Genomic DNA, 121,896 nt, shown 5'->3' with positions numbered 1-121,896 from the left:
ATAAAGATTAGATTATATTACTTACAGTGTGGAAACAGGCCCTTTGGCCCAATAAGTCCACACCGACCTCCGGAGAGCAACCCACCCAGACCCATTCCCCTACATTTACTCCTTTACCTAACACTATGGGCAATTTTAGCATAGCCAATTCACCTAACCTGCACATTTTTGGACTGTGGGAGGAAACCAGAGCACACAGAGGAAACCTGTACAGACACAGGGAGAATGTGCAAACTCCACACATACAGTTGCCTGAGGTGGGAATTGAACCCAGGACTCTGGTGTTGTGAGGCAGCAGTGCTAACCACTGTGCCATCATGCTAAATTCTCTTGCATTGTCTTGACATTTTTCTTAAGTTTTAGTTTCTGAAAGATCCACCATGACAATCCTTCAGCTGAGGCTTAACTACTGATCATAACAGTTTAACAAAATTCCCTTGATTATGAACTATATTCTTCTTTTCATAATGACATTTGTCTGTATTAGCTTTGTCAACTTGGATTGTCACATTTTGGCTGCTGCATGCAGCTAACAACCACAGAGTGTTCTGCTCCTGCAATCCTTTTATATTGTACCATTAAGTTAATGTTGACCCTCTTTATTCTTCCCATCAAGATTAACCTTTTTGTTAGGTTCTATCCATTTCCACTTCCCTGTTTACAATGTTTGAGTTTAGTGTTATTTAGAAAGGTTGAAATTGTATTTTATAAACTCAAGTCTTTCTGGTAGTCACCTCACTCCCATTAGAAATAACTGCTGTTCATCACTTTATGGCCTACAGCCAGTTTCATATCTAGACTGCCTATGCTTCTGTGATACCATTGACTTTAGTTTTAATATTATCTCGGTACTTCATTCAAATCCCTTTTGCAACATCAATCACACTATCTGCATTACTTAAAGAAAAACTTAATCAAGTTAGTCAAACATGATTTAATTTTAACAAATTTGTGCTGTCTTTCATTTATAAACCCATATTTTACTAGGTGGGAATTCACTATCTTTTCAAATTTTATTTGAACACTCAAAGCCCCTATTTAATGGAATCATAGAACCTTACAGAACAGAGCCAATTAACCCTATTTTTTTGTAAAGATGACTACACTTGCCTTTTTAACTGTGTCTCCAATGGCTTTTTGAAATTTACTACTGAATCTGTGTTCATCATCCTTTCAACTGATACATTCAGATGATAGTAACATGTTGCATATAAAATGTCTCTTCATCTTGGCACTGTTTGCCCAAAGTCTTCTTGTCATCAGCAAGGCACAAGTCAGAAGTACAATGGAATGCTCTCCACTTGACTGGATGAGTGCAGCTTCAAGTAACTCAAGAGTTTGACACCATCCAAGACAAAACAGCCCTCTTAACAGATACATCATCCACCATTTTCACCATTCACTCCTTCATCCACTGATATACAGTGGGAGCAAAATCATCTACAAGATGCACTGCAGTAATACAGCTAACCTCCGTCAATAGCAAATTTTAAACCAACGATTGACTTCAACCATTCAGAAGGACAAGGGCAGCAGATATATGGGAACACCCTCGCCTTCAATTTCCCCTACAAGGCACTCACTATCTTGAGCTGTATATATAACACCATTTCTTCAGTGTCACAGAGGCAAAATCCAGGAATTCCCTCCCTGCACACATGGACTGCAGCAGTTCCAAATAGGCAACTCACCACCACCTTCTCAAGGGTAACTAGGATGGGCAAAAAATGTTGTTCAGCCAGCAACACCCATCTCCGAGAAGTGAATAAAGTAATATATAGTTTTGCATGTGTGTTTGTGGCATGGAGTTAAGGAGAATGATGGTAGTGGCTCCAATTTCTTATTATCACACTGCTGACCAGGAATCTCTCCCCTCTTACTGCCTGCCATTCAGTGTGTGTTGGAAGAACTTACAGGTTGATAATCAATGTGTTGCTTGCATTATCAACACATCTACCATGGCCATTAGGTCCTGAATTGAAATGCAAAGCTGGAGAATCGGGTTCAGAGACAGGGAGATTACCCATTGCATCACAAGTTCACCTATTGCAAGTAGACAATGCATTGCATCTTACATTACATACATGTTGAAATGACATATTTGTATTTTAAAATAAAGCACTGTACTCCATTCAGTGGCGATTGTCATTTTGTATCATCAAAATCTAAAATTATCGGCCATAAACATTCCTACCTCATCGAAGTATTTTAGTTATAATTAGGTTTAGTCGGGTCATGTATTACAAGATGTTAGTTAAAAGCACACTGAAATTACTTGTTCATGTGACTGGCTAAACTTAACAGCTCAGCTCCTGAGTGACATTATGCAGAGATGAAAATAACTGCATGGATGATGAGACCAATAAATTTCCTGCAATCAGATATGGTCACCCCAAAATTACATATATTGTTTCCCAACATAGTAACCATATGGTCTCCTGGGAGAGACAAGATAAAGTAACCACCATCAATATCTACACTGCCCTCCAAAACAATGTCACAAAGGAGCTCCAGGAAAACTGAAGTCAATTGGTGATGATGCTAATGAGCAGTTCTACTCTCAGCACCTGCACTAATACAGTGGAATGCAGGTAACATCCAAGAGTCTGACAAATGGTAAGTAGCAATACATAAACTCCAAGAAATGACTGATTTCTGTAGGATCATCTCCACTTCTACTCAATTGCACTCCTGAGGTACCCAGAAAAGAGGATGAAGAGTGCCAGAATTTGCCAATCTTGCTGTAATTTCCTCCAGATGACTGAAGCACAGGGATGACACAGATTGAGGAAATCCTGGGACACTATAACGGAATTGTTTCCTCTGTTGAACTCTGAAGGAATAGATAGTCATCCCATCCTGGTGGCTGTAAAGGAAACAGCAGTGGTTGATTATTATGAGACAATAGACAATAGACAATAGGTGCAGGAGTGGGACATTCTGCCCTTTGAGCCTGTACCATCATTCAATATGATCATGGCTGATCATCCTTAATCAGTATCCTGTTCCTGCCTTATCTCCATAACCATTGATTCCATTATCCTTGAGAGCTCTATCCAACTCTTTCTTAAATGAATCTGGGGCAGAGCATTCCACACAGCCACCACTCTCTGGGTGAAGAAGTTTCTCCTCATCTCTGTCCTAAATGGTCTACCCCGTATTTTTAAGCTGTGTCCTCTGGTTTGGCACTCACCCATCAGCGTAAACATGTTTCCTGACTCCAGAGTGTCCAATCCTTTAATAATCTTATATGTCTCAATCAGATCCCCTCTCAGTCTTCTAAACTTAAAGGTATACAAGCCTAGAAGCTCCAGTCTTTCAGTGTAAGGTAATCCCGCCATTCCAGGAATTGACCTCGTGAACCTACGCTCACTCCTTCAATAGCCAGAATGTCTTTCCTCAAATTTGGAGACCAGAACTGCACACAGTACTCCAGGTGTGGTCTCACCAGGGCCTGTACAGCTGCAGAAGAACCTCTTTGCTTCTATACTCAATCCCTCTTGTTATGAAGGCCAGCATGCTATCAGCCTTCTTCACTACCTGCTGTACCTGCATGCTTACCTTAATTGACTGGTGTAAAAGAACACCCAGATCTCTCTGTACTGCCCCTTTACCTAAATTGATTCCATTTAGGTAGTAATCTGCCTTCCTGTTCTTGCCACCAAATGGATAACCATACATTTATCCACATTAAACTGCACCTGCCATGCATCTGACCACTCACTTAACCTGTCCAGGTCACCCTGTAATCTCCTAACATCCTCCTCACATTTCACCCTGCGACCCAGCTTAGTATCATCAACAAATTTGCTAATGTTATTGCTAATGCCATCTTCTATATCATCAACATATATTGTACAAAGCTGCAGTCCCAGCACTGATCCCTGTGGTACCCCACTGGTCACTGCCTGCCATTCCGAAATAGAGCTATTTATCACTACTCTTTGTTTCCTATCAGCCAACAAACTTTCAATCCAATTTAGTACTTTGCCCCCAATATCATGTGCCCTAATTTTGCTCACTAACCACCTATGTGGGACTTTATCAAAAGCTTTCTGAAAGTCCAGGTACACTACATCTTCTGGATCTCCCTCGTCTATTTTCAGAGTTACATCCCCAAAAACTCCAGAAGATTAGTCAAGCATGATTTCCCCTTCATAAATCCATGCTGACTCTGACCTATCCTGTTGCTACTATCCAGATGTGTTGTAATTTCATCCTTTATAATAAACTCCAGCATCTTTCCCACCACTGAGGTCAGACTAACTGGTCTATAATTTCCTGTTTTCTCTCTCCCACTTTTCTTAAATGTGGTACAACATTAGCCACCCTCCAATCCGCAGGAACTGACCCCGAATCTATCGAACTCTGGAAAATAATCACCAACGCATCCACGATTTCTTGAGCCACCTCCTTCAGTACCCTGGGATGTAGACCATCAGGCCCCGGGGACTTATCAACCTTCAGACCTAACAGTCTCTCCAACACCAATTTCTGGCAAATATAAATTCCCTTAAGTTCAGGTCTTTCAGCCACTGTTACCTCAGGGAGATTGCTTGTGTCTTCCCCAGTGAACACAGATCTGAAGTACCAATTCAATTCTTCTGCCATTTCTTTGTTCCCCGTAATATATTGAGTAAAAAATGAGGTCTGCAGATGCTGGAGATCACAGCTGCAAATGTGTTGCTGGTCAAAGCACAGCAGGTTAGGCAGCATCTCAGGAATAGAGAATTCGACGTTTCGAGCATAAGCCCTTCATCGATGAAGGGCTTATGCTCGAAACGTCGAATTCTCTATTCCTGAGATGCTGCCTAACCTGCTGTGCTTTGACCAGCAACACATTTGCAGCCCCGTAATATATTCCCCTGTTTCTGTCTTCAAGGGCCCAATTTTAGTCTTAACCATTTTTTTGCCTTTCACATACCTAAAAAAACTTTTACTATCCTCCTTTATATTATTGGCCAGTTTACCTTCGTACCTCATCTTTTATCTGCATATTTCCTTCTTAGTAATCCTCTGTTGTTCTTTAAAAGCTTCCCAGTCCTCCGTTTTCCCACTTATCTTTGCTATGTTATACTTTTTCTCTTTTAACTTTATATGTTTCTTAACTTCCCTTGTCAGCCACGGCTACCCATGCCTCCTCCTAGGATCTTTCTTCCTTTTTGGAATGAACTGATCCTGCAACTTCTGCATTATACACAGAAATATCCATCATTGTTCCTCCACTGTCATCCCTGCTAAAGTATTACACCATTGAACTTTGGCCAGCTCCTCCCTCATAGATCCATAGTTCCCTTTATTCAACAGAAATATTGTCACTTCCGATTGTACCCTTTCCCTCTCAAATTGCAGATTGAAGCTTATTGTATTATGGTCACTAGTTCCCAATGGCTCCTTCACTTCGAGGTCCCTGACCAATTCTGGTTCGTTGCACGATACCAGATCCAGAATTGCCTTCTCCCTGGTCGGCTCCAGCACCAGCTGTTCTAAGAATCCATCTCTGAGGCACTCCACAAAGTCTCTTTCTTGAGGTCCAATACCATCCTGATTCTCCCAGTCTACCTGCATGTTGAAATCCCCCATAACAACTGTAGTAACATCTTTGCGACAGGTCAATTTCAGCTCCTGATTTAACTTACATCCGACATCCAGAGTACTGTTTGGGGGTCTGTAGATAACTCCCAAGAGGGTCTTTTTACCCTTAGAATTTCTCAGCTCTATCCATACTGACTCTACATCCCCTGATTCTAGGTCCCCCCGCGCAAGGGACTGAATATCATCCCTTATCAACATTGCCACCCCACCCCCTCTGTCCATCAGTCTGTCCTTTCGATAGCACGTGTAGCCTTGAATATTCATTTCCCAGGCCCTGTCCACTTGAAGCCACGTCTCTGTTATCCCCACAATATCGTATCTGCCAATTTCCAAAAGAGCCTCAAGCTCATCCATCTTTTTTCTAATGCTTCATGCATTCATCTATAGTATTTTTAATTTGTTACTGCCCTCACCCTTTCCATCAACTTCTTTTTCATTCAACCTTACAGCATGATCCCTTTCTGAGTTTTCTGTCTCATTGATACAGTTGTTTTAGATTTAGATTACTTACAGTGTGGAGACAGGCCCTTCGGCCCAACAAGTCCACACCAACCCGCTGAAGCGCAACCCACTCATTCCCCTACACCTAACACTACGGACAATTTAGCATGGCCAATCCACCTGACCTGTACATCTTTGGACTGTGGGAGGAAACAGGAGAACCCGGAGGAAACCCACGCAGACACGGGGAGAATGTGCAAACTCCACACAGTCGCCTGAGTCGGGAATTGAACCTGGGTCTCTAGCGCTGTGAGGCAGCAGTGCTAACCACTGTGGCACCGTGCCGCCCAGAAGTTGTCTTTCTTGACTTCCCTTGTTCTAACTTTCCCTCCAATTTCCTTCTTAAACATCCAGTTTATCACCTCCCCCCCGCTACTTAGTTTAAACGTAGCTCTGTTGCAGTAGCAAACCTGCCTGCCAGAATGCTGGTCCCTAACCTATTAAGGTGCAAACTGTCTCTCTTATAGAATTTATGCTTACCACAAAACATACCCCAGTGATCCAAGAATTTAAATCCTTGCTTCCTGCACCAGTTCCCCAGCCATACGTTCAAGTCCATTATCTCCCTGTTTCTGGCCTCACCAGCCCGTGGACTGGAAGCAAACCGGAGATAACCACCTTGGACATCCTGCTTTTCAGCCTTCCTCCTAGTTCTTCGAAGTCCCACTGTAGTATGTTCCTCCTCTTATTCCTGACATCATTTGTGCCGACATGTACCACCACCTCTGGCTCTTCACCTTCGTGAGGATTTCCTGCACTCTGTCTGTGATGTCTTTAACCCTGGCATCACAAAGGCAACACACCATCCTTAAGTCCTTGAGACTTTATCATTCCAAAAATCCCTTCAGGATATGTATGAAATCACTAATCCTTAACTCACAAATGTATCAAGGATGCTACATATGTAATTTGTGCAGGATCACACCTCTTCACCTTTTTCCCTCATGACCAGGGTGGTGCTACAATCTGGACAGTGAGATTTTGCAACATCAGTAGCTACTTCAAGGTGCAGACTGTAAATACATTTTTTTGAGAAAACCAAATTTTAACAATGCTGAATTTATTTACAGGAAGGGATTTCAATGTGCTGTGATCATCATTTCCACATTTTGGAGATCTGTGCCAGATATCTTGGGAGCTGCCATGATGTCGATATTCGTGATTAATCACAAGTCTCTACCTAATTCCAAGGGTCAAATATTATGGACATAACCCATCCCTGAATAAATGTGCAATCCCTTGGAAGACACTAGGTTGCATGAACCTTTGGACCAGAGAAGAGTGCACTCATGAATGATCATGAATGACACATATATTGTGAGCAATTTTGAGCCCCCTAAGGAAGGATGAGGTCCAAAGGAGATTTACAAGCTTTACCTCCAAGATAAAGAGCTTGTCATATGATGAGCTGTTGAGGGCTCTGGGTCTGTACTTGATGGAAGTTAGAAGAGTACGGGGGATCTCACTGAGACTAAGTAAGGCTGAAAGGATGTTGATAAGATATTGCCATGCGTAGCAGAGACTACAACTTGAGGGCAAAGTCTCAGAGTGAAGGGACGGCCCTTTAGAACTGAGATAAGGAGGAATTCTTCAGACAAAGCTTATTGAATCTATGGAACTCATTGCCGCAAAAGGCTGTGGAGGCCAAGTCATTGAATGTGTTCAAAACAGGGATAGATAGGTTCTTGATGAGTAAGGAGATCAAGGGTTATAGGGAGAAGGCAGGAGAATGGGTTCAAAAAACATATCAGCCATGGATCAAATGGTGGAGCAGACTCAACGGGCTGAATAGCCTAATTCTGTTCCTATATCTTATGGTGGACAGAAGAGTGGAATGAGTAGAGACAAAGTTCTATTACAAGGCTCTCTCATTATGTTTGATTTCCTCATCGAAGGGTTACAATTTGCAATCATGAAGGTTAATGGATGACTAAAATTTACTACTTTCCAGAATGCTTCTCAGAGATGAACAATGCCTCACCAAATTAAAAATCCTATTGAGTTCAATAACTTTAGAGTCTGATTCTGTCCTTGCATGTTTTCTTACCAACCCCTACACACGGTCTTGTCATCACATGGCTATTTTTAAGTCAGCCAACCTAATCTCACCCACTCTCAGGCCTATTACCAGGTTGCAAGGGTTGCTTTTAGCACAGCCTTCTCATTTTCTCCTATTCTCAGCTCTCAATACCACTTATTCAGTTTCCTTCAGTCCTGCCTACTAGTGATACCCCTTGTTTGCCTATTGCCTTCTCTCTCTCTCTCTCTGGGCTCCATCTGTAGCCATCCACTCATCGCTCCCCCATCTAGCCCCTCCCCTTTCAACATAAGTACCACTTTTTCCTAGCTGCTAACTTCTGATGAAGAGTCACCAAACTCTAAATGTTAACTCTTCTTTCTCCCTACAAATGCTGCCAGACCTGGTGAGTTTCACCAGCAATTTCTGTTTCAGATCACCTAAATTTGTAGTTCTTTACATTTTATTTAACTTCTATACTCATTGGGGTGAATGAAGAGGCTGCTTAACTCTGACACAGTTGTTGCATAACCTGGTCCTACAGCTAAAATCACAGTCGATCAGATGTATGATGATTGAAGGTTCATGCATTTTTACAGATGTGAAAGTGTATTTGCAATGACGTGTCACTCATGCTTCCTATGTGCTCTCATTTTTATTTGTCCTTATAGTATCCTTGATACTACATCTAGGTTTAGTCCTGGGGTCTAGAGCTGGGGTTGATTGATCCTGCTCTGTAGTGGACTGGGTTGGCCTGGCAGATTTAGGCTAAAAGCTCTGGGGTGTTTGTGGCCAGATAGCCCACATCTGCTGAGAGTGTCCTGCCAATAGAAAGACTTACCCTCCATGGCTGCAATCTCTGTAGTGTTGGGAGTGCTGGCGGAGTGAAGATGAAGGGGGCAGGCATCTTTGGAATTCCTGACAGAAAATTTGTTTGGGTCTGTGTGTGGTTCCTACTGCCTTTGATTGCTCCCTTTCATTACCTTGAAAGGAAGGGACTCCTAGGGTCCCTCATCACTCATTTGTTTTGCCACTGATGCTGAGCATTAATGGCTAAAGTAATGGAGTGCAGGTCTGCGGGATCTCTGGTAGACACTGATTATTCTGTTGGATCTGGTTTTCCTTGCAAGTTGCCAATCTGTCCATGGAGGCGTTAAGGCATATACTGTCAGATCCTGTACAGTATGAGTAACATTTACCAAGTGTATCTGACAAACGTGCCAGCTGCTCCTGTGTCTGTCTGTGCATTTGCACAATGATAATAGTGGCTGACAGCATGGGCTATTCTCTGCCTTGACCTGATCAGGAGCCTGATATATGGCAATCCTCCAAGTGCCAGTGACCTGGGGTGTTCCTTCCTCTGTCAACTGTGGACACATAGTAATGACGATGTCACCAAATTGTTAGAACATAGAACAGTACAGCACAGTATAGGCCCTTTGGTCTTCAATGTTGTACCAACCTTTTATCCTGCTCTAAGATCAAACTAACCTACGTATCCTTCATTTTACTAATGTCTATGTGCCTAACCAAGAGTTGCTTAAATGTTCCTAATGTATCTGACTTTACTACCACTGCTGGCAATGCATTTCATATACCCACCACTCTCTGTGAACCTGCCTCTGACATCTCCTGTAATTCTTCCTCCAATCACCTTAAAATTAAGTCCCCTCATGATAGCCATTTCCACCCTGGAAAAAAGTCTCTGACTATTCATTCTACCGATGCCTCTCATCATCTTGTACACCTCTATCAAGTCACCTCTCATCCTTCTTCGCTCCAATGAGAAAAACCCCAGCTACCTCAACCTTTCTTCATAAGACATGCCCTCCAGCCCATGCAGCATCCTGGTAAATGTCCTCTGCAACCTCTCTAAAGCTTCCACATCCTCCCTATAATGAGGTGACCAGAACTGAACACAATATCCCAAGTATGGTCTAACCAGGGCTCCATAGAGCTGCAGCATAACCTTGTGGCTCTTAAACTCAATCCCCTGCTAATGAAAGCCAACACACTGTATGCCTCCTTAACAACTCTATCAACTTGGGTGGCAACTTTTGAGGACATGGACCTCAAGATCCCTCTGTTCCTCCACACTGTCAAGAATCCTGCCTTTAACCCTGTATTCTGTCTTCAAATGCATCTTTCCAAAATGAACCACTTCACACTTTTCCAGGTTGAACTTCATCTGCCACTTATCAGCCCAGTTCTGCATCCTATCAATGTCCATTGCAACCTACAACAACCCCCCCCATCCCACCCCACACATACACACACACTATTCACCACTCCACCAACCTTCGTGTAATTGGCTAACTGATTAACCAACCCTCCCACTTTCTTATCCAAGTCATTTATAAAAACCACAAAGAGCAGAGGTCCCAGAACTGATCCCTGCAGAAAACCACTAGTCACCAAACTCCAGGCTGAATACTTTCCATCAATCGCCACCCTCTGTCTTCTATGGGCCAGTCAATTCTATATTCAGACAGCCAGATTTCCCTGCTTGTCATGCCTCTTTACTTTCTGAATGAGCCTAAAATGGGGAACCTTATCAAATGCCATGTTAAAATCCATGTACACCACTTCCACTGTTCAGTCTTCATCAATGTGTTTTGTCACGTCCTCAAATAATTTAATAACGTTTGTGAGGCATGGCCTGCTCCTCGTAAAACCATGCTGACTATCTCTAATTAAGCTATGGCTTTCCAAGGAATCATAATTTCTGTCTCGCAGAATCCTTTCAAATAGTTTGTTCACCACAGATGTAAGACTGACTGGTCTGTAGTTCCCAAGATTATCGCTATTCCCTTTCTTGAACATGGGAATAACATTTGTCACACTTGGATCATTGGACACTACTCCAATGGACAGTGAGGATGCAAAGATCATCACCAAGATGCAGCAATCTCTTCCCTCGCTTCCTGTAGCAATGTAGGGTGTATCCCATCTGGCCCAGGGGACTTATCTACCGTTATGTTTTTCAACGTTTTCAGCACATCCTCCTTCTTAACGTATCAGTCTGTTTCATGCTGTCCTCACAAATATCATGGTCCCTTGCAGAAGTGAAAAATGTGTTGCTGGAAAAGCCATTCCCCTGAAGAACGGCTTATGCCCGAAACGTCGATTCTCTTGCTCCTGGGATGCTGCCTGACCTGCTGCGCTTTTCCAACAACAGATTTTTCAGCTCTGATCTCCAGCATCTGCAGTCCTCACTTCCTCTCAGAAGTGACTACTAAAGCGAAGTATTCATTAAGGACTCAACTACCTCCTTCAAATCCAGGCACAAGTTCCCTTCACCATCCATGATTGGCCTTACCCTCACTCTGACCATCCTCTTGCTCCTCACATAAGTGTAGAATGCCTTAGGGTTTTCCTTAATCCTACCTGCTAAAGCTTTTTCATGCCCCCTTCCATCTCTTCCAAGTCGATTCTTCGGTTCCTTCCTGGCTACTATGTAACTCTTTAGAGCCTTGTCTGATCCTTGCCTCCTCAACCTTAAGTTCACCCAAATTGAATCTCAAAAGAGTGGAAGCACGATCTGTTGGTGGGCTGGCTATGTCTGATGGCATAGCCTCCTTTGCTAGTGGACAGGAAAAAGGGCAGTCCTTCTGTCCATCGCTCCATTCACCGGGACCTTCACTTCCCTCTGTCCAAAGTATGGTGCTAGTTTTCCTTTCTCAGCCATGATCTTAGTAGTAGCAGTACTGAACTATGGCACCAGCCCGATTGAGGGGGTGCTGTGAAGCTACAGTCCATAATTAATGAGGTGAGCAATAGAAGATTGTGTAAGTTGCCAAGTAAATTCTTCATGAAATCCCCTGAAAATAATACCTAGCTGGAAGGGTCTGTTTCCATGCTGTACATCTCTATGGCTCTCTGACTCCAAGGTAGCCCCGAACCTAACCTTTCTAGCTGTTTAAATAGAAGTAAGGTGAATATTCCAGGAGAGACACAACTGGTCAAATCACTTGGTTTTAAACAAAACAGTATTTATTTACACACAAACAAAACAAAATTGAATTTATAATAACAACTGTTTTAAAACCCAACTGACATGAAATTGCAACTTAACAAAGAGCTGTTCCAATTTCCTGCAACATCCCATAAATGCACCCCTTGGTTAAAAAGTCAAATACAAAGACAGGTTCTTACAGCAGACAGATGTCAGAGAGCGAGAGAGGGTCAGCATGTGGCTCTTTCTTTGGGTCCCCAGCTAAACTAGCCAAAACTAGAAAAAACCCTCAACTGGGAGAACTGGCCACTCCTCTTTCATTGTACAAGTGTTTTTTTAAAAAAACCAGAAGGCCTTTTCTGATTTCTTAGGCAGCATCTGTTAGCCATTATAAAGTAGCTGGTTCAGACATTTCGGCATCTCTACTTTTATGACTCCTCTCAAAAGAAAACCAATGACAGAAAAATCTTGTTAAAGGAGCAGCGTTGCAAAACATTAGGGAAAGAAACATGTAACTCCAGGCCCACAGCAACGTGGCTGACTCTTAACTGCTTACTGGGCAATTGGAGACGAGCAATAAATGCTGGCCCAGCCAACAGTGCTCACATTTATGAATGAATAAAAAAAGACAGTATGAAATAGGCCTTTGAGCCCATTAAGGAGAAAGTGAGGACTGCAGATGCTGGAGATCAGAGCTGAAAATGTGTTGGCGGAAAAGCGCAGCAGGTCAGGCAGCATCCAAGGAGCAGGAGAATCGACGTTTCAGGCATGAGCCCTTCTTCAGGAACGTTGATTCTCCTGCTCCTTGGATGCTGCCTGACCTGCTGCGCTTTTCCAGCAACACACTTTGAGCCTATTAAACATACTGCACCACTCGGTGAGATCATGGCTGATCTGATATTCCTGAATGCCATTTTCCTGACTTTTCCCCATAATTCTTGATGCCTTTAATGTTTAAAAATCTGTCTATCTCAGCCTTGTATATGCTAAATCACCCAGTCTTTACAAAAAAAATTCTTCAAATTCACTACCCTCTGAGAGAGGACTCCTCCTCATTTGCCCTTATATGGGCGATTCCTTATCACTGTCTGACATAAATAAATCCTCCTCATCTCTGTTTTAAATGGGCAGCTCCTTAATCTGAGATTATGTCCTCTGGACCTATACTTTTCCACAAAGGTAAACAACTTTCCTGCCTCCTCCCTACCAAGGCCCATAAGAAGCTTATATGTTTCAAGAAATTCATCTTACATTCTTCAAAACATGAGTTCAGGTCCAAACCTCCTCAACCTCTCCTTGTAAGCCAGGATACAAACCAAGGATCAAACTATTAAATTTCCTCTGGACTTTCTCCAATGCTAGTATATTTTCCATTAGATAGTGGATCTAAAACTGTTCATAGTATTCAAGCTATGATATGACTATTGCTCATATCTGGCAACTGACTCAACACGGACATCCATTTCAAACCCACCAACTCCCATAGCTACCTTAACTACACATCCTCCCAGACCCCTCCTGTACAAACGTTATCCCTTACTCCTAATTCTTCTGTCTCAGCTGCTTCTGCTCCCAGGAGGAGCAATTCCACTCCAGACCATCCCTGATGGCCTCCTATTTCAAGAATTGCAATTTCGCCTCCCATGTGATCAACATTGCCCTCCAGTGCATCTTGAACCCCACCCCTCCAATCTCAACAAGGATAGAACACTGGTCCTCACCTTCCACCTCTCTAATCTCCAGATACAGAACATTATACTCTGCCATTTCTGCTACCTATAGTCAGACCCCACCATTAGAGATATATTTCCCTCCTGACCCCTTTCAGCAGTCTGCAGAGACCATTCCTTCTGCAACTCCCTCGTTAGGTCTGCACCACCCACCCAACTTCCACTCCTGGCACGTTCCCTCGCTGCCACACGAGGTATAAAGCCTGCACCCACATCTTCTCCCTCACCTCTGTCCAAGGTCCCAAAGAATCTTTTCACACCCAGCAGAGATCATCCTGCACATTCACCCATCTCATCTACTATGTCCATTGCTCTCAATGTGGTCTCCTCTACATCGGGGAGACAGGATGCCAACTCACGAAGCGTTTCAAGGAACATCTCTGGGGCACATGCACCAAATAACCCCACTGTCCTGTGGCCAACAACTTCAGCTCCCCCAAGGAAATGCAAGTCCTGGGCCTCTCCACTACCAATCCAAAGGCACCTGCCAACTGGAGGAAGAATGCTTCATCTTCTGCCTTGGGAGTCTTTAACCAAATTTTCACTAATTTCCAAATCTCCCCTCCCCCACCTCATCTCAGATCCAACCTCAACAATGACCTATACAATTATCCCCCACATGCACCCTCCTATCACCTCCCAGCTACCACCCCCTCCTTCCTATTTCTCTCTCAGCCTCCTCCCTCTTCAGCACCACACTTCTGACTCTTCAGCTTTAGCAAATCCTCCTTATTTTTATTCTCCATTCCCTTTGAAATAAGGGTGACTTATTGGACTTCCCTATAACCTGCTGAACCTGTGTTAGTTTTTTTGTTCTATATCTTTCAGCAACTATTCTCCACTTAATAATTGTTCCTCAGTTCTTCCTGCCATATTGTATAACTTCACATTTTCCTCCATTATATTCCATCTGTCAAGTTGTTTTGTCCACTTAATTATCTATATCACTCTGTATCTTTCTCCCCATTGCCTTCCCACATATTTTTGTGTCATCTACAAACTAGTTTACAACACATTCAGTCTCCTTATCCAAGTATGAATTACTCTTGTAAATGATTATGGCTCCACCACTGGTTCCTGTGGCACACAAGATGCCATCCTGAAGATATCCTCTTATCCCAACTCATTGTCTTCTACTAGTTAGTCAATCACTTTCCTGCAACATTCATTAAAGGTTTTATGGTACCTACTCCTACCATACCTATCTTCCTCAAGTAGTCTACTGAATCCATGAATAATAACTTAACCTTGTACCCTCCAAGCTTGCATTTCTATGAAATAGTTATAGCTTGTGGAAACTATCCTCATCATAAAGACCATTAAACCTATATGCCCGATTCTCTAAATCATCTCTGCAATTTCACTAAAATTTCAGATTCTTATTCTTCCTGTGGCAACTTAGACTCAAAATTACAACTGTATATGCATTGAAGTTTTGTATGTTCAAAGCAATGTTTTTTTAATCAATGAATCAAATATGAACATTGCCTGTAAGACAAACATTTGTTACACATCCCAAATGTCCAAGATAATGCTGAACTGCTTTTCTAAACCACTACAGTTTGTCTGGTGAATCAGATTTTCCAATGAACAACAGTGTAGGAAATGATATATTTCCAAACTAGGGTAGTGCATGACTTGGCAGAAGAAGCAAAGGTAATGTTCTCTTTTGAAGACATAAGCTACCCCACTTTCCAATTCTTTTTTCTCTGTCACTATTTCCCAATGTTTGCAAATTCTTTCTCTGGATGGGCCGTTTGAAGTTTGGAAAGGCTTACTCGAGAAGTTGAGAGGCAACATGGCAAACCCATGATAGTTTTATGCAGTAATATCACTCAAGGCTGAAATGACTTAATTGTTTATGGCACTATCATTACCCTGTAACATAGTCTAGACTATCGGTACTGTTTTCTCAAAATCCGGATTGATGCCGTTTATTTGTCTCCTCTTTGTTGAAGCTCTTCAGCCAATCTGGAGGGTGCAGTGAGAGAGTGACTCACTGAGATCCTTGAGAAAGAGGAGGAAAACTTCTTCAAGGTAGGCATCCTTGGACAGGCTTCACAGTAACATTCATTCATTCATTCATTCAATGTATCTGTTCGTTGAAAGAGCCTAAGTCGTTTAATCTTTCCAATCATTTCCTACTTTTGTTTCACAGATGATCCAAAATAATCTTTCACTTCTAATATTTATTCTACTTATAAATATTTGCTTAATTAATTCAGGTCTAACGAAAGGTTACACTTGAAATGTTAATATCCTTGATCTCTATATTGACCAAGCTACAGGTTTAACACTAATTTAAAGGCTGGTAATAGCCACTATGGTTTGAAGATTTCTCACTCATTTCACAATAGAGTCGCTAGTACAGGTTAGCTCCACACAAAAATAACTCAAAGCAGTAATAAATGTTTTAATTATTAGACAGGTGCACAAACCTGCTTTTTTTTTGAATTAGCAGTAACTTTAATAAAATCATTTTACACAGCAAGTACTTTATTTTCAAAAGCACATAATTAGTAATTAGATTACAAAATGGTGAACAAAAAATGCAAACTTGTGCAAAAACATATGAATCACCAGCCACCACCATCAAGAAAACACTTTAAATATATAAAATAGCAGCAAACATCAACTGCATTTGGAAAAGAAAAACTATAAATAAGAAATTAAAAACATTCCATTGTCTAGTGACAGTTTGTACTATTCAGCTGTACTTGTCTGAGCCACATTTGCAAGAAAGTATCTTGGTGTTTATTGTTTTCCAGTGTATCCATTTAACATCTAGTAACTAAAATATGCATTCCAGTGACTTTCCATTAATCAAGCAGACTTATTTATACTTAGAGTAAATAAGTATGATTGCACGGTGAAATTGTCTCCAGTGATTTTGGCTATGTCACACCAATAAATACCAAAGTAAAACTAATTTTCAGGGCATACATTCTTAAAGTTTCAACTTTCATACAATTTACTAAATGTGTACTTTACTTTTTAAAAAAAAACAGGTGTTTTTAAAAATAGCTTAACTTGAAGAATTGGTTGTTTGGCTCATTCAGTATACACACAATTGCCAGCAGTTCTTGTGCCCTTTTAACACTGTAATCAATACTTCTGGCTTATAAACATCCCTTTAAAACCAGATCCAGTGTCCAGTATCCAGTCATGTTTCTAGTTCTCACTGTACAAGAATTACACTGATTGCAGTTGTACAGTGCATTTTGCTTATCTTGTACTCTTGATACCTTATTGCTTTGGAGGCATAAAGATAATAGGAAATTATATTTTCCTTCAGTAAATGTTTAATTTGGTTCAAAGCAGATCAAAACTTCTTAGAAACCTACATTTTTGGCAATTTTAAAATGCTTCAAATATGCAAATAGTAAGAAAAATACAAATTTCCTGCATGGCCACATAGTGGCAGCAATGAAGACTTGCTGCACAGGGAATTCATCAGATCACCCACAAAAGCAAAAATACTGCAGATGCTGGATATCTGACATAAAACAACTGAAAATAGTGTCAAAATAAGAGAGCGAGAGAGAGACAGACAGGCAGGCATGGAAAGAGAGGGGGAGAAAAGGGATTGGGGGAGAAAAGGGAGGAAAAGGATTAGATTAATACCTGGAATGAGCAGATTGGCACATGAGGCGAGGCTGTATCCTCTGGAATTTAGAAGAGTCAGAAGTGACTTAATTGAAACTTTTAAGATCCTGAGGGGACTTGACTAGGTGTTTCTTCTTGTGGAAGAATCTAGAATTAGGTGTCATGGTTTAAAAATAAAGGGTCGCTCATTTAAGACAGAGATGAGGATACTTTCTTTTCCCCTCAGACAGTTCAGAGTCTTTGGACTTCCCTTCCTCAAAAAGCAATGGATGCAGAATCTTCAACATTTTAAGGCAGAGGTAGATAGATTCTTGATTGACAAGGGGATTAAAGTTATTAGGGATATGCAGGAATGTAGAGTTGAGGTTAAAAGCAGATCAGCTATGATCTTAATGAATAGTGGAGCAGGCTCAAAAGGGGGGGGGGGGAAAGTAGACCACTCAGTTTCCCCATATGTTCATACATATGTTAATTCTCACCTGCCCATAATCGTGCCAAGATTTAAAACTTGACAGAACTGGAGACTGAGTGGAGCTGAACTGGTAAACCAGAGTTAAACCGTAGAGAGTTAGAGATGTTGTGTAATCTCTGACTAGGGGATTTCCTTTCAAACATGTGGACCAGAACATTCAAATAACTACTGAATTTACTTCAATTCCCTGCTCTTACCTAACAGTTCCAGTGGGGTTTCTGCATAAAGTACTCATCCAATTCCATTGCGGAAATGATTATTGAACCTATTTCCACCACCCTTTCAGACACTGCATTCCAGATTCATTTTCCCCTCATATCATCTCAGGTTCATCTGTCAATTCCTTTATTCTGTGCACTGATTACCAATCGTTATCGCACCAGAAACAGTTGTTCCTTATTTATTCTACTAAAGGATTCTGTATGCTTTTATCCAATCTTCCCATAACCATCTCAGAGTGAAGGAGAATGATCCCAAATTCTAGTATTGACACGAGTGAAATCCTTTATACACTGTAATTGATATTATGCAAATGAATTCCTTCTGCATCAACTCCTAAGCCTCATCAATCTTCCTAACGTACAGTATTGCAGTGCCTACAATATTCCAGATGAGGCCTAAGTAACGTGGTTAGGATAATCTCCTTGCTTTTGTCCTCTGTCTCTATTGATAAAGCTAAGTATCCACCTGCCCTTATAACAGACTTCTAAACTCGCCATATTACACATTCAAAAGATGTAAATACACTCCCAGGTCTCTCTGCTTCTTCCTTCAATCTGCATAAAGTATCCACAATCCTGCTGAGTCAACTACCTCAATTGTGCAAATTATTGGAACAAATAAACAACAGTGGTAATAGTAGCTACTAAGGGAGTGTTACAGGAGAAAGTGAGGACTGCAGATGCTGGAGATCAGAGCTGAAAATGTGTTGCTGGAAAAGCGCAGCAGGTTAGGCAGCATCCACGGAACAGGAGATTCGACGTTTCGGGCATAAGCCCTTCCTGAAGAAGGGCTTATGCCCGATATGTCGAATCTCCTGTTCCATGGATGCTGCCTGACCTGCTGCGCTTTTCCAGCAACACATTTCCAGCAAGGGAGTGTTACACCCTACTTATCATTATTTCAAGGTGAACAAGCGATTTCATACATACACACTACTATGTAAGGTAAAATAACATTATAAATGAGCATACAATTGAACAGAAAGAAGATACCACAAAGAAACACTGCTGTCACTGCCTACTTTACAAGGTATAAAGACACAATATTGACCAAACTCAATTTCTACCCCTCCCACCCCCATAAACACTAATATAAAACTATCTACAAATGGAGAGTTATCACATGATATTTTACAGAATCAGAAAAAAAGAAATTGCCTGGGAAGTATAAAAAAGGTTCCTCTGATACTTGTAGTAAGTTGGACTTTCAGATTAGTTCTCAAGTTCAAACTATTTAAGACTTATCTGTAGTGCATTTAAATTTTCTCCCTAAAACTAAAGAAAAAAAAGTAACTAGCTCACAAAATGACATGCTACAGATGCCGTTTTCACAAAGCATAGGCTATAGTCCAAATGCCAAGACATGGAAAGCCACCAAATATAATCAATCTAACACGGTCAGGCATTTAGTCACCATTCTCAGAGTCTTCAAACTTGGTGATATCTGGCAATGCATGCACGAGAAGAGAAGCAGGGCTCTTGCTGCTACTGGCCCGTGGATTGTGGGGCACGAGGACAAAATTAGATTGTACTGTCTGTTCTTCAGCATAGTCGTCTCTTGGTGTTAATCTGTTTTCAAAAACAAACAAACAAACAAACAAACAGTCATTAATTATATAGTAAACGATCTCCCATGGAGTTACATGAAGAATCAAAATGCAGTCTTAAGGTGAAGCAAATTAAGGAGAGCAGAGTGTAATTGGAAAGCCGTTATAAAATTACATATGCTGTTACATTAAAACAAAGATACTGAGTTCCGGAACAGAGAAAGACAGTTCTCTGGAACCAACATTACCTTTAAACAGTGTGAATTTGAGGCATTCCAGATTGTAATGCAGAACACAGGACAATAGTGTGAATAAGAACAGAAAATATTGGAATAGCTCAGGTCAAGCAACATGTGCGAACTGAGAAACTGAGCTGTTTTCAGGATAATGACTTGCCATTCAGAAGTCAGAAATGTAACAAGTCACCTGTGTACCCGCTTGTGTGTGTAGGCTGGAGCAGGATGGGAGAAAAACAGAAGTGACAGGATGGAAAATAGGAGAGTTGGTGATTCTTGACTAAGGGACAATTAAGTCCAAAACAGAACAAATAAAGAAACCAAAGATATATCTTCATGAGGTGTGGACAGCAGAAAGATGAACCAATTATTTTTGAAACTAAAAACAAGTTTCTGACAGTAGTAAAACCAAATGCAGTGAAAGAGGAAAACAAAATGAGGACAGAGATTATGGGCTGAAATTGAGCCCACAAGGCTGGACAGTGACTAACCGAAAGGTGACATGATGTATTTTGATCTCTTTGATGTTTAATAACATTACTATTGCTGAATCCCTAACTATCAACATTCTATGGATTACAATTGACCAGAAACTGAACTGAAAACCATACAAACACTGTGCTTACAGCAGCTATTCAGAGGCTAGGAGTTCTGAAGCAAGTAACTCACAGCCTGACTCTCCTAACCGGTTTGTCATCAACAAGGCAAAGTCAGCAGTTTGATAGAGGAATGCAGTGTCAACACGCATTACCATCTAGAACAAGGAAACTCTTTGATCAGAAACCTTCAAGCACCTTCAGTGCTCACTCTCTTCAACACGATAGCGTGTACCATCTACAAGCTGCACTGCAGCAAATCTCTAAGGCTCTTTAGACAGCATCTTGCAAACCTCTACACTGAGGAGGATAAGGACAGCATTTGCTTGGCACTACTAGGTGCAAATTCCCCTTGAAGAAACTCACCGTCCAGACTTGGAAACAGATTACTGCTCCTTCACTGTCAAGGAGTCAAAATCCTGGAACTCCCTTACCAGTATCTGCAACTGATGGACTGCAGATATTCAAGTTTGCAGCTCACCACTACTATCTCAAGGAGAAGTAAAGATGGACAATAAATGCTGGCCTAGCCAATGAAGCCCACGTTCTCCCTGAACTAAAAATACTATCAAAATTGTGGGTGCAGAAGAATTTAGAAACATTTTGTGCCTCAACCTGAAGTCTGTGGGCAACACTGCCAGAAACCCAAGGATTTCTTCATATAAAATAGTAACATATTATTTAGCAAAATCTAGTTTCAGGCTTAAGAGTTTTGATCCATCTTACAAAATCAAATCGCATTATCTCCAAGGCGCATTTCGAACATTCCATTTGTTGACCAGAATATGTCTGAACCTGTTAATGTAGCTTATTTCATCACTTGTGCTGGTGCAAACTTTATGTACTGACATGAAAGCAGAGAACAACTCCTTCCAACAGCATCTTCCAAACCCCGACTTCTACCATTTAACAAAGGGCAGGAGACACATCCCCTCAAAGCTACACACTATCCTGACTTAAACTAATGATGCCATTTCTTCACTGTCATTGTGTCAAAAGCCTGGAAGCTCCTTCCAAATAGAACTGTGTATTACACGTGGACTGCAACAGTTCAAGAAGATGGTTTAACAACACCTATTCATGGGCAATAAATAAGGGCCTCGCAACTGACACTCAAATCCAGGAACAAAATCAAAAAGGATACTAATGTCTTTAGGCCAATTTCATGTTATACATGAGAGTAAATAATGCAATTACAATGTTTAAAATACATTTGGATAGATACATACATAGGAAAGATTTGGAGAGATATAGGCCAGGTGTAGGCCAGTTTACTTTGGAATTACGTTTTGTATGGACTGGTTGTACCGAAGTGTCTGTTTCCGTGCTATATGGCTACGCATGTGTGCGCGCGCACACACACACACACACACACACACACACACACACACACACTTGAATTGTGCTACAAAGTACTTGTACTCCAAGATACCATGATTAAATGAATTCTTCATTCACTTATTTTTAAGCAGTACAGTATACTTTGTACTGTGGCTTAATTCAAATTACTGACTAAATTTATTTAAAGAAAAAAGATTGCTTCAAACTAACACAGACAAGATGATTGATGTGGGCTATGCCTCCTAACTACACAAATAAATCCTCGCATTTCCTTACACAATACAGCTGGGGGATAAAACTGACCTTATGATTTTTATTTGCCAAGCAGCAGGCAACATAAGAAGCAGAGACAGATAAGTCTATTTTGAAGTGTCTTTAATAGATAGCTCAAAAGCTGCAGGAGTGTTTTCTGTCTGAGAAAAGCAAATAATTTCAAAACATCAACTTTACCAACACCTTCCATCCCGACCTCAAATTCACCTGGACTGTCTCAGACTCCTCCCTCCCCTTCCTAGACCTTTCCATTTCTATCTCGGGCGACCGACTCAACACAGACATCTACTATAAACCGACTGACTCCCACAGCTATCTGGACTACACCTCCTCCCACCCTGCCCCCTGTAAAACCTCCATCCCATATTCCCAATTCCTTCGTCTCCGCCGCATCTGCTCCCAGGAGGAACAGTTCCAATACTGTACAGCCCAGATGCCTCCTTCTTCAAGGACCGCAGATTCCCCCCAGACGTGATCGACGATGCCCTCCACCGCATCTCCTCCACTTCCCGCTCCTCCGCCCTTGAGCCCCGCCCCTCCAACCGCCACCAAGACAGAACCCCACTGGTTCTCACCCACCACCCCACCAACCTCCGTATACAGCGTATCATCCGCTGTCATTTCCGCCAACTCCAAACGGACCCCACCACCAGGGATATATTTCCCTCCCCTCCCCTATCAGCGTTCCGCAAAGACCACTCCCTTCGTGACTCCCTCGTCAGGTCCATACCCCCCACCAACCCAACCTCCACTCCCGGCACCTTCCCCTGCAACCGCAGGAAATGCAAAACTTGCACCCACACCTCCTCCCTTACTTCTCTCCAAGGCCCCAAGGGATCCTTCCATATCCGCCACAAATTCACCTGCACCTCCACACACATCATCTATTGCATCCGCTGCACCTGATGTGGCCTCCTCTATATTGGGGAGACGGGCCACCTACTTGCAGAACGCTTCAGGGAACACCTCTGGGACGCCCGGACCAACCAACCCAACCACCCCGTGGCTCAACACTTTAACTCTCCCTCCCACTCCACCGAAGACATGCAGGTCCTTGGACTCCTCCATCGCCAGAACATAACACGATGGTTGGAGGAAGAGCGCCTCATCTTGCGCCTGGGAACCCTCCAACCACAAGGGATGAACTCAGATTTCTCCAGTTTCCTCATTTCCCCTCCCCCCACCTTGTCTCAGTCGATTCCCTTGAACTCAGCACCGCCCTCCTAACCTGCAATCCTCTTCCTGACCTCTCCGTCCCCACCCCACTCCGGCCTATCACCCTCACCTTGACCTCCTTCCACCTATCACATCTCCATCGCCCCTCCCCCAAGTCCCTCCTCTCGACCTTTTATCTTAGCCTGCCTGGCACCCTCTCCTCATTCCTGATGAAGAGCTCTGGCCCGAAACGTCGAATTTCCTGTTCCTTGGATGCTGCCTGACCTGCTGTGCTTTAACCAGCAACACATTTTCAGCTCTTAGAGAGGATTGCCTACTGATCAACGCAAGTGAGTGCAAACCCTTACAAAATGAGAAGTCATTTTGGAATAAGATTTTTCCCCATAAGGTTGAATGCCCACCTTGCTAATAACTTAAAGCAAGTTCCACTGCATTTTACAACCCTCATCAAAATCATTAAACTACACAGTAAACCACGAGTTTCTTACCGTCCATCTGGAACACGCTGCAAGCCTTCAGACTGGTTGCTTACTCTGCCAGATACACTTCCTCCTTTACTCCTTTTCTCTGAAAGGTCAGTAGTCACCCCGTGTCCAGATAAACTGAGAGAAACTTGTTCCCCGGTGGATGCGTTCAATGCAGTCGCGATAGCAGGGAGGAAAGCATCATGCTCACTGATTTCAAGGAAAGGTTTAGCCTCAGAAAATGTTGCTTCACCAAATGATTCGTGATTGGTTGCAGGCAAAGTTGATGTCCCATGATTTGCCATGCCGGTAGTAGATGTCCCCATGGATTTAGAGATTACCCTGAGTTTATGGGAACTTGATTTGTGCTTCTTCTTGTGCTGAACTTTAGAATTGTGCTTCAGGAAAAATTCACAGGACTCCTGCAGCACTCTCCGACTTTCGGTAATAGGGCTAAGAAGATGGGAGAAAAAGAATATTCAGAAAAAAATCCGACTAATCGCTGAAATTTTCACTTTTAATATTTGCTGTGGACAGGATAGTATGGTTCTGGACTAGGAATCCTGAGGTCAAGATTCAAATGCCAACATATACCCTGTATCGATAAAGGGAATTCAATAAATTTGTGGTCTAACCACAGAAATAACGACTATGAAAAATCTGGATTGATTTAACAAAGACAATTTAGTAGCATTCTTCAACTCCTTTAACAGTAATAAAACTATCCCTAAGAATAAATGTGGTACATAATGTAACATATGGCATTTAGCATGCTTGTTTTCATTGCTCAGCCCATCGCAATTAGGAGTTGGAAAGTCATGTTGAAGTTGGACAGAACATTGGTGAGGCATCTTCTGGAGTACTGTGCCCAGTTATAGGCAGGATATTAAGCTGGAGAGAGTTCAGAAGAGATTTACCATGATGGTGCCAGGTATGGAAGGTTTGAGTTATAAAGAAAGGCTGGATAGTCTTGGAGTTCTTTCACTGGAGCATAGAAGGTTGAGAGGTGGCCTTATATAAATTTATGAGGGGTGTCGATAGGGTTAGTAATGGGTGTCTTTTCCCTAGGATGTGGGATTTCAAGACACATTTTAAGGAGAGATATGAGAGAGAGAGAGAGAGAGAGAGAGAGAGAGAGAGAGAGAGAGAGAGAGAGAGAGAGATATTTAAAAAGACAATGGTTTTTTTTTTACACAGAGGGTGGTTTGCATGTGGAATAATCTTCTGATGAAGTGGTGGACGTGGGCATAATTGCAACTTTTAAAAGACATTTGGATAAGTATATGAATAGGAAAGGTTTGCAGGGATATGGACTAGGAGTAGTAATATGGAACTAGTTTAGCTTGGGATTAAGTTTGATATGGACTAGTTGGACCGAAAGGCCTGTCTCCGTGCTGTATTACTCTATGTTAATGCCATTTTGAAACTGATTTATGCTCAAAAACAACCTTCTCCCTCACACAGGGGAAATGTCTAGTTTCTCCCAGATACTTCCCATGGCTGAACACCAATCTCTGCATTTTGCTCTTTAAGTCCCCAGCATCTGCAAAATATCTCCTTCCCTTCTGGTACTACCCACACAGAATCTGCCTCATTTAATGGGAGTATTCTTAAAGAAGAAATTGAAAGTTGGTCTTACTCTCGCTTGTGGGCACTGTGAAAAAAATTGGCCCATTCAGAACATGTTTTTCTACTGCCAACCCAGAAAACTGCTGGTATACCAACAATTAGAGTCATCAAGTATTTCATCATAAAAAGTGACAGGTCCGGCCTGATCAAGGTTTCCACCTATATAAAAATAAACAAGCGGAACAAATTAATGCATTAAATTACTGCCCAGTAGGCAATGTAAGCAAAACTATGTACCATGATGCGAATGGAACAGGTCTTAATTAAGTTTACAAAGTGTAATTTATTATTTATCTGTAGAAAATATCCTCTCATTGTTCATTGTACAAGTAAGCTACACACAATGTATTGTGAATATCAGACACTGGAGTTTCTGTGCAGATTCTTCCTATTTTCTTCAGAAAGCTTTAAAGTAATTTTGAGAAATGGCAAAACTAGCTGTTTGTACATTCCTCCAGGACTTCCTTGAGATGGAAAATTATTACTTTATTAGTGCTTCATAAACTAAAGTTGTTGTTGCTGTCAAAGAGATAAATGGCAGACAGATGGAAATCACCTCAATCCTTTTGGGAAATTCTAGCCCCAGGTCTCTGTGGCAGCTCCAAAGAAAATGGTTGACAATTCTCACAAACCTGGACACATAATCAGTAGACAGACTAGAATATGTTAGTTACAGTAATGAAATTAGCAGTCTAAAATAGCAAGCTTAATCTCTTAGGTTTTGTTTTTCTCTTCTAATCCTTTGACCTTCATGTACTGTACATAAAAGTTGATCTGATGTAAAAGTTGACCCCCTATTTTTGGCCAAAAATCTGGAATTTTTCATATATCTAATGCAAAACGTTGATCCTAGTTCTTCACAGATAACAGACCAACATTTATGAGTCAAGGTATTATCCTGCACATAAACGTTACGATAAGGAAATTAATTTTTTTTGTACTGTTGTCTTTCAATGTACAATTCACATCAATTTAGCGCAAAAGTTTAAGACACATCAGGTCAGAGACAGGTAACAACCTCCCTTTTCGTGTGCAGCTCAGCTGAGTTCAGTTTCCCTGTAGCACTCATGGAATACGGTCATATACCTAGCAGAACTGTGTGATTTTGCAGGATTTTAACAAACTTTTATATTTGACATGTTTAGTTTAAGATTAGATTCCCTACTGTGTGGAAACAGGTCCTTTGGCCCAATCAGTCCACACTGACTCTCCAAGGAGTAACCCACCCAGCCCGCCCCATTTCCCTCTAACTAATGTACCTAATTTTTTTTTTAGATTAGATTAGACTTAGTGTGGAAACAGGCCCTTCGGCCCAACAAGCCCACACCGACCCGCCGAAGCGCAACCCACCCATACATTTACCCCTTACCTAACACTACGGGCAATTTAGCTTGACCAATTCACCTGACCCGCACATCTTTGTGACTGTGGGAGGAAACCGGAGCACCCAGAGGAAACCCACGCAGACACGGGGAGAACGTGCAAACTCCACACAGTCAGTCGCCTGAGTCAGGAATTGAACCCGGGTCTACAGGCGCTGTGAGGCAGCAGTGCTAATTGTAATTTAAAGCCACATTATATTTCTACTTCAATTTTTATATGTATAAATAAAAGACTACTAATTCATTTTTGTTTCTATTGTCTTTATCTGGTGATTAGCTCACTTTCCTGTGTTTTACTTTTATTTGCTTAGAGACCAGTTGGGCTTCTGCTGCTCATACGGTATTTTGGACTGTAGCATGAATTTCAGCCCCTCAAAAGTAGTATTCCTGTAATGCTGACCCAATAAATTTAGCCTTAAAAAATGATCTAATAAATCTTTACTCAGCGAGTCGTGAGTTCATGGAATGCCCTGCCAGTAACAGTGGTGGACTCTCCCTCTTTATAGGCATTTAAACGGGCATTGGATAGGCATATGGAGGAAAGTGGGCTAGTGTAGGTTAGGTGGGCTTGGATCGGCGCAAAATCGAGGGCCGAAGGGCCTGTACTGCGCTGTATTTTTCTATGTTCTAAAATTTGACTTTTACATGAGTACACACGATAGTTATCGCAAAGTAATTTGACACCTTTTTAAAAAGTGGTAAATTTGTTGCACAAAAAGCACAATGTTAAATGGCAAGAACTGAAAAGTGCCCAAGGTGACCACCAACCCCTTTCCCACCCCATGGAGTCAGCAGCGTTCTCGCCTCTAGAATTAAAATGGCCTTTTCTTTTGTGGAAAATTACTGTATAGCAAGTTGCTGGCAGGCCATATAGTTGCGGATCATAAAAATGACACTGGAGCACTATCAGCACAAAACTAACTAGGTGGTGATCATTTTTACTTTTGGCTCCAGGTATGCTAAGGCCCAATAGTAAAGTCACAATCTAAGCCTAAGCCTTAGCGTAAGCCTATCTCAGAAAGTAATGCAGGTAGACCCTGGATAAAAACAAGGACCTTTTACACCTCTAGAATACGGTCATATCTTGCATACCTCTGCCAAACAGTTATTTGAATATTTATGTCATTTTTAAATATGAAAAGCTTAACTGAATCCAAACATTCCAAAATAATCCCCAAGTATAAAATAAAATTATGTTGGCACTAACACTTGTTTAAAGAGCTGTAACTGAAAATTAGCTTTTAATTGCCTCAGCAACCTCGGAAATATAGTGAAAGAAAGCAGAATTCTGTGTAATTAAAATGTTAGAAATATAGTTTCTAACAAAATAATCTAAGCACTATATAATATAAAAATAAATATTTTCTTATATAGAAGTTCAGTTTGTGAAATATGACTTGCAGTTAAACATGGCACAATACTTACCACTGAAAATTCACATGGACAAGTCCATATTAATTTAAATAAATATTTAGCAAACTACATTCCAAACATAACTGACACTTGTCAGTTTAAAAATCTGATTGCAAATACAAATTGCATAGTTTAAAATTTGATTTGCATCCATCTCCATAACATACAAGCATATAAAACCGTAAATGTGCGCGGCCATCACAACTATTCCTACATTCCTGAAGAAACATGACAGATTATTTCCATATCCAAGATGGCTTGCACAAAAAGGTGGTAAAATCCTGATGAGGCTCCATTTGATAATCAGGATTTAATTAAGAATTCCAAATTGCTGTTCAGGTACCACATTATGCCGTAGTACACTGGGACTAAAACAATTCAAAGTTCTCTGTAATAACAAAACTAACTACTGAAGATGAATGTTAAGTGTGCCATAGTACCTACCCCTCTACTCAATGTATGCTAATGTCTTGACTCTTGCTGTTTTGTACAAAACCAAAAGAACAAGAGAAGTTGGTAAAAGAATAAATATATCTGAATCAAATGATGAAGGCATGTCAAGTAATCCAAAACTGTCACTTACTTCAACTACAAACTATAATTAGAATGCTGCAACACAGTGGTGCCTACCCTGCATTTCCCCAATGCTTGCCTCTGTATGTACATTTTGAAAGAAGACTTGCATTTACATAGTGCCTTATCACTGCATGATGTTCCAAAGTATTTCACAGTCAGTAATGTGCTTTTGAAGGTTACTCACTTTTGTAATGTAGGAAACACAGTGTCACAAACAGCAAAGTGCTACATACCAGATGATCCATGTTTTTAAAATGTTGATTGAGGGAGAAGATGTAGCCGAGACACTAGGAATACATTTCCTGATCAAATGCTAAACAATGCAACGGGATCCAACTGAAAGGGCAGCATAGAGGTCAAGTTAATGTCCCATCTGAAAGATGGCAATTCTGACAGCGTAACACTCCCTTTGTACTGCACTGGAGCACAGCCTAGATTTTTGGATTAGGACAATGTTATGATTCCGAGTTGAAGATACTACCAACTGAGCAATGGCAGACAAGTCCTGAAGAAAATGTACCATGAACATGCTTTATAGATTGAATTTAGCCTGTAGAACTTGTGAATATGCCATTGGTAACTGGCCACCTAGCTGCCATCTTAATACGCATCAATGTCAGAACTAAAAATCTCAATTACTAACTGTTCACTGAATACAGAAATATAAATTTACTGAAAATAATAATGTGCAATGAATTACAACAAGAACTTAAAAGTATAAACAACATGCCAAAATATGTACTTTCTGAATGTACCTGATTGGGGCATGGGATAGGATAATCTTGACAGTAATCATGAACCCATGTTGTTTCCCAAGTTGTCCGAAGGGTTTGCTCATAAATATAGCATCCCAGAAGCCCAACTAGAGGCACCAAGTACAGGCCGCTAAAAACTCCAATTCGAATCATGAATTTCTTCAGCTTCTCTTGATTTCGTCCATCATGTTGGATCACCTGTCGCACGTGATTCAAGGAAATAATCCCTGCCAACAGAAGGGACAATCCCACCACCACACAGAGGCACAATGGCGTCAAGATAAAATAACGCAAAGCATTCAAGTCATACAACCCAACAAAGCACACACCACTGATATTGTCGCCTTCCACTTTGTTCAAGGCAAGCAGCATTATTGTGAATATCCCAGGTATTCCCCAGGCAACAGAATGGTACCACAATGCTTTCTGTTCAATAGCTTCACAACTCCACTTCAGTCCTGCTGCTAGAAACCATGTTATGGTTAGGATTACCCACCAAACAGTACCTGCCATAGTAAAGAAATATAATAACATGAAAAGGATGGTACACCCTTTGCTCTGTGCTCCTATGACAACTGTTTCCATGGATCCCAGCTTTTCATCTGCCTTGTTGCATACTATATTATTACCAGCAACAAAACCTACAAAATACATTAGAGATACTATGCTGTAACATACTGCATAGAAAATGATTGGCCGCTCAGGATACCGAAATCTTCGAACATCGATAAGGAAAGTCAGGAATGTAAAGAGAGTTGCACATAGACAAAAGATGGAAACAACTCCAATGAAACATTTAGCAAAGCTTAGTTCATCCTCTTTGAAGTACATGTTGGGGCATGGTGGCAAACAGTCATCTACACCAAGAAATGAACTGCCATGTCCAGTAGGGGTCTTCAGGGGCCGTGGACACCAAAACCCATAATCTTTCACAATTGTTTGCGAAGTCTCCTCTGTTATCGATCTTGAGGTTGGAGTTACTGCTGAAGACTGCTGGCCATCAACACAATCTTCTAACCTTAAAATAAAAATTCATATCAAACTCCTCTGAAAGATCAGGTTAAAACTCAAATAATGCTCATTTTCTAATGTATCAGCAGAAGTATTATACACTTTTCTATTTTGTACCTATTTTAGTTACTCCTCAAACTGACTATTCCTGTTGAGATGATGAGAAACCACCTTGTTATCGAATTGATATTTTTAATTCTATACAGTCATTACCCCAAACAGACAAATTTTACATTTGTAGTGCAATTTAACTTTCCTTTACCCAAGGTCTCACTAGTCAGAAAAGCTGACAATAAAAACTGACCAGACTGAAATCAGATAATATGATTCCTTCATGGAGCAAGCTGCAACTCTGATTATCAACAATCCAGCAGTTTATATACTGTACTTCTGTTTCAAGTCTATAGTAAATGCAAAGCCAACTCAATCCTATTGCAATATAATCCAAATTGAATATATTTAATGTAGTATATCATTATTTGTCTCCTTTTATTTTTACAAAGTGACATTCAGAACAGTATTTGACCTTAACAAAGCTTGGAGGCTTAACAACACTTTCCAAATTCAAGACTGCTATACGCTAGAAAGAGAAGGGCAACAGATATACAGGAACACTATCACCTGCAGGTTCTCCCACAGATGACTCATCTCCCTGACTTGGAAATGCCTTAAGAGTAGGTATACAGTGAGATGGAGGGCATGTAACTAAGGCAGTACATTAATCAAGAGTGACTTTAATCTTCACGTAGATGGGATAGTCAGATTAGGAGGCCGTAAGGAAGAATTTGTAGAATGTAATCTGAAGTTTCCTAGAATAATATGTTATAGATCCAACCAGGGATCAGGCTACTTTGGATCTGGTGAGGTGTAATCAGGCACGTTCAATAAACGATAGCAGAATAAAAGATCCCTTTGGAAACACTGATCACAACATGTTAGAATCTAGCATTCTGTTTGAAAAGGAGGAACTTGGACCAGAAACAGAAACATTGTGCTAAACCTAAATAGTCATAATTACAAAGGATAAGGGCAGAATTGGCTCAAGTGACTGGGGAAGGAGCTTTTCAGCAAAAAGGTTGAGGGCCAATGTCAGATGCTTAAGGAAACAGTTCATGGCTCACAGCAAAAGACACATTCCAGTGAAGAAGAATTCTACAAATGGGATAAGCCAACCATAGTTAACCAGGGAAGTTAACAATTGAAAGAAAAAAAACATACAATGTGGTAAAGTTTAGTAATAAACCAGAGGATTGGGCAAGTTTAAAAAAACCAATAAAAGACAACCAAAACATTAATAAAAAGGGAGAAAATAAGCTTTTTGAGGGTAGACATGCAAGTAATATCAAGATGGACTGTAAGAGTTTCTAGAAATATAAGGAAGAGAGAAGCCAAAGTGAACATTAGCTCCTTAGAGAAGGATAAATAATAATGGGGAAGCAAAAATGGCACAGCAGTTACAAAAATACTTTTTATCAACCTTCACATAGAAGACGCTTACAGGATTCCAAAATTATGAAATATTGAAGAAGGAAATGGACAGGAAATAAACACAATAATCATCACCAAAAGAAAATTGACTAGGGAAACTATTGAGGCTAAAGACTGAAAAGTTGCTGCAATTTGAATGGGATGCATCCCAGGATTTAAAATTAAGTAGCTGCAGAGATAGTGAATGCATTGGTAATAATCTTCTAGGAATCCTGAGATTCTGTAACTGTCCCAGAGGACTGGACAACTACCAGTGCAACACATTTATTTAAAAAGGGAAAAGGAGCCAAAAGTTCACTTGATGTCTGTTATTATGAAAACGCTAGAGTATATTATGAAGAAAGTAACAGCAGAACATTCAAAAATGCATAATATGTGACCGTGCCTTCATGAAGGGGAATATTATGACTGAATACTAGAATTCTATCAGGTGGTAACAAGCAGGATATATAAATGAAAAACAATGTATGTAACATATTTGGATTTTCAGTAAGCTTTTGATAAGGTACAACATGTCAGGCTCTTGATAAGAGCCTGTGATGTTGGAAGTAGTTGAAAGATTATGGGTTTTGGTGTCCATGAATAGAGGATTGGCTGATAGAAGACAGAGTTGGGATAAGGGGTGCATTTTCAGACTGGCAACTTGTACCTAGGAATGCCACAAGGATAAGTGCTGGGGCCATAACTGTTTACATATACATTAACGACTTGGATATGAAAAGTGACTTTCCTAAAGCTGAGTTTGTGGATGATACAAAATAGACGGGAAGGGAAACAGTGAAGATGATACAAAGCCTGCAGAGGTATATTGATAGGTAAAGGGAATGGGCAAAAACTTGACGGATGGAATATAATGTAATGTTAGGCATTTTTGCAGAAAAATAGTCAAATGTTATTTAAATAGAAAACAATTGTAGAAAGCTACAGAACAGAGAGATTTGAAAGTCCTCCTCCATGAATCAGAAAAAGCCAACATCCAAATTCAGTGAGTAATAGGGATGACAAATAGAATGTCAGCTTTTATTTCAAAGGGAATGCAATATAAAATTATTGAGTTTTGCTAAAACCCTTACAAGGCAAAGTTCAGACCACAACTTGAATACTGCAAATACTTTTGGGCCCCTTATCGAAGGTAAGATACACTGACATTGGAGGTAGTCCAGCAAAAAAGAAGGTTCTTGAAGCTGATACCAGGTATGGGTGAAACGGTCTTACAAGGAGAGTTTGAGTAGATTTGGCCTGTACTCTTTGAAGCTTCGTATGATGAGACGCAACTTTATTGAAGCATACAATATTCTTAGGGACTTGTCAGGGTAGATGTGGAAAGGTTGTTTCCCCTTGTGGGACAGTCTAGGAAAGAGGGCATAACCTCACAATAAGGGTCACACGTTAGAGAGAGAGAGAGAGAGAGAGAGAGAATTTCTTCTTTCAGGGCTGTGAATCTATAGAACCTTTAATAACAGAAGGCTGTTCATAGAATTCTAGAATCCCCAGTGTGGAAACAGGCCATTTGGTCCAACAAGTCCACATCAACTCTCCCAAAAGCGCTCCACCCAGACCCATCCTCCGAACCTATCCGTGCAACCCTGCATTTCCTGTGGCTAATGCACCTAACCTACACATTTCTGCACACAATCAGCAATTTATCCTGGCCAATTAACCTAACTTGCACATGTTTGGACTGTTGAAGTTGGGTCATTAAGTATATTCAAGACAGAGATATTCAGATTTTTAGTCAGCAAGCAATGAAAGGTTATGGGAAAAAGGCAAAAAAGTGGAGTTGAGGATTATTAGATCTGCCATGATCTCATGGAATTCTAGAGCAGATTCGATGGGCTGAAATGTCTACTTCTGCTGCTATGTCTTGTGATCTGATACTTCTGGTCTTATATCCACTGTTCCTTCAGTGTTGCTGGGTCAAAGTCCTGGAATTCCTTCTTCAACAGCATTGTGAGTTTACCTAAACCAAAAGGATTCCTGAAGGGCTCATGCCCGAAACGTCAATTCTCCTGCTCCTTGGATGTTGCCTGACCTGCTGTGCTTTTCCAGCAACACATTTTCAGCTCTAAACCAAAATGATTGCAAAGGATCAAAGTGACAGTTCATTACCACTTTTTCCAAGGGTGATAGTCACAGGTGAGGTGCCAGAAGACTGGAGGTTGGCAAATGTGGTACCACAGAAGGGCAGTAAAGACAAGCCAGGGAACTATAGACCGGTGAGCCTGACCTCGGTGGTGGGCAAGTTGTTGGAGGGAATCCTGAGGGACAGGATGTGCATGTATTTGGAAAGGCAAGGACTGATTCGGGATAGTCAACATGGCTTTGTGCGTGGGAAATCATGTCTCACAAACTTGATTGAGTTTTTTGAAGTTACAAAGAGGACTGATGAGGGCAGGGCAGTAGATGTGATCTATATGGACTTCAGTAAGGTGTTCGACAAGGGAGACTGTTTCGCAAGGGTAGATCTCATGGAATACAGGAAGAACTAGCCATTTGGATATAGAACTGGCTCAAAGGTAGAAGACAGAGGGTGGTGGTGGAGGGTTGTTTTTCAGACTGGAGGCCTGTGACCAATGGAGTGCCACAAGGATCGGTGCTGGGTCCTCTACTTTTTGTCATTTACACAAATGATTTGGATGCGAGCATAAGAGGTACAGTTAGTAAGTTTGCAGATGACACCAAGATTGGAGGTGTAGTGGATAGCAAAGAGGGTTACCTCAGATTACAATAGGATCTGAACCAGATGAGCCAGTGGGCTGAGAAGTGGCAGATGGAGTTTAATTCAGATAAATGCGAGGTGCTGCATTTTGGGAAAGCAAATCTTAGCAGGACTTATACACTTAATGGTAAGGTCTTCAGGAGTGTTGCTGAACAAAGAGACCTTGGAGTGCAGGTTCATAGCTCCTTGAAAGTGGAGTCACAGGTAGATAGGATAGTGAAGGCGGCGTTTGGTATGCTTTCCTTTATTGGTCAGAACATTGAGTACAGGAGTTGGGAGGTCATGTTGTGGTTGTACAGGACATTGGTTAGGTACGTGTATGGAATGAGCTGCCAGAGGATGTGGTGGAGGCTGGTACAATTGCAACACTTAAAAGGCACCTGGATGGGTCTATGAATAGGAAGGGTTTGGAGGGATATGGGCTCGCTGCTGGCAGGTGGGACTAGATTGGGTTGGGATATCTGGTCGGCATGGATGGGTTGGACCGAAGGGTCTGTTTCCATGCTGTACATCTCTATGACTCTATGACTAGGAATGGGCAACAAGTACTGGCCTAGCCCAGTTACTTAGACCTCCAAATAAAGAATAAACGCATTTCAAGGTGACAAAAAAAACTCACAAAATTGGAGGTGTGATGGATTGCGAATGGATATATCAGAGTGCAGTACTGTGACAGATTCTTATTATTTTTTTTTGGAATCCGTGTGTGGTGGTAAGGACAGCATTGGCTGCCCAATTTTGATTGCCATTTCGAAGGCGATAGTTGACCTATCTTATACTGCTGCAAACCATTTGGTACAGAGAGAACCAAGTGCCATTACAGAGAGAATTAGGAACGTAGCAACACTGCAGGAATTGAGATAAAATTCTAAGTCAGAATAGTTTGAGGTGAACTTGCAATCAATGGTGTTCCTATACATAGCATTTACAAGGACAAGGGCAGCCTAAGAGTCACAGGTTTAGGAAGGAGTTTTGTTGTTGGCTTGGAATATTGCTGCTGCATCTTATATACAGGACTACTGCTAATGTGACCAAATGGTTAATGGAGTGAATTTTGAAGCTTAGTACATTGGGTGATAGATGAATCAAGCAGATTGCTTTATTTGGATGCGGAACTTCTGTAGCAATGTGCTGGAACTGAGATGATTTTTTTCTAAGAAACACAATCATCTTCCTTTGTGCTAGTTATAAATCCAAACAAGGGAGAGTTTCCACCCTAATACCCTTTGAAATCAGTTTGCCTATCTATTTTTGATACCATACTCAGCCAAATGATGCGTCATTTGCCATTAGCTGGTAAGTAAACAATGACAGACCCTGGTAAGGAAACAGTGAGAGTCAAGGAGAAATGAGCATTAAATGAGGTTCAGTAGGCAAGGCTTGAGGGAACTGAATGCAGGAAGCAAGTTCAAGGAGAATATAAAGATGCACTGGAGGTGACAAAGTTTGGATGACTGTATCTGCTGCAATGGTGCTGCAGATACAGGCAGGTGATATTCCAGAGGTAGATACAGATGGCTTGGTGATGAACTACAACTTTGAAGACCAAGCAGGGAATCAGGTTTAAACTGAAATTAAAAAAACATGCAAATCCAAATGCAGAAACCATAAAGAAGAGGATCAAACATGATTGAAAAAAAAAGATCAACATGCCTGTTGCGGTCTTCCAATTCGTTTTCATCTTTCATTATTTTGTATTTCCAGCATTCATTTTCATTTAAACTACTAAATTTTACATTTTTGGTGTCATTCAATACAGTTCACAATGAAACAGCTTCCATTGTAAAGATTTGCATCTTATTCCCTCTCCATCAGAAAGATCCACCACACAATCTAGATTGATACTAAAGTTAATTCTCTTACTGATCACACTGCAACCCATCTGGCCATGCAATCCCAAATGTCTCAATGAGTTTTTCACAATCCTGAAGAACTTCCTCACAAAGCTTTCTACAAGGAGGGACGATCTGCAGATCTTCCATACAAGCTGGCACAAATGCACTGCACAGGAACGTTTTCACATTTGGGGAGCATCGCAGATTCATAAGTGGAAGAAAAGGCTGCAGAGGAGAAAAGAAAAATTACTCTATTATGGTCAATGATATGTGACCCAATTTCAACTCATTTCCTCCTGGATCGCATCACAACAATGTCAATTGAAACAATAAAAATGATCAGACAAAACACAAAATAATAATTTCTGCCCTTCAGTACTGGTTTAGTGGGGACTCAAAACAACTCTATCTTTAGATTCTACTTCAGACCCTTGCATACCAGACATGGAACGGAATGCTTTCCCCCAGCCATTTGCTTGATATGAAGTGTGTGCAAGTGGAAGCCTCATTCTCTCTTGAAAAGTGTTTCAGTGTTTAATTTATTAAGGGCCCTAATACACAGGTACAAGACTACAGGCTTAGAAAGAAAAATAAATCTCTTTGTATGGGTAATAGGAAACATACCTACACTTGGCACCTTGGCCTCCATCAAATGCTGGAAGCAAAAAGGAACAGGACTGGCAGCTCAATGTTCTGGGGTACAGATGCTATAGAAAGGATAGGAGGGGTGGCAAGAAAACAGGTGGAAGTGCCAACTTTAATAAGGGAAAATATCATGTCAGTACTTAGAAAGGATATTTTTGAGGGTCTTCCAGTGAGACTATATGGGTGGAACTGAGAAATAAGAAGGGGGTAATTAGTAGTAGTAGTCAGAGACAATTTGAGGAGGAAATATATCAGGTTATCACAGATAGCTCTAAGAATAGTAGTGTTGCAATAATAGGAGTTTTTTAAACTTTTCAAACATAGACTAGGACTGCCATAGTATTATGGGTTTGGATGGGAATGAATTTGTGAAGTGTCTTCAGAAAATCTCTCCAAAATGGTCCTACTAGAAAAGGATCAAAACTCAACCTCCTCTTGGGAAATAAGACAGTTCAAGTGACTGAAGTGTTAATGGGGGATCATTTTGGGTATAATAACCATAATTTTATCAGTTTTAAAATAGTTATGGAAAAGGATAGGTCTGGTCCACAAGTCAAAGTTTTAAATTGCAGCAAGGATAACTTTGATGCTATTGGACAGGAACTTCCAAAAGTTAATTGGAGAGACTGTTTACAGTTAAAGAGAGGCTTTCAAAAAAGTGAGATAACAGGCCAACATGTTTCTGTTAGTGAGAAGGGCAAGGCTGGCAAGAGTAGGGAACCAATGACTAGAGACATTGAGGATCTGGTCAAGAAAAAGAAGGAAGCATATATCAGATAAAGGCAGCTGGGGTCAAGTGAATCCTTTGAAGAGTATAGAGAGTATAGGAGTACACTTAAAAGGGAAATCAGCAGGGCAAAAAAGGGTAATGAGATAGTGTTAGAAGATAAGGTAGATGAGAATCCAAAGAGATTCTACAAGTATATTAAGGGCAACAAAACAACGAGGAAGAGAATGGGGTCTTTCATTGAGGTCTGAAGGGCCTGTACTGAGCTGTCATGTCCTGAAGATCAATGAGGTCATCTATGTGTGGAGCCACGGGAGGTGGGTGAGATTCTAAATGAATACTTCTCATCAGTACTTACAGTGGAGAAAGATATGGAAGTAGGGAGTTTCGGGAAATGAACAGCAATATCTTGAAAACAGTTTACATTACAGAAAGGGAAGTGTTGGAGGTCTTAACATGCTAAAAAGATAGATAAATCCCCACAACCTGATCAAGTGTTTCCTAGGACATTGTGGGAAGGTAGGAAAGAAATTGTGGGGGCCCTAGTAGATATATCTGTATCAACGACAGTCACAGAAAGGTGCCAGAAGACTGGAGTCTAATGATATGCCATTATTTATGAAAGGCTGCAAGGAAAAGTCAAGGAATTACAGACCGGTGAGCCTAATGTCAGTGACAGGTTGGAAGGGATTCTGAGTGATAGGATCTATATGCATTTGGTAAAGTAAGAACTGCTTAGGGATAGTCAGCATGGTTTTGTACATGGCAAATTGAGTCTCTCAAAATTTGGGGGTAAAAAATGAGGTCTGCAGATGCTGGAGATCACAGTTGAAAATGTGTTGCTGGTTAAAGCACAGCAGGTTAGGCAGCATCCAAGGAATAGGAAATTCATGCCAAAATTTGGTTGAGTTTTTTGAAGAGGTGACCAAGAAGACAGCTGAAGGTAGAGTGAAAGACATTGTATACATGGACTTTAGCTAAGTTTAACATGATAGCCTGGTTAAGGAGGTTAGATCACATGGGATCCAGGGACAATGAGCCAATTGGATACAAAATCGGCTTGACAGTGGGTGACGTAGAATTGTGATAGAGGCTTATTGTTCAGACAGGAGGCCTGTGACCAGCGGTGCGCTGCAAAGATTGTTTCTGGATCCACTGTTGTTCATCATTTATATAAACAATCTGCACGAGAACTTAGGTATGCAGGTGACACCAAAATTGGTGATATAGTAGACAGTGAAGAAGGTTATCTAAGAGTACAATGGGATCTTGATCGAATATGCTTATGGGCCAAGGAGCGGCAAAAGAAGCTTAAGTCAAATGAATGCAAGGTGTTTCATTTTGGCATGACAAACTAGGACAGGGCTTACATAGTAAGACCCTGGAAAGTATTGTTGCACAGCAAGACCTAGAGGTGCAGATACATTCTTCCTTGAAAGTGGTATCAAGGTAGAGAGGCTGGTGAAGGCGGAGTTTGGCGTGCTTGCCGTCCTCAGAGTCAATAAAGTACGGCACTGGAGAAAGCACAGCAGGTCAGGCAGCATCTGAGGAGCTTAACCTTCGTTAGTCAGAGCATTCAGTACAAGAGTTGGGACATCATATTACAGCTGTACAAGACATAGGTAAGACCACATTTGGAAGACTGCATATAATTCTGGTCACCCTGCAATAGGAAGGAGTGCAAAAATGAATAACAAGCATGTTACAGAGACTGGAAAGCTTGAGTTTTAAGGGGAGGCTAGGAGATTTTTCCATGGAGGCAGCAGAGTGTGCCTTTATAGAGGTTTACAAAATCATGACAGGCGTAGATAAGGTGACTTGCCAACGTCTTTTCCCCAGGGTAGGGATGTCCAAAACTAGAGTGCATAGATTTAAAGTGAGAGGGGAAAGATTTAAAAGTGATCCGAGGGACAGCTTTTTCACTCAGAGGGTGGTGTACATATGGAACAAGCTGCTGGGAAAGTTGTAGAGGCAGGTACAATTACAACAATTAGAACATTTAAAAGACATTTGGATAGGTACATGGATAGGAAAGGTTTAGAGGGAAATGGACTAAATGCAGGCAAATGGGACCAGTTCAGTTTGAGGAAATCTGGTCGACATGGACAAGTTGAGCTGAAGGGCAGGTTTTCATGTTAATGGCTGTGAAATAAAAAGTAAACTCTGAAAAACTACATAAAACTCCTGCTCTGCTAGTTGGCGGTAACTAAGCAATTTGAATTATGTCACACACTTCTCAATCCAACGAGTTCACTTTTCCTGAATTTGTATCTTGCCAAATTCATGGCTATGCATGTTAATACTTAATATCAAAAAAAGTTTCCAGATCCAACTTCTAATCCAGGAATCATAGGAAACAGTCTACTCTTCTCTGAATGAATTTAAAATGGCAGTAGAAGTGCAAAATGATCAATTATGCAGGGTGTACAATATTGATGTAAGAAGGAACTTAGAGATGGAGATTGATGGCAGTCACTAAATACGATTTGTTGAACATTTTTACTCAAATGTCTGTTGTCACTTTATCAATAACATCATTCCACTAGCTTTTACTGAAGAGACATTGGACAAATCAGGGTTGTTTGCCTTACCGGAGAGGTGATTGGGGCGGGGGGACGCAGGCAGAGACACAATTAAGATGTTTAAAATTACGAGGGGCATAGATAGAACAGACAGGAAGAAGCTTTTTCTCTTGGAGGGAACAATAATCAGGGGTCATGGATTTGGGAGACTGGTTACCAAGGTTAGATTTCATGAAATACAGGGAGAACTAGCCATTTGGATACAGAACTGGTTCAAAGGTAGAAGACAGAGGGTGATGGTAGAGGGTTGTTTTTCAGATTGGAGGCCTGTGACCAGTGGAGTGCCACAAGGATCAGTGCTAGGTCCACTACTTTTCGTTATTTACATAAATAACTTGGATGTGAGCTTGAGAAGTATAGTTAGTAGGTTTACAATTGACACCAAAATTGGAGGTGCAGCGGACAGCGAAGGTGGTTACCTTAGATTACAATGTGATCTTGATCAGATGGGCCAATGGGCTGAGAAGTGGCAGATGGAGTTTAATTTAGATAAATGTTAAGGTTCTACATTTTGGGAAAGCAAACCTTAGCAGGACTTATACACTTAATGGTAAGGTCCTCAGGAGTGTTGCTGAACAATGAGACCTTGGAGTGCAGGTTCATAGCTACTTGAAAGCAGAGTCACAGTTACGTAGGATAGTGAAGGTGGTGTTTGGTATGCTTTCCTTTATTGGTCAGAGTATTGAATACAGGAGTTGGGAGGTCATGTTGCAGCTGTGCAGGACATTGTTAGGCCACTTTTGGAATATTGCTTGCAATTCTGGTCTCCGTCTAATCAGAAGGATGTTGCGAAACTTGAAAGGGTTCAGAAAAGATTTACAAGGATGTTGCCAGAGTTGGAGGATTTAAACTATAGGGAGAGGCTGAATAGGCTAGGGCTGTTTCCCTGGAGTGTGGAGGCAGAGGGGTGACCATATAGAGGTTTATAAAATCATGAGGGGCATGGATAGGATGAATAGGCAAGGTCTTTTCCCTGGGCTGGGGGAGTCCAGAACTAAAGGGCATAGGTTTGGGGTGAGAGGAGAAAGATACAAGAGAGATCTAAGGGGCAACTTTTTCACACAGAGGGTGGTACGTGTATGGAATGAGCTGCCAGAGGAACTGTTAGAGGCTAGTACAATTGCAACATTTAAAAGACATTTGGATGGGTATATGAATAGGAAGGCTTTCGAGGGATATGGGCTGGGTGCTGGCAGGTGGGACTAGATTGTGCCGGGATTTCTGGTCGGCATGGATCAGTTGGACCGAAGGGTCTGTTTCCATGCTGTACTTTTCTCTAACTCTGAGATGTGAGCAAAACCTTTTTCATCCAAAGATTGGCGAACAGCCCTAGCCTATTTAACCTCTCACTATAGTTCAAATCCTCCAACCCTGGCAACATCCTGGTAAATCTTTTCTGAACCCTTTCAAGGAATCTGGAAATCATTGCCCGTAAATTGTGCACTTGTAATGCCAAGGCATACAAGGCTATAGGCCAAGTGCCATAAAATTGAATTCAAATAATAAGGTTTTTTTTAAAAATCAGTGCAGATGTGATAAGCCGAAGAGCCTTTTTCTGCACTCATTTTTCCTTTGCTTTTATGCATTTTGGTATTATTTATAATAGGCAATCTTAAAGCAATTTGGGAAGCAATGACATAATAGGCTCAATTTTAACTTGACCAAAACCCATTCACTTATAGAGTTAAAAATCAGGTCAGAGTTAAAGTTGGCTCAGGCACAGGAATTCCTCTGTAAGATAAGCAGAAGGGTGAGAAGACACAGCCACAAACAGGAAGGTACAATTACACAATGACAAGTTTGTTACTACATGCTCCATCATAAGACAAATGTAGGAATTTCTAATAGAAAAGTTACCATAAAATTGTAACAAAAGCATAACAGGCTAAAAGTTTAGTTTTGCAGACACAGCTTGAATTCTTGTAGCAAGATGTCCCAGGGTGCTTGAGAAGTACACACAAATGCACAAGTTGATATTACTGCATTGAGAGCCATTGGTCTTAAAGAGCATTTCAAGGCAAATTCTGGTTTTAGTCGATAAAAAGTGGGGCAACAAGTCAATCAGCAGAATTTTACCAGTGTTCGGACATTATATTTTAGCTATTTCTGTCTGAAAACTGTAAACATGCAGCTCAGCTCATGATCTATTCCCCTCGTAGAATCAAATGAAAACCAATACACACCACTATCATGTCCTGAAACTGTATAGGCCCTGTTAAAAATTAAATTCCAGTTTCAAATTTATTCAATTAATCTCAGCAGTCCACATGAGATGCATAATTACGTGAGATTGTTAATAGAAATGTTACTTTAAAGAATGCTAATAGATATCAATTACAGCTGAAATTGTCATGCAAGATACAAAGTAGAAGCTCCAAAAGTTCAAATTATTACTGCTATTATTAAACATTTAAACCACTATTCTGTGAAATGTAGGCCCATGTTCTTCTACTCTTGTCAGAAGTGAAACATTAACTAATGCATGAAACATTGAGAGATTTGATAACCATCACTTTGCCACCAGGGGCAGAACAGGCATTCCGTACATCCTTCCTGCATGGCTAAGAGGAAAACATGTATTGTTCACAAGCAGCAGCTTGACACTCCCAGATTACGAATCAAAGAATAGCACTGTTTTAAAAATAAACACATTTGATTTTTAATTTCAAAGGTTTTACAGTTAACTTCAGTGAAACCTCTGCATGTCCTATTTAAATACAGTAAGTGTACTAAAGAACATGTTTCTTAATCATATACATTTCAACTAACACATTAAAAGTTGTGACAAGGTGTCTTATTACAGATACATGCCCTTGCAAAACTCAGTGTGCCTGCTGTGACTTGTGTGAATATGTCTGAAGTCATACTTTCACCCTAGTCAGGGAGAATACTGAATATGTAAACACTGGTAACAGTCTCAAAAGTCAACTTATCTTTGGAAAAAACAAGACAAGGAAAATTTCTGGAAATTAAGTGGATTCATACTTCTGCATTAATAAAACCGATGGAATTTTGTTTGTGCTTTAGGATTATAGTTTCCAATGATAATTTCCAGAAGGCCACAACTATAGCTTAAAAAAGGGATATTCATTATTCAAAAGCCTACGATTAAACTTAATTGTTACTAGCATTATTCAAAATTGTAAACAATGTGAATACAAAAACTTTACTTCTTAGAATGAATCTATAATTCACTCATCTATAAATGCTGATTGAAAATAAATGAGCATTTGAGACATGTGATGTGATAAAAGCTTTAACAAGAGAATGTTAAAAACCAGGATAGAACTAAAAATTGTACATCAGCAGCAAAACAATTGATTGTCCTATATGTTGAACATTGGTGCAGAATGCAGCTCAGGTACTTTTGAAGAGGATTAGGGTTGTAAGAAACATTTGTATGTCTACATGTTATAACAAACTGCTTCTCCCAAGAAAGGTTGTTATTGCTACACTGACACATCCCTCAGAGCATTTTTTTTTCTTAATTTCATAGATGATATAAAGGATAAGCCTCAACTCGAAAAGCAGATTCATGCCTGAATTAGTCCAATTTAGCCAGGAATACTCAAATTTATTCAAACCTGGAAAAAGGAAGCTGGAGCAAAGTAACAACTATTTTAAAAAAGGGCTTTCTGGAATTCTATTTCTTGTGAAATCTAATAAGCTGAGAACCAACCTGGGAACAGCTGACTTTATATCTAATATTGTGCAATTTAGTAGTCAGAATTTATATTACAACTAAGTATTCTTGTGAAGAATGATCATAATATGATTTCCATAATAAGTTTGAAAGTAATGTGGCTAAAAATGGAATTAGGATCTTAAGATAAACAAAGTCAATCAATGAGACAAAAGGGAGAAGTGATACATTTTAAAAAAATCTTGCTCATGCGATGTGAATGCACGGAAAGGCCAATATTTATTGTGCATCCTTCTTGAGCCACAGCACCATATGTATTGTTACTATTAGCTATGATCACTGATCCTTGATCAAGTCGGGGTGGCTGTCTTAGATTGGGAATTTGATCCAAAAAAATGACTGTAGTCAACAAATAGTACATACTTGAAGAAATAATTCATAATTCTTTACCAGTTCCTTTAAAGAATAAGAACTCCACTGAAAAAAAATACATCTAGGCTACTTAGATAAGTGAAGGATAATTTAAAATGAAATAAGGGTCTTATAACAATGTCAAAGAGGGTACTAAACCTGAAGATTGGAGATGTTTTTAAAAAACTTAGCAATAAAGAAACAATTAATAGAGAGAATAAAAATAAGTGAGCTAGCAAGAAACATAAAAGGCTGCATATAGTGGAAATACAAGAAAGTGCACACATCACCTTGAACTACTGCAAAAAGGCACGCTATATGATTCTTAAGCGATCGGTAAGCAACAACCAGTCTCAAAGATGGTGCTGCCACAGGTTCTGAGGAAATAGTTTGCTGCAGAGGTTATGTTCTATATAAGACCCAAGATAACCACTCTTGTTGACATTTCTTACAGATGTTAAAATTCCCATTGATTCACAGACTGAAATCTTGAATATATTATACACCAATTATAAAATTGCAGTAAAGTGATCATTTTTCAATTACATTTTAAGTTGCAGCATTGCTTGTATGTTCATTATAATAAAAAGTATACCTACTAGAAATTCAGGAGAATTGAGTGTGATTAACTTGAATTATTATTAGTAAGGAAACAGTACTGCACAAGTGTTTGGGACAGCATGGTGGCTCAATGATTAGCACTGCTGTATCACACTACCAGGGACCTCAGTTCGCTTCACCCTTGCGTGACTGTCCGTAAGGAGTTTGCATGTTCTCCCTGTGTCTGCATGGGTTTCCTCTGAGTGCTCCAGGTTTTTCTCTCGGTCTAACGATATGCAGGTTAAGTGGACTGGTCATGCTAAATTGCCCACAGTATGCAGGATAGATGGATTAGCCATTGGAAATACAAGATTATAGGAATAGGGTGGGTCCAGGTAAGTGTCAGTGTGGATTCAATAGTCCAAATGGCCTGCTTCCACACTGTGGGAATCCTATAGTTCCACAAAGAGCTGACAAATCATCTTGATCTGAAAGTGTACACCTTTAGCTTTTCAAAGAAATGGCTACAGCTATTGCGAATGCATATTGTGCGTGATCATTCACAATTCCCTAAATTCTGCTGATGAGAAGTTAGAAAGTGCGACCTTCGTGATCAAGGAAGGAAGAGAGAAAACAGAACTATAGATCAGTTGACATCAGTAGTAGGGAAAATGGTAAAATCTATTATTATAGAGTAATCTGGACTGGAAATCACTGGTTCTAGTCAGAACTAAGAACAGACAAAATTAGTGTTTGCTGCAATCCAACAGGGCGGTTTTTATTCTGAGGCTGTGCACTCTGTAAAAGCTCAAACAAGTAAGTGAACACTGACTGAACATTCACCAGTATTACACGACTCAGCTTGAAACGATACTGTCCCCACATAACACATACCAATGATGATTGAAGAGTTAGGAAGGGTTGGGATGTGAAGAAAGCTGAGAGGCTCTTAATTAAAACATCTCATATGTCAGACAAATAGTGTAGGGTGATTGGGTGGGAAAAAGTGCTCGCGGGAAAGGGAAGAGGAGACAGAGCAGGTGATGGGGACGGAAGGAGAGACAATGTGCATGGTCGGGGGGGGTGGGGGTGGGGGTGAGGAGGAGAGAGAGAGCAGGGGGAGTTGGCAAAGAGGAGAGAGAGCAAGGGAACGAGAGCAGAGGATAGAGTGTGGGAGGGAGAGAGACAGAACGATGCGGGGGGAAGAGAGAGGAGAGAGAGGAGAGAGAGGAGAGAGAAGTAGAGCACGGGGGGGAAGAGAGGGTGAGTGGAAGAGGGGGGCAAAAAGAGCATGTGAGGAAAGGGAATTTGGGGGTGTAAAAGGGAGATAATCCTCATCCACTTAAATACATTCAATGCGCAGGGTATTTAGGACATTAACTGATGTTCAGACCTCATGGCAAAATGGAAATGACAACAGGGGCCAGTAAATGATGCTGCCAGCAGTCTTCTTCACAATTGTACACACGCGCAGTCTTATGATTAATTTTGGTCTCCGCAGAAAGAAGTAGATATGGAATTCATAGCCTCTTAAAAGGTGAAAGACACTTTAGGTATACTGCTGGTCTCTATAATCCAGTGATGGAGAAAAAAAAAGGACACTTAACACAGCTTTCTCTTCCAGCATCTGTCAGACTATCAGTGCTAGCTGGTTATAAATCTCTGCAAATGGAACATTAAGTCATCTCAAACTCAAAGGACAACTAATTTTCAAAAATCTTTAACACCAACTTCCTACAAGGTGTAGCATACCAGGTATTGAAAGCTCATAAGAGCTCAGATTTACTGAGTTGGCTAGCTAATGGGGGTTCATGATGATCCTTGCACTGCAAAAGTCGTATTCTGCAGCCAGTTGCACATGGTAGCCTACAATATAAGATGCTCCAAACTCAGATACAAAGATATTTGGCATGCTAATTTCACAGCCTGCAAGTCCAACTCCACTACACAGCAAGAATTGCGCAGGACATCTCTCAATATTTAAGTCTCAGTCATCAAGCCATCTCAACATTTGAAGGAGAAAGCCCGAGTCATGACAAGACAAGCAAACATGCTGCAAAGCTGTGCCTTCACCCATCTTCCAAACGTGATGTTATATGCAACTAGATCTGCAAATTAAGATTTGGTTTAACATTACACAAGGGACAACACTAATGCAGATGTTGCAACAATTATCTGCTTGCTGAACATTCATCAGTTGAAGCAATAGGAAAAATCAATGATTATTATGGGCATGGGCACTTGGAAATTCAAGTTAGTGGGGAATACCCTCCACTGCTTAGAGCCATACCTAGCACAAAAGAGAAATGGTTGTGGTTATTGGAGGCCCATGATCTCAGTCCCAGACATCAATGCAGGAGCTTCTCAGAACAGTGTTCTAGGCTCAACAATCTTCAGCTACTTTAACCCATTCTTCCAATCAAACCTTCCACCACAAAAAGATCAAAAGTGAAGATATTTGCTGATGATTTCATGATGAACAGAACCATTTGCCATTACTCAGATATGAAGTAATCATGTCCATATGAAGCAAGATTTTAAATTAGGCTTGGGTGCTAAATTGCAAGTAATAGCTATGCTACCCAAGTACCAGAGAATAACATTCTTTAGCAAGAGACAATCTACACATCTTCTGTGGCATTCAAAGGCACTGCCACCACTAAATCCCCCACGATCAACATCTTGGAGGTTTTGGGGTGGCAATTTAACCATTTAACTGAAACTGAACTGAACCAACCATAACAATACAGTGGCCACAAGGCCAGTCACAGCCTAGGAAACTTGAAATGAGGAACTCATATTCTGAGAGCATGAGGAAAAACTCCACTGCCTTCAATAAGAGCAACCCTACAGTCAAAACGTCTGATCCCACCTATGGTAGAGCAGCCAATTTTGTTGGTGCCACATCCACTCCTTCCACCACCAAAACAAAGGGCCCATAACATCCAAGGTTTAGGAGAATGTGATGTGATCTGTTTGTAAAGTATAATATTCTGAAGAGGGCTTGGCAGGATGGGCGCAGTGAGGCCTTCTTGCCTGGTTAAAAGTCTTAACTAAAGTCATAGTCTGGGGATAAAGGGTATTCCAATCCACCTCAAACTGACATGAGCAGAAATATCTTCACAGAGATGGTTGAGATTTGAAGAGGTATACTAAAACAGACACATTTCTTTAAGACAAAAATTTACAAAGCCATGTTCTTCTATGGAAGACATTATAATAATGCTAATAACAAATACTATTGCAGAATATTCTTTTAAAGTAAAACTTTATTCAAAATTCAAGGTAACATACGTAACTAAAAAGGCTGACTGTAACTCTGTACCAATTTTTTTTCTGAAAAGAGTGCAGTGATTGGTATTCTTTGCTTTTGCCGTCATCACCCGGGAGGAGAAACTGTTTGAACGCCCACGCATCATTCTCTGCAATGATTTTGTGACAGAATAATATACTTCAAAATGAACAGCATCATTGCATTGATCAGCTTTACCCTTTTTTAAAAGCTGAAACTCTCTTCTTTAAACATTAAATACAATTGTTGGGATGACTCAAGGAAGATCACAACCACCATGAATACTCAAAAGAGCAGGGAGTGCAGATAACATCTTGTATAATTTCTAGATTGCTCTTCTCTCTTTCTCCTGCCTTTCCTCAGATGTGTTATTCCTCAGCCATGAGGATGGTGAGGTAACCTGATCCTGCTAATTACACAACTTTCTGCAGCAGAGAAATAACAGACAGAAAAGGCTGGAAAAACTTAGCAGGTCTTACAGCATTTATGGGGAAAGAAACAGAGTTAATGTTTTGAGCCTAATATGATTCTCCAGAATATTGCCACAGCTGTGTTTGTTAGCATTTTCTGTTTTTACTTCAGACTGCCAGCATCTGCAATCTGCTAATGCAAAAGCAGCTGAATGCCTTTGACTCCACCATTCTTTACCAACACAACTTAGCATGATTACTTTCTAAGTTTTAAGATTATAAAGCAAATGCTGCTGAACAGTCAGAAATACCAAAAACTAGCTAATTTTAACTGCCTGGCTTCATTTTAATAAGATTGACATATAGGCCAGCCAATTTCATTGGTGGCAGCTGCCTTCCACCTACTTAGACCATTTAAAGAGCAAACTCATCTCTTATAAAGAGAGCACATTTACTCTGTAGGACAACTGCACTCAGCTTATCCCTATTCAATAGTTGGGAGACAGGAGAGAGGCATTATGTTGACACCAGACTTTGAGATACTTTCTCAGAGGCACTGCTGACAGTATTTATGACCAGAAGGCAATTATGTTCTCACACACATTAGCAAGATCTCTGACAACCTGACCAAAGCATGGTTGGCTGTGCAGAGGAAGTTTGTTGGACAATCAATGCATTTATATCTGGAGCATACTGGACTGGCCCTTCTTGCCTCACCTCAGCACTTTTGCTTATTACAGGAGTCTAATTCCAGGCCTCTCAGAATAACAACATTTTGTACAGTAATAAATCTGTCAGGAAATCCCTACATTACTAATTAATGAAGACTAATTTAAATGTTATGATTAACTGTATACTTGTTTAATTTTATTTTTACACTGTATCTTACATTGGCCTTGATTTTATTTCTACTTGTAACATGACCAAAGAAAACTTTACTGAGAAGGGCATTTCATGGGGAATTGTGGTTTGGCCATAAGACATAGGAATGCAAGGAGGTCATTCAGCCACAGAGTATACTTCGCTTTTCATTGATTTGATAACCCTCCACTTTCTTACCTTTTCCCAAAAAACCTCGATCCCTTTATTGATTACAGCTTTGAGCATATTTAACAATTTAGCCTCAACAGCCCTCTGTGGTATAGAATTCCAGATTTCAAACTGTCCAAGTGAAGAAATTCCTCTCATCTGCACACCCTTTATTCTGAGATTAAGCCCCACTGCATGCTAGCCATTAGTGATTCCCCATGTTCTGTAGCTTTGTGCAATCTTTCTCCATTTCAACAATATTCAGTTTCTGGATTATTCTTGCCAAAATACATAACCTCACATTTCACCACATTATACCCCATCTGCCAAGATATTGCCCACTCATTTAACCTAACTATATCCCTCTGCAGACTGTTATTCTCATCACTTGCCTTCCCACCTATTTTTGTGTCATCTATAAACATGGCTTTAGTATTCACTTTCTTCAGCTAAATTATTAATATATATTGTAAATAATTGTGGCCATCACTAATCTGAGGCACAGCTTGGATGCAGTTACAGGATGCAATCCTGAAAATGGCTGCCTTCATCGGATTTTGTTTCTTCTCTTAGTTATCCAATCTTCTAACTATGCTAATGTACCACCTTCAACACCATGGACTCATTATTAAATAACCTAAATGTGCATTAACTTACCAAATGTCTTCTGAAAATTTAAATATATGTAACTGAATGGGCCTTCTTTGACCAAATGCTTTGAATTCCCCAAGATTTTGAAAGGAACAAAAAGGTTTAAAGGAAAAGTAAACTACTGCATTAATTCAGCCATGTATGAACACATGAAGGCTCCCGAATGAGAAATAAGAGATCCTTCCCACTGCACCCCAACCTGTTCTACCTCAGTTGCAATAGCAAAAACCAACAAGGAAATCGGGTGACACAGTGCTTCAGTCTTACAGCACCAGTGACTTGGGTCCGGTTCCTGCCTCAGGTGACTGTGTGAGTTTGCAAGCTCTCCATGTGTCTGTGTGGGTTTCCTCCCACAATCAAAGATGTGCAGGTCAGGTGAACTGGCCATGATAAATTGCCCATAGTGTTAGGTGCATTAGTCAGGGGGTAAATATGGGGAAGGGGTCTGTGGATGAGTTGCTCTTCAGAGGGTTGGGGTGGACTTGTTGGGCTGAAGGGCCTGTTTCCATACTGAGGGGAATATAATCTAAAAAATTCTGGCAAAATTAAATAGCCACAGACAGAAGAAAGAAAACAATAGTGCACCAAATCCTAGGCAACATATCAATATGTTCTTCTTATTTGGTACTGGGAATATTTACCAGCTGATAAAATTTTGAACATGGGAAGTCAGAGATCCTGACTCTGACCTTTGATTTTGTGCTGGCAGATGGGTACAGAATATCCTTCAGAGTTGGACTGTTCAAATAGTGAGGTGATAATTGCGTTTGATTGATTTCCATACATTTGTTTACTACCAAAACTTAAGGATTCCTTGGAACTACAGAAGAGTCACAGCAAAGAGAGAGCTCATTTAGCCTTTCGTGTTTGTGCAGTCGAAATAAACGGGCCGTCAGCTTTAATCACACATATCGGCACCTCGATGATAGCCTTGCAGATTACAGCATTTCAGGTTCCTCTGAAATAAGAAAGGGTTTCTATCTTCACTATGAAACTAGGCAGTGAATTTTAGACATTGAGGCGCAAGAAAGCCTGCTCATATTCGCTGTAATCTAATTGGCAATCACTTTATATCTATGGCCCTGGTAAATGACCTCTCTGCTAGGGGAAAAACAGGTCTTTACTTATTATTTTGTATATCTCAATTAAGTCACACCTCAGTCTCTTCTGCTCTAAAGAAACCCTAGATTATCCAACTTTTCCTCAAAATAAAATTTTCAGTCTTTGACCACATCATATAAATCTCCTCTGCACTCTCTCCGGAGCAACTGTGTCCTTCAGTAACATGGTGACCAGAACAATTTGCAAAATGCCAGCTGAGCCTTGCCAGCGTTTTATACAATTCTAGAATTACATCTCCGCTTTTGTATTTTATACTTATTAAGGACAAAAGGGTAACTAGGGAGAGAATAGGGCCCCTCAAAAATCAGCAAGGCGGCCTTTGTGTTGAGCCACAGAAAATAGGGGAGATACTAAATGAATATTTTGCATCGGTATTTACTGTGGAAAAGGATATGGAAAATATAAACTGTAGGGAAATAGATGGTGACATCTTGCAAAATGTCCAGATTACAGAGGAGGAAGTGCTGGATGTCTTGAAAGGTAAAGGTGGATAAATCCCCAGGACCGGATCAGGTGTACCCCGAGAGCTTTGTGGGAAGCTAGAAAAGTGATTGCTGGGCCTCTTGCTGAGATATGTGCATCAATCGATAGTCACAGGTGAGGTGCCGGAAGACTGGAGGTTGGCAAATGTGGTTTAAGAAGGGTGGTAATGACATGCCAGGGAACTATTGACCGGTGAGCCTGACGTCAGTGGTGGGCAGGTTGTTGGAGGGAATCCTGAGGGTCAGGATGTACATGTATTTGGAAAGGCAAGGACTGATTAGGGATAGTCAACATGGCTTTGTGCGTGGGAAATCATGTCTCACAAACTTGATTGATTTTTTTGAAGACGTAACAAAGAAGATTGATGAGGGCAGAGCAGTAGATGTGATCTATATGGACTTCAGTAAGGCGTTCGACAAGATTCCCCAGGGGAGACTGATTAGCAAGGTTAGATCTCATGGAATAAAGGGAGAACTAGCCATTTGGATACAGAACTGGCTCAAAGGTAGAAGACAGAGGGTGGTGGTGGACGGTTGTTTTTCAGACTGGAGGCCTGTGACCAGTGGAGTGCCACAAGGATAGGTGCTGGGTCATTTACATAAATGATTTGGATGCGAGCATAAGAGGTACAGTTAGTAAGTTTGCAAATGACACCAAAATTGGAGGTGTCGTGGACAGCGAAGAGGGTTACCTCAGATTACAACAGGATCTGGACCAGATGGGCCAATGGGCTGAGAAATGGCAGATGGAGTTTAATTTAGATAAATGCGAGGTGCTGCATTTTGGGAAAGCAAATCTTAGCAGGACTTATACACTTAATGGTAAGGTCCTAGGGAGTGTTGCTGAACAAAGAGACCTTGGAGTGCAGGTTCATAGCTCCTTGAAAGTGAAGTCGCAGGTAGATAGGATAGTGAAGAAGGCATTTGGTATGCTTTCCTTTATTGGTCAGAGTATTGAGTACAGGTATTGGGAGGTCATGTTGTGGCTGTACAGGACATTGGTTAGGCCATTGTTGGAATATTGCATGCAATTCTGGTCTCCTTCCTATCAGAAAGATGTTGTGAAACTTGAAAGGGTTCAGAAAAGATTTACAAGGATGTTGCTAGGGTGGAAGATTTGAGCTATAGGGAGAGGCTGAACAGGCTGGGGCTGTTTTCCTTGGAGCGGCGGAGGCTGAGGGGTGATCTTATAGAGGTTTACAAAATTATGAGGGGCATGGATAGGATAAATAGACAAAGTCTTTTCCCTGGGATCTGGGAGTCCAGAACTAGAGGGCATAGGTTTAGGATGAAAGGGGAAAGATATAAGAGAGACCCAAGGGGCAACTTTTTCACGCAGAGGGTGACACATGTATGGATTGAGTTGCCAGATGAAGTGATGGAGGCTGGTACAATTGCAACATTTAAGAGGTATTTGGATGGGTATATGAATAGGAAGGGCTTGGAGGGATATGGGCCGGGTGCTGGCACGTGGGACTAGATTGAGTTGGGATATCTGGTCAGCATGGACAGGTTGGACCGAAGGGTCTGTTTCCATGCTGTACATCTCTATGACTCGATGACTTCATTCAAGAAAGGAAAGCATTCCAAATCTTTCTTAAGCACCTTATCTTCAAGAACTACTCCAAGGTCTCTCATTCTCTCTAAATTTCTCAAATATCCCCTGTGTTTTCCCAGGGTACAGAATCGGAGGAGTTATATGCATGACATTAACCGAAGCAACAGAAGTAGGGGGATGTCCAGGGAGTAATTATGTGTAGATTACATTTCTGCCAACAATATAGTGACAATGTTGGTACATTTTGATACTACTGCTCAGATTTTAACCCGCATCAAGTTAGGGCAGGAATTAACTGAAGAAAACCTGGGCAGCATAGTTTCTGAAACCTAATCATATGCTGGAAGATGCTCTGTGCTACAGCATGGCTGTCTATTTCTCCTGATTTTCTCAGCCAGGAATAAATCATGATTGAAAGGGGTCAATCTTGATCTGGAGTATCAATTCTCCTGCCAAATTGGAATAAAGGGAATATTTTTAATGATACAAGCTTACTCAGATCTAAATGATGTCTGATTTCATTCCTTAATCCCCTTCAAATGACAGATAAGGGGACCCAAAACTCTTCACAGTATTCCATTTGTGATATAGTGCCTCAGCAAGACATTCCTGCTTTATACTCCACAGCATTTGCAATAATTGCCAACATTCAATTTCCATTCCCCATTACTTGCAGCGGTCCTCATCGTTGTTGTCACCATGATGCATTTTGAGAAGGAGCATTGAATATGTCCAGACTTGCATGAGTAGGGAAAGGGCAGCACCAGCAGCAAAAATGACATCACAGAAGCTGTAGCTGATACAGCAGTTACAGTAGAGACTCACTTTAAACAGTAGGTAGAGAGAAAAAAAAAACAAAACAACTGCATTTACTAGAAATCAGAAACAAAAACAGAATTTGTTGGAAAAACTCAAGTCTGGCAGCATCTGTAGAGAGCAAACCAGTGACCCTTCTTTAGACCTCTTCATAGTAGTGAATATTAGTAGATTCAGAAAGGAATACATTAATTTAAGGACTGAGAATTTTTTAAACAAATAGAATAAACCTTACTTAACTACATTAGAAATGACAGTACTGGCGAAATGCTTCTCTTGCAATACATGGGAGCTGGTGGATTCCATTGCAAGCCATCATGACATCAACAGTGTCTGCAGCTTGAGGAACTTCAGCTCTGAGCTGATGAGCTGGAATCTGAGCTTCGGATACTGGCCCATCTGGGAGGGAGAGAATTATCTTGATACTGTGTTACTGACAGTCATACCTCATAGCTTAAATATTTCAAATTTGGACACTGGTCAGGAACAGGATGATGTAACAGCAAATGAGCTAGAGAGATTCTGAACATAGCATTGGAGGAGCCTTAGATCCTGAGCTTGTTCCCTGCGTGGATGAGGAAAGAATCTGCCTGGAGGATGGTCAAACTGATCACGGCGCTATGGTCCAGAAAGCCATTCAAGCTGGGAAAGAGCACAAAAAAAAGTGAAAGTAGTAGGGGATTTTGTAATTACAGGGACAGGTAGCATCCTTTGAAGCGCAGGATTGTGAGTCCCACATGGTGTGTTGCCTACCTCGTACCAAGGTAAAGGATATTTCAAGTTGGCTTGAAAAGATACTGGAGAGTGAGGAGTAGGATCCAGTTTTTGTAGTCCATATTGGCACCAACAATATAGGCAAAAGGTCACCTTTGGAGAATTTTTTTTTATATATTCATTCATGGGATGTGGGTGTTGCTGGCTAGGCCAGCATTTATTACCCATCCTTAGGTCCCAGCTGGCAGATAAGCGTTGGTCTGAAGTCATATTTAGGCTAGACCACATAAGGACGGCAATTTCCTTTCTTAAAGGATATTAGTGAACTAAATGGGTTTTTCCAAATATCAATAATGGATTCTTGGTCATCATTCTACTCTTTATTCCAATTTTTTTAATATTGAATTCAAATTCCACAATCTGTCATCGAAGGATTTGAACCAGGATTCCCAGAACATTACCTGGGCATAAGGATTAACTGTCCAGTGATAATACCACTCGACCATGCTGGAATTAGGAACAAAGTTTGTTAAAATGGACGTTAAAGACTGCAATCTCTGGATTATTACTTGAACCATGTGCAAAGACAGGAAGGAGCTGGACCATTACGACACATTCTACCCAAATCAATCTGGGACCAGGATTCTAGCGAAAATTCTAAATAGGATGAACATAAGGACTTTAACCAATTTAAAGTGGGGAGAAGTCAGGAGAGGTTATTAAAGTTTCTACAGCAAGTAAGAAAACAGATTCCTGATCCTGTCAGTACACCTAAGTACAGCACATAAGAGGAAAACCATGAGAAGGGGGTGGTCAACACAGGACTTGAGGGTGCTATACTTAAACACATGCAATATACACAAGGTAAATGAGCTTCAAATGCAGATTTAAATTTGTGGGTATCTCAGGAGGCAGCTGCTGCAAGGAGATTAGGGCTCGGATCTAAGTATCCAAGCACACACATCCTATCTAAAGGATAGGCAGCGGGGCAGATGGGATGGGGTTTCCTTGTTAGTAAAAAAAAATTAAATTGATAGCAAAAAATAGAGTCAGGAGGTATAAAATCTATGTAGTAGAGTTGAGGAACTGCAAAGGGAAAAAAGACCCTGATGGGAATTATGGACAGGCTTCCTAGCAGTAGTGGCACAGAAAATAAATCAGGAAATAGAAAAGGCATGCAAGAAAAGCTATTATTACAATAATCACGTGGGATTCAGGTGTCTGGGAAAATCAGATTGATACTGGATCCCAGAAAAAGGAATTTGTGGAACATCTACGAGATGATTATTTTGGAGCAGCTTGTGGTACAGCATACTTGGGAACATGCAATTCTGGATTTGGTGATGTGCAGACTTGGTTACAGACCTTAAGGTGAAGGAGCCCATAGAGGGAAGTGATATGATAAACTTCACATTGCAGTTTAAGAGGGAGAAGCTGGAATCAGATGTAACGGTATTATAATTGACTAACTGGTGACTAAAGTCATGAGGCAGGAGCTGGCAAGAGTTGGTTGGAAATCGAGCTTAGCAAGGAAGAAAGCAGAGCAGCAATGGCAGGGGTTTCTATGGGCAATTTGGGAGGCATAGAAGAAATTCATCCTGAGGAAGAAGAATCATACTAAAGGGAGGAAGACAAAGTGATAGAATAAAAGCAAAACAAAAAAGCAGATAATGTGATGAAGATTTGTGGGAAGCCAGAGGATTGGAAAGCCTTTTAAAAACCAGCAGAGGACAACTAAAAAAAGCAATAAGTAGGGAGAAGATGAAATAACGAGTGTGAACTAGCTGGTAATATAAAAGAAGATTGCAAGAGGTTTTTTTAGATACAGAAAAAGGTAAAAGAGAGGCAAGAGGAGACATTGGATTGCTGGAAAATGAGGCTGGCCATGAACAAATGGGGAACAAAGAAATAGCAGCAAAATTAAACAGGTAGTTCGCATTAGTCTTCACAGTGGATGACATCAGCAGCTTACCAGAACTTCAAGAGAGTCAAGGAGCAGAGGTGAGTGTAGGGCAGCACAGTGGCTCAGTGATTAGCACTGTTGCCTCACAGAAATAGACACCTGGGTTCAATTCACCCTGGGGCAATCACCTGCGTAGGTTTCTTTTGGGTGCTCAGATTTCCTCCCACAGTCCAAAGATGTGCAAATTAGGTTGATGGGCAATGCTAAATTGCCAATAGTTTCCAGGGATGTGCAGGCTAATTGGATTATTTATGGGAAATGTAGGGTTATAGGGATATGGTTAGGAGGTGGGTCTGTGTGGGATGCTCTTCAGAGAGTCGGTATGGACACAATGGGCCTGATGATTTGCTTCCACACTGCAGGGATTCTAAATTTTTTTGTTTGCAATTTATGCACGAGGACTCCCAAGTCCCTCTGACATGTAGCTTTCTGTAGTTTTTTTTCCTCTTTTAAATAAAATTCAGTTACTTTGTTCTTCCCCAAAGTGTATAACTTCACATTTTCCAACATTATATTTCATTTACCACCTATTTGCCCACTCTCCTAACCTGCCTATATCTTTGCAGACTCTGTTGCCCTCACCACTTGCCTTCCTTCCTCTATTTGTGTCATCTGAAAATATGGCTGTAGTGCATTCAGTTTCCTCAACCAATTCATACTGCTCAAGTTAAATCTGAAAAGATCCCTTTATCCCAACTTTATCCTCTATTAATTAGCCAATCTCTATTCATGCTAATATCCTACCTCCAACATCATGGGCTCTTAATTTATAACACATGGTAACTTATCAAATGGCTTCAGGAAACCCAAATTTATTTCATCCACTGCTTCCCCTTTATCTATCCTTTGTTATTTCAAGGAATTTTAATAAATTTCCCTTTTATGAAGCCATATTGACTCTCTTTGATTTATATCAGATTTCTAAATGTTGTGCTATTATAACACCTATAATAGAGTCTGACATTTTCACAATAACAGATAAGTTAACTGACTTAAAGTTAACTATTTTCATCTCCTTCCCTTTTCAAATAAAGGATGCATTCCATCAGGTCTTGGGGACGTTTAGTTCCCCTAGTACTTTTTGTTAGGAAATAGCTTTTGTATTTATGTCCCTCCTCATTTTTTGTATTTTAGGTATTTTTGAACACTAGTGGTGTCTTCTGTGAAGCATTTATTGATCTTCTCTGCCATTTCCTCATTCCCCATTATTATTTCCCCAGCCTCATTCTTCAAGGGACCTATGCTCACTTTGACCTCTCTCTTCCAATAGGAATAGGAATTGGAGCAGGCTGTTCGGCTCCTCAAGCTTACTCCACTATTCAAAAAGATTGCGGCTGATCTAATTCCTCATTTCTACTTTCCTGTGTTTCTCCCATAACTCTTCATTCCCCGACTGATCAAGAATCATACATTCAATATGTTTTATACATTTAAGGAAGCTCTTGGTATTACTTGCAAGTTTACCTTCAAGAGTATATTTTTAATAACTATGCAACTTTTAAATCTTAATCCAAGAGCACCTCCTCACCATCATTGAGGCATCAGCCTTAATTAACACCCAGATGTTGATGGTGTGGGGTCCTGTTGTCCTGGAGCTGAGATTAGTGACCTCTTAATAGCCACATCATTTCTTATGTGCCAGGTATGTCTCAAACCAAACCAAATTAGTGTTTTCTCTGCTCCCATTAACTTCAATTTTATTAGGAATCCTTGATGATAAACTCAGTCAAATGCAACCTTGATGTTAATGGCTATCACTCTCACTTTATTTCTTGAATTCAGCTCATTTGCCCGTGTTTCACCTAAGACTATAAAGAGGTCAAGAGATGAGTGGTCCTGGGTACCAGTGAGCAGGCTATTGCTAAGCAAGTGCTGTTTGATACACTGTTGAAGACACCTTCCATCATTTTACTGAGTAAACTGACAGAGCAAACATTGGCCAGGTTGGATATGTCCTGCTTTTTGTGTACAGGACACATTTGGGCAATTTTTCATTCTATTAGACAAATGCCAGCAGGAACAGCTTGAATATTTCTGCAATTTCTGGAGCACTAATCTTCATTATTATTGTTGTAATGTTGTCAGGACCCATAACTGTTGTACCATCCAGTGCCTCCAACCATTTCTTGATATCATGTAGATTCAATCAAATTTGACTGATGACTGGCATTTATGACGTTACGGAACTTTGAAGGAGTCAGAGTTATATCATCCACTTGTCACTTCTGGCTAAAAAATGTGCAATTGTTTCAGCCTTATATTTTGCACTGAAGGGCTGGACTCCCCCTTCATTGCGTTGATAAAGTGTGGTGCTGGAAAAAGCACAGCTTGTCAGCAGCGAGGAGGAGGAGAGTCGATGTTGCGAGCATAAGCCCTTCATCAGGAATGTAGGGGTGTGGGGGGACTAAGAGGGCTGAGAGATAAATGGGAGGGAGGTGGGGCTGGGGAGGGGCAGGGCAAGGTTTCTGGGCATGCGATATGTGGATGAAGGTGGGGGGATGATGGTATTAGGTTGGAGTGGAGGGTGGAGCGGATAGGTGGGAAGAAGTTGGACAGGTAGGACAGTTCAAGAGTGCGGTGCTGAGTTGGAGTGTTGGATCTAGGATAAGGTGGTGGGAGGGGAGCTGAAGACACTGATGAAATCGACAATGATCCCGTGTGGTTGGAGGGTCCCAAGGCAGAAGATGAGCGTGTTCTTCCTCCAGTTATCGGGTGGCTAGGATTTGGCGGTGGAGGTGGCCTAGTACTTGCATGTCCTTGGCGGAGTGGGAGGGGGAGTTGATGTGTTCAGCCATGGGGCGGTGAGCTTGGTTGGTGCAAATGTCTCAAATATGTCCTATGAAACATTCCACTAGTTGGCATCCTGTCTTCCCAATGTAGAGGGCACCACATCAAGAAAAACAACACAGTAGATGAGACATTTGGAGGTGCAGACAAATCTCTGCCAGATGTGGAAGGATCATTTGGGGCCTTGGACGAAGGTGAGGTGGTGGTGGCGGTGGAGGTGGGAAAGAAGCGCAGGAGAGTTCACTTTTCTGGCAGGCCTTTCGGGGGGGGGAGTGGGCTCATGACTCGACACCACCCTTTTGACCTGACCAACCTGTCCATCTTCCTTCCCACTGACCTCTCACAATCGCCTTCTACTTGCATCTTGATTATCCAAATGACACAAGCGTGGAGTATTTTGTCAGATAATCGAATGTTTGGATAATCGAATGCCAGATAACACTGTTTAGCCAAGCATCAAAACCTTGTGATCTTGCCAGATATTCCAAAATTTCGGATAATCGAATGCCGGAAAATCAAGGTTCTTCTGTGTATTATTTGGGTCCTCACCCTTACCTTGGTGGATATTAAAAATCACTACAAATGTATAGAATAGCACACATTATACAGGCTCAATTTCACAATCTAGCTGAAATTTGTCACAGTGGCTTGGCAACTATACTACGGTTGCTGTGGTGATGCTTGTGCTTCATCCTCACAAACCAGACTCTTATTCATTAAATAGAAATGCAGTTTCCTCAATTTTTGTGTGATTTGAAAGTTGGATACAAATGAAAAGACTGTGGTCAACGTTGAGAATGGTCCAAGTTTTCATTGTTTAAACATATCTTTCATTTATTTTTTCACATTCAAATTAGAAACCATGACAAGAATCATTCTGCCCAATGGAGATTCTATCATTCCCAGATTCCACGTTTGGGGGGTGTATGGCACAAAATGTAAATTGCAAGTGTACTAGAAGGCAGTCAATGATCCACTCCAGTATTCATATACATGCTTTCTAATATATTTAAATATATAGACACGAGAGATTCTTATATAGTGAGGATTTGTACTCTATCCTCAAGAAAAGTCACATGGAGTGAAACAGGCAGTTGGAAATCTAGCACTTTCTGGTCACTGAGATGACACAGCAAATTTGAAACAAAGTTTATTTAGTAAAAGGAAGATAAGACATCTTTGATTTCTTCTGACAACAGCCTGGCTGAGCCTTCCACAAGTGCATTGCCTTGGTATGTCACCAAGACAAATTAGTCAGCTGGATAAGTAAAATTATAGCTTTCTTTTCAAAGATTTCTTGGTTGGCAGATAAAATAGAACTTTTCAATACTACAATGCTTTTCTATTCTGAAGTTCGCAAAGGGAGATTAGTCTTCGGAGCTCCTTACTCACATTTTAATCACAGTTAAAAATCACACAACACTAGTTTATAGTCCAACAGGTTTATGAAGGATGATGAAGGAGCAGTGCTCCAAAAGCTAGTGCTTCCAAATAAACCTGTTGGACTATAACCTGGTGTGGTGAGATTTTTAAACTTTGTACACCCGAGTCTAACATTGGCACCTCTAAATTAAGCAGAGTGTCATAAAAAAAGTTCACAAATTGGAAGCACAATAATTAGAAAACTGAAGAAAATACTTAAATTACGTAATTCACAACCAAATACCTCTGCATGATTCAGGCTTAGCTAATGGTTTTACTTAAGAATTTTAAATAATGGAATAATGGTACAATCCTTTCAGAATTTTCCACTTTAATTTTACATTTCTATTGTTTGTGCTGTCTGCCAAATATGAAACAAATAGCGATTCTAAAAGTTTATAGTAGGTTATGGACATATATTCATGTGCCACATGTTCAGAGGTATGGCAGGAAGGTAGACTGAACAAAGCAAACACCATAAAGGAACAGAATTCAATTTCCAGGCTGAGAGAGAAAGAGATAGTAGGCCCTACAGAAACAAAACTGACTAGATTGATTTTCAGAAGGATTATTTTATGAATTACTCAAGTTTTTTGTGCATTTACAGAATAGTTTCTGAACTGCTTATTATCTGAATGCCGATTGATTGGAAAAAGAAGAATTCAATAAGACCTGCGTGTTCAGTTGGTAGAAGCAAGCATACAGGTGCAGCAGGTGGTGAAAGCAGCAAATGGTATTTTGGCCTTCATAGGAACAGTAATTGGGTACAGGGAATATCCGAGGAAGGATGTTATGACTATGGAGGGAGCTTAGCCCAACCTTTCATCATACTTATTGCCAGTACGACTGATATATGAAGAGAAACTGGATTATATTCATGGGAGTTCAGAAGACTGAGGCAGGATCTCAAAGGACCCTATAAAATTCTAACAGAACCAGACAGGTTTAAATACAGAAAGGATTTTGCTGATGTCTGGAGATTCCAGAGCCAGGGCTCACAAACTAAGTAGATGGGGGAGGCCTTTCAGGACTGAGATGAGGAGACATTTCTTCACCTAAACAGTGGTGAACTTCTAGAATTCTATCACAACAATGAGTTGAGGTCAAAACAATGAATTTTTTCCAGAAGGAGTTTATTCTGAAGGCCAAATGTGTTGGGGTGAAAGTAAGAACAGGAATGGAGTTTGATGGAGAGTCATGATCATGTTGAAAAATGGAGCAAGCTTGGAGGGCCAAATGGCCTACTCCTGCTCTTATTTTCTATGATTCTATGGTAAACACTTGAAACTGAAGGAATTGAGAAAACTTATTTTAAAAGAATTTGTTGTGTTCCCTTTTTCTTCTCTGCTGTTAGTGAGTTCCTGACATGTTCAGCTGCTTTTTCATCTTTGATACATCGAGTTCCAATCATGTGTCACAGAGAATGACACAGCAGAGAAAGCATGCCATTCAGTTCACTGTGCTTCTGTCAGCTTTCCAAGGAAGTGAATCTTAAACTGCAGTCACAAACGGGATGGATACAATTTCTCATGCAAATATTTCTTAGCAATTATTTATTTTGAAAAATCATATTTCCTTCCAACACACTTTCAGCAAGTCCATTGTGTATCTTTGACTCACAGCTAAAAAATCCCCTTCACCTCCTATCTGCTTATCCAGCCAATTACTTCAAATATGTACTCTTGTTCTTAATGGAGACAATTTATACTGTCAAGACACCTCACGATTTTGTACACCTTTATAAAATTCTGATTTAACCTTGTCTGCCCCACTGGAGAACAACCTCAGCTTTCTAGAACTCTTAGTGCAGTCTGATATTCCTGATACTATTCCAAAACAGCACCTCTTATCATCTCAGGCCATAACATACTCCCCAAAGTGTGGTGACCAGATTTAGATCAAACATTCCAACTGACGCCTAACCAGTCTTTAATTAAAATACATCTTCCTTGCCAGTTTGCAAAGCCAAAGATTCCATATGCTTTTTCCAAAGTCATATCAATTTGCTAGACTACTCACAAAGATTTATGTATATACACTACCGGGTATCTGTTCCTGCAGCAATTTACAGTAAATGGTACAATTCACTCTCAATGGCCTCTCCACATTCTTTCTACCAAAGTGCATAGCTGCACACATACCTCTTGTGCTTCTGCCCAATTTATCAGTATATGTCACTGTGAAGACTGCGTTCCACACTGATTATTACGGTTTTCTGAGTTTCATTTATCTGCAAACTTTAACTTCTAAATAATGTCTTTTTTAAAAGTTACTGCCCGTCCCCATTGGCCCTGGAGATGATGATGTTGAGCTACCTCAGTATAATTGGGCAGGTATTTCAAGGAATTTTAACCCAATGACAGTAATTAACAATAATATAGCTTCAAATCAGGATGGTGCATGGCTTGGAGAACTTACTGGTGGTAGTGTTCCTATGCACTTTCTGCTCTTGCTCTTTGAGGATGTAGGTGGTCATGGATTTAGAAGGTCATGCCAAAAAAGCCTTGGTGAGTTCTTGCAGAGTATCTTGGAGACACTGCTGCATCAATGGTGGAGGGAGAGAATGTTGTAGGTGGTAGTTGTGGTGCCAGTCAAGTGAGCTGCTTTATTCTAGATGGCATTGAACTTTGAGTGTTGTCGGAACTGTACAAATCCAAGCATCTGTTGTGTCCTGTAAATCAAGTCCAGCTCATTAATGTGAATACCATTTCCCGAAGGATTTCCTCCAAATGTATCAAACAACCCTTCAAAATTGCTTTCTGTCTTTTAGCCAATTTCATATCTATGCTGCTACTGCTCCTTAATCTCAAGTTCAGGTAACAGGAAAATTCCTCTAGTGCAGAGACAGTCCATTTGGCCCATCAAATCTGCACCAACCCTCCAAAGATTATCCCACCCAGACCCAGCATCCCTGTGCTATCTCCATAACCCCTCCCCCATCTAATCCACCTAGTCTGCATATCCCTGGACAATACATGGCAATTCAGGATGGCCAAACTAAACTGCACGCTGAGAACAGTAACCAGAGCACCAGCAGAAACCGAGGCAAAGAATGAGCAAACTCTGCATAAACACAGTTACCCAAGGCTGGAATTGAACCCAAGTCCCTGGTGTTGTGAGGCTGCAGGGCTAACCACTAAGGCACTGTGCTGCCCTCAATGCTTGTGATAACTAGCATTATTTATTAAAAATTCATACTAAATGCTGAAATCAATGACATTTTCTAACACTTCATCCAACAGTGTCATGCTAATGTTAAAAAAGGTACACTTGGCAAATTTTTAATACATTTCAAAGTGAAATTCTAACACATGAATAGGCAAATTTTACATATGCTTATCACTTACAGTCCTCCTACACAGCTCACTTGGTTAGGTTTCGCACAGCTGACATGCATACACACTTATGAACATCACAGAGTTTAATCAACTGCTTGCACTATTTTAATATTCATAACAGATTTATTCAACATAGAATCAAGCAAACAGCTCATCTGAAACGAGAACACCATAGGTGTTTGAAAATTAGATACCTTCACAAACCATTGAAATTTAAAAGCTTTTAACCCCTCTGCCTAAATTCACAAAAGGAAAGGATGATGAATTCAAAGTTAAGAGATGGACAGACCTGTGTGATGACATAGCTAATACTCAGGGCAGAGTTAATGGCTTGCGAGCATGATGCCCTGACACACTGAGTATCCTATCTTAGTGTCTCTAATGACGGGAGTTACTAACTGAATCACAAAAGAGGAGGAAAGAATATTTTAAGAGTCACCCAAAGACCTTTGTATCTGGAACATGGGGAGGAGGACCAATAGCAAAGTGATACTTTTCAGCTGCAGTTAGTTTGATTGGAACAGAAGAACACCAAACTGTTAAGGAGGAAACACTTTCACACCCAGAGACTTAATGGCTATTCATTGGTTGAACAGAAATTCAAAACATATTGTACCATATGACTTCTAATGAAAATTTCCATCCCACATTTGACACCAAGACATAATATTTGCACCTCCTGAACTGACCTGTCAGCAATTAAAGTTGACTTTGTAATCTGCAACTGATAATTTTAAGACAGCACATTATAATTGGTTATACTTGGTAGCCCTAGAACTACTGAGGGACACCTACAGTTTAGGCAGCAAAAAAACAAAACAACTGACACTCATATAGCACATTTAATGCAAAAACACATCTGAAGATGCTTTCACATGAGCATTATAAAACAAAGTATATGCCTCCACTTAAGAAAGTATTAAAGCAGATGGAAAAAAAACCTGGTCATTTCTTTTTGCATACTATTTTATCTTCAGTTTTGATATGTAGATATGGAAATACATATAAACAACATAAATAAGACATACCTCCATTGCAATTGCAGCCATGTCCTGATCAAAGTGTTCCAATTTATTGGGAAAAAATGTCATGTTGTATGACAGACCTTCACACCGGTGGATTGTTATAGGTTCACAGGTGAAATGACTGTGACTCTGGGTCAAACGGAGCAGTGGCAGGATAAACCAACAAACAAAGACTTGTGTTGAATCTTTCATGGTGGGAATGCAATTAAGGAATGGAGGTCACAGAAGTAATGACACTCGATCCCCAGTTCCAAGTTTGAAGAACAGCAGTAGTCTTTATCCACTCTTCACTGTATATCGCATTGTTATTCAGCTGGTAAATTGCTTTAAGAGTACTGATCAGTGCAAATTGTTTATCAACAACACAGTACTTTTCAAGTAATTATATTCAATATTGAGTCCTGAAAGAAAAGCATGGAGTTAGGAAAGTACATAATTTTAATTTTATAGCACAATTTACCATCATTTATTTGTTAATACAGATGTCATTTCCAAATGCAAGTGTTCACATGAAGTCACTTTGAAGAAGGAAATGTTTTGGCAGAGCTGCAGCTATACGGAATGAATGCAAAATGGAATTTCAAGGCAAGCCACGAATGTAACTTTAAAATGTGAAACTTTAAATTAATAAAATATGCATTTAAAACACTGCCAATAATTCCTTTGCTCAACGAAGAAGAAATGCATGGAATTGACTGGCAGATAAATAAGTACATCAATTGGGAAAGCAAAATAGTGCCACTAAAAATTCAGCTGGATGACATGTGGATGGTTAACAATAGGAGGACGAGCTTCAATGAACTCCATAACGTACCCCCACACGGTTTTAATTTTTCACATGCATTCTTTTAAGGCAAGTGCTCTGATCTTTGCACTTAAGGAATGCATTTGATGTTAACTTTGAAAAAGGGTGTATACCACCAGCTTTTCTCCACACTTCAAAGCTCACTCACAACTTCTCCCAGCATACATGAAAAGATTCTAATTATTAACAAAAGGTCAAGAAAACAATCATTACAGCAGGACTTATCCCTCATCTATCAGACAGGAGTAGGAATTGCTTAAGTATTTCGCAATTCCTGAACCTTTCATTGCTAAATAAACAGAGGGAAAGGGGAGTCTTACCAACCCCCATAAGAACGGTTACAGGGCGAGAGCACCAGATTTCCCTTTCCAGTAAATACCTGATACACCTAGATCTCCCCACTCCCGACAGCACTAGACTCCTCGTGTAAATACCTCTTCCGAGAACACCACCGTCCGCTGGATGCCTCAGTCTTCATTCACAATGCCGACCCCTCACACTACTCTGGCAGAAAGCGTAGAGGTGGAGGCTGCTACCTTTGCTCCCGCCCCCATTATTAACCTGGACAAGCAACCCTCACCAACTCCTCCGTACCGCTCAACCCTCACCGCCTCGGGAGAGAGGGATCAGGACGGGTTTGGGGAGGGAGGGTAAGGAAGCCGCAACTCCGGCCAGGCCCGGAGAGAAACTGCGCACAGAACCGTCATCCTCCCAAAGAGTTCTCAAAACGAGGAGGAGGCGCCTCCTAACCACTGTTGTTGTTACCCCCTCCCCTCGCGGGTCAGTTCTTGTTGTTACCCCCCTCCCCTCGTGGATCAGTTGGTTTTACCCTTCCCCCCTCCCCTCGTGGATCAGTTGTTGTTGTTACCCCTCCCCCGTGGATCAGTTGGTTTTACCCTTTCCCCCCTCCCCTCGCGGATCAATTGTTGTTGTTGTTACCCCCCCTCCCCTTGTGGATCAGTTGGTTTTACCCTTCCCCCCCCCCCCCCCGCCTCGCGGATCAGTTGTTGTTGTTACCCCCCCTCCCCTTGTGGATCAGTTGGTTTTACCCTTCCCCCCCCCCGCCTCGCGGATCAGTTGTTGTTGTCGCTGCTAACACACCTGTTGCTCCTCCTCCTCCCGCCGCCGAGGGTTTGTGTGAATGGGATGCAACGCGACCCGCATGGCTCCGCCTCCATCACCCTCTGAGTTTTTTACAGCTCATTGTGTCCTCGCCAGTCATCAAACATCCATTTATTCTAGTCCTGTTTTCCAGCACTTGATCCTTGTCTCCTATCGCATTTCAAGTGCTCATTTAGACACTTCTTAAACGTTTTGAGAGCCCCACCTGTTGGATGATAACTTCCAGATATTGACAACGCTCTGGGTGAAAAAAATTTAAATCATCTCTAAAACTATTGCTCTTTACCTTAAAACTGCGCCCCTAATTATTAACTTTTACTGGGGGAAATATTTCTCACAAATTACCCTGTCTAGGCCCCCCAGAGTTTTGTACACTTCAATATGATTCCCCCTCCGCCCTCAGATAAACAACTTTTTTTTTATTTCAAAAATATACTTTATTCATAAAATATGCATAGAATAATTTGATACACTGTACATTAGGTAATGCCATTCATATTTCCACATTTACATACACAGCTCCGAATTATCATTATTACATACAGATCAGTGCATTTCTCACTCATATATTGAGCTGAGGCGTCAGCAGAGCCCAAATGACTGCATGGGCCCCCTGCTTTTCTTTCGACAGGCAGGTGTTAAACGGTGGTCTTTCCCCACCGCGCCTTGGCGGCAGCTGCCCCAAGCTTCAGCGCGTCCCTCAACACATAGTCCTGGACCTTGGAATGTGCCAGTCTGCAACACTCAGTTGGGGTCAACTCCTTCAGCTGGAAGATCAACAGGTTTCGGACCGCCCAGAGAGCGTCCTTCACCGAGTTGATGATCCTCCAGGCGCAGTTGATGTTCGTCTCGGTGTGCGTCCCGGGGAACAGGCCGTAGAGCACGGAGTCCCGCGTCACGGCGCTGCTCGGGACGAACCTCGTCAAATACCACTGCATTCCTCTCCAGACTTCCTCTGCATAGGCACATTCCAGAAGGAGGTGTGTGACAGTCTCGTTCCCCCCCGCAGCCGCTTCGAGGGCAGCGTGCGGTGCGGCTGAGAATCCGGGCGTGCATAAACGATCTCACAGGTAGAGCCCTTCTCACCACCAGCCAAGCCATGTCTTGGTGCTTGTTGGAAAGTTCTGGCGATGAGGCATTCTGCCAAATTGCTTTGACAGTCTGCTCAGGGAACCACTCAACAGGATCCGCCCTCTCCTTTTCCCGAAGGGTCTCGAGGACGCTACGTGCTGACCACTTCCTGATGGACTTGTGGTCAAAGGTGTTTTTCTTCAGAAATTTCTCCACGAAGGACAGGTGGTACGGAACGGTCCAACTACTCGGAGCGTTCCGCGGCAGCGAGGCCAGGCCCATCCTTCGCAACACCGGGGACAGGTAGAACCTCAGTACGTAGTGACACTTGGTGTTTGCGTACCGGGGATCCACACACAGCTTGATGCAGCCACACACAAAGGTGGCCATCAGGGTGAGGGTGGCATTGGGTGTATTTTTTCCCCCGTTGCCCAGATCTTTGTATAGTGAGTCCCTTCGGACCCGGTCCATCTTTGAACTCCATATGAACTGGAAGATGGCCCGGGCGACTGCAGCGGCGCAGGTTCTGGGAATAGGCCAGACCTGTGCCATGTACAACAGCAATGACAGTGCCTCACACCTGATGACCAGGTTTTTTCCCGTGATGGAGAGCGACCGTAGCCTCCATCTGCCCAGTTTCTGCCTCACTTTACTGATACACTCCTCCCAAGACTTGGCGCACGCCCCAGCCCCCCCCGAACCAAATACCCAGCACCTTCAGGTGGTCGGTCCTGACGGTGAAGGGGATCGAGGATTGGTCGGCCCAGTTCCCGAAGAGCATGGCCTCGCTCTTAACAACTTAGTCTCGCTTTATGGCTGAACCATTCCAGCCCAGGCAACATCCTAGTGAATCTCTTCTGCACCCCATCTCGTGCAATCACTTTCTTCTCAGTGTGGTGACCAGAAATAGCATGCGGTAATCCAATTGTGGCCTAACTAATGTTATATACAGTTCCATCATAATCTCCTTGCTGTTGTTTTCAATGCCTTAATAAAATGATTTAATAAAAGCAGGTGTGTCATATATCTTCTCAACCAGTTTATGTCTTTCCTGCTGCTTTCTATGTGCTAGGGATGTGCCAATGTCTTCCGGATCTTCCGAAGATCCTACCATTCAAGGTGCACTCCCTTGCCTTGTTCGTCCTTTTAAAATGCATTGCCTCACAGTTTTCAAGATTAAATTACATTTGCCAGTGCTTGGCCCATACCATCCATACTGCCTTCTGGGTAAAGGCTTGCCTCCTCACTATTTGATATATCATGAATTTCTGTGTCTTCTGTGAACTTACTGATTATATCTCATGTCTAGACAAGCAGCAAAGGACCCAGCACAGAATGATGTAATACGCCACTGGACACAGACTTCCAGTCACACAGACACATTTCAATCAACACTCTCTGCTTCCCACTGCAAAGCCAATTTGGATTCAATTTTCCAAATTGCCCTAGATCTCATGAGCTCTTGCAAGGCACTATCAAAAGCCTTACTGGAATCCATGTAGATTAAATGTCCTACAGTGCGGGAACAGGCTCTACGGCCCAACAAGTCCTCTTAAGAGTAACCTACCCAGACCCATTTCCCTTTGACTAATGCACCTAGCACTATGGGCAATTTAGCATAGCCAATTCCCCTGGCCTGCACATTTTTGGACTGTGGAGCACCGGAGCACCCAGAGAAAACCCACACAGACACAAATGTGCAAATTCCACACAGACAGTTGCCCGAGGCTAGAATCGCACCTGGGTCCCTGACACTGTGAGGCAGCAGTACTAACTGCTGAGCCACCATGCTGCCCTAAACTACATCAACTGTTCTACCTTCACCTACAGACCTATTCACCTCCTCAACATATTTAATCAAATTTGTTAGACAACATCTGCCCTTTACAAAGCTTTTTTTTTATTAGACTTACAGTGTGGAAACAGGCCCTTCGGCCCAACAAGTCCACACCGACCCGCCGAAGCGCAACCCACCCATACCCCTACATTTACCCCTTACCTAACACTACGGGCAATTTAGCTTGGCCAATTCACCTGACCCGCACATCTTTGGACTGTGGGAAGAAACCGGAGCACCCGGAGGAAACCCACGCAGACACGGGGAGAACGTGCAAACTCCACACAGTCAGTCGCCTGAGTCGTGAATTGAACCCGGGTCTACAGGCGCTGTGAGGCAGCAGTGCTAACCACTGTGCCACCGTGCCGCCCAGGAAAATCGATGTTTCGGACTGGAGCCCTTCATCAGGAATGATTCCTAATGAAGGGTTCCAGCTCGAAACATCAATTTTCCTGCTCCTTGGATACTGCCTAACCTGCTATGCTTTTCCAGCAACACACTCTCAACTCTGATCTCCAGCATCTGCAGACCTCACTGTCTCCTTTACAAAGCTATGCTGACCATTCTTGATCAATTCTTGCTTCTCTAAGTGGAGATTAATTCACCAACCTCATTAGAACACACTAAATTTGTACAGATCCCACTTTTTCCACAAATAGAACCAGTAATTTAGGAATTGATAGCCCTCCCTCCTGCTCCAACTCTTCAGTCTTTAATTGATCTGTTCTATCTGCTTATTCCTACACTCACTACCACACTAGCCTCTTGCACTCAGAACACCTTGGAAGAAATTCATTTTCATCAGATGGCAAAGGTGTCGAGGCAGCGGCATTTGATGTGTCCATCTCAAATTCTGAGGTATCTTCAGTACAAATCCTTATGTATATTAATTATGGTATATTTCTGGGATTCCTCACCTAACCACAATTACAAGTATGCATGGCCCATGTTTAGCTTTGTGAAGCATAGCCCACCTGCCAACTTTGCATATAAGTCCTCTATCTGAGGGATTGGGAATTTATCCAGTTCCAAAAAGTGGTTTACCATTTGTTTAAAATGCCCACAAAGTCAAGCCTACCTGTTGGGCTTCACAATTGGTATGACTGGGTACTGCTCACTCCACAAACTGTACCGGTTTTATGACTTCTTTCTTTTCTAGCCTTCTCATTATGCCTCTACTTTTGCCCATAAGGCATATCAGCAGCAACTACAATGGCCCACAGTCCTGGATCCTGTGGAAAATGTTAACCTTTGGCTGAGACTTGGCTTTTTTTTGGGTCTTCTTGTGGGCTGACCTAGACTCCCTCTGTTCAGAATATGTCCATTGTGAGGCTATGCAATTGCCTTCACTCAAGTGGAGTTCTCCAAGCTCAATTAGAGTGGCAAGGGTATCACTTCAATTGGAATACCCTTCAACTCATATGCTCCACTTGCCACATTTCCCAATGATAAAGCCAATTGTAGTTCCCATTCAAAATCCAGAAGCTTTCAGCTACTAGGCGCTTTTGCTTGGTTACATTAATACTCTGTCTTACCAAATGGTCTCTCAGCAACTCATTAAGGGTTAAATCAAAGTCTCATGCTTCTTCCAGTTATCTTAACCAAGCCAAGAATGCAGTCCTGGATCCCTGATTCTCGAATTGCGAGTAAAACCAATCTGTCAACTCTTGAAAGTTTTTATTATCTGGTGCCTCAGAGAAAGTTTGGGCTCCTAACAACAGATAAAGCTGTTGATTCACAAGCTGTCAGGAGAATTAGACATTGCTTTTCTTGGCCATTTGTCCTGAAAAGACAACATATTCTTTCCATATACTGAGCCAAGCCATTGATGGCAAGATTGGATGAGTCAAGCTCTCTAAATAATGGCATGATACCAGGAATGCTTACCCAACCCAACAATGATTGTTTCAAGCAGATTTCTTCAGGGGCATGCTTTTCTCTTGTCACTATTATAACTTGACAGAAGCCAGTCACCAAGTCACATCTTATTTACACATAGAGAGTTCTTGACACTGATCCAGCTCCCTCATAGTGAATAGAACCTCTCAGAGTGAATAGAACCTCTGACACACCTGTTCTTATCTGTCAGCCAGGGCTCTCTGGTTGGACATGATTAACAGCACCAATCAGGTAATTCATATTCTATATGACCCACCTGACCTCACTACAATCGCTACTGATGAAAGTCTTGGGGGGATGTCTCTGTCGTCAAACTATTTCAACATTTGATGAGAGTAGATTCAAGTAACTTCAGGTCAAGCCAGCACTGCCTAAAGCCTCCATTCCTACTCCAATATTGATTTCATTGGCAGTATTTGCCATCAGCCATGGAATCGAAATTTCTTGAATGAAGAAAAAATTAAATTTCAACCGAACTGATTTGAACTCCTCTTTGTATACCCGAAAATGAAAATCCAGTTCAGACTGAACTGGAGATGAGTTCAAATCCAACTTTAAGGTTTTAAAAAAATTGCTTTTTCATATATTAACAAGATCCACTTATCTCAATTGAAGCTAGTCTAAAGTTTGGACTAATAACACCATCTATGTCACAAGAGATTTGGAGTATTTTTCAGTCCGCTAAGCCATTGATTGCCAAACAGGACACAGAAGATTACAAAGATATTTGACTTCTTACGGTGTTGAATGCCTTCCTGGTGAGTATCATTCCAAAGTAACTGAGAGTGTGAAATCAACTAACTATCTACTGTGGAGAATTCCAGATGCCCTCAAATCCAATCTGAAAGATAAGATACAGGAGTGGAAAAGAAAGTGTAATCATGAAAGTGAAAAGTCCCATTGAATGGATTAGCATGGTAGTGGTGAAAATAATGGGAAAACTTGAGAGTGTGCAAAGATCCAGAGGATCTCAATAAGACAATATTCAAGAAAGTTTTCAAGAATTATATGAGAAACCTTTCTGTGTTTCATCAAGGCAAAGATCATCAATAACATTGATGCAAAAGATGAAGCCAGATGAAAGCAGCAGTTTTACAATGACATTCTGAATGTTATTTTGGAGACACAGATGGTTACACATATCGTTTGGCATTTAGAATACTCTGAAAGGTTATAAACACAGACAGCACAAAATAGTCAGTGATCTTCCCAGGATAGATGATATGCTAGTATGCTGCAGGAGTACAGTAGCAGACCACAATTAGAATCCTATGCAACTTATAGAGAGAGCTCGCCAAATTGAACTGAAGATGGACCAGAAAAAGATGTTATTAAAGATCCCTGAAGTTGAGTGCATAGGTCAGATGCTGACAGTGATAAAGGACTTTCCCCAAATCCTGAGAAGATGAGATCTGTAGCAAGGGATACAGGGACCAGCAAATGTGAAAATAGTGCGATGATTTGTTGGATTTGTGAGTATTTAGCAAAATTCTTCTCTACTTTGTTTCCATTTGTCTCACTTGCACTGGTATTGGGCATAAAACAAGAAACAACTTTCAATGGAATCTAACAACTAGCTACTACAATGTCAATGATAATGTCAGTTTGTAATGTGATGCTAGCAAGACTGAACTTAGTGCAACTTAGAGCAGGGACAACCAGTTACAAGGAATTTAATCCAGTTTGGGGAAGGCAGAAGAAGTGTTCTCCTGGCTAAACATGAACAATGAGATTATGCTAACTAACCATGAGTGTGTGATGTCTACCATTGCTGTTAGTTTTTGACACATATTGAAACACATTACACGAAAAAGTCAAATCTTGGGTTCACTTTTCCTGAAACTCAGTACCATGCTATAATGGTAATATCACTGGGATGATAACCAAGAAGTCCAAGCCATGCTCAGGGTGTGGGTTCAAATCTCACCATGGAAGCTGGTGGAATTTAATATCCAATTTATAGATTTGAAATTGAGAGTTCGATTTAGTCAAGGTGACCATGGTTGTTGTAAAAACGTATCCGTCTTCCTTATCTGATCTGGCCCATATGTGACTCCAGACTCACAGCAACTTGGTTAATTCTTTACTGCCCTTCGAAGTGATCTAACAAAGCACTCAGTTCATAGTGAATTAAGGATCAGCATTAACACTACCCTATCCACATATGGGAATGTGTGCTGATTGGCTGGGAACTATAGGCTTGCTAAGCTCCTGGATAATTCCTAAAATGTGCAAAGCCTAAGCACAGCCTTTTTGCTTGCAAAAACTGGGATTCGTCCTATGAATATTTGTCAGTTCCAGCTACTAATCAGCATTCCTTTTCTCCTGTTATACAAATTGTTGTTATCATTGAAATTTGGTAAATTTGCATTTGTTCTGAGGAGAGCAAGATGCCAAACTTCAACAAAATGCCTCTCATTTCAGCAAGAATTATTTACATGGCACTTCAATACCTTAGCTCTCATGCCGTCTTCACCGCTTTGCTTTCCTTCATTCTCTTTGTTGTTTTAACTGCTTTTGACACTTTCTTGATGTTGTTCTCTACTGAGCTTTTGTGCATTGTGTGATTCTTTTCTAAAGCTCTCTTATTCAGTTTTAGTTTTTAACCTTTCCTTTCTTTTGTGGTTACTAGAGTTCCTTTGTTCCTCAACAATTACTTGGCTCATGCCAGTGACCATCACCCAATCCACCATCTCCAAGACACTCTTTATGTCTCTAAATTTCACTTCATTAAATCAGATACTGATATCTATATCACAATGACAACTGATTCAGATCTGCATGCAATTTCAAAATTGTACCAACTCCATCTCAATACTGAACACTGAATCCAATTAGTTGCCACCTTCATTAGCATTCCCCAATATGTTGATTCAAAATATAATGATTTATAGTCTCGAAATGCTCTTCTGATCACCACCTTCTCCATTTCACGATCTTTTAGAAAATCAATGTGAGCAATTAGATGTCTAGCAAATATTGTCTATGAAAGAGCAGGCTTTCAGAGAATCTTTAACTTTTACAGAATTTTTTTGAGAAAACATTATTTGGGATAGAATCCTGAAGATGTTTTGATTCAAAATATTCATTACCAAATATTTGACATTATTATGAGGTCGATAAATTACAAAAACTTCTAAAATGTTGCTTTCAATAGCAAATGATTGCTTTCCAAGGTTCCTATTCTCAACTTCCAAACTAATCTGTTATATCATTTCAAATATAGGTGATGGAGACGGTGAGAAAAAGAGATAGATGCATTGTTCTATTTTTCTTAGCTGCTTCATGATTCTCTTTTGCAGTGCCTTTCTCCGTCTCTCACTCAAAACAGAAATCATTTTCTGAAACACACACACCAAAAAGATTTATTTGAGCCCGTCAGTGTGCAGAGGGCTGTTGATGCCTGATTAACTCATGCCAGGGCAAGGTGAGGTTAAATAAGTTTGTAATGAACGAATGGCTGACAGCTGCTCAGCAAGAACCCAAATTAATGCATAGATTGAATGATGTATTGTATAAAGGCAATTTACCTCTCTTATGGGAACTGTGCTCACTAACTGCTGGAACGGTCTCACAGATTCTTGGAGGGAAAGAGGAAATTTGCAAAAAGTGCATTTCATCAGAAAAAGGATCTCAGAATTACTAATGTGGAGCTGGAGGTTCTTTCTCTAAAGGAACAGAGATATCATGTTTCTACATGATTTGGAAATGCAGGATTTGGACTGGTGCATACAAAGTTAAAAATCCCACAACACCTGTTGGACTATAATCTGGTATTGTGTGATTTTTAGGACAAAGTGAGGACTGCAGATGCTGGAGATCAGAGCTGAAAATGTGTTGCTGGAAAAGCGCAGCAGGTCAGGCAGCATCCAAGGAGCTGGAGACTCGATGTTTCGGGCATGAGCCCTTCTTCAGGAATGAGGAAAGACATTCCTTTCCTCATTCCTGAAGAAGGGCTCTTGCCCGAAATGTCGATGCTGCCTGACCTACTGTGCTTTTCCAGCAACACATTTTCAGCATTATGTGATTTTTAACCATGTTTTAACAGTTGTAAAGAGAATGGGTGGAAGTGAGTTCCTAGATGTGATTGTAGTGAATGTTCAGGGTAGTCAATGCATCTTTAAATGTCTTACACAATATACTAAGGACTATGTTTTCGGGAACATGGAGCAAAGTCTAATCACACCATCAGCCTGTCAAGCTACCCAATGTAACACACTCTCATTGCTCGATAACCACATTCAAGACTAACCTGCAGGTGTTTTGCCTCACATTTACTAGATTTTACATAATTTTGCAAGCCTGACACTAATCCCTCATGGTTTCCAAATACCTCAAGCTATACAATTATGGAAAACAAACTCGATATTCTTCCCTCTTTCTTACAAAAGAAAGTTGAACATAAATGCAGTGGCAGAAGAGAACTGGCAGGGAATAGGAGAACCTGCATCTCCTCAGTCCCTTGGAGGGAATCTGTTCACCATCAAACAACTGCCAGTGAGTGGATTGTTGTACCTGACATTGGTGAGAACATTCAGAATTAGCCTTTCAGTTTCATAAGCTGTCTACCCTTAATCTATTCCTTAAAACCTTATGACAAGGCTTTTGGTTACTCTCCTAACATCTCCTTGTGTGGCCTGAAGTCAAATTGGATTTAATTGTGCCTCTTGTGATATGCCTGGAAACATTTTACCATGGTGAAATTGTTGTTGAATCTTGTAGTGGTGTTAATGTTGCACATTGTGTCAACTTTTATTCATTTGCTGATTCAACTGAGTGTTATCAGTGTTATCTGAAATGTTAGTATGCAGGTACAGCAAGTATTCAAGAAGATTAATGGGACGCTATCCTTATTACAAGGGGGCTGAAACATAAATGTAATATGGGCATTTGTAAAGCTATACTTCAAAAAGTTTGTACTTTCTTTGCTTGCTAATTTAAGAAAGGATGTAAATTCCTGGAGGTGTTTCAGAAGAGCTTTACTAGGCTAATGCTTGGATTGAGCGAGCTACCTTATGAAGAAATATTGGACTTGTTTTCACTGGAACTTCATCTAGTGACAGATGATTTGATTGAAGTGTATAAGAGCTGAGTATTCTTGGCAAAGTGGATATAGAAAGGAGGGTTAGTTCTGGTGGGTAGTAAAGGTGGGTTAGTTTTGGACTCACCCAACTTTAGTGGGTAGTCCAGAACTAAGGAGTAATGTTTCAAAATGAATAATTGTCTGTTTGGAGATGACAATTTTTTTTCTCAGAAAATTGCGTGTCTTTTGAACTCTGTGCCACATAATGTGGAGGAGGTTAGTGAAGGTGGGGTCATTATAGCTTTCTAAGACAGAGGTGGATTGATTATGGTGATGCAGGGGAATCAAAGATTATCAGGAATTAATGGGAATGTGAAGTTTGAAACATAAACAAATTAGCATGATCTTATAGAACGGAGGCGTAGTCTCAATTACAGACAAAAAACTGCAGATGCTGGAAACAAAACTAGACAGGCAGGAGACTGGAAGAACACAGCAAGCCAGGCAGCATTAGGAGGTGGAGAAGTTGACGTTTTGGGTGTAACCATTCTTGAGGTCTCCTATTCCTTACTATTTTTGGGAAGATATTGTACTTAATGAAGAATTTTTATTAATTTGTTAGTAATAAAGAACAGGATGGTTCAAACTAATGGGACAAATGGAATTGTCTAAGGTTTCTTTCTTGAAATATGGGTGACCGAATTAAAATTATTAAATGATGAAGGTGTACCATATGGTAGACTCAGAAAATTTGTACCACTTATGGGGCAGTCCAAAAATGTAAGTCATAATTATAAGACAGTCATTCATAAATCAACAGAGAATTCAGGAGAATGTTATCTACCCAGGACAAGAATTATTACTTGCAAATCACTACCATAAAGACTAGACTAGGCGGATAGTGGAGATGCATTTAAGAAGAAGGAAAAATGAACAGAAAGATAACAAATAGGGTTGGATAATAGGGTGCCTTATCTCATAGCCATCATTCAGTTATCATCATCGGCAATCATTTGCTAACAACTTTGTTTGTCCACCGAGGAAGTTCAGTATCACTTGTCATCTGTTCTGTGAGTCCTTGTAGGGCTGATGAGCCTGATCCTAGAGCTGCATCTCTGACCACACATTTGCCAGATGTTTTCTGGAGGTGGCACTGAGCCTTGGACTTGAGATTGCTGACATTTCTTTCTCCAGTTCCTTTTCTGTACATCCTCTTGCTGACAGGTGTTCTCAAAGAATGCTGCCCCTTCATGCAGCAGCTGCCTCCAAGTCAATTTCTTCTGAATGACGGTCTTCCATGCATTGATACCTTTGTTGCATTTCTTGAGGGCGGCCTTCACAGAGTCTTTGAAATACTTCCTTTGTCCTCCTCTCATCAGAGTGCCTTCTTTAATAGGGCGAAGAAGATTTGGTTTCGTAGTTGGAACTCAGGCATCTTAAACATATGACCAGCCCAGAGGATCTGGTTTCAGATGATTATGGCCTCGATACAGATACTAATGGTTGCTTCGGGGATGCTGGTATTAGTACACATACCTTCCCAGCTGATGTTTGAATCCTTTTCAAACTGCTTTGATGATATTTCTCAAGCTCCTTGAGTTGGCATTTACATGTAGTCAATGTTTTGGAGCCATATAGAAGATTCAGAATGATAACTACCTTATAGACAAGTGTCTTGACATCAGCACGGATGATCCAGACATTGAAAACACTCACCCAAAACATTGACTCTGCTTTCTCTGCATAGATGCTGCCAGACTTGCTGAGTTTCTCCAGCCACTTCTGTTTTTGTTACAGATTTCCAGCATCTGCAGTACTTTGTTTGTACCTACACTGGGAATGGATGTGTGAAGCCAATATAGTTCGAAACAAGAAATGTAGAAGTCTATTCAGCCCCTCTTATCAATGCATACTCTCTGCAAGGGCAGCTCAGCCCATCCTGCTTCTCTGCCTGTTCTCTGTGGGCTTGCAATTTTTCTCCTTCAGCTGCTTATCTAATAGGATTAAGAAAAATTATGGAGAATGTTGCTAAATTACACGTCCAATATCTTGCACGGCAAGATAACCAGGAGCATTAAAACAAATCATGACCGCAGAGTGACCTCCTGTGCCTTCACATTTGAAAGCAACAGTAACATTTTGGTTGTTCCAAAGGTGTCTATCCAGATGCTGATCTGCAGCGTGACCGTGGGATATTACCATATGGGAACAGTTGATATTTAGTAGTAAAAACAATGCATTATTCTATTCAGTTTTCCAGCAGTGTTAAGTTAATACAATTTCTTCTTTCTTTTGTTATTTTAACTGTATTATATGAATAATGTGTGTTTTGCTTCAAATCTGTTACAGTCAGTTGTGCTATAACGCGATAATTCCATTCTCGTGCACTCCCATGTTATAAGAAAATCATGTGATAACAGCACTATTTAAACTAATGGGGCTGGAATCACATTATAAACAATAAATGCTTTAAAAGTTCGCACATTTGAAAGTGTCCCCAATTTGTTCACATTAACGAAAAATGTGGTATAGGAGAATGACCTGCAGTTTGATCAGCTGAATTGCAGCTGGAATGCAACATCTTATGCTTACTTTTACAACAAGAAAATGTTCGGGCCTAGGCTATCTTCTTCACATATTTTGAGAGGGTTTGGTCTGGTCCAACTGACTAGATTAATGAATCTATTGAAATGATTGATACAGCCAGCTGATTGTTTTTGAGCACATGGTTTTTGAGAGTATAACAACTAAAGACAATCTTCTCATTCCTGTTGCCCCTCGAAGAGAGAACAAGGGACAGGATACCTATAAGAAATTCTACTTGAGAAAAACATTCCAATCAAGAAATTGGCTTCCATGCCAACTGATGGTGCACCAGCCAGATTTGGTGCAAATGTTACATTTTGCAGAAATGATCCTGATTCCTGTTTTGTCAACTGTATAACCTGCCAGCAAGCATTAGCAAGTAAACTTATAAACATTTTTCATGTCATGAAAGTTGTTGTTGAAATTGTAAACTTGATTTGTAAACTTTTAAACTTCATTTCAGCAAAGGAACCTGCTGCAAAGGAAGGAACTGCTCCCACTGCTGCTGTCCCCCGGGAAAGGGACTGATGGCACCGAGAAGGCAACAAAAAGAACAATAGTAAGAGAGAGAAAAAAAAGAAGTAAAAGGAGAGAAGAGAGAAACAATAAAGACAGATAGAAGCAGACCAGCCCCGAGCTCAGGATACGGGCATGAATGCTGAAAAGGTGGCAAAGGGGTTGATGTGGTAGCATCCACTGTATCCATCTCAAATTCCAAGTATCTTCAACACTTGACATTGTAGGAGAAGCAGAAAAGTTCCAGAAAAGTCGCAAAGGCTGTTGAGGATTAGTGAATTAGTGAGTTAGCAGCTTTCACATGGTCCACGTGCTTGTTCAGGACTGTTGCACCTATCCAAACTTCATATGTCACTACACCTGACCTCGCATCGATCATGAGTCCTAACCACACAGGGCCATTCCCATGGTTCCTACACTAACCTTCGACACCTGAAGTCAAGTATCTCTCGCTCTCTTTCTCTCTATCTTAGCAGAATCTTGTGTTTGGCATTGGCATTTTACCCCTTCCTCCTCCCAGGTCTGGGAAGATCTGATTTAACCTGGTCAACTTACAAGGTGGCCTTAGCTCCTTTGATAGTTCTTAGACATTTCTGAAAAACATCCGGGAATGTAATTAGGACTTCACTCAGTCAGCCATTTTCTAATCAAAAAGTGTTGAGTCAATCTAGGTGAATCTTTCTCAACCAATTTTGCTCAATTGAACTTGGGCCTGAGTCTTTTACTACAATCAGTGCTAACTGAACATCATATGAGAGCAGAACTGAAATTATATCAACCTCCATTAGAAGCAGGTGACCATTTAAGCAGGCATTTATTTTGGTTCTGATTTGATTGTTGCTAAGCAATTTAACTATTCCAAACCAGATGTTGGTGGACTGTCCAGGGTGTACACACTGCTGGATACCGGCCTATGAGTTCGCTTACTCAATTTATGTGTAGTTGGCCTCTTTTACTGTCCTGAGTCCACATACCGGCAGCAACTACATGGCTCACTGACCTGGATCCTGAGGAAAATTTTAACCATTTGGCCAGGGTTTGGCTTTATTTTGGGCTAGCCTAGAGTAGCTCTGTTCAGGATACATCCTGAGTGTTGCTATGCAATCGCTTTCATTCAGGTAGTGGTTCCCAAGGTCAGTCAGACTGTCAAAGGTGTTCACTTCCATCAGACTACCCAGCAAATCATATGCTCGCTTGCTGCATTTCCCAATGGTAAAGCCAGTTGTAGTGCATGTTTGAAGTCCAGTTGAGCTTCAGGTAGTAGGTGTTTTTGCATAGTTACATTATTAATCCTACTCTTGTTGCCATCGAAGTAATTCTATAGAGGCTGGCATCCAATCACCAAGTCACCCTTTATTTACACATGGAGAGTCCTTGACACTGATCCAGCTTCATCAGCACCAGCTCTCTGAATGATAGGATGTCTGACACTCCTATTTTTATCTGTAAACCAGATTAACAACCCCAATCGGGGAAGTCATATTCATTGAGGTTCACCTGGCTGACCTTGTTACAATCATGACATAACAACCAAATAGCCATATCTCAAAGTCTAAGGGAAATAGTCCTTACTCAAGTCATGGGAGACACCCTTCAGTCAGAGGGTCCAGGCACACTAAGTCAAAGGTAACCTCTGAGATCAGTCCAGAGCCCTTGGTACTGTCAACTAGATGATTGGTCAGCTTTTTCTCCTTGTAGGGTATGAGGAGCTCTATGATAGGCAGACGACTAACCATCGTTACTCTTGTTGCTTTATTGTGGACTATTTTCTCCTGAAATGAGAGAAAGGGAGGGATTAAGTGAGATGAAAGTGTCTGGCACAATTATTAATGCTCGTACAGTTGTGGTAAAGGTGAATAATTGCTCCAACTGGGTGAAGAAGAGATGCAGAGGCCATGCAGGGTTCTGAGGAAGGATTGTCTAGTTCTGAGGAAGGGTCACTGGACCTGAAATGTTAACTGTGATTTCTCTCCACATGCTGCTAGATCTGCTGAGCTTTTCCAACAATTTCTGTTTCAGTTTCTGATTTCCAGTATTCACAGTTCTTACGGTTTTTATTTTTCCATGCAGGGTAGTTAGTTTGGGGGCATTGAATGAGTAGGAGCAAGTGAACAATGCCATTTCAACAAGATCATCCCTACACCTCCACTTCTCATCTTTAAACAACCATCAAACCTTAAACATGTCACTGTTCACAGCCAACTACCCAGCCTTCAGACAATATTGATGACAACACCACACAACCCTGCCATGCCAACCTCTGCGAGACATAGAACATAGAACATAGAAGGATACAGCGCAGTACAGGCCCTTCGGCCCTCGATGTTGCGCCGACCGAATCCTACCTAACCTATACTAGCCCAATAACTTCCAAATGCCTATCCAATGCCCGCTTAAATGACCATAAAGAAGGAGAGTTCACCACTGATACGGGCAGGGCATTCCATGAACTCACAACCCGCTGTGTGAAGAATCTACCCCTAACATCTGTCCTATACCTACCACCCCTTAATTTAAAGCTATGTCCCCTAGTAACACCTGACTCCATTAGCGGTAAAAGGTTCTTAGTATCTACCCTATCTAAACCCCTAATCATCTTATACACCTCTATCAAATCTCCCCTAAACCTTCTCTTCTCCAATGAGAACAGCCCCAAGTGCCTCAGCCTTTCCTCATAAGATTTTCCTACCATTCCAGGCAACATCCTGGTAAACCTCCTCTGCACTCGTTCTAAAGCTTCCACATCCTTCCTATAGTATGGCGACCAAAACTGCACACAATACTCCAGATGAGGCCTCACCAGAGTCTTATACAACTGCAACATGACCTCAGGACTCCGGAACTCAATTCCTCTGCCAATAAAGCCCAGTACACCATATGCCTTCCTCACAGCACTATTTACCTGGGTGGCAACTTTCAGAGATCTGTGTACATAGACACCAAGATCCCTCTGCTCATCCACACTACCAAGTAGCCTACCATTAGCCCAGTAATCCATCATCTTGTTATTCCTACCAAAGTGAACGACTTCGCACTTAGCTACATTGAATTCCATTTGCCACATTTCCGCCCAGCTCTGCAACTTATCTATATCCCGCTGTAACCTACCACTTCCTTCCTCACTATCCACAACTCCACCGACTTTTGTGTCATCCGCAAATTTGCTTACCCAGCTTTCAAGTCCTTCCTCTAGATCATTTATAAATATAACAAAAAGCAATGGTCCCAAAACAGATCCTTGTGGTACACCGCTAGTAACTGCGCTCCAAGATGAACATAATCCATCAACTACTACCCTCTGTCTCCTTCCAGCCAGCCAATTCCTAATCCAAACCTCTAATGTATCCTCAATGCCATACCTCCGAAATTTTAGCATTAGCCTACCATGGGGAACCTTATCGAACGCCTTACTAAAATCCATATACACAACATCTACTGCTTTACCCTCATCCACTTCCTTAGTCACCTTCTCAAAGAACTCAATAAGGTTTGTGAGGCACGACCTGCCCTTCACAAAACCATGCTGGCTATCCCTGATCACGTTATTCCTACCCAGATGTTCATAAATCTTATCCCTTACCATTCTCTCTAAGACTTTGCCCACCACTGAAGTCAGACTCACTGGCCTATAGTTACTAGGGCTATCCCTACTCCCTTTCTTGAACAATGGGACCACATTCGCTATCCTCCAGTCCTCTGGTACTATTCCCGTTGACAATGACGACATAAAAATCCAGGCCAATGGCTCTGCTATCTCCTCCCTAGCTTCCCATAGGATCCTGGGGTAAATGCCATCAGGCCCAGGAGACTTATCTATATTCATCCTTTCCATGGCAGATCATCGACACGGATACTACCATCACACATGAGAACCCACCCACCAGATACATGGCACACACCCATACAACTTGGCTAATGTTGTCAATCTTAAACACAGTTAAAAATCACACAACACCAGGTTATAGTCCAACTTGGAAGGAGCAGTGCTCCAAAAGCTTGTGCTTCCAAACAAACCTGTTGGACTATAACCTGGTGTTGTATGATTTTTAACTTTGTTACCCCAGTCCAACACTGGCTCCTCCACATCATATCTTAAACATTGCAGGCAATGATGCCCCGAAGCATGGTATATTGGTGAGACCATGCAGATACTACGACAATGGATGAATGGATATGGTGCAACAATCGCCAAACAGGAACATTCCCTCCCAGTCAGGAAACACTTCAGCAGCCAAGGACATTTGGCATCCGATCTTCAGATAAGTGTCCTCCAAGGTAGCCTTCGAGATACACAACAATGCAGACTCACCGAGCAGAAACTGATAGCCACATTTCATACCCATGAAGGCAACCTTAATTATGATCTTGCGTCCATGTCTCACTACATGTGACCCCACCACCCTGTTCTGTATTTGTAAAATCTTCTGTTTTGACACCCATCACCTTGATAAATTGTTATGATCTCTCTACCTTCATTACCTTGTACAATTTTGGATTACTTATTATTTTGGTTAGTCCCTCGGTATGCTTATAACTCTCATGTTATTCCAGTCAAATAAAAACTACTGTAAATCAGGAGGCAGGGGCATGGGTAGGGGTTGTTGGGGTGGGGTTGCTCAGCAGGTCTGGTGTCATCTTGAAGAAAAATCAAAAAGAAAGTTTCGGGTTCAGTGACGCTTTGTCTGGATTTTCTTCACAGATGCTGCCAGACCTGTTGGGCTTTTCCAGCAGCTTTTGTTTTAGTTCCATGTTATTCCAGTCATTTAGTTTGTCTCCAGCACCACCTAATTTTTAATTTTTTGTGATTATCTCTCTGCTTCAGTTAATTGGATTATAGATCATCTGTTTGGTTGTTATTCAGCTATTGACACTTTACTCACATTGTCTAATACTCTTAGTCATCTGCAGAGACTTATTATTTGACACTTCACTTACACGATTTGTATGATCTTTTGACCTCTGCCAGTAAATGCTGTGCTTTGTGTGGTTTCCTCTCATAACACCTGATGAACGGGCTACATTCCGAAGCTTGTAATTTCAAATAAACCTGTTGGACTATAACCTGGTGTTGTGTGATTTCTGATTTTGTCCACCCAATCCAACCCCACCACCTCCACAGATTGGAAGAGAGCCCTGGCACAATCAGAGTTCTGTGCTTTACTCTAACATGACTGGAGCAGCAACTGGATAAATCACCGAGCATCAGTGAGTGGGGAGGAAACAGGGTGATTCAGCACAACTGACCAATGCTGACCAACCCCACAATCTCTTTCCACTCCAGTAATTTCTCCTCAATTGGCCCTATGGATAACTATCTGTTTCTCCCTCATCCAGACATCAAACCTCCAATCAATGTGTCATTGCCTAACCAAGTGGCCATGTTCCTCATTCTCACTACTCTTAGTTGTCAAGTCATGGACAGTGTATTTGTTCATAAAGTAGTCAGAAAGTGTGCGTCCTCTTGTGTCCTTTACTTCCTTCCTTTTCTGTGTGTCTGTTTGACTGGTGCATTGTACTAGTGAAATGCCACACATCAGCACCATGGAAACACTGGAAGTTGTTATCAGTCGACAGGGAAAAAAAGCAAAATTTTGCTCTGAATATTGATAAATGTTTGTTGAACAAATATGCATATGAAACATGTGTGTCTGTAGTGTTTAAAATTCATTTTATACTAAAATAAATGCATGCCACTAAAAAAATGTGTCACCACAGCTATGGTGAGAGAAAAGTATTTTATAAACAAGGTAAGAAAACAGAACATAATCTCCTGTGAGCAACAACAGAACAAGACTTGTTGACCACATTTAAAATATTGCATGAGACAAAATCGCTGGCTCAATAAAACATCAGGCTGGATTTAGTGCTCTCTACATTGAAATGTAGAAAATAGGAGGAGGAGTAGGCCATTCAGACTCTGCTCCACCTTTCAATATGATCATAGTTGACAATTCAACTCCGTACCTTACTTCTGCTTTTGACCCATACCCTTTAGCCTTAAGAATGATATCTAATTCTTTCTTGAAAGAATTAAATATTTTAGCCTCAAAATCATCTCCTGTGACAAAGAATTTTACAGGCTCACCACACTCTGGATGAAGGAAGTTCTCCTCATCTCAGTCCTAAATGGCATACACGGTATGCTGGACCTCTGCAGCGTGGATTCCTGGACACCAAGAACATCTTTCCTGCATTTACCCTATCTAAGCTTGTTAGAGTTTTAGAAGTTTCTATCAGATTCCCCCTCATTCTGCTAAACTCCAATAAATGTAGTCTTAATCAATTCAGTCACTCATCACACATTAGTCCTGCTATCCCAGAAATCAGTCTGATAAACCTCCATTGCAGCCCCTTCACAGCCAGAACCACCTTTCTTTGACAAAGAGATCAAAACTGCACACTTGGTGTAGTGTCACCAAGATCTTCCTGTTCCTGTACAAGTGAAGAAGGACAACACTGCTCCTGTAATCAAATACTCTTGGTTTGAAGGTCAATGTATTATTTGCCTTCTTCACTGTCTACTATCCCTTCCTGCTTACTTTCAGAAACTGATGTAGAAGGACAGGCAGGTTTTGTTGCACCCCTTTTTTTTCCAAACTATTGCCATTTAGATAGTAATATGCCTTCCTATACTTGTTCGCACAGCAGATAACTTCACATTTATTCACATTACACTTCATTTTGCCATTTTTTTGCCCACTCACTCATCTTGTCCAAATTATGCAAAAACATCTTTGCATCTTCCGTACTATTCATGCTCCCACTCAGTTTTGAGTCTTTTGCCAAACTGGAGATATTACATTTAGCGAGTTTTGAGAAGATTTGTAGCTCAGGTTGAGATTCTGGATGTAGGTTTGCTCACTGAGCTGAAAGGTTCATTTCCAGACATTTTGTCACCCTACTAGGTAACATCTTCAGTGGGTCTCAGGCGAAGCACTGCTGATAAGTCCTGCTTTCTATTTATATGTTTAGGTTTCTTTGGGTTGGTGATGTCATATAACATTTAGTTTCCTCATCGAAACCATTAATATATACTAATGGTGACTGCCGTGTCAGTGGGGGAATACTTTGGAACCAGTGAACATAGTTCTATTAATGTTAAAATAGTCATGGAGAGGGACAAAACTGGTCTAAATTGGGGGTGGGGGTGGGTGGGATGGGCAAGACAAATTTTGATGGAATTAGACAGGAGTTTACAAGGGTTGATTGGAGTAGTTTGTTTGCAGGCAACGGGACCTCCAGCAAGTGGGGGCCTTTAAAAATGTGATAGCTAGAGTTCAAGGTCTATATGTTCCAGTGAGGGTGAAGGGCAAGGTTTGCAGCAGTAAGAAACCCTGGATGATGGGAGGTACTGAGGCTTTGACCAGAAATATGAAGGAGGTACTGGCAGCTGGGATCGAGGGATACAGTGCAAGTATATAGGGGACACAGAATTAACAGAAAAGGAAAACAGGAGGGCAAAAGGGGGCATGAGATAGCTTTGACTGAGAAAATTAGAGTGAATCCAAACAGATATTTTAAGAATATTAAAGGAAAAAGAATCAATAGAGAGAGTATATGACCCTTCAAGGACCAAAGTGGACATGTACGTGTGGACGCAGGAGATATGTAAGATCCTCAATGAATGAATCTCCTCTTTATTGTGGAGAAAGACATGAAGACTGAGGAGCTTGGGGAAGTTAGTGGTGATGTCTTGGGGTTAGTTCAAGGTATCACAATAGAGAAGGTATTGGATGTATTAGAATGTATGACGCCGGATGAATCTCCTGACCTTGACCAGAGGCTAGAGAAGAAATTGTGGGGGCTCTGGCTGATATATTTGCATCATTGTTAGCCATTGGTGAGGTCCCAGAAGACTGCAGGGTAGTGCATGTTGTGTCCTTATTTAATAAGCGCTGAAAATTTGTTGCTGGTTAAAGCACAGTAGGTCAGGCAGCATCCAAGGAACAGGAAATTCGACGTTTCGGGCCAGAGCCCTTCATCAGGAAGGGCTCTGGCCAGAAACGTCGAATTTCCTGTTCCTTGGATGCTGCCTGACCTGCTGTGCTTTAACCAGCAACAAATTTTCAGCTCTGATCTCCAGCATCTGCAGACCTCACTTTTTACTCCTTATTTAATAAGAACTGCAAAGAAAAACCTGGGAACAAAAGACCAGTAAGCTTAACATCTGTGCTGGGTAAGTTACTTGAGAAGATTCTGAGGGATAAGATATGCATGCTTTTGGAAAGATAGGACTTGATTAGGAGTAGTCAGCATGGCTTTACGCGCAGGAGATCATGCCCTCACAAATTTGTTAGAGCTCTTTAATGAAGTGAACAGGAAGGATGATGAGGGCAGGGTAGTAATTGGAGTCTATATGGATTTCAGTAAGGCTTTTGATAAGGTTCCACATGGTAGGCTGTTCTGGAAGATTAGATTGCGTGGAATCCAGGATGAGCTGACAAATTGAACACACAATTGGCTTGATCTTAAAAAGCAGAGGGTAATAGTGGAAGGATGCTTGTTGGGCTGAAGGCCTGTAACTAGTGGTGAGCCTCAGAGGTTGGTGATGGGCCAATTGCTGTTTGTTATCTACATCAATGATGAGAATGTACAAGACATGATTAGTAAGTTTGCAGATGACATTGAAATAAGCAGTATCATTGACAGTGAGGAAAGATAACAGAAATTGCAGCAGGACCTTGATCAGCTGGGGAAGTGGGCTGAGAAATGACAAATGGAAGTTAATATAGATAAGTGTGAGGTATTGCGTTTTGGAAAGTCAAAACTAGGTGGGATTTCATAGTGAATGGTAGGGCCTTAAGGACTGTAATGGAACAGAGGGACCTTGGAGTTCAGGTGCACGGTTTTCTTAAAATGGAGTCGCAGATATACAGGGCAGATTGGTCTTCATCACTCAGGGCACTGAGTATAGAAATTGGGAAGTTATGTTGGAGTTGTACAGAACGTTGGTAAGACTGCACTTAGAAAATTGTGTTTAGTTTTGGTCACCATGCTATATGAAGGATGTTATTAAACTGGAAAGAGTGAAGAAGGAATTTACAAGAAGGTTGCCAGGATTCAATGGTCTGAGTTGTAGGAAGACATTGGACAAGCTAGGACATTTTTCTTTTGTGCATAGAAGATTGAGGGGTATCTTATAGAAGTGTATAAGATCATAAGTCACATGGATAGGATGAATGCACTCAGCCTTTTTCACAGGGTTGGGGAATCAAAGACTAGAAGGCATCAGTTTAAGTTAAGAGGGGAAAGAAAAAAGGGAACCTGAGGGGCAACATTTTTACACAGAGAGTGTATCCTTATGGAATGAGCTCCAGTGTCATTAACAACATTAAAAGATATTTGGGCAAATATATGGGTAAAAGGAGAAAAGTGAGGATTGCAGATGCTGGAGACCAGAGTTGAAAAATATGGTGCTGGAAATACACAGCAGGCCAGGCAGCATCCAAGGAGCAGGAGAATCAACGCTTCGGGCATAATGGGTACGAAAGGTTTAGAAGAATATGGGTCAAGGGCAGGGAAATGGAGTTAGCGTGGATGGTCATTTTGGTCAGCACAGACCAAACTGGGCCAAAGGGCCCGTCTGTGTTTTGTCAGACTCTATGATACTGTGACACTATATATTGTAATTAGCTGGGGTTCAAGCCTTGGGTAGTGTTGTAGAACAGAGACACCTAGAGGTTCAGGTACATATTCCTTTGAAATTTGTGACACAGGTAGACAGGGAGACTAAGAAGACATTTAGCATGTTTGTCTTCATTGCATAGATCTTTGAGTAAATGAATTGGTATGTTATGTTGAGGTTGTTACATTGGGAAGTTATGTTGGCAAGGCCTCTTTTTGAGTACTGCGTCCAGTTCTGGTCATGCTTTTATAGGAAGAAGCTAGAGAGGATTCAGAAGAGATTTACTAGGATATTGCCAGGAATGGAGTGTTGAGTTATAAGGAGAAGCTGGGACTTCTTTCACTGAAGCCTAGGAGATTAAGAGGTGACCTTACAGAGATTTATAAAATCATGAGGGGTATAGATAAGGTTAACGGCGGAAGGCTTTTCCATAGGGTGGGGGATTTCAATACTGGGGACATATTTTTAAGGTGAGAGGAGAAAGATTTAAAAAGGACAAGATGTAATGTTTTTACATTGATAGTTCATGTTTGGAATGATTTTCCAGAGGAAGTGATGGATATGGAAAGGAAATGGGCCAAGTGGACAGGAAATGGGCAGGTGAGACCAGTTTAGTTTGGGATTATGATTAGCATGGATTTGATGGACTGAAGTATTTGTTATGCTGTTGTATGACTCTATGACTCTATGATGTTGATCTCTGTGATATTTCACCAGTCATTGCCTTCCACTCAGAAAATGACCCGTTCTTCCAACTTTTTACTTCCTGCCTGCCAGCAGTTTACCATCCATATCAGTACACTACCCCAGTCCTTTCTTCTTGATTTTTATTCTCTAATCTCTTATGTGGGACCTTATTGAAAGTCTTATGAAAGTACAAGTAAACCATATCCATTGGCTTCCCCTCATTAACTATACTACTTGCATGCCAGGAAAATTCAAGTAGATTTGTCTAGCATGATTTATTTTTCATAAATCCATGTTGACCCTGTCTGATCTGTTCCTGCCTTCCAAATGCTCTGCTATTAAATCTTTTGTCATGGACTTTAACATTTTTGTCTCTACTAATGTCAGGCTAACCGGTTTATAATTCCCTGCTTTCTCTCTATCTCTTTTTTTAAATAGTGGAGTTACATTAATTATTAATTGAAGGGCTCTGGCCCGAAACATCTTTCCTGTTCCTTGGATGCTGCCTAACCTGCTGTGCTTTAACCAGCAACACATTTTCAGCTCTGATCTCCAGCATCTGCAGACCTCACTTTTTACATTAATTATCCTTCAATCCATAGGAACTGTTTCAAAGTATATTGAATTTTAAAAGATGACCACAAGTGTATCCATTATTTCTTGGGTCGCTTCCTTAATGACTCTGGGATGTAGATTATTAGATCCTGACAATTTGTTAGCCTTTAATATGTATTTAACTAGACTGCCATTTATTTATTTCCAATCGTTGCTTTCACTGTTTTTAATTATAAAGGACCTACATTTGCTTTCACTAACCTATTTTTATTTCACATGCCTATAGAAACTTTTACAACCAGTTTGTGTGCACTTTGCAAATTTACTCTCATACTCTATTTTTCTCCTCTTAACCAATCTTATTGTTCTTTGCTGAAGTCTAAACTGTACCCAGTCCTCAAATTGGCTGCCTTTTTGGGCAATTTGTATGCACCTTCCTTGTATCTAATGTTATTCTTAATTTACTTTGATAGTCACGTTTGAGCCTCCTTTTCCATTTAATTTTTGTACAAAACTTGAATGAAAAATTGTTGGGATTTCTCCATGCTCTATTTAAATGTTTACCATCGTCTATCTATCATCATCCCTGTTAGCAACATTCTCCAATTTATCAGAGCTAGCTCATGCCTCATGCTATCATAAATTCTTTTAGTGAGATTCATGATCTTAGTTTTCAAATCAATGAGTCACTCTCCATCTTAGGGAAGAATTTTACCATATTATGGTCACTCCACTCCAAAGCACAGAGTCTCTGCATTAAATGTGGAGGAGGAGGTCTTCAGATGTGACAAAATTCCTGGCCCCTGCCAGAAATGCCACCAAATCAAGCACTAATCAGGCACTTAAATGCTGTCCAATAGGTTTCTTTCCTTATCAGGTCCCTTGTTACTGATGTCACACCTCTCCCAAGCTGCTGACTAATCTGAATTATAGCCATTAGGCTGAGGAAAATGTCAATAGAGGCCTAGGCTGCTCAATCACAAAGACCAGAGAGAAAGATGCATTTTTTGAAGGATCATAGATTGGTGATCATGGGGTAATAATGGGATTGGAATGGTCAGTGGCAAGGCAGGCGGTTGATTTCAGTGGCCAATCCATGCACCTCAACCTTGCCTCCAGTTCCCCGAGCCCATCAGGTAGACCGCACTGGTCTTTTTGTCAGGAAAGGAGCCACATATCTTGGTAGCCAGATCGCAGGTAATTGGTTGATGGGGAGTGGTTAAGAGGCCATTAATTTGGTGGTGGATCAGGAAGCTCATCTCTGAGAACTTCATTGTTGAAGTGGCGAGATGGGGGTGTACATCTTTGTGGTGCCAGCCTGCACTGTTATTTGCCAATCCTGCTACCTGCCCCACCACCTCTAAGGATGGAAAAATTTTGCCTAATATCTTATCACACTGTGAAATAGTACTCAAGGAGAAAAGAGTAGGGGCTCTCTGTCAAATACCTAGCATCATGCATTTAGTGAGTAATTGCCAAGATGATAATGGCACCCATCTGTTGGGCCTCTGCCTTTCGCTTCGTTGTCTGCAGTATTCTTCTGCCTAAGAGAATGAACAAACATATGGTTCCCTCCCTTCCATTGCCTGTGTTATTTAAAAGAATTATCACCTGTGGGAACAAAAGAAACTCACGGTTGGTATGTTGCTTCCCATACACCAGGGTTTACGATGTCTCTGATTGTGTTTTCAGGATCCTTGTGGGGAGGGAGAGCAGCCCCAAGTCATGGTCCACATAGACACCAATGACACAGGAAGGAAGAGAGATGGGGATTTTAGGCAGAAATTAAGAGAGCTAGGGTGGAAGTTTAGAGCTAGGACAAACAGAGTTGTTATCTCTGATTTGTTGCCAGTGCCACATGAGAGCGAAGTGAGGAATAGGGGGAGAGAGAGGAGTTGAACACATGACTACTGGGACGGTGCAGGAGGGAGGGTTTTGGATTCCTGGATAATTGGGACTCTTTCTGGGGTAGGTGGGACCGATACAAACAGGATGCTCTTCACCTGAACCAGAGAGGTACCAATATCCTGGGGAGGAAATTTGCTAATGCTCTTCAGGTTGGTTTAAACTAATTCAGCAGGAAAATAGAAACATAAATTGTAGTTCGAGTACAGAGGAGATTGAAAGTAGGGAGGTCCAAAATAAGGTTTCAGTGTTGCAAGAGGGCACCAGCAAGCAAGAAGTTGGTTTGAAGTGTGCCTATTTCAATGTCAGGAGCATCCAAAATAAGGTGGGTGAATTTGCAGCATTGTTTGATACCTGTGGCCATTTCAGAGACATAGGTAAAGCAGGGACAGAAATAGTTTTTGCAGGTTCTGGGATTTAGATGTTTCAGCAAGAACAAGAAAATGGTAAAAGAAGTGGGGGAGTCGCTTTGTTAGACAAGGACAGTATTACAGCTGCAGAAAAGATGTTTGAGGTCTCATCAACTGAGTTAGCATGGGCTGAGATTAGAAGCAGGAAAGGAGAGGTCCCTGTTGGGAGTTTTCTATAGGCCTCTGAATAGTTCCAGAGATTTAGAGGAAAGGTTAACAAAGATAATACTCAATAGGAGCGAAAGTGACAGGGTAGTTGTTATGGGGGACATCAACTTCCCAAATGTTGACTGGGAATACTATAGTTCAAATACTTTAGATGGGTCATTTTTTGTCCATTTTGTGCAGGAGGGTTTTCTGACACAGTATGTAGACAGGGCAACAAGGGGTGAGGCCACATTAGATTTGGTGCTGGGTAATGAATCCGGCCAGTTGTTAGATTAGGAGGTAGGGGAGCACTTTGGTGATAGTGACCACAATTCAGTTATGTTTACTTCAGCAATGGAAAGGGATAGATATACACGAGAGGGCAAGAGCTACAGCTGGGGAAAGGCAGTTACAATATGATTAGACAAGATTTAGGATGCATAGGATGGGGAAGGAAACTGCAGGGATGGGCACAATAGAAATGTGGAGTTTATTCAAGGAACAGGTACTGTGTGTCCTTGATAAGTATGTACCTGTTAGACAGGGAGAAAGTTATTAAGTACAGGAGCCATGGTTTACAAAGGAAGTTGAATTTCTTGTCAAGAGGAAGAAGGCTTATGTTAGGATGAGATGTGAAGGCTCAGTTAGGGTGATTGAGAGTTATAAGATAGCCAGGAAAGACCTAAAGAGAGAGTTCAGATAAGTGAGGAGAGGACATAAGAAGTTGTTGACAGATAGGATCAGGGAAAACCTTAAAACATTCTCTAGGTATATAAGGGACAAAAGAATGATGAAATTAAGATTAGGGCCAATCAAGGATGGTAATGGGAAGTTGTGCATGGAGTCAGAGGAGATAGGGGAAGTGCTAGATGAATATTTTTCATCAGTATTCACACTGCAAAAAGAAAATGTTGTTGAGGAGAACACTGAGAAACAGGCTACTAAACTAGATAGGGTTGAGGTTCACAAGGAGGAGGTGTTAGAAATTCTGGAAAGTGTGAAAAAAGATAAATTCCCTGAGCCGAATGGGATTTATCCTAGAATTCTTTGGAAAGCCAGGGAGAAGATTACTGAGCCTTTGGCTTTGATCTTTATGCAGTCATTGTACATAGGAATTGTACTAGAAGACTAGAAGATAGCAAATGTTGTTCCCTTGTTCAAGATGGGGAGTAGAGACAACCGAATAATTATAGACCAGTGAGCCTTACTTCTGTTGTGGGTAAAGTGTTGGGAAACGCTATCAGATAGGATTTATAATCATCTCAATAGGAATAAGTTGATTCAGGATAGTTAACACAGTTTTGTGAAGGGTAGGTCGTGCCTCACAAACCCTTTTGAGCTCTTCGAGAAGGTGACCAAACAGGTGGATGAGGGTAAAGCCATTCATATGGTATATATGGATTTCAGTAAGGCACTTGATAAGGTTCCCCGTAGTAGGCTACTGCACAAAATATGGAGGAATGGGATTGAGGGCAACGTAATGGTTTGGATCAGAAATTGGCTAGCTGGAAGAAGACAGAGTTTGGTGGTTAATGGGAAATGTTCATCTTGGAGTTCAGTTACTAGTGGTGTACTGTAAGGATCTGTTTTGGGTCCATTGCTGTTTATAATTTTTATAAATGACCTGGATGAGAGCGTAGAAGGATGGGTTAGTAAATTTGCAGAGAACACTAAGGTCGATCGAGTTGTGGATAGTGATGAAGGATGTTGCAGGTTCCAATGGGACATAGATAAGCTGCAGAGCTGGACTGGGAGGTGGCAAATGGAGTTTAATGCAGAAAAGTGTGAGATGATTCATTTTGGAAGGAGCAACAGGAATAAAGAGTACTTGGCTAATGGTAAGATTTTTGGTAGTGTAGATAAGCAGAGAGACCTCGGTGTCCATGTACATAGATCCCTGAAAGTTGCCACCCACATTAATTGGGCTGTTAAGAAGGCATACGGATGTTAGCTTTTATTAGTAGAGGGATTGAGTTTCAGAACCACAAGGTCATGTTGCAGCTGTACAAAACTCTGGAGCGACCGCACTTGAAGTATTGCATACATTTTTAGTCACTGCATTCTTGGAAGGGTGTAGAAGTTTTGGAAAGGGTTCAGAGGAGATTTATTAGGATGTTGCCTGGTATGGAGGGAAGGTCTTATGAGGAAAATTTGAAGGACTTGAGGCTGTTTTCATTAGAGAGAAGAAGGTTGAGAGGTGACTTAATTAGGATTAGATAGGGTGGACAGAGAGAACCTTTTTCCTCAGATGGTGGTGGCTAGCACAAGGGGGCATAGCTTCAAATTGAGAGTTGGTAGATATAGGATGGATGTCAGAAGTAATTTCTTTACTCAGAGAATAGGAGGGGCGTGGAACAAACTACCTGCAACAATTGTAGACTCACCAACCTTACGGTTATTTAAATGGTCATTGGATAGGCATATGGATGAGAATGGAATAGTATGGGTCAGATGGGCTTCAGATTGGTTTCACAAGGTGACCAAAGGACCTGTACTGCACTGTAATGTTCTATGTTCTATATTCTATAATTTCAGGTTATTAGGTGACTGGTTTTGACCAACTTGTTACAATTGTGGGAGTATTTGGGCATTTCGAGAGGTGATTAAAATTGGTCGAATCTTCTGGAAGCTGTGCAAGATATGCTGAAGGACTTTGTCCTGAATTTAAGAGTTCTGCACAATCCACTTGCTGTAAAATATGAATGCTATAGTTTACACGCTTCCTTGGACGAGTGATGCAGAGATGATAGTGAGCAGGTGATAATGAAAGAGGAAGGAAGAGAAGCACACTTAGCAGGTGGCCTTATCCATCTGAGGTGTTTAGAGAGGAATTCTTGATTTGAATCTGTGAGCAACAGGATGTCAGACATTTTCATCTCAGTTGCTTACCATTTCCACACTAAGAAAAGGGAAAAGATGTGTTCTGATTCTGTGATATGTGCCAGTTTGCTGCTGGACCTCCTCTACGTTTCTATGGCATTGATTGTAGACTTCTTGGCAAGGCTGCCAATGCACCAAGTAATTAATTGAGTAAACTGATTATTCTTTATCTCTAGGATGCTCAATCTAGCCTTAACCAACTTTTCAACAACAAACTCATGAACAACCTTATCCTCAAGCAAAGTGGCAGCTGCCGCTTTCCTACCAACAGACAATTTATGCCCAGCGTTTTGTCACTTGCAGATACCACCTTTAAACTTCTGAAGTAGCTGCAATATGAATATCCGAGCTGGTGAATAGGAGACTGAGGTAATTATATTTCTTCCTCATTAGAATCATAAAGTCATAAAGATGTATAGCATGGAAACAGACCCTTCAGTCCAACCCGTCCATGCCGACCAGGTACCCCAACCCAATCTAGTCCCAACTGCGAGCACCCGGCCCATATCCCTCCAAACCCTTCCTACTCATATACCCATCCAAATGCCCTTTAAATGTTGCAATTGTACCAACCTCCACCACATCCTCTGATAGCTTATTCAATACACGTACCACCCTCTGTGTGAAAAAGTTGCCCTGCAGGTCTCTTTCATATCTTTCCCCTCTCACTCTAAACCTATGCCTTCTAGTTCTGGACTCCCTGACTCCCTGACCTCAGGGAAAAGACTGTGTCTATTTATCCTATTCATGCACCTCGTAATTTTGTAAACCTCTATAAGGTCACCCCTCAGCCTTCAACGCTCCAGGGAAAACAGCCCCAGCATGTTCAGCCTCTCCCCATAGCTCAAATCCTCCAACCCTGGCAACATCCTTGTAAATCTTTTCTGAACCCTTTCAAGTTTCACAACATCTTTCCAATAGGAAGGAGACCAGAATTGCATGCAATATTCCAACAGTGGCCTAACCAATGACCAGTATAGCCATAACATGACCTCCCAACTCCTGTACTCAATACTCTGACCAATAAAGGAAAGCATACCAAACGCCTTCTTCACTATCCTATCTACCTGCGACTCCACTTTCAAGAAGCTATGAACCTGCACTCCAAGGTCTCTGTTCAGCAACACTTCCAAGGACCTTACCATTAAGTGTATAAGTCCTGCTAAGATTTGCTTTCCCAAAATGCAGCACCTCGCATTTATCTGAATTAAACTCCATCTGCCACTTCTCAGCCCATTCGCCCATCTGGTCAAGATCCTGTTGTAATCTGAGGTAACCCTCTTTGCTGTCCACTACATCTCCAATTTTGGTTTCATCTGCAAACTTACTAACTGTACCTCTTATGCTCGCATCCAAATCATTTATGTAAATGATAAAAAGTAGAGGACCAAGCACTTGTGGCATTCCACTGGTCACAGGCCTCCAGTCTGAAAAATAACCCGTCCACCACCACCCTCTGTCTTCTACCTTTGAGCCAGTTCTGTATCCAAATGGCTAGCTCTCCCTATATTCCATGAGATCTAACCTTGCTAATCAGTCCCCCATGAAGAACCTTGTCGAACGCCTTACTGAAGTCCTTATAGATCACATCTACCACTCTGCCCTCATCAATTCTCTTTGTTACTTCTTCAAAAAAACTCAGTCAAGTTTGTGAGACATGATTTCCTATGCATAAAACCATGTTGACTATTCCTAACCTGTCCTTGTCTTTCCAAATACATGTACATCCTGTCCCTCAGGATTCCCTCCAACAACTTGCCCACCACTGGTTCACTGGTCTATAGTTCCCTGGCTTGTCCTTATCACCCTTCTTAAACAGTGGCACCATGTTAGCCAACCTGCAGTCTTCCGGCACTTCATCTGGGACTATCGATGATACAAATATCTCAGCAAGAGGCCCAGCAATCACGTCTCTAGCTTCCCACAGAGTTCTAGGGTAAACCTGGTCAGGTCTTGGGGATTTATCCACCTTTACCCATTTCAAGACATTCAGCACTTCCTCCTCTGTAGTATGGACATTTTGCAAGATATCACCATCTATTTCCCTACAGTCTCTATCTTCCATATCCCTTTCCACAGTAAATACTGATGTAAAATACTCATTTGGTATCTTTCTCATTTTCTGCGGCTCCACACAAAGCTGCCTTCCTGATCTTTTAAGGGCCCCATTCTCTCCCTCGTTACCCTTTTGTCCTTAATGTACTTGTAAAACCTCACTGGAATCTCCTTAACTCTATTTGCCAAAGCTATCTCATGTTCCCTTTTTGCCCTCCTGATTTCCCTCTTAACCACATTCCTACTTCTTTTATACTCTTCTAAGGATTCACTCGATCTATCCTGTCTATACCTTACATATGCTTCCTTCTTTTTCTTAACCAAACTCTCGATTTCTTTTGTCATTCAGCATTCCCTATACCTACCAGCCTTTCCTTTCACTCTGACAGAAATATACTTTCTCTGGATTATCGTTATTTCATTTCTGAAGGCTTCCCATTTTCCAGCCGTCCCTTTACCTGCGAGCATCTGCCCCCAAACAGCTTTCAAAAGTTCTTGCCTAACACTGTCAAAATTGGCCTTTCTCCAATTTAAAACTTCAACTTTTAGATCTGGTCTATCCTTTTCCATCATTATTTTAAATCTAATAGAATTATGGTCACTGGCCCCAAAGTGCTCTCCCACTGACACCTCAGTCACCTGCTGTGCCTTATTTCCCAAGAGTAGGTCAAGATTTGCACCTTATTAGTGTCTTCTTCACTTCCAGTTCTTCTTCCTTCACTAGTGTCTGAACAGTTTTCAGTTCTTAAGCAGCTGAAGGGAGAAAGGTACAATGGTAGGATTGTGGTCAGGTAGGGAGGTGAAAGGAAAAGGTTCATACTAATATCATCTGAAGCATGGAAATCAGACAGGATTACTGGATGAGAAGGAAATGGAATACGTGGGGTAGGATTAGGTATGAACATACTGTCACCTTCAATGTTTTAGCACCCCTGTTGATCACACACTTAGTCATGACTGCTCAATAACAAGCTGCAAATGTGTTGCTGGTCAAAGCACAGCAGGCCAGGCAGCATCTCAGGAATAGAGAATTCGATGTTTCGAGCATAAGCCCTTCATCAGGAATGGCTTATGCTCTATTCCTGAGATGCTGCCTGGCCTGCTGTGCTTTGACCAGCAACACATTTGCAGCTGTGATCTCCAGCATCTGCAGACCTCATTTTTTACTGCTCAATAACAAGCACTGTATCTTCCATCAGGGTCAGAGCATGCATTCCATCCATGCATGCCCCCTACTGGTTTATTCTACTGCCTCAAGTCCTGTTTTACCTTTTCCTCAAATAAAGTTAATTGTGCCAGTGAGTGTGGTGCAATGAGTTTGAGCGATAGTTAAATAGCTGCAATGTGTTTGCCATCTGTGAGATATCGGCGCAAGGCTTACAGGATGTGCAAATAAGGTGAAGCGTGAATGTTCGGTGCAATTTGTAAAGGCTGTCAATTGTTGGTGATGCAAGTTTAGTACATTGAGCAGAGTGTGCAAGTCTGCTGATGTGATTATGGATTATTGCATTTGAAGATGCCTTAATTATTAATTTAATTTCTTGAGAACCACCCTCAGGGCCAAAATCCTGAATGGTCTTTTGTTCCCCTCTCTTCACAGTTTGCCTTGATACTTTCCTGGCTCCTGCGGATTAGAGATCTCTCTTCCTGACTATATCTTCCACTAAGGTGTCCACAGCAACATGTGAAAAGCTTGTTCCCCACTCCTTGCCCTGTCACCTTTCTTCATGCTCATAACCTTTTCCTCAAACTGTTCCAGTCTTATCTTGTAAATTACCTTGATGGTACAGGCTGACATTTTGTAGAAACTTGCAAAAACCCAGGCTCCCTGCCAAGGGGAGCCTTGTGTTTAATACTGACTGCATGTGGCTGTGGTTCAAACAAACAGGCAGCTGGAAATTTGTGTATGTTTACATCTGAAGCAACCTTGGTTGGGCTGGAATTAAATTACAATTTGCAATATCTGCATTCATTTACCCTGCCCTGTAAGTTTTCAGTTGAACTTCCTTTCTGTAAACCAAAACATGCTCATGAGCAGAATATAGAGGGGAGTAGCCATTTGATATTCAATAAATCCTTACATTGTTTGAAATGCACCGCAATTAATACAGAACAAGACTTCACACTGTTTCGCATGGACGTCTCTAATCATAATCATTTCTCCGATTTAACAAAGGCACTGTATGGTCAGACCTTCATGAGAGGTTAAAAAGATTAAGTTGAAGTAAGAAGGTGAAAAATTAAATAGAAACACAAACTATTGAATTTTCCTTATATACTCCTGTAATACAAACATCACAATCAATTCCAAAATGTTTTGCCCATCCCTACTTTCCCTGAACTAAACCTGTTTGGCCATTTCAGAGGGCAGTTAAAAGTAAACCACGATGCTGTAGATCCGGAGTCAAATGTAGGCCACACTGGGTAAAGACAACAGATTTCCTTCTCTAAAAGGAAACCAATTAGATATTGATAACAACTGATAATACAGGTACGTATCCCTTTATCCAAAATGCTCAGGACCAGCTGCTTTGCAGAAATTGGAATTTTGCAGTTTTCGAAACTAATGTAGTGTCCCCTGTAGGGTGCAGGGCAGCAACTCACAATCAAACATAAATACTGCACTGCAACAAAAACGTATGAATACTGACACTAAGCGGGATAACTGAAGACTAGAAATACTACCACACTTTATTTATAGAGTAGTGTACTGATAAATGAAATACATCGACCTTAAATATTCAACAACATTTTATTTCCATCAAAAACATTACAAGAAAAACATTCTGGAAAGCTTAAATGTACAAAGCTTATTTATAGAGTAATACATACAAATTCATGAAATACATTGACTATAAATATTCAACAACATTTTATTTCCATTAAGAAAATTACAATAAAAACATTCAGTAAAACTCAAATATACACAGCTTCAGCACTATGGCAGGTGGCGGTTTTAAAGACTTCGTCAAGCGTCATTGACATAGGTTTCTGTCTAAGCAATCTCTCTTTAACTGAGTAAATTGCCATTATCTCTTGCTCACTGATAAATGAACTGTTATTCAAGGCCAGCAATTAACTGATCACACATTTTCACCATATCATCAATGTGGACTTTTTCAACTCATCATCACTAACTCATCATCATCATCATCATCATCACCACCACCACCACTATCCTCACACTTATCTGTACAGGAAGCTGTATTTAAAACCATTTCAGCAATGTTGCCATCGCTTAAGGAATGCACAGTAGGCATATCATTGTCAATGTTCAGTATTTCTTTGATTTCAGCTTCATGTAATTTATTTTCATTTGCGTCCAATAAATTTTGTGCGTAAGTAACAAGGCTTGCTATCATCTTTTTCTCTTCAGTGACATTAAATCCTTCAAACTCTTCATCTGCAGGTTCATTTACAATAAACATTGTTGTAGGCCAGAATCTGTGCCAAACATTTGTTAATGTTGCTTTATCAACATCATTCCAAGCATGAGAAACTGTGTAAACGGCATCCTTAAGACTAAACTCTTTCAGGAAGTCTTGAATTCCTACCTCTCTGTTGACTGCAGCAAACATACTGTTTAAAAAATAGTCTTTATACTTGCTGCAACACCGATGTCACATTCGGGGGCAAGTAAATACTAAAAATATTACCTTTCACAAGCTGTTCGGCAGGGTAATTTGCGGAGCAGTTGTCCAGGAACAATAAAATTTTACACTTTTCTTCCAGTCCAGCTTGTCTGCAATGAGCTCGTGCTGCTGGTATGAAGTGTTTACTGAACCAGTTGGAAAAAAATTCTTTGGTTACCCATGTTTTCGTGTTTGCATAATAATGCACAGGCAAATTGCGTACACCTTTAAGACATCTCGGATGTTTGCTTTTCCCAATCACTGCCCATTTTACCTTGCAGCACTGGCACACCCAAGAATAGTTAATCTGTCCTTAGTTTCCTTAAAACCTGTTGGTGCTTTCTCAGTAGCAGTTGCTAATGTTTTTCTCGGGACATAGCGCCAATAGAGAGCTGTTTCATCAGCATTGTAAATTTGTTCAGGACTAAGGCTTTCGTCAGATATCAGCTTGGCAAATTCACCAACATAATTTTCAGCTGCTTCCTGGTCAGCAGAAGCTTTTTCGCCACAAATTTTCAGGTACTTCACACCATTTTGGGCGGCACGGTGGCACAGTGGTTAGCACTGTTGCCTCACAGCGCCTGGAGACCCGGGTTCAATTCCTGACTCAGGCGACTGACTGTGTGGAGTTTGCACGTTCTCCCCGTGTCTGCATGGGTTTCCTCCGGGTGCTCCGGTTTCCTCCCACAGTCCAAAGATGTGCGGGTCAGGTGAATTGGCCATTCTAAATTGCCCATAGTGGTAAGGGGTAAGGGATGATGTAGGGGTATGGGTGGGTTGCGCTTCGGCGGGTCGGTGTGGACTTGTTGGGCCGAAGGGCCTGTTTCCACACTGTAAGTAATCTAATCATTACGCTTCTTGAATTTCTGCAGCCAACCTTCTGAATATTGACATTCACCTTTAATGATATTTCGCCTTTAATGATAAAGTTCTTTATGATATTTTCTAGCTTGTTTCATGACCATCAAACTGGTCAGTGGCATAAGTTCATTTCTTTGTTGTCTAATCCACTCCATCAACACACAGTTAAGATCTTCATTTTTTACCCTATTTTCATTAGTTGATGGTCATCACTGTCACCATAAAACTTCAGTAACTTGTCTTTCTGTTTCTTCAAATCATAGACAGTGGTTGTTCCAATGCTGCACAGCTACACCACGATTAAGCTTCTGCAATAACTCTACTTTCTGCATTATTGATAATGACAGATGCTTCCTTCTCTTTATATAATTGTTAGCCATAGATGTACCTGCACCTCGTTTTGATATTTGCATATGACTGGCTCTCCTTTCTATTGAAGATAATGGGGGTGGGGGTGGGGGGGCACTTTAATACTGCTTATTTTACATCACCTCCCAAAATTAAATTTTACATTACATTACATAATAAACCAAATAATTTGGCTGAGAATACATTGGAGTGATGCACTTATCACAAATGGCCTGCTATTTAGGAATGACACTCTACAGTTCACTTGGTCCCTTTCTGGGTTGGAGACCTAGATGGTGAAATTGAAGTTGGCCTTTATGTTTGACTGCCTTTCATCAACCTTTTCACTTCTGTGGGCATAAATACTCCTATTTCCTCGCTCTTAGTTGATAAATTGATATTTCTCTCCCTCTGGACTCCAGCTCCACCTATCGCTTACTCCTCTCCCACCTGATATTCAGCTTATATACTGACCCCACTTCCTAGCTAACATCAGTTCTAGAGAAAGATGACTGGAATCAAAACATTAATTCTGCTTTCTCACTATAGATGTTACCAGACCTACTGAATTTTTCCAGCAATTTCTGTTTACTGCTTCCAATTTCCAGCATCTGCAGTTCTTTCGGATTTTTTGGATAAAGTAGGAACTTTTCTGGATCACATACAGCAGGTGTTATACATTTCCCAAATGTTTTTGAGAAATTTGTGTTAATTCAGCATGCCACATAACAAGAGAAAAATGTGAAAAGACCGTTGGGACCAGTGTCCAGGACAGCTCATTCTCTGTTTCAAGAACCGATTGTTCAGGAGGTTATTGACAGCAAAATTACACAGACATTCATTCCAATGAATAAGATTAGATCCCCTACAGTGTGGAAACAGACCCTTCAGCCCAACAAGTCCACACCAACCCTCCGAAGAGTAACCCACCCAGAACTATTTCCCTCTGACTAATGCACCTAACACTATAGGCAATTCAGCATGACCAATCCACCTGACCTGAACATCTTTGGACTGTGGGAGGAAACCAGAGCACACCCACACAGACACGGGGAAAATGTGCAAACTCTACGCAGACAGTCACCCAAGGCTGGGATCGAACTCAGGTCCCTGGGGCTGTAAGGCTGCAGTGCTAACCACTGAGCCACCATGCCACCCCTGGGGAACATTTGTATTTTTTTCCAAAATGAGGAAAATCTCATGTTAATCATCCCAGGCAGTAATGGTCGATAGTGTGATGCTAGAAAAGCACACCAGGTCAGGCAGCATCCGAGGAGTAGGAGAATTGACATTTCAGGCAAAAGCCTTCATCAGCACGACTTTCTCAGCACCACTCTCTTGACTCTGATCTCCAGCATCTGCACTCCTCACTTTCTCCAGGCAGTAATGTGTCAACTCTCAACATTTACAATTGAAATAGCACAATGCAGCAAGATTCAACTTTGCAAAAAAAGGAATTAATTTTCAGTGGTTTTGTCTCTTGGTGTTAACACAATGGTAACAGCCCCACATGAGTTTAAATATTTTGTGGCTTTACTGATGAGCTTTAGTTGAAGGCAACTGCCTTTTTCAGGCAGTAAGATATTTTCAAATATGGAAACAAGATTTCTGATGTAAATGGAGCCTGATTGTTAGGAATAGTCAGAGTCTGTGTATGACCAAATCTGCAGTTGATGGCAATGAATGAAGACAAGGTAAGTGTGGGAATTTCTTTTGCAGATTCACAAAAATAATTTAGATTGTTATTGCCCTGTATGCTTCTACCCTTCACAAGTGTAACAATTTTCCCTCCCATCAATCTTTCTCCCACCTTTAATAAAAGCAAAATGCAATGGATTCTAGAAATCTAAAACAAATATAGAGAATGCTGGAGATACACAGAATGGTCTGGTAGCATCTGTGGAGAGACAAAGAGTTAACATTTCAAGACTTCTTCAGAACAAAGCTCAACTTGAAATGCTAACCCCTTCTCTCTCACATACTCCCAGATACTGCTAAGTTTACTGACAGCATGTTCTGTGTTTGCTCCCCCCACCCTTTTTGCCAAAATTGACCTTTGTTGATCTCTGGCCTGACACTATCTTGAGGCCTCAATTCCTTCTTCCAGTTCATAGGCACATGTATTGCTTGAATGGGCAGATGACCTATTAGTCACTCAGAAATAAAATTTCCAAATGAACTTCCAGAGGATGGAAGAAATATCTTTATCATCCATCTCTAGTATTGATTCTTGGAACTATTAGGAATAGATATGCAATACTGTGCCAATGTACTTCCTGACTTGTTGCAGTCAACTGACCTCAACTGTGAGGCACTGACTGGGGACATCCATCTTGCAACCAGTTTCAATGGAGACATTGTGCAGGCTATGTTGTATTGGATTGAACACTGAACAGAAACTGGAGTTTCTTTCTAAGGCTGGCATATTTTCATTATAGTTTGTATAAATTGCATTGAGGCAAACACTGTTCTGGGAAGAACTTAGGCTCTATTCATTATTGAGTTGGCAGACTCAGTACACTTCAAAATATAAATGCTTTTTTCTGGAAAAGGCTTGCTTTTCAAAAACAACACTGTTTGAACACGCTAACATGCTAAAGGAATGTGACTCATAATAATCTTACAGTTAATGAATCAGCTAACACATCCTACACTCTGTTGCAGAAATAAACTGTTTTTTTTCTCTCCTCTCTTTGCTGTGAGAACTTGACGTTTCTGAGAGTAACATCAGAGATTAACATTCTTTTTCCATTCATAGCAATGCGCTAAAAAGGACAAAATTACGTTTTAGTCACCTGGGTTGTTCATTTTCCATAATACATTGACAGAATAGAAGTTCCTGTCCTATGTGATCCACTTCTTATGATCACAAAAGAAAGGACAATTGTTTTGAAAGGAATAAGCAATATTTTGCAAAAAGGCAATGTGTGGGTGCTTAACCATTTGGTTATCCAGTTTCACATTTCAGTGTTTGTTAGACATCCAAGCTGCAAAAGATAATGAATCTGTTTTTGTTTTGGGAAAATGAATTTGTATAATATTGTCATGAACGTTCATATTGTATGTTATTCTTGCTTGAGGATTTAGATTCTCAATAGGAAGAAAATGGATGTTTAATTTTTCATTTCTGTGAAAATATGACCTTTCTCTTGAAGACCCCTTGAACCATGAACATGAAATTTCGATTAACTGGCCAGCAAGCCACTGGAGGAGAAAGTACTAAGGTGTTTGCTGACTTCTTGATTTATGACCTCTAGAGAGTGTAGGTGGGGGACAGAATATGAGTAATTCAGAGGGAAAAGGACATTAACAGCAAAGGTGCTGTTTTTAACAGGAGTAATCAGGGCTTGGGAGAAACCCTGAGGTTTAGAAGCCCGTGGAAGTAAGCTCCAGAAACAGAAGGCTGTGGAGGCATCAGAGAGGAAGACATCCTACAAGAATGCTTCAGACACCCATGTAGGCAATCACATTAGAGTTAGTATTTTTATGAGCCTTTGGGAGAGACATTAAGTGAACAAAATAGAATTATCAATGCAGAAACACTCTCTGAAAGGAAACTGGGTACATTCATTTCAACTGAACAAGAAGTTTTAGCTGGAGATAGATGCTTCTTCTTGAGATTTGAATGTCTGTAAGTTTATTGTTGAAATAAAAGGGATAAACCTTTCTTTCTAATATTTGCAGTAAGACTATTCCAATAGATCTTGCATAGTTTACCATAGTTACTTTTTGATTTTATGCAGTAAACTTTGATGTTCTGTTATTAAAAGTACATTGGCAGCCTCTTGTTGATTGCATGGTAACTGCAAAGAAAAAGTAAAAATTATGGTCCAGCAAGCCAAGTATCGTTCTGCGATTTGATTTGTCATGTAGGAGTATGACACAATGCATTAATATGAAAGTCATTCATACTCTATTTAAATAGATTGTCCTGCCATTTTTCTGTTTTAACCTGCAAGTTGAATATTGGCTTCCCTGGAAGCTACTTGTCCTGTATTTCTTCAGCCAGTGATTGGCAGAATGCTGGAGTCTCCTCTTGCTGTTGCCTGACTGTTTTTTGTGCCTGTGCTGCCCAGCCAGCCATGAAGAGCTTGGCAGAGCACAACTGACCAGATATTTCTGCAACCAATAAATAAAAGTTAATTCTTTTGTTTATTGCCTATGCCAATCGATCTTGTATAGTTTACCATAATTACTTTTTGATATTGTGCAGTAAACGTTGATGTTCTATTTGGTTTGGTAGCTTTTCTTTTCTTTATTCTTTCATGGGATTTGAGAATCACTAGAATGGCTGGGATTTGTTGTCCCTCACTAATTGTCCTTGAACTGAGAGTCTTGCTAGTCTATTTCAGAGTTAAGAGTTAAAGAATATGTGTTTAAGAGTTAAGAAGTCAGAGACCCGAGGTACGTACAGCAGATTGCCCTTCCTAAAAGACATTAATAAGCCAAATTAATTTTTATAATTGATTATTGGTCACCATCAATAAGAGCAGCTTTATGTTCCAAAGTTACTAACTGAAGTTAAATTCCACTATCTGCCAAGTGGGTGAACCCCTGTGCCCAGAATCTGGGAATCTGAATTACTAGTCTGGCATCATTACCGCAATGTCTTCTCTGCCTGCTGGATGGTTGTAAATAAGGGAAAACAGTGTTGTGGTGATGGTGGTAGAAGCAAAGTCTCTGGCAGGGTCTAGCTGGATCCAGTAGGGCTGGAAGAGGTTGGAGCGATGGCAGGGATGGCAGGCCAATGCCTTCAGCATGTTTTTGGCCTATAGGAGTATCAGTCATGAATCTGGCAAACCTGGGGTTCAGCAGCAATGCTGTGGAGCAGTGTGGGTTGGGAAGAGGGGTTACTGGAAGAGGATTGGCTTCTGAGTAACTGGAGGAAGGGATTGAGGAATATTTCTACCAATTATCCGCTGGTTTCCGAAGGAGCCATATGTTGAACTATACTCACTGAAGCTTGAAGAAAGCAACTTATGCTATTAGCTGTGTGTCTGGGAGATACAGTGGGGTTTGCAACAACAGCTGTTTTCTGTCTTTGGCCAAGAAAATTGTTCCTTTAAGAGTAATTCCAGCACATTAAGGGTCTTTGTGAGTATTCATGACATGCTAATGAATCCAAAAGAGGTAAACGAAACCACCTGAGAACTCAGTATAAAAACTTGCACCTGTCGTTGAAAAACTGACATTTTTCAACCCACTCAATTAAGGTCCCTTGCCTGCCCTGGAAACAGTTCTGGATGGACATAGAAAATTCAGCCAGTTGAATATTCACTGGCACATAGGGAATTGCCTCAACTTGTGATAAACTAGTTTGAGGTTGTGCTTGGGATGTTGAAGTTGTGATTGTCTGTGTGTTGTAAATGTGAGAGAAGTGTGGTACGAGGGAAAGAGTTTTGAATGAAAGATGGCTGAATGTGATGAATGAAAGATGGCTGAATGTGGTGAATGAACTGGAGATGATTGAGGGGCATAAAATGTTATATTATGTATGTATCTGATGTTAGTGTGATTTATTCCTTCCAAAGTCAATTTTTCTGATGGTATCCTTGATTCGTGCAAACGTGAGTGAGAAGCCATGAAATGTATAGGCTGTTTGTGTTGTGATGAAATATCAGTGAGCTGGTGGTGCATGAGCTGCTGACTGTTGTAACTTCTTTTCTGTCTTAAGTGTGACCCCTGACAGATGAGAGAGAGGTAGAATCACTGTGAGGTAAAACAGTGGGTGCAATGAAGTGCCAGGCATTGATTATGCATAAGGTATCTGCTTGACAGCCAATTTTGCATGTGTAGCAGCAAGCTTACAATACTAACTCATAGTCATACATGAGGCATTAAATAGAAAGCAGCACTTACCCTGACAGACTGCAAGAGATCATTTCAGCTTCTTCCAACATTGACTCATTCACACATCTGAGTTCCAGGCACAGACTGAGCAGAGGTTAAAGCCCCTGTTATGTTTCCTGTTATGAGAAAATCCAGAATGAGTGGTCACTGTTTCAAAGTCAGGGCCATCAAATGCATTTAAATCAATGACGTGTAGTGTATTTGTCAGACTTGCTGAGTTCAAGATGAAAAGCTTCCACTTCAGGTCCCTTTACTGCAATGCAGAATGTATGTTTAAATTAATCCACGACACAAAATGAACCAAAGTATTGCTGTTAGACCTCACCCCTCCCACAAATTCCTTTCAGCAACTTCCATCTTGCCCTCACTCATCTGTTCTCAGCACAGCAATTATCCCTCGTGTATGGTGCAGCACTGGCAGCCACCACCCTTTCTGGTCATGCTGCAGGCCAGGGTTAGCTGCTTGCCAGGGTCTTAAATCCAAGAGAAGACCTTAGACTGGCCCAATCATTACATTAAATCCTGTCTGTGTATTTGTATCACATACTTAATTCAGTAAAGGATGAATGATTCGGTATAAATAATGCTTATCTGGAGAGAGTGGTGAGGGGGGTTGCTTGATGCTGAGTTCTATGGGATTTTCTCAGGACTGTGTTTAATGATATTAAGTTTAAAAGAGATCATTTTTTTGTAAGCTGCATGCTTGCAGTGAAATTACTCTCAGGATTAGCACAAAATATTGCTTGTTTCTTAAATCACAGTGCAATATCAGTCTTTGACATGCTAGTATGTTAAGCTTTGATAGAGAATGAGATCATTGTTAGATTTGAGACTTGAATGTATTTGACTGGCCGAAGGCATAGGCTGTTCCTTATAAATGGAGAACACAGAAAAACATGTAGTTGTGTGAGTTTGTTATAACATAACAAGAAAATATAGAACAAAAATTTATAAGCAAGCCATATTTCATCATATTTAAATGGTTTACAAAATTCAAAGACATCTATGACAGATCTGGCTGGCATTCCAACAGGTAAGAGAAAGCCATTACCAGATAATTAATAACTTTAAAACAAGCTTTCAATGTAATTTACAATGGCAGTCTATGGGCTACATAATTACTCAAGAGGAAGGCAGCAGGGTTAAGTTCACCGAGGAAAAGGAATGTAGAAATTAGGAGGTGGTTGATGCTTGGATAGAATGGCAGGGCAAACTCACTTGTTCTTGCTGCAAGGAAGTTGATCTGTACCCAAAACCACTTTTCAAACTTTGTGCCTCTAATAACTCATCTCTAGTTTCCTGGATTTTGGATCGTTGGACTGAGCTGCGTGGGTGGGGTGCTACATTAGAAGTCAGGACAGGCATTCCTGGACCAAGAGTGGAAGCTACCAAGTGGGTTGAGTTAAGGGTACATCAACACTGTGTTCAGGTTTCAAAGAAAATATAAACCAGTGCTCCAACACCTTGCAATCCATCACCCACCCTAATTATCTCATGTCCATCCATGTCTTCCATCCCAACCTAAATCCCTTTACACAATCCTTCATACTATCTTGCTCCTCCAATCTACTCTGACAACACAACCTTCTAAAATTTTTCCAATTTGTATTGTGTTTGACTTGAAATGTTAACTGTTTTGTTCTCTCCATGGATGCTGAGTATTTTCAACACAGTACTGATTTTATTTCAGGTTTCCAGCATCTGCAGTGTTTTTCTTTTATCTGCCACCATGTCTTCCTTCTTCCTCAATCACTTGACCTGACATCGCATTAGCGATTCATCTCACACATGCAGTGCCTTTCCAATGGTTTCTACACCAAATTTTGTCCCCTGATGTAAACTGTTTCTCTTGCTAATGGAGTCTTGTGTCTGGCATTAGTGTTTCTGATGCTGTTTTATCACTATCCCCAGCTCCAGAAAAATAAGATTTAACCTTTGCAGAGTCTTCTTCCCATTAACAACTCTGTTCCTGTAGTTTCATAAGGGGTGGTCCTATCATTAAATAGGAACTGGGAGAGTTTGGTATCCACAACTGCCCTCCATCTCCCACCATAGTTGATGGGGTCTTTGACTGTGTTTATTCCATTTTCAGTGATTGTGCTCAGACACTTTCTGAAATAACTCCGCAGAGACTGGTATCCCAATCACTAAGTCGACCTTTATTTACATGTGAAGAGACTCCTTGACACTGATCCAGCTTCCTTAGAGCCAGATCATATGGTGAACGTATGTCTGACACTTCTGTTTACATCCGTCAGCCTGGGATCCTTGATTGGACTAAATTAACAGCCTGAATCAGAGAACTCATATCCTATGAGGTCCACCTGGCTGACCTAGCTGCAATCACTACCTCACCACCCCCCCCCCCCCACTGAGTCAAATGACATAGGCTGGCTCTTTTTTTGTAGCTCCTCCTGGGCACCTTAGCACCACATCACGATCCTCCAACTCTGTCTCTGATATGGACGGTGCGTAACACATAGTAGCTTGCCTCTTGCAAGCAGTGCCTTTCAGAATACTTTCATTTTCCTCTTCAGATAGCAAAGGTGTCAAAGCAGCAATTCTGATATGTCCATCTCAGATTCCTAAGTATCTTCAACGCTTGATGGAGAGAAAGAACTCACAGATCACGGAATAGTCGGAAAGTCAGTCAAGGAGCCAGGTACACTTTGCCCCCACACTTTGCAAGTTTGCAGTTTTTATATGGTCCATGAACTTGCTCAGGACCGTCTCACCTATCTGAACTTTATACTTCACTGGACCTGACATCGCATCAGCGATTCATCTCATATATGCAGTGCCTTTCCAATGGTTTCTACACCAAACTTTATCCCCTGATGTAAACTGTTTCTCTTGCTAACAGAGTCTTGTGTCTGGCATTAGTGTTTCTGATGCTGTTTCATCACTATCCTCAGCTCCAGAAAAATAAGATTTGATCCTTGCAGAGTCTCCTCCCAATTAACAACTCTGTTCCTGTAGTTTCATAAGGGGTGGTCCTATCATTAAATAGGAACTGGGAGAGTTTGGTATCCAGTGAAGTTGTAGGCTGTTTCTGCAAGCCTGCCTTCAAAGTTTGAACTGCTCTTTCTGCCAGACAATTAAATGATAGAATGTATGAAGCTGTCCTTATACAACAAATACCATTTGACTACAGAAAATACTCAAATTCCCTGCTGGTATACAATGGCCAGTTATCTGTGACCAACACCTCTGAGAGTCTGTGTACTGCAAAAGATGCACACAGTTTTTCCATGCATTGTCCCTGTGTTTAATGAATAACCTCTATGCACTTTGAGTGGGCATCTTCAATAACTAAGAAACTTGAGCTCATGAAAGAACTTGCATAGTCAACGTATAACAAAGTCCCGTGTTTACTCAGCCATTCCCACAAATATCGGGGCAGTGCTGGATGTAATTTTGTCCATGTTGCACTCTGGGCACTGTCTCATCAATGCAGCAATGTCTACCTTCAATCCTGACCACCACACATAACTTTAAACCATCAACTTCATTTCAGAAACCCCGAGATGATGCTGTGGAGTTCAGCCAGTGTACGGTGGTGATCTTTACTCGGGACAATTACTCTTGCTCCCCTTAATAATATGCCATTCTCTTCTGTGGTCTGCACTCTCCAGATCCTAAAGGGTTCAATTATATTCGTGATGGCCTTTCAGTTACTCCCATCACCATCAGTTATTTCAATTTTGCAAAGACCGGATCAGCCAAATTGAGCTGGAATGGGAAGTGTCCGGAAAATTTAAAATATTCCAGTAGCAGTATCACCAATGGTACATCTGCTAATGGGAGGTGGCTCAATGTATCTGTATTTGCTACTTGGACTTCTGGATGGTGTTTCAACTTGTAATTACATGCACTTAGTATGAGAGCCCAATACTGAATTTGGCCTGAAGCTATACTCTTTTCCTGATGGAGGGCTTTTGCCCAAAATGTCGATTTTCCTCTTCCTTGGATGCTGCCTGAACTGCTGTGCTTTTCCAGCACCATTCTAATCCTATGGGTAGCATTGCCTTGTCCTATTTATGGAGACTTAGCGAGGGTTTATGGCCTGTTATTATTATAAATTTTTGTCCATACAGTTATTGATGGAACTTCCTGACTCCAAATATGACTGCAAAATCTTCCTTTTCTATTTTGGAGTATTTACGCTCTGCATTAGCAAAAGCCCTGGTTGCATGCACTGTTGGATGTTCCTCTTCGTTGGGTCACCTATGAATTAATATTACCCTGATGCCGTATGGGGCAACATCTCATGCCAATACCAGATCTCACTCAGGAGCACAGTGTGCCAATATCTGTCGGCAACCTTAGAGGATTCTTTACTTTCCTGAAAACTTTGGTTTGGTATGCGACTATTTCCAAGGCTGACCCTTTTTTAAGAGTTGGTGCACAGGTGCCAGAATTGAGGCAGGTTATGTATGAAGCTTCTGTAATAATTCATCAGCCCAAGGAAAGACATAAGTTCCAGTGGAAAAGTGGGAGCCTGGTCACCTTTGACTGCCCGCGCTTTATCCTCCTGTAACCCGGTCTTCTCAACTCTGTAGCCCAATAAGTCATTTGGGGATTCTGGAGCACACATCATTCCCTTCCCACACCTGCCTGGGAGAATTGTCTAAGGACTATGCCCAAATTCTCTTACTGCTATTTAATGGACTTTCTTGTTATTAGCACATCATCCAGATAAATGTCGACACGGGGTAGACCTTGTAAATTGTTCTCCATCATCTGCTGAAAGATTGGACAGGTTGAAGAAATTCCTCCTCATTTCAATTCTAAAGGATCATCCCTGCACCCTAAGGCCGTGCCCTTGTGTCCTAATGTCTCCTACTACCACCTTTACTCTTTCCAGGTCTCAGTTTTGTACATGCTTTGTGAAATCCCACCTCATCCTTCTAAACTCTATCACGTACAGGCCCAGAGTCCTTAGACGCTCCTCATATGACAAGTCTCACATTCCCTGGATCATTCTTGTAGACCTCCTCCAGATATACCCTCCCCCCAACAATGTCACTAGATCCTTCCTTAGACAGGGGCACAAAACTGCTCACAATATTCCAAATGCGATCTGATTGGAACTTCATATGGCCTCAGCAGTATAACTCTGCTCATGTGTTCTAGCCCTCTTGAACTGAATGCTAACGTTGCATTTGCTTTCCTAACTGTTAACTAATCTGGCATGTTAACCTTAAGAAAATACTGATTTAGGATTCCCAAGTCCCTTTGTCCTTCAGATTTTTAAATCTATCATCACTGTGCTGTGAAACTCAGGTGGAAGCTGAAATGGATCATCCACTTGCCTCTTCAACTGAAGGTGGATTTAAATACTTCAGCCTTATCTGTTGAAATTATGTTTTGGCTGTCTTATCATTGAGGAGGCTATATTTGGGGTGTCTCCTCCTCTAATGAGTTGTTCAATTATCCATCACCATTCAAAACTGGATATGATAGAACTCTAGAGTTTAAATCTAGTACTTTGATTGTATAATTGCTTACCTCTGACCATTGCATGTTGCTTCTGCATTTGGCACCCAAGAAATTACAGAGCCTTCTGAAGTTTTCTCCTCTGTAGAATACATTCTACCATTGATATCACAAATTCACCCCCTTCTCCCAACTTTCCAACAGAAGGACATTCCTTCGATCCAATACTCACACCACAGTTTGTCAACCCATTAACTATTTTGACATTACATGAACATGAGTGAATATTACCTGAGTGACTTAATTCTTGACAGTGGAAAAATTGTGTCTTAATGTCATAAAGTCCATTCCACTCTCCTAACATATGCATTTCCTGAACTCATTTTTTTCCCTCCCACCCTCATTTTGCTCCCAATATAGTGTAAAACCATAATTCTGGTGAGGGCATCAATCTGCTCAAGCCTTAGAAAATAACCATGGAAAATGGGGTGACCCTTGTCTCTTGGCAGATTGGTCCAAGCAGGGGCTGGCTGCTAAGTTGGCCATCTGAAAACTGTTTCTTTGCAGCCTGGCATCATCTCCCATTTAGTCCCAGAACAATAATGGGATGATTAGTGAGGTTTCTGGTCTAAAGCTTACAATCTAATTTTAAACTCCCCTGTAAAAGCAGCAGTGTGAAGAGCCTGGTCTGTGGTCATCGCTGTGCAGAATGCTTTCCATCTCTTCAGTGTGGTTCAGAAAATACATCATGTGCTCTGTTGAGCCTTGAGCTGCTACAATAAAATATCAGTCAAGTTTAAGTGCTATCTGTGGGTTATAGTTTAATGATCCTGACAAACATGCCTAGCTGCCCCTGTCTAATTAACCTGAGGATTTTATAGCTCTCCAGTTTCCAGCTATATTATTCATTAACGTCCAGTAGAACATAACAAGTTTGCATCACATATCTGAATCTTGTTACCATGCAACACAGCGGCTCAGCTATAGTAGTTAAAGAGCTAATATTGACATTTGAATTTGCAGGAAATTAAATCTGGGAAACTTGTATGATCTTCTACAATTGTGCAAAATGAAGCAGAGAGAAGGAATCCTTTAAAAACCTACGACAGAAGAAATTAAGATGAGGATAAAGAAAATAGGAGAGGTGTTAACATTTAAAAATACTACAGTTAATGGGGAACCAAGGATCTAAAGAGTGGAACGTCTAATATTTAATATTATTTATAAACAAAAAATACTAGAGAAATAGATGAGACTGAAAACTGACAAATTCCACTGGTGCGGATGGCCGACATCATAGAGCTCCGGGTAAGAGGACTGCAAAGATGTCCCACAATCAATGCATTGATTATAATCCTCCAATATTCTGAAGATTCTAGAATGGTCCTGGTGGATTGGAAAGCAACAAATGTGATGGTATGTTTGAAAGAGGGATAAAAATGAAAAGGGAGGGGCTCCGATGGCCTAATAGTATTATTGCTAGACTATTAATCCAGAGATGAAGGTAATGTGCCCAAGACACGTAAACATATATGTACAACGAACGAGAGAAGACCACTTAGCCCTTTAAGTCTGCTTCACCATGTAATAAGATCATGGCTGATCTGATTTTAATCTCAAGTCTACATTCCTGCATACCTCTATTAATTCTGCACCCCCTTGGTTATCAATAATCTACTATCACTGTTTTAAAAATATTTAAAGATACTGCATCAACTGCCCTTTGAGGCAGGGAATTCCAAATGCTCTTATTCCTCTGAGAAAAAAATGTATCAACACCTCTGTCTTAAATGGATGCCCCTTATTTTTAAACTATGATACCTTGTTCTAGATTATCCACAATAGGAAATGCCCTTTCAACAACCACCTTATCAAGTCCTCTCAGGTTTCCTTCCTAAAGGACATTAGTGAACCAGTTGCATTTTAAAACAATTGACAGTGGTCATATGGGTATCACTAGGTTAGCTCCTTATTGAATTCAAGTTTCACCGTCTGCTGTGGTAGGATTGAAACCCATGTCCACAGAATGTTAGCTTGGGCTTTTGGATTACTAGTCAAAAGACATGACCACAATTATGCTACCTCTCTATTGATGATGTTGACAAGGCTTTCAGAAGCAGCGCTAATGGTGACTGTTTACAAAAGCTCATCAATTAATTTCAATGGTAGTAATTGCCCCAAGCCAAGCAGGCAATGGGGATTTGTTACTCAATCTACCATGTAGTGAAAGAACTCAACTCCAGTCCATCATGATGTTTTTAGTGTTAGGTTTTCAACAATTCTGTGAAGATTGGGAAGACTGCAGATGCTGGACAGTCAGAATCGATAAAGTGTGGTGCTGCAAAAAGCACAACAGGTCAGGCAGCATCTAAGGAACAGGAAAGTCAACATTTTGGGCAGGACCCTTTTTAAGGACTGGCAAGGGGTAAAGGGGCTGAGAAATAAATAGGGGGGAGCTGAGGCTGGGGGTGAGGTAGGTGGGATGCCGATAAGTGGATACAGGTAGGAGATGGTTGTGATAAATTGGTGGGAAGAGTGGAGCAGATAAGTGAGAAGGAAGATGGATAGCTCAGTCATGTCAAGAGGGCGGAGCTGAGTCAGAGGGTTGGATGTGGAATGGGATGGGGGGGGTGGGGTGATTTGGAAACTGGTCAATTCAACGTTGAGGACATGTGGTTGTAGGCTCCCAAGACAGGAGATAAGGTGTTCTTCTTCCAGTTTGCAGGTGGCCTCCTTAAGGCAGTGGAGGAGCCCAGGATGGACATGTCATTGGGAGATTGGGAGGGGGAATTGGAATGGATGGCCATGGGAACATGGGGTTGATTGGTGCATACAGACCAGAAATGTTCCCTGAAGTTTTACCTGAGTTTGCACTCGGGTCTCTTTGATGTACAGAAGACCACATTGAGGCCAACAGAGTAGGAAATATGATTTGAGGATATGCAAGTAAGTCTCTGCCGGATTTGAAATGATCCTCTGGGGCCTTGGACAGAGGTGATGAGGGATTTATACCTATGTTTGGAGCTGCAGGAGATGGGGGAGATATGAAACGAATATTTTGCATCGGTGTTTACTGAAGGACATGGAAGATATAGAATGTGGGGAAATGGATGGTGACATCTTGAAAAATATTACAGAGGAGAAGGTGCTGGATGTCTTGAAATGCATAAAATGGATAAATCTACAGGACCTGATCAGTTGTATCCTAGATCTCTGCGGGAAGCTAAGGAAATGATTGCTGGGCGCCTTGCTGAGTTATTTGTATCATCAACAGTCACAGGTGAGGTGCTGGGAGACTGGAAGTTGGCTAACATGGTACCACAATTGAAGAAAGGGGGATGGAAAAGCCAGGGAACTATAGACTGGTGAGCTTGATATTGGTGGTGGGCATGTGTTGCAGGGAATTCTGAGGGACAGGATTTATATTTATTTGGAAAGGCAAAGATTGATTAGGGATTGTCAGCATGGTGTTGTGCATGGGAAATTATACCTCACAAACTTGATTCAGTTTTTTAAATAAGTGACAAAGAGGATTGATGAGGGCAAAGCAATGGACGTGATCTATATGGACTTCAATAAGGCATTCTACAAGGTTTCCCATGGGAGACTGGTTAGCAAAGTTAGATCTCACGGAATACAGGGAGAACTAGCCATTTGGATAAAGAATTGGCTTGAAGGTAGAAGACAGAGAGTGGTGGTGGAGGTTTGTTTTCCAAACTGAAGCCTGTGACCAGTGGTGTGCCACAAAGATCTGTACTGGGTCCACTTCGTTTTGTGAAGTATATACATTATTTGGGTGTGAACATAGGAGGCACAATTAGTAAGTTTGCAGATGATACCAAAATTGGAGGTGCAGTGGACAGCGAAGAAGGTTACCTCAGATTACAACAGATCTTGATCAGATGGGCCAATGGGCTGAGGAGTGGCAGATAGAGTTTACTTTAAATAAATGCAAGATGCTGCATTTTGCAAAATCAAATCTTAACAGGACTTACACACTTAATGGTAAGGTCCTAGGGAGTGTTGCTGAACAAAGAGACCTTGAAGTGCAGGTTCATAGTTCCTCGAACATGGAGTAGATAGGATAATGAAGAAGATAATGCAGTTATGGTATGCTTTCCTTTATTAGTCAAAGTATTGAGTACAGGAGTTGGGAGGTCATGTTGCAGCTGTACAAGACATTGGTTAGGTCATTTCTGGAATATTGTATGCAATTCTGGTCTCCTTGCTATCAGAAAGATGTTGTGAAACTTGAAGGGTTTGGAAAAGATATACATGGATTTTGCCAGGATTGGAGGGTTTGAGCTATTAGAAGAGGTGAAATAGGTTGACTATTACCCGTGGAACGTCGGAGGCTGAGGGGTGAACTTATAAAGATTTGTAAAATCATGAGGGGCATGGATAGGATAAATACATAAAGTATTTTCCTGGGGTAGGGGAGTGCAGAACTAGAGGGCATAGGTTTAGGGTGAGAAGGGAAAGATATAAAAAGAACATAAAGGGCAACTTTTTCACACAGAGAGTGGTACATGTATGGAATGAGCTGCCAGAGGAAGTGGTGGAGGCTGGTGCAATTGCAGCATTTAAAAGGCATTTGGATGAATATATGAATAGGAAGGGTTTAGAGGAATATGGGCCAAGTGCTGGCAAATGGGACTAGATTAGGTTAGGATAGCTGGTCAGCATGAATGAGTTCGACCGAAGGGTCTGTTTCTGTGCTGTAAGACACCATGACTGTAAGTTTATAGCCATATAAGGCTACCAACCATAAAACTGTGAACCAAGTTTTGTATTTGTATCACAGTATTTGGCCAAAATCATTTATGTCTATTTTTAATCTGTAATTGTATGCATGTGCAATTCTGAATGTTGACTTCCAGTACTTATATCAATCATTTAATGAGTTTAAGACGATCTGATTTTGTTCAAGAATCAAGGAAATCTATCTGGTTAATTCTTTACAACTAGCATTGAAATAAGTGTATCATGAGAAACCTCATATTTTCCTTTTCCAAATATAAAACTGAACTGCATGTTGCACTGACAACTGAAAAGCCTGGACACTTCTGCACTTTGAAAAAGAAATGTTATATGTTGTAGAGCTGTGCTAAGAGGGAACATTTAAGACTGAGCCACACTAAGAGTCTTTCAAGTTGAGGATTCTGCTTGACAATAGCCTTCTAACTGAGAGGGCACAGATTTATGACAATTGACAAAAGAACTGATGTTGACACAAGGAATTTACAAGAACTGGGGGGGGGGGTGATGGATGGCGATTATAGGAAGGGAGAAAAGCTATAGATACAGGCAGATAGATGAGTTAACTCCAGGATAAGAAGGAGAGGTAGGTAGGTAGTTTAGGAATCTTCTGTGGCTATCCACATTTCAAACAAGTACGCTGTTTTGGAAAATGTAGGAGGTGGTGGACTCTCAGGAGAATGCGGCATGAACAGCCAAGTTTCTGGTATCGAGACAGGCTCTAATGTAATGAGGAATATGTCAGGTTCCAAGTGATTGATTGTGTTAGGGACTGTCAGTGAAAAATCAGAATGGTGTGTTGCCTCCCTGGTGTCAACATCAAGGATATCTCATAGAGAATTCAGAATGATCTCAAAGGAGAGAAGGACTAGCAGGAGGTCATTGTACACATTGGAACCAATGACATAGGAAGAGAAAAGGAAGAAATTCTGAAGAGAGATTACAGAAAGTTAGGCAGGAATTTAAAAAGGAGGTCCTCGAGGGTAGTAATATCTGGATTACTCCCAGTAATATGTGCTAACGAGGGTAGGAATAGGAGGATAGAGCAGATGAATGTGTGGCTGAGGAGCTGGTGCAGGGGGAACGGTTCACATTTTGGATCATTGGAATCTCTTCTGGGGTAGGAGTGATGTGTACAAAAAGGATGATTGCACCTGAATTGGAAGGGGACTAATATACTGGCAGAGAGATCTGCTAGAGCTGCTTGGGAGGGTTTAAACTGGTAAGGTGGGAGGATGGGACCCAGGGAAATAGTGAGGAAAGGAAATCAATCTGAGACTGGTATTGTTCAGAAAAGGAGGGAGTCAAATAGTCAGGGCAGGCGGAAACAAAGCAGAAAACAAGGTAGGACTAACAGATTAAACTGCTTTTATTTCAATGCAAGAGTCCTAACAAGGAAGGCAGATGAATCATAGCATCCCTACAGTGTGGAAACAGGCCCTTCGGCCTAACAAGCCCACACCGACCCTCTGAAGCGTAACCCTCCCAGACCCATTCCCCTATCCTATTAATCTACATTTACCCCTGACCAATGCACCTAGCCTACACATCCCTGAACACTATGGACAATTTATCATGGTCAATTCACCTAATCTGCACACCTTTTGGATTGTGGTAGGAAACTGGAGTGCCTGGACAAAACCCACTCAGGGCATGGTTAGGAACATGGGACTGGGATATCATAGCAATTACAGAAACGTGGCTCAGGGATGCACAGGACTGACAGCTTAATGTTCCAGGACAAAAATGCAATAGGAAGGATAGAAAGTGGGTGGAGGGTGGATGGGGGGGCAGGGGGGTGTGGTGGCTGAGGGGAGAGGAGTGATTCTTTGATAAAGGATAGCATTACAGCTGTACTTAGGGAGGATATTCCTGGAAATACATTCAGGGAAATTATTTGGGTGGAACTCAGAAATAAAAAAGGGATGATCATCTTATTGGGATTGTATTATTAATCCCCTAATATCAGCGGGAAATTGAGAAACAAATTTGGAAAGAACTTTCAGTTGTCTGTCAGAATAACAGGCTAATTATAGTAGGGCATTTTAACTTTCCAAACATCGACTGGGACTGACATAGTGTTAAGGGTTTAGATGGAAAGGAATTTGTTAAGTGTATACAAGAACATTTTCTGATTCAGTATGTGGATGTACCTACCAGAGAAGGTGCAAAGCTTGACCTAGTCTTGGG

At 41.1% G+C, this 121,896-nt stretch overlaps 1 protein-coding gene across 3 annotated transcripts; it reads right to left on the bottom strand.

The window, feature by feature from the left end:
- Positions 1-18,925: 18,925 nt before the first annotated feature.
- On the bottom strand, positions 18,926-67,623 carry LOC132813993 (frizzled-6-like). Of its 3 annotated transcripts, none has more exons than XM_060823335.1 (7): positions 67,602-67,623; positions 65,699-66,096; positions 36,567-36,763; positions 29,486-30,503; positions 25,370-25,518; positions 23,755-24,183; positions 18,926-19,666 (listed from the first exon to the last, which is right to left on the bottom strand). In XM_060823335.1, the coding sequence occupies exons 2-7, from the start codon at positions 65,885-65,887 to the stop codon at positions 19,504-19,506; spliced, it is 2,145 nt and encodes a 714-aa protein (XP_060679318.1). In that variant the 5' UTR covers positions 65,888-66,096; positions 67,602-67,623; the 3' UTR covers positions 18,926-19,503. The 3 variants fall into 3 exon arrangements, with proteins under 3 accessions (XP_060679318.1, XP_060679312.1, XP_060679310.1); XM_060823329.1 differs by lacking the exon at positions 67,602-67,623 and adding an exon at positions 66,880-67,223; XM_060823327.1 differs by lacking the exon at positions 67,602-67,623 and adding an exon at positions 66,935-67,223.
- Positions 67,624-121,896: the final 54,273 nt, after the last annotated feature.

Source organism: Hemiscyllium ocellatum, chromosome 4, assembly GCF_020745735.1.
Source record: "Hemiscyllium ocellatum isolate sHemOce1 chromosome 4, sHemOce1.pat.X.cur, whole genome shotgun sequence".
NCBI classification, from domain to species: Eukaryota; Metazoa; Chordata; class Chondrichthyes; order Orectolobiformes; family Hemiscylliidae; genus Hemiscyllium; species Hemiscyllium ocellatum.
This window is presented reverse-complemented; position numbering and strand designations above follow the sequence as displayed.

Bases quoted from the DNA above. Each gene is read 5' to 3' on its own strand.
- LOC132813993 (XM_060823335.1), bottom strand. From the start codon at position 65,887: ATGAAAGATTCAACACAAGTCTTTGTTTGTTGGTTTATCCTGCCACTG. The intron at 36,764-65,698 runs GTATGTCTTATT...TCTCCTCTGCAG, and splicing joins TGGCTGCAATTGCAATGGAG to CCTTTTCTTCCACTTATGAA. The intron at 19,667-23,754 runs GTAAGAAACTCG...TTTTGAAAACAG, and splicing joins CAGCGTGTTCCAGATGGACG to ATTAACACCAAGAGACGACT.